Source organism: Pristiophorus japonicus, chromosome 1 (assembly GCF_044704955.1).
Source record: "Pristiophorus japonicus isolate sPriJap1 chromosome 1, sPriJap1.hap1, whole genome shotgun sequence".
Classification (NCBI taxonomy): Eukaryota; Metazoa; Chordata; class Chondrichthyes; family Pristiophoridae; genus Pristiophorus; species Pristiophorus japonicus.
The window spans coordinates 198057726-198201904 of NC_091977.1; the positions used below are offsets into that span (position 1 = coordinate 198057726).

At 43.7% G+C, this 144179-nt stretch overlaps 2 protein-coding genes across 3 annotated transcripts in view; one reads left to right on the forward strand and one right to left on the reverse strand.

The window, feature by feature from the left end:
* Positions 1–6059: 6059 nt before the first annotated feature.
* On the forward strand, positions 6060–93123 carry hexb (hexosaminidase B (beta polypeptide)). Of its 2 annotated transcripts, none has more exons than XM_070885945.1 (13): positions 6060–6626; positions 10006–10071; positions 10861–10907; positions 12239–12349; positions 13133–13234; positions 35485–35614; positions 40364–40544; positions 42498–42584; positions 46329–46401; positions 60511–60685; positions 85757–85847; positions 92157–92261; positions 92538–93123. In XM_070885945.1, the coding sequence occupies exons 1-13, from the start codon at positions 6227–6229 to the stop codon at positions 92599–92601; spliced, it is 1632 nt and encodes a 543-aa protein (XP_070742046.1). In that variant the 5' UTR covers positions 6060–6226; the 3' UTR covers positions 92602–93123. The 2 variants fall into 2 exon arrangements, with proteins under 2 accessions (XP_070742046.1, XP_070742047.1); XM_070885946.1 differs by lacking the exon at positions 60511–60685 and adding an exon at positions 61415–61586 and having other exon boundaries at positions 6061–6626.
* Positions 93124–125690: 32567 nt separating this feature from the next.
* Positions 125691–144179, reverse strand: part of gfm2 (GTP dependent ribosome recycling factor mitochondrial 2) — a 38544-nt gene continuing 20055 nt past the window's right edge. The window contains exons 9-10 of the mRNA XM_070868442.1: positions 135541–135723; positions 125691–128191 (exon numbers count right to left, since the gene is read on the reverse strand). Coding sequence (XP_070724543.1) covers positions 128063–128191; positions 135541–135723 — 312 coding nt within the window. The 3' untranslated portion in view covers positions 125691–128062. The remainder of the gene's footprint in view (positions 128192–135540; positions 135724–144179) is intronic.

A 144179-nucleotide genomic window follows, 5' to 3' on the forward strand; every position in this document is an offset into this window, starting at 1 on the left:
TGCCCCTTGACATCATTCGAAAACACAGCATCAGTTTCCACATGTACGCTGCTGACACCCAGCTCTACTTCACTGCCACTTCTCTCGACCCCTCCACGGTCTCCCAATTATCACACTGCTTGTCCAACATCCAGTTCTGAATGAGCAAAAACTTTCTCCAATTGAATATTGGGAAGACCGAAGTCATTGTTTTCGGCTCCCGCCACAAACTCCGTTCCCTAGCCACTGACTCCATCCCTCTGCCCAACTTCTGTCTGACATTGAACCAGACTGTTTGCAACCTTGATGTCATATTTGACCCTGAAATGAACTTTCAAACTCATATCTGCAGCATAACTAAGACTGCCTATTTCCAACTCTGCTCTTCCCTCAGCTCATCCACCGCTGAAGCGGTCATTCATGCCTTTGCTACCTCTAGACTTGACTATCCCAACACACTCCTGGCCACATTCTACCCTACGTAAACTAGAGATGATCCAAAACTCGGCTGTCTGTGTCCCAACTTACACCAAGTTCTGCTCACGCATCACCCTTGTGCTCGCTGACCATCATTGCCTTCTGGTTAAGCAACACCTTGATTTCAAAATTCTCATCCTTATTTTCAAATCTCTCCATGGCCTCACCCCTCCCTATCTCTGTAATCTCCTGTAGCCCCATAATCCCCCCCGAGATGCTTGCGCTCCTCTAATTCTGCCCTCTTGAGCATCCCTGATTATAATCGCTCAACCATTGATGGCCTTAGAACATAAGAATTAGGAACAGGAGTAGGCCATCTAGCCCCTCGAGCTTGCTCCGCCATTCAACAAGATCATGGCTGATCTGGCCGTGGACTCAGCTCCACTTACCCGCCCGCTCCCCGTAACCCTTAATTCCCTTATTGCTTAAAAATCTATCTATCTGTGATTTGAATACATTCAATGAGCTAGCCTCAACTGCTTCCTTGGGCCTTATGTTGCCTAGGCCCCAAGCTCTGGAACTCCCTGCCTAAACCGCTCCACCTCTCCTCCTTCAAGAAGCTCCTTAAAACATATATCTTTGACCAAGCTTTTGGTCACCTGCGCTAATTTCTACTTATGCGGCTTGGTGTCAAATTTTTTATCTCATAATAAATACTCTTGGGACTTTTCACTATGTTAAAGGCGTTATATAACTTGTTGTTGTTTGAGCATTTTAACAACTTGTTCTCATACCATGCTTGGACATTAGAAACTTTCTTTCATATTTTGTGGTAAAGAAATGTATAATAAACTAACAGTTATTCGGCTGGAATTTCATCAGCCTTCCGCCGCGTTTTTGGCAGCATTTCTTCGTTTTGGGTGGAAAACCACCTGGTGGGAAATTCATGGAAGTGTTCCGCTGGCTTTTTTGAAATAACGCTGGGGAGCGGACCACCGGCGTGTAACACTCGACAAACCGCTTCCGCCCGAGTTTGATTACAGCAGTGATTCGTAGATGGAAAAAAAGATGCCGGGGAAAAACCAGTCGGAACAGCCCTTGGAATGCCGGTAGGTATAAAACCCTGCAAAAAAGGTAAGTTAAAGATTTTTAAAAAATTATTTTGCAATGATTCAGTAGAAAATGGTCTTGTGAACGTTTTGCAATTTTTAAACTTAAAAAAATATATATATTTTGTGTTTTCCCCCTTCCCTAGGCCCAACTCGCAGCGGTAATCGGCCTCGGACTAAAGTTGACAAGGATTACATTTTCTGCTGCAAACCGCGTACAAGGCCATTTTTTTCCCCACCTGGCAGATTTGTTTTCCATTTTTTCATGAATTTTCCGCCGTTCTTAATAGTGGAGTCATAGCGGTTTTTTGGACGGCAAACCAGTGGTGGCGGTTTTTGATCAATTTCCAGCCTTGGTATGGTGTTTATCATTGGAGAAAAGTGAAAAAGAAGTTGGTGTTAACTTTTTAAAATAGTTTTTATATAAATAAATTGTTGTAGTGTTGCCGATGGGAATTTGGAGGATGTTTTTGATTAAAAAGAGGTGGGTTATATGTTGTAATGGAAAAAACATTATTGCGTGGTACATCTTGGGTGATTTTGAGAATAAACAGAACTTGTCATGGTTCTGAAGAACAAAAATTGCATACTGGGAATCTAGGCCCAATGTGGGCCAAGGAGATTTTGTTTCATCCTCTCGCATTGCTTGGCCCACAATTGCCCGTGCTTCCCCTCTCCGACACCTCCCTCTCCCCCACTCATTTCCAAATTTTCAGCCTGTTTTACCGCATTAAGTTCAAAGAAACAGAATTTTAATTTTAAAAAGCACTTGCATAATATTTATACTTTACCCTCCTTTTCCTTTTTTGTTCTCTCCCCCTCCCACTTTATACTGAGCTGCTACACAAACAACAAGTTTTATTCTTTTTAAAGCATTTGCTGCTAAGACTGTGGGGCAGATTTTAACCCTCATCCCTTCCCCCAAGCCCGCTCGGCAAGAATGGTGCAGGGGAGGGGTGAAGATTGTGTGTGGGGAGGGTCCAGGGGGGGGGAGGAGGTGGGTGGTCGTACCGCATTCACACTCCCCACCATCTTCACTTACCTGATTTCAAGCACGAGATCGCCTCGTGTCCCTTGGAAGGCAAGAGTATACTTTACACCGAAAAATCGCGGCCTGTTGACGTAATTGGCACCACAACAGTATTTTAACTTAAGGGTTCAGGGTTCAGGAGGCTAACCCTGACAACACAACAACAGCAAAAAGTTGCAGAATGGCCAGAAGAGACCAAGGTAAGTTTTCTGTGGAATCCTTCTGGAGTAGGAGCACTGCTCCATATCCCGCTAGGAATTCTTGAGGCCACCCATCATCCCTGCCTTGCCTCCCCCTTTTAGCACTGAATTCAGCTTCCAAAGCCAGTGCTAATTTTATGCCAGGGAAAATTTTCTTGGGTCCCTGGTGTCCTCAGGCTCCCGACCCTATTTTTGCCAAATTTCTAGGTCTTGTAGTCCATATTCCATGATGAAATTAGTGCGTATTTATGCACATGTTTGAAATTTAATTTAATTTAAATGACTAATTTAAATGCATTTTTAAGAAAACTATCATGCAGAGATAAGGGAAATGCAACGGATGTTGGAATTTTTAGAAGATGTTTAATAAGGTGCTACTAAGAGATTACGAACATTAAGTCACATAATATTAAAGAGAATGTTAGTGCATGGATAGAGGGATGATTAGGGAGAAAAACGGGAGAGTAGGAGTAATTGAATGATTTTTGGATTGGCAGAATGTGGGTAGTGGTGTGCCCAGGGATCTGTATTTGAACTTCTTGGTATTCTATTTTATATAAATAATTTGAACATAGGCACAAATGGAATGATACATAGTTTGCTGATAATGTCAAATTAGGGGCCTACAAACTGAAGAAAAATGTAGGAGTGCAAGGCAATGTAACAGAGTAAGCAGATATGTGGCAGATACAGAGAAAAGTAAAGTAGCACATTTGGTGGTGGGAGGAACAGTGAAAGTAAATCGACTATAAATGGTATGGCTCGTAATGGAGTGAAGGAACAGAGATATAGAGATGCAGATACACAAATTTTCTAAAGGTGAGAGTGCAAGTAGAAAAGGCCAAAAGACAAATGGGATTTTGGGTGTTAAACATACCGAAAATAAATATAAAAGCAAGGATGTGACGTTGAATTTGTACACGATATTGGCGAGGCTATGGTTGGATGCAATTCTGGGCACTCTATGAAGGTTATTAAACTTGTAGAAGGAACACTGAGTAAATTTGTGAGAATGAGAGGTTGTAATTATTAAAACCAAAGAAAGGTTCAAAAATTGTGTCTTTTTCACAGGAACAGAGAAGGTGCTAAAAGAGGTATTCAAAAGTATGAAAGGTTTTAAGAAGGAAATTAATGACAATTTTTTAGAATACTGTGTCCAGTTTTGTTCTCCTCACCTGGTGGGTGATATTGAGGCTTTTGAATGGGAGCAGAGGAGGGTAAAATATGAATTCCTAATTTAAATCATCTTAGCCACCAAGATAGGCTCAAAGATGTGGGTCTCTACACTTTAGAGAATGTAGACTTAGTGGTGATTTGAGCGAGATTTATAAGATGATGAAGAGACTTGATTGTGTTTGTGTAGGCAGTTTGTTTCAACTAAATAAGTTAGGGAGAACCAGAAGTCACAATCTCAAGTAATGTAAAGGCAGAACTAGGTTAGATATCAGAAGATGGTTCTTTTCCCAGAGAAGGTGCTTCTTTTGCCTATGGAATAGGCTGCTGGCTTATGATGTGAACGCTGATATGTTGCGTTTCTTCAAGCGAAAGGTGGAATTGTTTCTGGCTGGGGTGTAGATCATCTCGTACAAGAGGTAGATACCATAATAACATTAATCAGGACCACAGTGGTCTCCTGGACTAGTTTTGATGCCTAAGGGGGTTGGAGTGAATTTTCCAGATTTTTTCTCTAATTGGCCTGGGGTTTTATTTGGTTTCCGCCTCTCCCAGGATATTATATTGCATATCGATGTGGTGGGATTATATCTATTGTGATACACAAGACATCATATTTGTGTGGGACAGGCTGGTTGGTCAAGGGGTCTTTTCCTGTCAGTCATTTTTCATTTGTTCTCAGAAGTTGGTGTAAAATTGACAACTTGGGTATAAACTCAAAGAAACAAGGTGGAAATTAGAATTGTTTTACAGGCCTATTAGAACATGGAATGCTTTATGACTTCTATATTGAGGAAATTGGTTAAGTATTTTAAAAGGAATATAAATATATACTGGAACAGGACACAGAATGGGATTAGTGTATATGACTCCAATTGAAGAACAAGCACTAGCACAATGAACTGAATAGTGCCATAGTTTGTGGAGGATGAATAGAATGTAGAATTCTCTGCCATAAACCGCTGTTGAAGCGGAGGCCATAAACTCTCTTTTAAAAGAGAATTAGATAGTTGCTTGAAAAAAGATACATGTATGAAAACAGATAAAAGGTATAGGGACTAAGCAAGAAAGTAACTCCCGGAGAAAAATACCAGCAGACCTAGCGGACTGAAGGCCTTATTTGTGTACTGTAACATATTTGTTGATTTTGGAGATCAGTTCAGGGTGAGATTTATTTTTAAAAAGAGATAGATCTCACTCCCTCTAAATCTATCGAGCAGTGTTAATCCATCATTAACCCCCATCCCATCCAGGCCTATATGGGCACTAGATAAAATCGCAATGTATGGGTTCAGGATGGATGGGACCCAAGTGGGGGGGGGGGGGTCAATCGGATGCCTGCCTCTCTTCCATGGCATTGTCCGTGCCTGGGTGTCCCTGGAGAGGGAGCATGCAGTGTCCGCCGGTAAATTTGAGGCCTTCTGCACAGGGTGCAGGTTGCATCCTGGATGCTCACTAACAATTATTGAATGGAATTTGTAGTTGTAATGATGGTGAAACTGTCAGTGTTGGCCGTCATTACAACTGTGAATCTGACAGCAACTTCTGAAATATGCACATGTACAGTTAAATGCAGAAATCCAGAAGTTGCTGTCAGTCACTCCTTGCTCCTCCACAGGCTTCCGGTTGAACTCCAAACAACCGGCAATCAATTGAAATCACGGAACTGATGAGAACTTCAGCTTTTAGGCTGGAATATCGCTGTTAAAAAAATGTTCAGCCTTGTTGAATGAGGTGTAACTCGGTTTTTGATGGCGTACTGAGTTGTAAATTACTGATGACCCAAAAACTAATTTTATATTTGTGAAATGTGAAATGTTTCCATTATGATAATTCCTTGCTTTTCTTGTAATATTTCTTTTAAAAACAAGTTTGTTTGATATTTCAGCTTCTACCTTAATCCCATGTGTATTTCCCAATTTTTATTTCGTTCTCTGTAAAATGATGCACAGTCAGTGCTTTTTACTTCCTGGTTTGCGGTGTGTGAGAATTCCTCAATGTAATTAGCTTCTTAGCCACTTTGATGACATCACTGTTGCTGGAGGCTGGAGATCGGCTTTTGCGATGCCTTCGCGGTCCTGTACATACTCCGTATGGCCCTGCGGAGGTCGGCATTTCAAGGCTAATGGCAGCTCAGTGTCAACCCAATAGGTGCAATGAAACCTGCAGGCGCTAGGACCTAGCGGCAGGGCCGCCGCACCTTCCGACCGTTGAAGCTGTTTTGAAACGCGCGTCCGTCACATGAGCGGCGCTCACATGACCCCCGCGCGACTTGTTTAAAGTTGGCCCGTGAGCAGTGCCACTCACTGCCGCCCAAGATGGTGCCAAGCGCGTTTGTAGTGGTGACGGCCCTGCTGCTACGTCTCGGCTCCGCTAACCTCGCGGACGAGTCGGAACTCCCGTCGGAATACGGTTCCCTCTGGCCCTTGCCCCAGAGCGTGAACACCTCCCCCGAGCTTTACCGGCTGAGTGAGGTCACCTTCCAGATCGTTCACTCGCCGCACTCCACCGCCTCGGTCGGCTGCTCCATCCTGGACAACGCCTTCCGCAGGTACTTCGCCTACATCTTCAGCGTCTCGGCCAGGTCCGAAGGGTGGGCGCCGGCGACGAGCGAGACGAGTGGCAGCAGCGCCGAGGAGCTGCGTGAGCTGCAGGTCACGCTTACTGCCAGTGACCCCGAGTGTACCCAGCACCCGCGCAGCACTTCCAGCGAGGCCTGTGAGTAGTGTTCGGTCCCGTGCAGAGCGCCGGGCTCCTCGCAAACTCTCTTTATGTCTACCGATTCCATGTATAAATGCAGCCTCCAAGCTCAATAAAGAAATAAAATAAAAAACAAAAGCGAAATACTGCAGGTTCTGGGAATCTGAAATAACACTTTTTTTTTTATACAGCTCATTTTAACGTAAAACATCCCAAGGCGCTTCACAGCGGTGTTCCAAGATAAAACATACAATTGACACTGAGGCACAAGAAGAAATTAAGGCTGATGATCACCTAGCTTGGTTAAAGAGCTAGGTTTTAAGGAATGTCTTAAAGGAGGAAAGAAAAGTTTAGGGAGGGAGTTTGAGCTTGGGGCCAAACAGCTCAGGGCAGGGTGGTTTTAGGGCCCAAGTTTCGGGTGGAGTTGCTCCTAGTTTTTTGGAGCAACTATTTTAGTTTGGAGTATGTTAGAAATTGCAATTCTCGGATATTAATTTGCTCCAGTTCTAGTGAGTTAGTTTAGGTTGGCTTTAGGTAAGGTACTTTTTTTTCAAAAGGGGATGTGTCCAGCCACTCGGGCCTGTTTTGCAAGTTTTGGCAGTGAAAACTTACTACAAACTAACTTAGGATAGAGTAAGTGTCCACTTTTGTAAGTTCTGAAAAACCTTACCCAGAGTTAAGTTTAGTGTAGGCACAGCCAGAGACGGCTGGTGGGAAGCATTAAACACAAAGGACACATCAACATCACAACAGAGGTGGTTGGTTGGGGGGGGGGGGCGTTAAGGGAAATTAGAGGATTTTCCATAAACACCTTCACAACATTAAAGAAGCAAAGTACATTTTAAGCACTAAACAAAGCAGTACATTTAAAGCAGCAAGCACTAAACTAAGCACAAAAAGTAATAAGCAACTAATTAATAAAAAAATAGAAGGAACCCTGCACCTAAAGCACCAAGACCTAAGTAATCAATCATGTGGGGTGTGTGTGTGTGTGTGTGTGGGGTGGGGGTGTGTGGGGTGGGGGTGGGTGGGTGTGTGTGGGGTGGGGGTGTGTGTGTGTGTGGTGGGGGTGTGTGTGGGGGGTGTGTGTGTGTGGCTGCGGGATGGGATGGGAGGGTGGGGGTGGGGGAGAGGCTAGAAGGAGGCCGTACCCTTTGTGATGAGCAGTGATTACAGTATATTAAATTGAAAGTACATCACCTTTTCATCTGGAAGGAGCATTTGGAACCTTGGATGGTGGGAAGGGAGGAAGTAAAAGGGCAGGTGTGCATCTTCTGTGCTTGCACAGGAAGGTGCCATGGGAGGGGACGTTGGGGGTGATTGAGTGGGCCTGATTGATGTGGAGGGAACTGGCCCTTTGAAATGCTGAAAGGGGAGGGGACGAGGTGTTGTGGTGGGATTGCACTGGAGGTGCTGGAAATGGTGGAGTCTTGAATGTGGAGATAGGTGAGGAAAAGGGACACCCTATTGTGGTTCTGGGAGGAAGGGGTGAGGGCAGAAGTGCAGGAAATGGAACAGACACTGTTGTGGGCCCTGTCACCCACGGTGGAGGGGAATCGTCAGTTGAGGAAAAAAGACCTATCGGAAGCACTGGTGTGGAAGGTGGCATCGTCCAAACACGAGACGGAGAAACTGGGACAACAGAATAGTCCTTGCAGGAAGCAGGGTGAAAGAAAGTGTAGTCAAGGTAGCTGTTGGAGTCACTGGGCTTATAGAAAATAGAGTTGCATTTATATAACACCTTTCAACAACTGACGTCCCAAATTACTTTACAGCCAATACAATACTCTCTGAAGCCCTGTTGTAATGTCAGAAATGCAGGAGCTAATCTGCGCACAGCAATGTGATAATATGCCAGATTTTGCTGAAGCAGGATATCTGCTGTTAAATTTGTCCCCTGCACCGTCAGAATTTTGCACATTAAGTTCTTGAAAGTGCGAACTGATAACTTTGCAGTGAGAGGAAACCGGTCATCTGGAACCTGTGAACAGGGCAAATGTGTATCTCAAGCAATCAAATTGAAGGATTGTGAAATTAACAGCACAAGGACTGAGAAGGAAGTATAAATTAGAGTGGGTGAATTCAGTGTTAAATCATGTACAGAGAGTGAGCATAAAAGTTAAACATTTCTTTGACTCGTAAAAATCTCTAACAATTAATATCTGAAGGTGTGAGACTCCACATGTAATAGTTCATTTTCAGTGCCAGAAGTTGATCGGGAGTAATTAACAATTTTGTTAAAAGGGTATTTGCGATGGAAATAACGAAACTTGGCTTTCTGTGGTAAGTTTAGTTTATGTACTGTACCAATACAGCAACATTGAATGCTTTTCAACGGTGAGGTGGACAGCAAAATTGTTTTTGCAAAGCTAACAGCGGAGTGGTGCAACTCTTAACACCTTTTGAATATTGACATTTAACCGTGTCTTGAGCAGTGAATGACTGAGCAACTAAAGGATTTCCACAGTTAGATGCGCATGTGCTACATTTTGAAGTTACGGTCAGTTTCAAAGGGGTAATAATGGTGAATGATGTTAGTGGAGGGATGTGATCAGGGCCCAGGGGAGGCATGAGCTCGGGGCCCAAGGGCAGCACGGGCCAGCCCACACTGCGATATGTATGTGCACTAGGTCTGTGCAGCAGAGCAGGTTTCCAGTTGTCTTGGGTAATCCTTGCCTCTGGACCAAGACCTAGCTCTGTCAAGCTCGTGTGGTGGCTGGTGTGCAACGGCCACCACACGTTTTTTTAAAAAAAAATCCACGCACAGGCATCTTCCACCCTTGAGGATGTAGTTCGGGTTCTTCATTTGAAACATCTGTGAACTCATCCATTTTTTTTGGTGTGGAAGCAAGTCATCCTCGTTTCGAGGGACTGCCTATGATGACTACACGTCGCAAATTCTGACCCAATGATTTGGCTGGGAATCTAATTGAAGGTCCTTGATGTTCAGCTTGTTACTACCTTGGCATGGGCAAATTGAGCTCAAGACCTAGACTGGCTACCTGGCTTCGCTGGTACTAAAGGTATGTTGCGTTGGAAGTGCCAACTTTTGAATGCGATGTTTAGCTCAGGCCCATTCTGGAATAATCTATGGCATTATTCAGAAGAGTTCTCCCTGTATTCTGACTGACCTTTACTTTCTTGAAGAAAAATATAATCTAGTCATTTCTTTGTCCTGTGGGACAAAAGGCTGCTCAATTTGCTGATCAAAAGTAATGAATTGGCTTTAAGCATTTTAGTCACCCGAGTACATTAATTTGCCATATAATGCAAGTTATTTCTTTTGCATTGCAATTAATGCACCATGTAATCAAGTGGTGACCTCTGCTATCTTTGTTCTGAATCTGTGAATGAAGATTGACACTTTTTTTGGTCTACTTTTATTTTTATTTCTCAGATGAAATCAGTGTTGCTCAGCCTGTAGCTATTCTGAAATCGGAAAATGTGTGGGGTGCACTGCGAGGTAAGCGTTAAGATTGCTGCAAAACTTTTATCTTGCTGCACTAGCTACTTTGTCTATATTGCACAAGTTTGTTTGAAATGTACTCTATTTTACATTGCTCTGGGTGTGAATTGTATTTGGTTCTTGAAAACTGGGTAGGAGAAATAAGATAACGTGCTTCTAAATTTAAGTAAAATTTCCTTATTGGATATTTGCTGTCACCAGGGAATACTAGCAGCATATCTTTTGAAGACTGACATTTGTATCAAACAGGAAAGACCAGTGGTATTGAGATGCTGAACAGAAAGCACACTGGGTTATTGAGACTTATTGGGGAGAATCATAGTATAATTATGTAATGTATACTAATTGTACTGTGGTATTGCACATATTAAGTCACTGATTCCTGAGCTCAATTCAAAGCTATTTACCGCTGGGGAAACCTGTCCTTTTGGAAATGATTGACTTGCTTTTTTTAATATTTAAAAAGTGCATGTATAGCACCTGAATTGTGACAGAAGTTTCAAAATGTTTATTTTAAATGGTATGTTTATTCATGATGTAGAGCAATGTTACAAATGTTTGGGGGTGGTTAAGTAGGCGAGATTTGAAAAATTGTCTGGGTAACAACTTAGTAATTCTATCAACTCCGAACTAGTCCAGTATATTAAACTGTTCAATGTGGGGGGAAATTACAAAACACCTGTTGGGGTTAGACTTTTTATGGGCCAGCTAAACTGTTAGTTAATTAACTTTTTTTGCATAAATATTTACCACTTTTAAAAAAAAAACAATTCAACTTTGTTTCAGGACTGGAGACCTTCAGCCAATTGGTCTATGAAGATGAATATAATACTGTAAGCTATTTTCAGTAACTGTTTTATGAAATTTTTAGAAACATAGTTTTTCCATTGCTCTCTTTTCTGACTGTTTTTCACTTGTGGTCTGGCACACATTGTGCTGTGACTTTTAGAATTCTTCACGCATAAGCCTTATTTAAAAAGTTTATCTAACTAAGTGAATGGAAGTTTAGAGTAATCTAGCACCCCCTTGTGCTATGAATGCATTGCTGAATGTAATGCATTTGTGTACCAACTGGGGAATTGGATGTATGTCTTTGTTTCTTTGACAAAAGGGTACATCCTATGCTTAATTCTCTACTTTTTTTTTCTAAAAAGAACTTGCTGATGGAAGTTGCTGACGTGTGGGTTATCATTATCGGGGATGACTTATCCATCTTTGTCTTTTTGCATGTTTGAATTAGGTGTCTGGGTTTATAGATCACTACATTTAAATGGGGAAATAATAGCTTTAAAAAAAACTGCCACATGTTATGCATGGGGTTTTCTGATGGTAGAAAATAGTGTAGTGAGAGAGAAATGAGGAAATGAGGACAAGTAAGGGTGAATAGCCATGAACACTAACATTGCATCCTTTCCCAAAATTATATCCATGTCCTGGAGATGATGTATTATTGGACATGTTAGACCAGGAAAAAAGTCTTAGCACTCATTTGCTGAAGTGCATTCTGCAACTAGGTGCCTTGCTTTAAAGCTGTTGCGGCAGGCCTTCTATTCCCACTTTTTTCTTAAAGCTACTCTTATGCTACACATCTGGCATAAGATCATACAAGTCCTGCACAATGAACTATTCGGAGCATAACCAAAATACAAAGGACACTTGAGTAGCTTGCAAAGCAGTCATTAGATGGGAAGATGAAGTACAAGCTTATGAAATAGTTTCTTGCTCTTGGTATAATGTGGCTGAGTCTGCCTCACTTTGGGGTCTTTGCACTATTAATTTTCACATGCTTTACTATTTAAATTTCTTTGCACCATCCTCCTCACTTGGCTATATTCCTGATTTGCTCACATCCTTTTCATCCCCATTTATAACAGTATATAGAATACATGCCCTGAGATTTGTCTGCTACTTTTGCATATAGTGACAGGTGAACTCCTTTAGTTTCTTTCTCTTCTCCACCCCCACCCCGGAGACCTTCAAATTATGAACAGTACCCATAAATTGATGAGTGTGAACAGGGTTGCAGGTCTTGTGTGAAGGAACCAGTATTTAGTGACTGGGCAAATATTATGAAGGTTTTAAATCTTGGAGTTCAGGGCTTCTTCACAGGTGAAAAATGTGTACCAATTGATAGACTTATTCAAAATATATTCTGCACTTTCAGCATCTTGTTAATAAAACTGAAATCGTGGATTCTCCAAGATTTGCTCACAGAGGAGTTTTGCTTGATACATCTCGGCATTATTTACCTGTTAAAGTAATCCTTGAAACCTTGGTAAGTGGCAAATGTGTTGCTAAACTCCTTCCAGTTGTTTATAATTCATTGTTTAGGAACTGGGAAATGTGGATTGAAGCTGAAGGGAAAAGAACCAGAATGTGAAAAATATGCATCACGTCTGCCAACCTCTTTAAAAAGATGGGTTAATGGAAGGGGCTTACTTAGCTCCAATTTCTGATCTGTTGAAAGTCTGAAGGTTTTTTAACAAACCTTGGAATTGCAATGTACTTCATGGTACCTTAGTTATAAGAACTGTCTAAAGGGCTAGTGTTAAATTCTTCCAGGAAGCATTTTGCATATATAGAAAGAAAGATTTGCATTTATATAGTGCCTTTCACAACCACCAGATGTCTCAAAGCGCTTTTGTCAATTAAATACTTTTGGAGTGTAGTCACTGCTGTAATGCGGGAAATGCGACAGCAAACTCCCACAAACAGCAATGTGATGATGACAAGATAATCTCTATGTTTGAGGGATAAATATTGGTCAGGACACTTGGGATAACTCCCCTGCTCTTCTCCGAAATAGAGCGATGAGATCTTTTATGCCCACCTGAGAGGGGTTAAATGATAGCTATTGTGTCAACGTGCTCAAAAGTGAGGAAAGAATTGCACTCTTATTCATCACTATTACAGCTTATGGCTTATTTATAGCCTTCTGCTCTAATGCTGTCAGTATCTTTTTTAGTTATAATAATCCATAAGGTGGATAAAAGTTAACTTTGTAGGTCATTCTGGAAGCTATGTCTCCTAGTTTTAACATATTTTTGTTCTGTTTCAGGATGCCATGTCATTCAATAAGTTTAATGTTTTTCATTGGCATATTGTGGATGACCCATCATTCCCTTATCAAAGTATCACCTTTCCTGAGCTGAGTGCACAGGTTAGTAAAGACAGTACCATATGACTACATAAACATGACTTTCTGGATACAACAGCAACTTTTATTTATTGGTGTCTTTGTATTTAAAGCATAGAAACATAGAAAATAGATGCAGGAGTAAGCCATTCGGCCCTTCGAACCTGCACCACCATTCAATAAGATCATGGCTGATCATTCACCTCAGTACCCCTTTCCTGCTTTTTCTCCATACCCCTTGATCCCTTTAGCCGTAAGGGCCATATCTAACACCCTCCTGAATATATCCAATGAACTGTCATCAACTCCCTGCGGTATATAGGAGCACTACAAAACAAAAGATGAAACTGAGCCACACAAGGAATATTGGGGCATATGACCAAAAGCTTGGTCAGAGGTGGGCTTGAAGGAGAGGAAATTCCAGAGCTTAGGACCTTGGCAGCTGAAGACACGGCCACCAATGGTGGAGCATTTAAAATCAGTGGTACTGAAGAGGCCAGAATTAGAGGAGTGCAGTGGGTTGTGGGGGGGGGGGCGGCATGGTCATGGAAGGATTTGAAAATGAGGATGAGCACTTTAAAGCACAGGCATTGCTTAATGTAGGTCAGTGAGCATGGGTAATGGGTGAACAGGACTTGGCGCAATTTAGGACACGGGCAGCACGGTTTTGGATCACCAAGTTTACGGCCGGCCAGGAATGCGTTGGAATAGTCAAGTCTAGAGGTAACGCGACATGGATGAGGGTTTTAGCAGCTGATGAGCTAAGGGAGGGGCAGAGTTGAGCGATGGAAATAGGCGGTCTTAGTGATGCGGATATGTGGGGTCTAGCTTATCTCTGGGTCAAATATGACACCAAGGTTGTGAACAGTGGTTCAGCCTCGGACAGATGCCAAGGAGAGGGATGGAGTCTGTGATTGGGGAGCGGAGTTTATGGCAGAGACCAAAGACAATGGCTTCGGTCTTCCCAATATTTAGTGGGAGGAAATTTCTGCTCGACATTGGACAAACAGTCTGACAATTTAGAGACAGTGGAGGGGTCGAGAGAGGTGGTGGTGTGGTAGAGCTGACTTGAGCACCAGTTCAGTAATGTGTATAAATATGTACCATAAAATTTGATTTCCAACTTTACTACATTTTGTGCTACATGCTCATGGAAATCTGCACTTAAATGGATTAGTAAACATTTGAGGGAAGTGTTTCTGTACTGACCAGTTTGGTGCTCAAGACTGGTATCTATCTAACCTAGACTTGGGTTTCAGTAAGGGTTGTGTGGGTTTTCAGTAGGGTTGTGTATGTACACTTGTGATTCAACAAATGGTGCAATAGTACAGAGCTTCTGCTCCTACAGATGTCCCTTTTGGTAAGTTATTGAATTTTAGATATCAAGAGCTGGGAAGGTATGCTTGGGCATTTGCTATTGGGGAAAGAATTTATGATTGAGCTATGATGTAGATGGAAATAGTTTGGTGTTCAGTGGTTAAGTTGAAACCTGCATTTTCTTTAATCAAAAGTGTTCACTTTTTAATGAACAATAGTTTCTCTTGAAATGTATTAATTGTAAAATCAGTTTTTAAAAATGTAAGTCCATGTAGCTGTCTTAACATGCATAGAAAACCATTGCCATAAAAGTATCCAAATCCACATGGATAAAGGGTCAATTTACCTGATGTGGAGTGCATACATTTTGTGTAAGTACTAAGCCCAGAGAATTTAGGAATGGGTTGGCAAGAGTTAAGGCTTGGAGACCCTCGGATGTACATAGCAGTTCTCCTGAATTTTAACCAGTTAAAATATAGTACAGTACTAGCAAGCTTTCTGCTGTTTGTTCAGTTAAGGCTACCACAAGAGCAGTAGTTTGCAAGATTATAAAATGATTGATAGATTCCATGCTGGATCTCTGTCTGGTTGTGGTAAGAATGACAACTTGCACTTTTCTGTAGGAAGTTAGTTTTGCATGCTTTATCATCAAGCTCATTGCAAGATAGCTGTCCTGAAGTATAACCTAAATTGTACAGACAGAACCGTTTCAAAATCTGTTCATCTGGTACAGATGCTCTGGGTATAGCATTTTACTTTTTATGAAAGGGAGGGGAAAAAAGTAGTGTGCCATGGTTTAATTACAAAGCAAGTCAAGAAGGTTTTCTTGGAAAACCATAAACTTTACAGTTGGTAAACTATTAATGTTTGCAGTCTTTCATTGTTACTGGTGACATGATTAAATCAAATTATACCTGGATACATTGTTTTAAATATATATTTACTAAGCCAGAATACTGCTCCTCCAAAATGACATTCCATTCATAAGAAATGGAGGGAAAGAGCCTGTTTCTGGAGGACTGAATGCTGCTAATCCTATCTATAGAGCAAATCTGCTGTCTTATAACTACCAAGGAGTGTCAGCAGAATAATTTGGCCTTGGTGTTAACATTACCATTTAAGCAAGTAGGAAATTAGTTGACAATTGGAATTGTGTACTGCAGCAGTATACTTTTTCTCTTCCCCCAAAAAAACCTGACTGATCCTCCTTCCCCTTTTTTGTCAATAGCGAGGCATTTTCAGGAGTAATATGGTATTTTCTAGCATGGTATGTCCCAGTTCAAATGTGGACCTGACAATTTCTAAATTTGTTATTATCTTCTCTGTAGAATGAGTGTTTGAAACTAAATTAACAGTTTTTTAATCTTGGGGGAAACCATGAATTTAATAGAACAAATCAACTGGGCAAAGCTTATGTACATAAAATCGCAGCAGACTACTTTCTGCCTTTCATGAAGGAACATTCTGCTGAGGTCAGGGGCTAGTATAATGTGGTGGTCATATTTCATACAGGATGTTATGTGTGACTTTAATTAGAACCGTTTCAGTACTGTGGTAGGGATGGATGGTGGCAAGTGATTAGTGGGAATGGGGCTGAGAGCAGGAGATGGGTTTTGTGGACAAGGTGTGCTTGAGGAGCATGCGGGGCGGTATGAGAAAACGAGAAGAACATGGGTTCAGGGCTAGGGTAGGGGTTTGGCTTGGTGGACAAAAGTGAGTGACAGACAGCTGAGCAAATCGTCTCCAACTTAGTGAGAAAGTTCATGAACTCCTTTCACTTTTTCTTTTGAAAGGGTGTAGGATTGGGGAAAGAGGGATTGACACAAATTGGTGGTGGTGGAGAAAAGCCAGAAATTATCTGTCAAAGCTGCATGTTACTGCAGTATCAGCCTGGAGAACAAGGCCTAATGGTACTTGATGTGGTCTATCCAAATCTGGTAATAATGGTTAAACAAGTTGTGTGCATGAAGTGTTCAAGACGTGTCCCTTGAATTTGTGTGAACATGGGAGCCATCGCTGTGTGTTCATTGGATGACTTGCATTATATCCTGGGTCCCCAACATCTTAAATGTATAATGCTCATCCTAGTTTTTAAATTCCTTCATGGCCTTGCCTCTTCCTAAACTCTCTAGCCTTACACACACCCAACATAAGAACATGCCATATGACCCCTCGAGCCTGCTCTGCCATTTGATCTGATCATGGACTCTGGTCCACATCCCTGCCTGCTCCCCAAAACCCCTTATTCCCTTATCAGTTAAGAAACTGTCTATTTCTGTCTTAAGTTTATTCAATGACCCAGCTTCCACAGCTCTGAGGCAACGAATTCCACAGATTTACAACCCTCTGAAGAAATTCTTCCTCATCTCAGTTTTAAATGGGTGGCCGCTTATTCTAAGATTATGCCCCCTATCAGTGGAAACATCCTCTCTGCATCCACCTTGCCAAGCCCCCTCCATCTTATATGTTTTGATAAGATCACACCTCATTCTTAATTCCAATGAGTAGAGACCCAACCTACTCAACCTTTCCTCATAAGTCAACCCCCTCATCTCTGAACTGCCTCCTAAGCATGTATAACCTTTCTTAAATATGGAAACCAAAACTGTATGCAGTATTCCAGGTGTGGCCTCACCAATACCCTGTATAACTGTAGCAAGACTTCCTTGCTTTTATACTCCATCCCGTTTGCAATAAAGGCCAAGATTCCATTGGCCTTGCTGATCACTTCGTGTACCTGCGTACTAACCTTTTGTGTTTCATGCACCAGGTCTGCTGTACTGCAACACTATGCAATTTTTCTCCATTTAAATAATAACTTCCTCTTCGTTTTTTTTTCTCTGCCAAAGTGCACAACCTCACACTTTCCAACATTATACTCTATCTGCCAAATTTTTGCCCACTCACTTAGCCTATATGTCCTTTTGCAGTTTTTTTTGTGTCCTCCTCACACATTGCTTTTCCTCCCACCTGTGAGGAGGACACACACAATCTGCAAAAGGACATTGGCTAAGTGAGTGGGCCAAAATTTGGCAGATAGAATATGATGTTGGAAAGTGAGGTTATGCACTTTGGCAGAAAAAAATCAAAGAGTAAGTTGTTTAAATGGCGAAAGAGTGCAAAGTGCTGCAGTACAGCAGGACCTGGGGATACTTGTGCATGAAACACACAAGGTTAGTATGCAGGTATAGCAAGTGATCAGGAAGACCAATGGAATCTTGGCCTTCCCTGCTTTTATACTCCATCCCCGCTTTTATACTCCATCCCCTTTGCAATAAAGTCTTGCTACAGTTATACAGGGTATTGGTGAGACCACACCTGGAATACTGCATCCAGTTTTAGTTTCCATATTTATGAAAGGATATACTTGCTTTGGAGGCAGTTCAGAGAAGGTTCACTACGTTGATTCCGGAGATGAGGGGGTTAACTTATGAGGAAAGGTTGAGTAGGTTGGGCCTCTAGTCATTGGCATTCAGAAGAATGAGAGGTGATCTTAACGAAATGTATAAGATTGAGGGGGCTTGACAAGGTGGATGCAGAGAGAATGTTTCCACTGATGGGGAAACTAGAACGAGGGGGCATAATCTCAGTTTTAAATGGGTAACCCCTTATTCTGAGATGAGAAATTTATTTTCTGAGGGCTGTAAATCTGTAATTCCCTGCCTGAGAGCTGGGACATTGAATAAATTTATGACCGAGATAGACAGTTTCTTAACCGATAAGGGGTTATGGGGAGCGGACCGGAAAGTGGACCAGTATCCATGATTGCATCAGCCAAGATCGATGCTTAGAAACATAAATAGGTGCAGGAGTAGGACATTCGGCCCTTCGAGCCTGCATCGCCATTCAATAAGATCATGGTTGATCATTCACCTCAGTACCCCTTTTCCTGCTTTCTCTCCATACCCCTTGATCCCTTCAGCCGTAAGGGTCATATATAACTCCCTCTTGAATATATCCATTGAACTGGCATCAACAACTCTCTGCGGTAGGGAATTCCACAGGTTAACAACTGAGTGAAGAAGTTTCTCCTCATCTCAGTCCTAAATGGCTTACTCCTTAGACTGTGACCACTGGTTCTGGACTTCCCCAACATCGGGAACATTCTTCCTGCATCTAACCTGTCCAGTCCCGTCAGAATTTTATATTTCTGAGATCCCCTCGTCCTTCTAAACTCCAGTGAATACAGGCCCACTCGATCCAGTCTCCCATATGTCAGTCCTGCCATCCCGGGAATCAGTCTGGTGAACCGCTGCACTCCCTCAATAGCAAGAACATCCTTCCTCAGATTAGGAGCCCAAAACTGAACGCAGTATTCCAGGTGAGGCCTCACCAAGGCCCTGTACACCTGCAGTAAGACCTCCCTGCTCCTGTACTCAAATCTCCTAGCTATGAAGGCCAACATACTATTTGCCGCCTTCACTGCCTGCTGTACCTGCATGCCAACTTTCAATGACTGATGTACTATGACCCAGGTCTTGTTGTACCTCCCCTTTTCCTAATCTGCCATTCAGATGATAATCTGCCTTCGTGTTTTTGCCACCAAAGTGGATAACCTCACATTTATCCACATTATACTACATCTGCCACGTGTTTGCCCACTCACCTAATCTGTCCAAGTCGCCCTGCAGCCTTTTAGCAGCATCCTCACCGATCACACCGCCACCCAGCTTAGTGCCATCTGCAAACTTGGAGATATTACACTCTATTCCCTCATCGAAATCATTAATGTATATGTAAATTGCTGGGGTCCCAGCACTGAGCCCTGCGTCACCCCACTAGTCACTGCCTGCCATTCTGAAAAGGACCTGTTTATCCCGACTCTCTGCTTCCTGTCTGCCAACCAGTTCTCTATCCACGTCAGTACATTACCCCCAATACCATGTGCTTTGATTTTGCACACCAATCTCTTGTGGGACCTTGTCAAAAGCCTTTTGAAAGTCCGAATACACCACATCCATCGGTTCTCCCTTGTCCACTCTATCAGTTACATCCTCAAAAAATTCTAGATGATTTGTCGAGCATGATTTCCCTTTAATAAATCCATGCTGACTTGGACCAATCCCGTCACTGCTTTCCAAATGTGCTGCTACTTCATCTTTAATAATTGATTCCAACATTTTCCCCAACTACTGATATCAGGCTAACCAGTCTATAATTACCTGCCTTCTCTCTCCCTCCCTTCTTAAAAAGTGGTGTTACATTAGCTACCCTCCAGTCCATAGGAACCGATCCAGAGTCGATAGACTGTTGAAGAATGATCACCAATGCATCCACTATTTCTAGGGCTACTTCCTTAAGTACTCTGGGATGCCTACAATCAGGCCCCGGGGATTTATCGGCCTTCAATCCCATCAATTTCCTGCCTAATAAGGATTTCCTTCACTTCCTCCTTTTTCACTAGACCCTCGATCCCTTAGTATTTCCGGAAGGTTATTTGTGTCTTTTCGTGAAGACCGAACCAAAATATTTGTTTAACTGGTCTGCCATTTCTTTGTTCCCCATTTATAAATTCACCTGAATCTGACTGCAAGGGACCTACGTTTGTCTTCACTAATCTTTTTCTCTTCACATATCTATAGAAGGTTTTGCAGTCACTTTTTGTTCCCAATAAGCTTCCCCCTCATACACTCTTTTCCCCCTCCTAATTAAACCCTTTGTCCTCCTCTTTTGTATTATAAAATTCTCCCAGTCCTCAGGTTTGCTGCTTTTTCTGGCCAATTTATATGCCTCTTCCTTGGATTTAACACTATCCTTAATTTCCCTTGTTAGCCACGGTTGAGCCACCTTCCCCGTTTTTTTACTCCAGACAGGGATGTACAATTGCTGAAGTTCATCCATGTGATCTTTAAATGTTTGCCATTGCCTATCCACCGTCAACTGTTTAAGTATCATTTGCCAGTCTATTCTAGCCAATTCACATCTCATACCATCAAAGTTACCTTTCCTTAAGTTCAGGACCCTAGTCTCTGAATTAACTGTCACTCTCCATCTTAATAAAGAATTCTACCATATTATGGTCACTCTTCCCCAAGGGACCTCTCTAAACAAGATTGCTAATTAGTCCTTTCTCATTACACACCTCCCAGTCTAGGATGGCCAGCCCTCTAGTTGGCTCCTCGACATATTGCTCTAGAAAACCATCCTTAATACACTCTAGGAAATCCTCCTCCACTGCATTGCTACCAGTTTGGTTAGCCCAATCAATATGTAGATTAAAGTCGCCCATGATAACTACTGTACTTTTTATTGCACGCATCCCTAATTTCTTGTTTGATGTTGTCCCCAACCTCACTACTACTGTTTGGTGGTCTGTACACAACTCCCACTAGTGTTTTCTACCCTTTGGTATTCCGTAGTTCCACCCGTACCGATTCCACATCATCCAAACTAATGTCTTTCCTTACTATTGCATTAATTTCCTTTTTAACCAGCAACACCACCCCACCTCCTTTTCCTTTCTGTCTATCCTTCCTAAATGTTGAGTTCCCAGCCTTGGTCACCCTGGAGCCATGTCTCTGTGATGCCAATTACATCAAATCTGTTAACTGCTATCTGCGCCGTTAATTCGTCAACCTTATTGCAAATACTCCTCGCATTGAGGCACAGAGCCTTCAGGCTTGTCTTTTTAATACCCTTTGCCCCTTTAGAATATCGCTGTAATGTAGCCCTTTTTGCTTTTTGCCTTGGGTTTCTCCGCCCTCCACTTTTACTTTTCTTCTTTCTATCTTTTGCTTCTGCCCCCAATCTACTTTCCTCTGTCTCCCTGCATAGGTTCCCATCCTCCTTCCATATTAGTTTAACACCGCCCCAACGGCACTAGCAAACACCCCCCCAAGGACATTGGTTCCGGTCCTGCCCAGGTGCAGACGTTTGGGTTTGTACTGGTTCCACCTCCCCAGAACCGATTCCAACGTCTCAGGAATTTAAATCCCTCCCTTCTGCGCCACTTATTCATCTGAGCTATCCTGCGATTCCTACTCTTCTAGAATCTAGACAAATCTTCGAGAATTTTGAGGATGTAACTAGTAGAGTGGATAAAGGAGAACCAATGGATGTGGTGTATTTGGACTTTCAAAAGGCTTTTGACAAGGTCCCACAAGAGGTTAGTGTGCAAAATTAAGGCACATGGGATTGGGGGTAATATATTGACGTGGATAGAGAACTGGTTGGCAGACAGGAAGCAGAGTGGGAATAAACTGGTCCTTTTCAGGAATGGCAGGCTGTGACAAGTGGGGTACTGCAAGATTGTGCTGGGACCCCAGCTAGTTACAATATATATTAATGATTTTAGACGAAGGAATTGAATGTACTATCTCCAAGTTTGCAGATGACACTAAACTGGGTGGCAGTGTGAGCTGTGAGAAGGATGCTAAGAGGCTGCAGGGTGACTTGGACAGGTTAGGTCAGTCAGCAAATGCACGACAAATGCAATATAATGTGAATAGTGAGGTTATCCACTTTGGTGGCAAAAACAGAAGGCAGATTATTATCTGAATGGTGACATGTTAGTAAAAGGGGAGGTGCAACAAGACCTGGGTGTCATGGTACATCAGTCATTGAAAGTAGGCATGCAGGTACAGCAGGTAGTAAAGAAAGCAAATGGCATGTTGGCCTTCATAGCAAGGATTTGAGTATAGGAGCAGGGAGGTCATGCTGCAGTTGTACAGGGCCTTGGTGAGACCACACCTTGAGTATTGTGTGCAATTTTGGTGGTCTAATCTGAGGAAGGACATTCTTGTTGAGGGAGTGCACTGAAGGTTCACCAGACTAATTCCGAGCATGGCAGGACTGACATGAAGAAAGACTGGATCGACTAGGCTTTTTTCACTGGAATTTATAAGAATGAAAGACGATCTCATCGAAGCATATAAAATTGACGGGATTGGACAGGTTAGATGCAGGAAGAATGTTCCTGGGGAAGTCCAGAACCGGGGTCACAGCCTAAGGATAAGGGGTAAGCCATATAAGGCCTATAAAAGGCACAGCAGGGAGTCCGGGGCCCAGCGTCGGCGGCAGTCGGGAGCAGTGTCGAGGAGGTGCGTTGGTGAGGCCTATAAAAGGCGTACTTGTGCAGCTACAGGGAGAAGGCAAAAAAGTAGTAGAAAGAAACAGAAAGGTGACCTCACAGCCAAGGGGGTAAGTGATTGGCTGGTGATTGGTGAGTAGTTTTTCTTTTTTCTCTTTAACAGTGAGTAAACTTTAGCATTGTTCTTGCCTATCTAAGGGTTAAGTCATGGCAGGAGAGCTCGGTCACGTGTTATGCTCCTCCTGTACCATGTGGGAACTCGGGGACGACTCCAGTGTCCCTGACGACTACGTGTGCGGGAAGTGTATCCGCCTCCAGCTCCTGACAGACCGCGTTGTGGAGTTGGAGCTGAGGGTGGATTCACTCTGGAGCATCCACGATGCAGAGAATGACGTGAATAGCACGTTTAGTGAGTTGGTCATACCGCAGATGAAGGGTCCACAGCCAGCTAGGGAATGGAAGACCAGCAGGAAGAGCAGTGCAAGGAAAGGTAGTGCAGGGGTCCCCTGTGGTCATCCCCCTGCAAAACAGATACACCGTTTTGAGTACTGTTGAGGGGGATGACTCATCAGGGGAGGGCAGCAGTAGTCAAGTTCATGGCACCGTGGCTGGCTCTGCTGCACAGGAGGGCAGGAAAAAGAGTGGGAGAGCAATAGTGATAGGGGATTCGATTGTAAGGGGAATAGATGGGCATTTCTGCGGTCGCAACCGAGACTCCAGGATGGTATGTTGCCTCCCTGGTGCAAGGGTCAAGGATGTCTCAGAGTGGGTGCAGAACATTCTGAAAAGGGAGGGTGAACAGCCAGTTGTCGTGGTGCACATTGCTACCAACGATATAGGTTTAAAAAAAGGGATGAGGTCCTACGAGACGAATTTAAGGAGCTAGGAGCTAAATTAAAACGTAGGACCTCAAAAGTAGTAATCTCAGGATTGCTACCAGTGCCACGTGCTAGTCAGAGGAGGAATGGCAGGATAGCTCAGATGAATACGTGGCTTGAGCAGTGGTGCAGCAGGGAGGGATTCAAATTCCTGGGGCATTGGAACCGGTTCTGGGGGAGGTGGGACCAGTATAAACCGGACGGTCTGCACCTTGGCAGGACCGGAACCAATGTCCTAGGGGGAGTGTTTGCTAGTGCTGTTGGGGAGGAGTTAAACTAATGTGGCAGGGGGATGGGAACCAATGCAGGGAGACAGAGGGAAACAAAAAGGAGACAAAAGCAAAAGACAGAAAGGAGATGAGTAAAAGTGGAGGACAGAGAAACCCAAGGCAAAAAACAAAAAGGGCCACTGAATGTAAAAGGGCTGAAGGAAGGGTCAAAACTAAAAATCATGGATTAAAAACTAGTATTAAAACACTACCTAAACGCATGCAGCATTCGAAATAAAGTAAATGAGTTGACGGCACAAATCATTACAAATGGGTATGATTTGGTGGCCATTACAGAAACGTGGTTGCAGTGTGGCCAAGACTGGGAATAAAACATACAGGAGTATCTGACAATTCGGAAAGATAGACAAGAAGGGAAAGGAGGTGGGGTAGCTCTGTTAATAAAGGATGATATCAGGGCAGTTGTGAGAGACGATATTGGCTCTAATGAACAAAATGTTGAATCATTGTGGGTGGAGAGTAGAGATAGTAAGGGGAAAAAGCCACTGGTGGGCGTAGTTTATAGGCCCCCAAATAATAACTTCACGGTGGGGCGGGCAATAATCAAGGAAATAATGGAGGCATGTGAAAAAGGAACGTCAGTAACCATGGGGGATTTTAACCTACATATCGATTGGTCAACTCAAATCGCACAGGGTAGCTGGAGGAGGAATTCATAGAATGCATACGGGATTGTTTCTCAGAACAGTATGTTACAGAACCTACAAGGGAGCAAGCTATCTTAGATCTGGTCCTGTGTAATGAGACAGGAATAATAAACTATCTCCTAGTAAAAGATCCTCTCGGAATGAGTGATCATAGTATGGCTGAATTTGTAATACAGATTGAGGGTGAGGATGTAGTGTCTCAAACGAGCATACTATGCTTAAACAAAGGGGACTACAGTGGGATGAGGGCAGAGTTGGCTAAAGTAGACTGGAAACACAGACTAAACTGTGGCACAATTGAGGAACAGTGGAGGACTTTTAAAGAGCTCTTCCATAGTGCTCAACAAAAATATATTCCAATGAAAAAGAAGGGCGGTAAGAGAAGGGATAACCAGCTGTGGATAACCAGGGAAATTAAGGAGAGTATCAAATTAAAAACCAATGTGTATAAGGTGGCCAAGGTTAGTGGGAAAATAGAAGATTGGGAACATTTTAAACGACAGCAAAGAATGACTAAGAAAGCAATAAAGAAAGGAAAGATAGATTACGAAGGTAAACTTGCGCAAAACATAAAAACAGATAGTAAAAGCTTTTACAGATCTATAAAACGGAAAAGAGTGACTAAAGTAAATGTTGGTCCCTTAGAAGATGAGAAGGGGGATTTAATAATGGGAAATGTGGAAATGGTTGAGACCTTAAACAATTATTTTGCTTCGGTCTTCACAGTGGAAGACACAGAAACCATGCCAGAAATTGCTGGTCACAGGAATGTGGGAAGGGAGGACCTTGAGACAATCACTATCACTAGTGGGGTAGTGCTGAACAGGCTAATGGGACTCAAGGTAGACAAGTCCCCAGGTCCTGATGAAATGCATCCCAGGGTATTAAAAGAAATGGCGGAAGCTATAGCAGATACATTTGTTATAATCTACCAAAATTCTCTGGACTTTGGGGAGGTACCAGCGGATTGGAAAGCAGCTAATGTAACGCCTCTGTTTTTTTAAAAAAAAAGGGGGCAGACAAAAGGCAGGTAACTATAGGCCGGTTAGTTTAACATCTGTAGTGGGGAAAATGCTTGAAACTATCATTAAGGAAGAAATAGCGGGACATCTAGATAGGAATAATGCAATCAAGCAGACGCAGCATGGATTCATGAAGGGGAAATCATGTTTAACTAATTTACTGGAATTCTTTGAGGATATAACGAGCATGATGGATAGAGGTGTACCGATGGATGTGGTGTATTTAGATTTTCAAAAGGCATTCGATAAGGTGCCACACAAAAGGTTACTGCAGAAGATAGAGGTACGCAGAGTCCGAGGAAATGTATTAGTATGGATAGAGAATTGGTTGGCGAACAGAAAGCAGAGAGTCGGGATAAATGAGTCCTTTTCGGGTTGGAAATTGGTGGTTAGTGGTGTGCCACAGGGATCGGTGCTGGGACCACAGCTGTTTACAATATACATAGATGAGCTGGAAGAGGGGACAGAGTGTAGTGTAACAAAATTTGCAGATGACACAAATTAGTGGGAAAGCGGGTTGTGTAGAGGACACAGAGGCTGCAAAGAGATTTAGATAGGTTAAGCGAATGGCAGATGGAATACAATGTCGGAAAGTGTGAGGTCGGGGGGAAACAAAAAAAGGGAATACTATTTGAATGGGGAGAAATTACAACATGCTGCGGTGCAGAGGGACCTGGGGGTCCTTGTGCTTCAATCCCAAAAAGTTAGTTTGCAGGTGCAGCAGGTAATCAGGAAGGCGAATGGAATGTTGGCCTTCATTGCGAGAGGGATGGAGTACAAAAGCAGGGAGGTCCTTCTGCAACTGTATAGGGTATTGGTGAGGCCGCACTTGGCGTACTGCGTGCAGTTATGGTCGCCTTACTTAAGGAAGGATATACTGGTTTTGGAGGGGGTACAGAGACGATTCACTAGGTTGATTCCGGAGATGAGGGGGTTACCTTATGATGATAGATTGAGTAGACTGGGTCTTTACTCGTTGGAGTTCAGAAGGATGAGGGGTGATCTTATAGAAACATTTAAAATAATGAAAGGGATAGACAAGATAGAGGCAGAGAGGTTGTTTCCACTGGTCGGGGAGACTAGAACTAGGGGGCACAGCCTCAAAATACGGGGGAGCCAATTTAAAACCGAGTTGAGAAGGAATTTCTTCTCCCAGAGGGTTGTGAATCTGTGGAATTCTCTGCCCAAGGAAGCAGTTGAGGCTAGCTCATTGAATGTATTCAAATCACAGATAGATAGATTTTTAACTAATAAGGGAATTAAGGGTTATGGGGAGCGGGCGGGTAAGTGGAGCTGAGTCCACGGCCAGATCAGCCATGATCTTATTGAATGGCGGAGCAGTATCGAGGGGCGAGATGGCCTGCTCCTGTTCCTAATTCTTGTGTTCTTATGTATATAAGACCGAGATGAGGAGAAACTTTTTCACCCAGAGAATTGTGAACCTATGGAATTCTCTACCACAAAGTTGTTGAGTCCAGTTTATTGGATATATTCAAATGGGAGTTAGATGTGGCCCTTAGGCTAAAGGGATCAGGGGGTAGGTATGGAGAGAAGGCAGGAGTGGGGTGCTGAAGTTGCATGATCATATTGAATGGTGGTGCAGGCTCGAAGGGCCGAATGGCCTGCTCCTATTATGTTTGTTTGCTGACAATACAAAGATAACATAAGAGCAAGAGGAGGCCATTCGGCCCTTTGAGCCTGCACCACCATTCAATATGATCATGGCTGATCATGCAACTTCAGTACCCCATTCCTGCTTTCTCTCCATACCCCTTGATCCCTTTAGCCATAAGGGTCACGTCTAACTCCCTCTTGAATATATCCAATGAACTGGCATCAACAACTCTCTGCAGTGGGGAATTCCACAGGTTAACAACTGAGTGAAGTTTCTCCTCATCTCAGTCCTAAATGGTCTACCCTTATCCTAACATTATGTCCCCTGGTTCTGGACTTCCCCAACATTGGGAACATTCTTCCTGCATCTAACCTGTCCAGTCCTGTCAGAATCTTATACATTTCTATGAGATCCCCTCTCATCCTTCTAAACTCCAGTGAATAAAGGCCCAGTTGATCCAGTCTCTCCTCATGACAGTCCAGCCATCCCTGGAATCAGTCTGGTGAACCTTTGCTGCACTTCCTCAATAGCAAGAACGTCCTTCCTCAGATTAGGAGACCAAAACTGACACACTATTCCAGGTGAGGCCTCACCAAGGCCCTGTACAACTGCAGTAAGACCTCCCTGCTCCTATACTCAAATCCTCTAGCTATGAAGGCCAACATACCATTTGTCGCCTTCACCGCCTGCTGCGACTGATGAACCATGACACCCAGGTCTTGTTGCACCTCCCCTTTTCCTAATCTGCTGCCATTCAGATAATCTGCCTTTGTGTTTTTGTCACCAAAATGGATAATGTCACATTTATCCACATTATACTGCATCTGCCATGCATTTGCCCACTCGCTTAACCTGTCCAAGTCACCTTGCAGTCTCTTGACGTCCTCCTCACAGCTCTCACCGCCACCCAGTTTAGTGTCATCCGCAAACTTTGAGATATTACATTCAATTCTTTCATCGAAATCGTTAATGTATATTATGAAGAGCTGGGGTCCTAGCACAGCCCTGCGGCACTCCATTAGTCACTGCCTGCCATTCTGAAAAGGACCCGTTTATCCCGACTCTGCTTCCTATCTGCCAACCAGTTCTCTATCCATGTCAGTACATTACCCCCAATACCATGCGCTTTGATTTTGCACACCAATCTCTTGTGTGGGACCTTGTCAAAAGCCTTTTGAAAGTCCAAATGTGCCACATCCACTGGTTCTCCCTTGTCTACTCTGCTAGTTACATTCTCACAAAAATTCCAGAAGATTTGTCAAGCATGATTTCCCTTTCATGAATCCATGCTGACACGGTCCGATCCTGTCACTGCTTTCCAAATGCGCTGCTATTTCATCCTTAATTGATTCCAACATTTTCCCCACTACTGATGTCAGGCTAACCGGTCTATAATTACCTCTTTTCTCGCTCTTTCCTTTTTTAAAAAATGGTGTTACATTAGCTACCCTCCAGTCCATAGGAACTGATCAGCAATGCATCCACTATTTCTAGGGATACTTCCTTAGGCTGCATCCCAGAGTACTTATCAGGCCCTGGGGATTTATCGGCCTTCAATCCCATCAATTTCCCTAACACAATTTCCTGCCTAATGAGGATATCCTTCAGTTCCTCCTTCTCACTAGACCCACTGTCCCCTAGTACATTCAGAAGGTTATTTGTCTTCCTTCGTGAAGACAGAACCAAAGTATTTGTTCAATTGGTCTGCCATTTCTTTGTTCCCCATTATAAATTCACTTGAATCTGACTGCAAGGGACCTACGTTTGTCTTCACTAATCTTTTTCTCTTCACCTATTTATAGAAGCTTTTGCAGTCAGTTTTTATGTTCCCTAGAAGCTTCCTCGGCGAACTCTTTTTTTTTTTTTCCCCGCTCTTAATTAAACCCTTAGTCTTCCTCTGAATTCTAAATTTCTCCCAGTCCTCAGGTTTGTTGCTTTTTCTAGCCAAATTATATGCCTCTTCCTTGGCTTTAGGACTATCCTTAATTTCCCTTGTTAGCCATGGTTGAGCCACCTTCCCTGTTTTATTTTTACTCCAGATAGAGATGTACAATTGCTGAAGTTCATCCATATGATCTTTAAATGTTTGCCATTGCTTATCTACCGTCAACCCTTTAAGTATCCTTTGCCAGTCTATTCTAACCAATTCACACCTCATACCATCGAAGTTACCTTTCCTTAAGTTCAGGACCCTAGTTTCCGAATTAACTGTCACACTCAATCTTAAAGAATTCTACCATATTATGGTCAATCTTCCCCAAGCGGCCTCGCATAACAAGATTGCTAATTAGTCCCTTCTCATTACATATCACCCAGTCTAGGATGGCCAGCTCTCTAGTTGGTTCCTTGATGTATTGGTCTAGGAAACCATCTCTTATACACTCCAGGAAATCCTCCTCCATAGTGTTGCTACCAGTTTGGTTAGCCCAATCAATATACAGATTAAAGTCACCCATGATAACTGCTGTACCCTTATTGCATGTGTTCCTAATTTCCTGTTTCATGCTATCCCCAACATCCCTACTACTGTTTGGTGGTCTGTACACAACTCCCACTGATGTTTTCTGCCCTTTGATGTTTCGCAGCTCTACCCATAGATTCCACATCATCCATGCTAATGTCTTTCCTTACTATTGCGTTAATCTCCTCTTTAACCAGTAATGCTACCCCACCTCCTTTTCCTTCCTGTCTGTCATAAGAACATAAGAATTAGGAACAGGAGTAGGCCATCTAGCCCCTCGAGCCTGCTCCGCCATTCAATAAGATCATGGCTGATCTGGCCATGGACTCGGCTCCATTTACCCGCCCTCTCCCCGTAATCCTTAATTCCCTTATTGGTTAAAAATCTATCTATCTAACTTGAATACATTCAATGAGCTAGCCTCAACTGTTTCCTTAGGCAGAGAATTCCACGGATTCACAACCCTCTGGGAGAAGAAATTCCTTCTCAACTCGGTTTTAAATTGGCTCCCCTGTATTTTGAGGCTGTGCCCCCTAGTTCTAGCCTCCCCTACCAGTGGAAACAACCTCTCTGCCTCTATCTTGTCTATCCCTTTCATTATTTTAAATGTTTCTATAAAATCACCCCTCATCCTTCTGAACTCCAACGAGTAAAGACCCAGTCTACTCAATCTATCATCATAAGGTAACCCCCTCATCTCTGGAATCAGCCTAGTGAATCGTCTCTGTACCCCCTCCAAAGCTAGTATATCCTTCCTTAAGTGAGGTGACCAAAATTGCATGCAGTATTGCAGGTGCGGCCTTACCAATACCCTATACAGTTGCAGCAGGACCTCCCTGCTTTTGTACTCCATCCCTCTCGCAATGAAGGCCAACATTCCATTCGCCTTCCTGATTACCTGCTGCACCTGCAAACTAACTTTTTGGGATTCATGCACAAGGACCCCCAGGTCCCTCTGCATCTCAGCATGTTGTAATTTCTCCCCATTCAAATAATATTCCCTTTTACTGTTTAATTTTCCCAAGGTGGATGACCTCACACTGTCCCTCCTGAATATTGAATACCCCTGGATGTTGAGTTCCCAGCCTTGGTTACCTTGGAGCCATGTCTCCATAATCCCAATTACATCATATCTGTTAACCACTATCTGCGCAGTCAATTCATCCACCTTATTACGAATGCTCCTCTCATTGAGACTCAGTGCCTTCAGGATTGTTTTTTAACTTTTTTTTTTGTCCTTTTTTAGAATTATGTTGTAATGTGGCCCTTTTTGATTTTTGCCCTTGATTTCTCTGCCCTCCACTCTTGCTTTTCTCCTTCCTACCTTTTTGCTTCTGCCCCCTTTTTACTTCCCTCTGCCTCCCTGCATAGATTTCCATCCCCCCGCCTTTTTAGTTTAAGCCCTCCCCAACAGCATTAGCAAACACTGCCTAGGACATCTGTTCCAGTCCTGCCCAAGTGCACTGTCTGGTTTGTACTGTCCCACCTCTCCCAGAACTGGTTCCAATGCCCCAGGAATTTGAATCCCTCCCCCTTGCACCATTCCTCAAGCCACGTATTTAGCTGAGCTATCCTGCAATTCCAACTTGGCTACATTATACTCGGTTCCTTCATCGAAGCCGTTAATATAGATTGTAAATAGTTGGGGTCCCAGCGCTGATCCCTGCGGCACCCCACTAGTCACTGATTGCCAACCCGAGAATGAACCATTTATCCTGACTGTTTTCTGTTAGTTGGCCAATCCTCTATGCTAATATATTACCCCAACCCCATGAACTTTTTTATCTTGTGCCTTTTATGTGGCACCTTGTCAAATGCCTTCTGGAAGTCCAAATACACCACATCCACTGGTTTCCCCTTTATCCACCCTGTTCGTTACATCCTCAAAGAATTCCAGCAAATTTGTCAAACATGACTTCCCCTTCATGAATCCATGCCGACTCTGCCTGACTGAATTATGCTTTTCCAAGTGTCCTGCAACTGCTTCTTTAATAATGGACTGCAACATTTTCCGCACCACAGATGTGAGGCTAACTGGTCGATAGTTTCCTGCTTTTTGCCTGCCTCCTTTTTTTAAATAGGGGTGTTACATTTGCAGTTTTCCAATCCAATCTGATGGGACCTCTTCAGAGTCTTGAGTCCAGGAAATTTTGGTAAATTAAACCAATACATCCACTATCCCTGTCACTCCTCTTAACGACCCTAGGACGCAAGCTATCAGGTCCAGGGGATTTTATCTACCTTTAGTCCCACAAAAGCAAAAGACAGAAAGGAGATGAGGAAAAGTGGAGGGCAGAGAAACACAAGGCAAAGAACAAAAAGGGCCACTGTACAGCAAAATTCTAAAAGGACAAAGGGTGTTAAAAAAACAAGCCTGAAGGCTTTGTGTCTTAATGCAAGGAGTATCCGTAATAAGGTGGATGAATTATCTGCAAATAGATGTTAACAAATATGTGATTGGGATTACAGCGACGTGGCTCCAGGATGATCAGGGCTGGGAACTCAACATCCAGGGGTATTCAACATTCAGGAAGGATAGAATAAAAGGAAAAGGAGGTGGGGTAGCATTGCTGGTTAAAGAGGAGATTAATGCAATAGTTAGGAAGGACATTAGCTTGGATGATGTGGAATCTATATGGGTAGAGCTGCAGAACACCAAAGGGCAAAAAACGTTAGTGAGAGTTGTGTACAGACCTCCAAACAGTAGTAGTGATGATGGGGAGGGCATCAAACAGGAAATTAAGGGTGCATGCAATAAAGGTGCAGCAGTTATAATGGGTGACTTTAATATGCACATAGATTGGGCTAACCAAACTGGAAGCAATACGGTGGAGGAGGATTCCTGGAGTGCATACGGGATGGTTTTCTAGACCAATATGTCGAGGAACCAACTAGGGGGTAGGCCATCTTAGACTGGGTGTTGTGTAATGAGAGAGGATTAATTAGCAATCTCATTGTGCAAGGCCCCTTGGGGAAGAGTGACCATAATATGGTGGAATTCTGCATTAGGATGGAGAATGAAACAGTTAATTCAGAGACCATGGTCCAGAACTTAAAGAAGGCTAACTTTGAAGGTATGAGGCGTGAATTGGCTAGGATAGATTGGCGAATGATACTTGAGGGGTTGACTGTGGATGGGCAATGGCAGACATTTAGAGACCGCATGGATGAACTACAACAACTGTACATTCCTGTCTGGCGTAAAAATAAAAAAGGGAAGGTGGCTCAACCGTGGCTATCAAGGGAAATCAGGGATAGTATTAAAGCCAAGGAAGTGGCATACAAATTGGCCAGAAATAGCAGCGAACCCGGGGACTGGGAGAAATTTAGAACTCAGCAGAGGAGGACAAAGGATTTGATTAGGGCAGGGAAAATGGAGTACGAGAAGAAGCTTGCAGGGAACATTAAGACGGATTGCAAAAGTTTCTATAGATATGTAAAGAGAAAAAGGTTAGTAAAGACAAACGAAGGTCCCCTGCAGTCAGAATCAGGGGAAGTCATAACAGGGAACAAAGAAATGGCAGACCAATTGAACACGTACTTTGGTTTGGTATTCACTAAGGAGGACACAAACAACCTTCTGGATATAAAAGGGGTCAGAGGGTCTAGTAAGGAGGAGGAACTGAGGGAAATCCTTATTAGTCGGGAAATTGTGTTGGGGAAATTGATGGGATTGAAGGCCGATAAATCCCTAGGGCCTGATGGACTGCATCCCAGAGTACTTAAGGAGGTGGCCTTGGAAATAGCTGATGCATTGACAGTCATTTTCCAACATTCCATTGATTCTGGATCAGTTCCTATTGAGTGGAAGATAGCCAATGTAACCCCACTTTTTAAAAAAGGAGGGAGAGAGAAAACACGGAATTATAGACCGGTCAGACTGACCTCAGTAGTGGGTAAAATGATGGAATCAATTATTAAGGATGTCATAGCAGCGCATTTGGAAAGAGGTGACATGATAGGTCCAAGTCAGCATGGATTTGTGAAAGGGAAATCATGCTTGACAAATCTTTTGGAATTTTTGGAGGATGTTTCCAGTAGAGTGGACAAGGGAGAACCAGTTGATGTGGTATATTTGGACTTTCAGAAGGCTTTCGATAAGGTCCCAAACAAGAGATTAATGTGCAAAGTTAAAGCACATGGTATTGGGGGTAGTGTGCTGACATGGATTGAGAACTGGTTGTCAGACAGGAAGCAAAGAGTAGGAGTAAATGGGTACTTTTCAGAATGGCAGGCAGTGACTAGTGGGGTACCGCAAGGTTCTGTGCTGGGGCCCCAGCTGTTTACACTGTACATTAATGATTTAGACGAGGGGATTAAATGTAGTATCTCCAAATTTGCGGATGACACTAAGTTGGGTGGCAGTGTGAGCTGCGGGGAGGATGCTATGAGGCTGCAGAGTGACTTGGATAGGTTAGGTGAGTGGGCAAATGCATGGCAGATGAAGTATAATGTGGATAAATGTGAGGTTATCCACTTTGGTGGTAAAAACAGAGAGACAGACTATTATCTGAATGGTGACAGATTAGGAAAAGGGGAGGTGCAACGAGACCTGGGTGTCATGGTACATCAGTCATTGAAGGTTGGCATGCAGGTACAGCAGGCGGTTAAGAAAGCAAATGGCATGTTGGCCTTCATAGTAAGGGGATTTGAGTACAGGGGCAGGGAGGTGTTGCTACAGTTGTACAGGGCATTGGTGAGGCCACACCTGGAGTATTGTGTACAGTTTTGGTCTCCTAACTTGAGGAAGGACATTCTTGCTATTGAGGGAGTGCAGCGAAGGTTCACCAGACTGATTCCCGGGATGGCGGGACTGACCTATCAAGAAAGACTGGATCAACTGGGCTTGTATTCACTGGAGTTCAGAAGAATGAGAGGGGACCTCATAGAAACGTTTAAAATTCTGATGGGTTCAGACAGGTTAGATCCAGGAAGAATGTTCCCAATGTTGGGGAAGTCCAGAACCAGGGGTCACAGTCTAAGGATAAGGGGTAAGCCATTTAGGACCGAGATGAGGAGAAACTTCTTCACCTAGAGAGTGGTGAATCTGTGGAATTCTCTACCACAGAAAGTTGTTGAGGCCAATTCACTAAATATATTAAAAAAGGAGTTAGATGAAGTCCTTACTACTCGGGGGATCAAGGGGTATGGCGAGAAAGCAGGAATGGGGTACTGAAGTTGCATGTTCAGCCATGAACTCATTGAATGGCGGTGCAGGCTAGAAGGGCCGAATGGCCTACTCCTGCACCTATTTTCTATGTTTCTATTTTACTGAGTATCACTCCTTAGTGATTGTGATTGTGTTAAGTTCCTCCCTCCCATATAGCCCCTTGACTATCCACTGTTGGGATATTTTTAGTGTCCTCTACTGTAAAGACTGATACAAAATATTTGCTCAGAGTTTTTGCCACCTCCATGTTTCCCATCCCTAATTCCCTGGTTTCATCCTCCATGGAAATCTCTGGCCTCTTATGTGATCTCCTTGGCCCACCATTGCCCATGTTTTGAGGTCTGGCCTTGTATTCCTCCACTCCTGTTCTGATGGCAGTTCCTCTGTTGAAATATCCCATTTGTTGCTTTCAATGGTAGCAATCATTAGCATCAAACCTGTAATTTATTTTTCCTTGCTCAGTAGTCCAATGTCTCACCACCAATGTTACTATTAAATATATTTTTTCCTACCTGGCTGTGCCATATCTCTTCCAGTGACTTCAGCTGGTGAGCGGCCTGTGTGGGACCTCTCGATCAGTGCACCGTGCACCTTGGGGGAGCATTGCTCATCACCTCCAAGTAGCATTATATAACTCAGCACACACCAGGAATGTTTTTCTTCCATATGATTCTGTGGTACACTTACTCAGAATTACATTTGCTTTACAGATGATATTTTGAAAAGGATTGTTTTTGTTTTTATTAAAGAACTATCTGCACTAAAAATGTCAACTTTGGCATCCTTCTCATTAATGCTGGACTTTTCTATTTATTTTAATGCTGAGCTCTCTCCCTTTTTTGTAGGGTGCGTACCATCCATTCACTCACATTTATACATTGACAGATGTCCAAATAATTATTGAATATGCTCGTGAGAGAGGAATTCGGGTCATTCCAGAGTTTGACACTCCAGGGCACACACAGTCGTGGAAAGGTAAGTGAATTATCGCCTAAATAACCAATTATTGCCTTTTGGTGACATTAGTCAATTAAAAAACAGTAAGGAAAAACAAGCTAGTTTTAACCCTTTTGAGCAATGCAGGTAAGGCTGCTGATCAGCATACTTGTCAACAGCAGTACTTCTGGACTTGGGCAGTTTTCAGTATTGTATCTGAGATGCATTTGTAATTAATCTTCAGAATCTGGACTTTTGTTTGACTGAACTTTTTTTGTTTAAAAGCAAAAACTTGCAAATTAAACAGATAAAAGTGAGAAGCTTTTAAACTAAGTCATGCCTAGCACAGGGGAAGATGGTTGTAGCTGGTCAATCATCTCAGCCCGACAACATCACTGCAGGAGTTCCTCAGAGCAGTGTCTTAGGCCCAACCATCTTCAGCTGCTTCATCAATGACCTTCCCTCCATCATAAGGTCAGAAGTGGGGATGTTTGCTGATTGTAGAGTGTTCAGTTCCATTCGCAACTCAAAGTGAAGCAGTCCATGCCTGCATGCAGCAAGACCTGGATGACATTCAGGCTTGGGCTGATAAGTGGCAAGTAACATTCATGCCAGGTAATGACTGTCTCCAATAATCGAGAGTTGAGCCACCTCCCCATGACATTCAACGGCATTAGCATTGCTGAATTCCTCACCAACATCCTGGAGATAACCATTGAACAGAAACTTAACTGGACCAGCCACACATACTGTGGCAACAAGAGCGGGTCAGAGGCTGGGTATTCTACGACGAGTATGTCGTGTCCTGACTCCCTAAAGCCTTTCCATCATGTCAGAGGTGTGATGGAATACTCTCCACTTGCATGGATGAGTGCAGCTCCAATAACACTCGCTCAACACCATCCAGGACAAAGCAGCCTGCTTGATTTGCATCTCATTCACCACCTTCAACATTCACTCCCTTCACCACCAGTGCGCTTTAGCTGCAGTGTGTATTATCAACAAAATGCACTGCAGCAACTTGCCAAGGCTTCTTCAAAAGCACCTCCCAAACCTGCGACCTCTACCACCTGGAAGGACAAGGGCAGCAGGCAAATGGGAACACTATCACCTGCAAGTTCCCCTGAGTTACACACCGTCCTGACTGAGAAATATATTGCTGTTCCTTCATCACTGGGTCAAAATCCTTGAACTCCCTCTCTAACAGTACTGTGGGATTACTTTCACCACATGGAGGGCAAGTGGTTCAAGGTGCTCTCCACCACCTTCTCCAGGGCAATTAGGAATGGACAATAAATGCTGGCCTTGCCAGCGACACCCACATCCTGGAACGAATAAACAAAAAATTTGAATAAAAATGAGAATTGTTTGATATTCCAGCAATTTACTATAGTAAAAATTGAAGGAAGATCATTTGGATAAGCATAGATGTGTTTAATAAAATGTATTCATCCATTGTAGGATTTGCGCCACAAGTCAGGCAATGACCTCCAACAAGTGAGAGTCTAACCACCGCCCCATGACATTCAACGGCATTACTATTGCCGAATCCCCATCATCCTGGGGGTCGCCATTGACCAGAAACTTAACTGGACCAGACACACACATACTGTGGCAACAAGAGCAGGTCAGAGGCTGAGTATTCTGTGGCGTGTGTCTCACCTTATGACTCCCCAAAGCGCAAGTTAGGAGTGGGGTGGGATACTCTCCACTTGCCTGGATGAGTGCAGCTCCAACAACACTCCTACACCATCCAGGACAAAGCAGCCCACTTGATTGGCACCCCATCCACCACTTTCAACATTCATTCCCTACACCACTGGTGCACTGTGGCTGCAGTGTGCACCATCTACAAGATACACTGCATCAACTCGCCAAGGCTTCTTTGATAGCATCTCCCAAACCAGTGACCTCATCTACCTAGAAGGATGAGGGCAGTAGGTGTATGGGAACACCATCACCTCCAAGTACCCCTCCAAGTTATACACCATCCTGACTTGGAAATATATTGCTGTTCCTTTATCATTGGGTCAAAATCCTGGAACGCCCTAACAGCACTGTTGGAGTACCTTCACCCATGGACTGCAGCAGTTCAAGGTGGTGACTCACTGCCACCTTGAGGGCAATTGGGGCTGGGCAATAAATGCTGGCCTTGCCAGCGACGCCCACATCACAGAACAAATTTTTTTTTTTTTAAACTGAATAAAAATAAGAATTGGTTGATTAGTATTCCTGGAATTTACTAAAATTGAAGGAAGATAATTTGGATAAGCATAGATGTGTTTGGTTAATTACATTTTATTAATCATCCATGGTAATTTGAGACCCCCATAAAACTGTTGCTCAGTGGTACTGATTGGAGCCATGGCTCCAGATCCAGTGATGCCATCCTTCTGGCCAAGAATAGAAGTGGTACCCCAAAACACACCTGTCCTCACACTTTTCTAAAGAATAATTGTAGTACTATTGGGCCCAAGTTTCGAGCCAAGCCTAGAACGGCGCAGTCCCGACCTGGGCGCCCGTTTTTCACGCCACAAAGTGCGCCTAAAAAAACCCTCCGTATTCTCCACCTCCCTGCAGGTCCTCTGGCCCTCGGCGCAGTGCAGCAGGAGCTGTAGGGGGGGCGGAGCCAGGTCCCTGTGCTGAAAACAGTGCCGGGACCTCTGCACATGCGCGCTACAGTGGGCACGCAAGTGCAGTAGCTCCAGGCGCCCGAAACTGTGTGGGCGGGGCCTGAAGCACGCAGCCCCTAGCCCTGGCCGAATGGCCTCACTGGGGCTGCGTGAATAAGGCTCCTCCCACGCCCAGCTCCTGCTTCCTCCTGACCCGACTCGACTCCCGCTTCCCCCCGCCCCGGACCGGACCGACACCCGCCTCGACTGGACCCGACCCCGCTCCCGCTTTCCCCCCACCCCCCCCCCGACTGGATCCGACCCGACTCCCGCTCCCGCTCCCTCCCCCTCCCCCGACTGGACCCGACCCGCTCCCCCCCGACCCGACCTGACTCCTGCTCTCTCTCCCCCCCCCCCGACTGGACCCGACCGGACTCCCGACTCCCGCTCCCGCTCCTGCTCCCTCCCCCCCAACTGCCGCTTACCCCACCCCCCCCCCCCCCCCCCCCCGACTGGATCCGACCTGACCTCCCTCTCCCCGACCTGACCCTCCCCCTCCCCTCCCTCCGACCCGACCCGACCCAACGCCACCTACCTGTAAATCTGGTGCTGGGGACGGGCCCGGCCCGAAGTTTCGGGCCGGCCCGTTCAGCCTTCGGTCCCGAAAGGCCTGCCTGAAGCACTTTCACACAGGTAGGAACATGGTTTATTTAATCTTTTCTTTGCTTATAAATTTTTATTCAGGTTGGATTTATTTGTATAATATTTGTATAAGTATAACTAAGGATTTATTGTAGAATTTAATGACTTCCCTTCCTCCCCCTCCCCCCCCCCCCCACCTCGTTCCCGACGCCTAATTTGTAACCTACGCCTGATTTTTTTTAATGTGTAGACAAGGTTTTTTTCAAGCGTACAAAAATCTTCACTTATTCCATTCTAAGTTGGTTTGGAGTACGTTTTCACTGGGACGTTTGAAATCAGGCGTCAGTGGCTGGACACGCGCCCTTTTGAAAATAAAATTCTGTTCCAAAGTGAAACTGTTCTACCTGACTAGAACTGCAGAAAACTAAATGTGGAGAATTCCGATTTCTACGATACTCCGTTCTACACCAGTTGCTCCTAAAAAATCAGGAGCAAATCGTGTGGAAACTTGGGGCCATTGAGTTTACATTTTTGTAATATTCTTTAAAAGCATGTCAATCTACAATGAAAATGAAATTGAAGACCAGTGCTGTGCAAAAGGCTGGGTTGGTTAACTTTGCTATTAGATTGTGGAATTATACTTTTTGGAACTAGGTGACCCAATAGAATGCTGCCCTTTCACCTTTCTCTGGGCATTATTCAAGTCGAGTAAGTCTCCACGCTCCTATAGGGAGGAGAGTCCTCGGCTACAAGGACAGAAGAGAAACTGGTGCTCTCCATTAGAATAAAGTACTTGTAAGTGCAGATCTGAAAATTGTTCAAAATTATGAATGGCTTTGATGAGGTAAATTGTGGGATGGATGGGGAACTATTTTCACTAATTGAGTAGGAATTAAAAGGCACATTTAAGATCAGCCATTTCTCATTATGTGGAGGATTACCAGAAATAACGGTAGTGGCAAACAGTATGTGGTGGGATGGGGGGGGGGGTGGGGAGGGTGCACCATGAAGGCAGGGGAATGAGCCAAGTGGATAGCAGTCTTTCAGTAGCTGAGCCAAATGGTTGCCTCCTGCTGTGAATTTCAGCCTCATTTCCAAAGGTGTAGGCCAACTGCATGAGACTAACAATATTTTAGCAACAATTGGCTGCCTTGTGCAAAAACAAAAGATAGTTGGTATGAGAAGTGCAAAGGTTTAATAAGAAGTGGTAATGTGTCAAGGAGGAAGAGAAGGCTTTTTTTGAGGTTGCAGCTGTAAATTGAGACTAAGTGGAAGGACCATTACTCTGCATCTAGCTATGCTGACCTAACTGGAAAATGTTTAATAACACTGTTCTGTTTCCCAGCACAGTTCCTTTTACTTTGAGCACAACAAAATCACACTTTAAAATCCAGTATTCACTTAAATAATGATATTCCTGTGTAGCCATTATTGGGTAGAATTTTTTTAAATTGGGTTTTTTATAACGAACAGTGTAGTGCTGACCTTGCGTGTAACACAAACTTCCCCTTCCCTCTTTCTTATCTTTGTCTAGGTCAAAGCAACCTTCTTACTCCATGTTATAATGGTGAGAAACTTACTGGATCGTTTGGACCTATAAATCCCACTTTAAATACAACCTATGATTTTATAAATCAACTCTTTAAAGAGATCAGCTGGGTGTTTCCAGATGAGTACATCCATTTGGGAGGAGATGAAGTGAATTTTGATTGCTGGTATGTAAATTCCCTGAAATTTATACCTTGCTTTGTTCAGCTTCTCAATTGAAATATCTCATCATTACTACTACTTAGTTGAATGAATAATCTTCCTAATCATAGAGGAAGTAGGCTTTTTTTAATGCAGTCAAGCACCAAAACTGCGAAGCACAACAAGTGCCCTTTTCAACAAACATGTATATAGTCAAACAAGGTCAAGAAACCTGCTGATCAATTACAACCTCTCCTGGAACTGATGAATCAATATTTCTCAATGTTAAATGCCATGTGTAGGAAGTTCTGAGGGAAGCAAGGGCATAATGTATTGAGTAAAGAATTGCTGTGTCCCCTTCCAAGAATAGCTTGGTAGTACTGCTGGCCGAGTCCTGAAGGGGATTGCTGCCAGACTGGGCCTCCCCCAGGTGGCAAAGCAACCAACCAGTATCCTACTTGACCGTATCCTCACTAACCAATTTGTTGCAGACACATCTGTCCATGATTGCATTGGTCCAAGTGACCACTACATAGTCCTTGTGAAGTCTCTTCGCAGTGAGGACATCCGTGCAATGTCCCACTATTGCCATGCTAAGTAGGACAGATTAAGGATAGATCTGGCTGTCCAAAATTGGGCAATCATTAGGTGCTGTGAGCCATCATCAGCAACAGAATTGTATACCATCAAAAGCTTAACTAAATGGGCTGTCACATCCCTCGCTCTGCCATCACCATCAACCCAAGTTCATTTGAGGTTTGGGGGTGGGGAGAAAAAAGTGTAGAAGGGAATGCCAGAAGCATCACTAGTGCTACCTTTGAATGACAACCCTAGTGAAGCTACTACTTATAGCCACATCAGGCTGTAGACAAAGCTAAGCATGTCCACAAGCATTGGAACAGACCAAAGTTCTGTAACCAGACCACATCCAGCTGAGAAAGGTGGGGGCTACCAAGGAACTGACGAGGGGAGGCTCCATGAATACCTCTATTCTCAACCAAGGTGGAGCCTGAAGATGAAGTGTTTGCAGAGGTCTTCAGTCAAGTGCTGTGAATAATCCTCCTATGGGCACCATCACTGCTGGCGTCCATGCACTTCCATTCACTCCCATGTGACAGTAAGCAACTGAGTATACTAGGCAAAGCAAAGGATATGAATCCTGACAACATCCCAGCTTTAGTGTTGAAGATCTGTGCACCAGAATTAACCACTTCATATCCCTGCCCTTTAACAGCACTATTGTCTCCAAGTTCCTCCATCAACATCTTTGGGAGGGGGGGGGTCACCATTAGCTACCTTAACTGGACCAGTCACATCCATGCAAGGATACAAGAGCAGGGCAAAGACTGGGTGCAATGATTGGATCACCACCTGGAGCATCAAAGCCTCAACAAAGCTCCAATCAGGAGCCTTTCCCCTGTAGCCGCTACTGCTGAGCAGGACAAGAGAAGCAATATAATTCTTGACCACTATTTGGGAGCACCATCACCACAAGAACTGCAGTGGTTTAAAGAGAAGAACAACCACCACTTCAGAGAAACTAGAAATGGGCAGTAAATGCAGCCTTGATGATCTTGCCCACACCAAGCTTTTTTTAAAAAAAAAAAAGTTTGCAACCATATATTTCTTGAAGGAAAAAACAGATCTGTGCCTTGCTAAGGAGTGTAAGGAAACACTAATTCTATTTGGGTGAGTTTGAGACTTTACTGTACACATGCCTGTGGAAATAGGAAGCTGTATATACAGTATACAGCTGTAGGTTGTGTAAGTTAGGTTAACCATAACTGGGTGCATTGTTCAAATCTGCATACTTGTTTCATGTTCGGGTATACCTAAACAAGTTGCATAAATATTGCAGTATTGGTGTATTTGATTTATATTCAGCATGTATACTTGTTAAATGTCTTGTTGGTTATATGAAAATTATTGGCTAGTGCAAGGCTGTACTCATATTGACCCATTTTATATTATTCCTATAGGAAATCCAATCCTAGAATTACACAGTTCATGCAAAAGCAAGGCTTTGGTACTGATTACAGAAAACTTGAATCTTTCTATATCCAGAAGTAAGCATTTTCACTTTTGATGCATTAAATATAGTAACTGTCATTACAGGCTACATGTACACTCTGGATGTTTTGTGCATTATTTTAAAAGAATACTTGATTGAACAGGCTATTATTGCTGTAATCAGTGCAAAATATTTTCACTGTTTGGAGTTAATCTTGTTTAATTGAACTATAGATATCAACTTGCACCCTACAATAACACTCCTGGTTATTTGGCACATATTTCAATTTGTATGAGGCTTACCATGCCTTTTGTTAGCTATGGTGGCTTTTAAACTCAATTCCCTGCTTTTTTCTGTGTCCCTTTTGATACTTTATACTTCCTAAGTACTTATCTATCTACTAAATGCCTCAATTAATTCTGCACATTGCATTCTCTGAAACTTTGATTTTCTTTTAACTTGGAATTCAAGCTAAGCGCTAGTGAAAACCAAAGATAGTTCTTGATTCCTCAACTAGAGGAAAGAGTCCACCCTCTCTGCTCTTTCAACTCCCTTCATTATCTTAAACACTTTAATCGGATCACCCCGAACACCAGTTTACCCACCGTTTTTAAAATGAGCAGTTTTGGGTGCCTTACTTTGGGAAAGATGTCAAGACCATGGAGGTGGAATGGATAGGGCAGAGGAGATTCACTTAAGATAGTAGGGTGGCCAGCATTAGTTGAAGTTATAAATGTAAATCGTAATGGAGAAGTTGAGGTTTTTTTTCAGATGGTTGTTTGGGACAAGCAATGCCATGCAGAAAATGATGCAAGCAGAGATTTTAAAAGGAAGTGGATAAATGGGAGGGAACAAAATTTAATGGGCAAACGAATGGGATTTATTGGAGAGTCTGCTCACGTGATGTGTGGCAGCTTGCTGTGCTGTGACTGGCTCAGAGCTAAGTGCCTTCATCCCAGGTCTAGTCATTACTGGGCTATCTCGAAGGCCAGTAGATCCTTCCTGAGGTATGGTGCCCAAAACTGAACACACTGTTCCAAACATGGTTGCAGTAGTGCCTAATTCCTTTGTTGTATACCTGTTGTGATGAAGCCCAGAAACTCCATTTGGCTTACTGAAAGTGCAAACTATTTAAAAAGATTTCACTAGGTGGACCCTTAAATTCTTTGGTGCATGATCCTTCCCTACTTGCTTAAAACAGAACAACACAAGAAATAGGATTGGGAGTAGGCTATATGGCCCCTCAAGCTGCTCTGCCATTTAATAAGATCATGGCTGATCTGATCTTGGCCTCAACTCCACTTTCCTGCCTGTTCCCCAAAACCTTTGGCTCTCCTATAGTTCAAGAATTTGTCTATCTCAACCTTTAATATATTCAATGACTCAGCCTCCACAGCTCTTTGGGGTAGAGAATTCCAAAGATTCACAACCCGCTGAGAAGAAATTCCTCCATCTTCCATCTTAAATAGTGACCCCTTATTCTGAAGCTATGCCCCTTAGTTCTAGATTTCCCCTATGAAGGGAAACATCCTCTTGGCATCTAACCTGTCCAGCCCCCTCAGAATCTTGTATTTTTCAATAAGATCACCTCTCATTCTTCTTAACACCATTTGAGTACAGGCTCAACCTTTCCTCATAAGACAACCCTTTCATCTCAGGAATCAACTAGTGAACCTTTTCTGAACTGCCTCCAATGCAAGCATATCCCTCCTTAAATAACAAGACCAAAACTGTACGCAGTACTCTAGGTGTGGTCTCACTGATGCTCTGTACAGTTGTAGCAAGACTTCCCTACTTTTATACTCCATTCCCCCTTGCAATAAAGGCCAACATTCAATTTGCCTTCCTAATTACCTGCTATACCTGCATGCTAACATTTTGTTTCATGTATGAGGACACCCAGATCCCTCTGTACTGCAACATTTTGTAGTCTCTCCATTTAAATTATATTTTGCTTTGCTATTCTTCCTACCAAAGTGGATAACTTCACATTTTCCCACATTATAATCCATCTACCAAATTTTTGCCCACTCACTTAACCTATCTATATCCCTTTGCAGACTCTGTCCTCCTCAGAACTTGCTATCTTCTGCAAATTTGGCTACAATACACTCCGTCCCTTCATCCAAGTCATTAATATAGATTGTAAATAGTTGCGACCCCAACAATGATCCCTGTGGCACCCCACTAGTTAGTTTGCCAACCTGAAAAAGACCCATTTAGTCCGACTTTCTGTTTTCTGTTAGCATGGATAGGGAATTAGCTAAGTAATATATTGCCCCCAATACCATGAGCTCTTATCTTGTGTAGTAACCTTTTATGTGGCACCTTTCCAAAGCCTTTTACATAAGAGCATAAGAAATAGAAGCAGGATTAGGACATTGCAAGTACAAAGTGTATTAAACTGCATCTGGCATCATTCTGCCCATTTGCTTCATCAGTTTGTTCGTAATCAGTGTTTCTGAAATGTAAAAGAACGTACATTTCAGAAGACTTAAAACTTGAGTTAATTGAAGTGCCATATCTTTTTAAAAGTAAACTGTTTCCAATTTGTTGCTGTATCTCACTTTCATCTTGTTGCCACAAGTGTTTTTTATCTTATTGACACAGGGCAGGAATTTCGTTTTGCTCCCTCTGAAGTTCTCCTCTGCTGACTATATGAATAGCAACAGCTGTGCTTAGCACTTTCACGTTTGGCTCAATGCTGCCTCCTGTGCCGTAAACTTCTAAAATTCTATTACTTCAATGAAGTGGAATTTCATTTTTATCATAAAAGTGGGAATGATGCAGCATAAAATAGTAAATGACAATAAGCAAGCATCAATATATTAGCAAGTGGAATGTGGTTATGGTGCAGTTCTTTAATAGTGAGGTTTTATTTTGGCAGAGCTGTCATATTTTGAAAATACTTTGATCCAATTTGCTGTAGCAGGGCATTTAACGGCATCTGCTATTAGTTACGCTTGCTCTTGCATGTTTAGATTTTTTTTTTAAATTGTGGCAAGTTGCTGAAAGTGCAAGCTGATAACTGCAATGAGGGAAACCAAGCATCTGGGACCTGTGAACAGGGCAAGCCTTAACCAATCAGATTGAAGGATTGTGAAATTAACAGTGCAAGAACTGAGAATGAATTCACCCACTCTAATTTACACTTCAATCAGGTACAGGAAGAGAAAGGGGGGGGGATAGAAAGACAAAAGGAAAGTTTATTTAAAATTATTTTTAAAATCTACAATTAACCTGAAGGAATGAGACTCCACACTTGTAATAGTTAATTTTCAGTGTCTGAGGGTGATTAGCAACAATTAACACTTATCACATGGTTAAAACTGAACAAGACTTTTCTATGGCCAGTTTAATTTGTATCTATTGCACAAAAACAGCAACTTTGCACTATTTAATGCATTTCAATGTTGAGGCAGACTGCCATTTTCGCAAAGCTAACGCAGTGGCACAACTTTTGCATATTTGAGTTTAATCGCGCATCTGTCCCCCGCCTGAAGTTGCTGTAGCATTTACACAAATAACAGCGAGCATCATTAGCCTCACCATTATTTTGACAGCAAATTATGGCCTATTATAATTTTGCCCAAACAGACCAAAAGCCACATGAAATGTGCCATTTCCCAGCAGTGGCCTCAGGAACATGACTGGTTAAGTGTATGACAATTTGAGTGTATTTAATGGGTAAAGTTGTGCAAATATTTCCTGCAATTGATGCAGCTAAACACAAGTGCCCATGGTAATTTTGTTTACCTTTTGCAGATGGATATACTGACCATGTGTACATTACTTGCAGAGTTCTGGATATTGTGGCATCCAATCTGAAGGGTTACATGGTCTGGCAGGAGGTCTTTGATAATGGAGTGAAGGTAATTGTACAGCCAACTCCGTCTGCATATATATATATTTTTTTCAAATCGCATACTAAATGCAATATAGTCTAGGACTTTCCAGTAGCATTGTACTAGTCATATAATTGAATATTAATTGATAATATAGTGTACTTGCACTTAAGGGAGCAGCTGTAGCTATAATGTCAAATATACAAACAGGTTTCATGTTCCCTGGTATAGAATAGTTTGAACATTGCATGTTTTTCGTATCTTAAATTAGGTGCCTATTGATTTTTTTTTCAGCTTCTGATTCTGCTAATCTTTTTTGCTTGGTATAGCATGGCTGAGGTTTTTTGCTATATTTATGCGGTTTCATGGTATTTTAATTAAAAAAAAAAAGAAAAAACAGAATTAACCACATTTATTTAAACTCTACTTTTAATTTTAAAACCAACCATAAAACTAACGATTTCTTCAATACCATATGTAATATTGTTTTGCAATAGTTTCCTCACCTATGTTGCTTTAGAGGTAACATGGTATTTGTATAACAGGTTTACCGTGCTTGAAGACTGTCATTACAATTCAAATGTGCAGATTGAATAAAGCAGTGTAGTACATTGTGAAATACCCTTTTTAAAATATGTACCTGTCAAATTTCATACAGATGCAGTTTTACTTTTTCCACATCTAATCTATATTCTATTTATACCGCAATCAAAATATAAACATTTTAAGTGTTTTGTGACTTCAATTTTTGGTGCATGTCAGTGTAGTTAACGTGTGACTTGCTTTTCACTGAGCACAATTTGTGAAACAGTAGTGAGCAAGCATCTGCATTTATGGCCCCAAGTTTCCACATGATTTGCGCCTGATTTTTAGGAGCAATTGGTGGAGAACGGACTATCTTAGAAATCGCAATTCTCCACATTTTTTTTTTTCTGCAGTTCTAGTCAGTTAGAACAGTTTCACTTTGGAACAGAATTTTTTCTTCAAAAGGGGGCGTGTCCGGCCACTGACGCCTGATTTCAAAGTTTCCACAGTGAAAACGTACTCCAAACTAACTTAGAATGGAGCAAGTGAAGATTTTTGTAGAACTGAAAAAACCTTGTCTACACATTAAAAAATCAGGCGCAGGTTACAAATTAGGCGTCCAGACCGAGGTGGGGGGGGAGGGGGAGGGAAGTCATTAAATTCTACAATAAATCCTTATTTATACTTATACAAATATTATACAAATAAATCCAACCTGAATAAACATTTATAAGCAAAGAAAAGATTAAATAAACCATCTTCCTACCTGTGTGAAAGTGCTTCAGACACGGATAATGCTGCAGGAAGCCTCGGGTTGAGGCAGCCGTTCGTTCCCGACGGCAGGCGGGGGGGGAGGAGGGAGTGCGGGCCCGACCGACCGACCGCAGCGGTGGGGGAGGAAGCCGTTCCAGACAGCGGGCGGGAGGGAGGGAGGGAGTGAGTGCGGGCCCGACCGACCAACCGAACGCAGCGGGGGGGAGGCAGCCATTCCCGACGGCGAGCGGGGGGGGGTGAAGGAGACAGTGAGAAGGCTGTGGGAAACCTCAAAAGTTGAGCAGCCATTCCCGACGGCGGGGGGGGGGGGGGGGGAGGCCTGCTGCAAGAAGCCTCTGTGCTGATCATGGAAGGGCAATGTGCTTTTATTAAAAAATGTTCAAAAATTAAACAGCTACAAAGAACTACAAAAATGGCCGAGTGCCAATGTTTCCTTCACGCTGTGCGTGCGCGAACGCTCCAACGCGCACGCGCAGGGTTGCCGGCACAAAAAAAACTAATTTAAATGGTACCCGCCCCCTCCCACTTACAAAATCGGCGCGAGTGGTAGGCTCCGCCCTCTGGGCGCCCGTCAAGCTACCCTGGAGCTGCAGGGCGCTCCAGAATCGCGCGTTTTTTTTCCGGCGCGAAAAACGGCGACCAGCTCGGAGGGGCGCCCGTTTCGTAGCGTGTGGAAACTTGGGGCCATTATATTAATAAGCACAATATAATGCTGTTGGACTGGCTTGGACAGAGCTACTTCAAGTGGCCTGACTATACCAGCAATTACAAAAAACTGGGATTTGTATATACTGTATTGGAAAATCTAAATTTCAAAATTCAATGGACGATCCTGATTTTCCTATTTCAGTTACTGTTTGAAAACTCAATTATGCTATTAGATCGCATAGTCCTTGTTTAGGTATTTTTCTCTTGCATTTTTTGCTATATTCTTAATGGCCAGAGCCTCATGGATTTGACTAACATTATTTTGATACTTCTAGAAAATATACATAATTAGGTATTGAGACCAGAAAATTTTTGTAAAATATAGGATAAGGAATAATTGTTGGCGATAACTAACTATGGAAATAAATTGGTTATATTGAGCTCAATTTTCCCCAAAGCATTTTTTTTGCATACTTGAGTTACGCCAGATTTTTTTTTTTTTGGGGGGGCCTAAGTACACCAAAGAAAGTGTTGCAAGTTTCCCTGTTGCATCTCCATTTTTGCGTGGCCTAACCCAACCTTTAGTTTTGGGGATGGAGCCTTGATCTGCGCCAAAAAGATGTGGCTGCTATGGTAACCAGGGACACCATGCGAGCTGAGGCTGCAAAGTGAAGCATACAGCCACTTCCCAACACATTAAAAGAATTAAACACATAGCACCAACTTAGCTCCAACCCTGCCTGAAGGCTGTCTGGTCTTCTCAGTCGCTGGTTCAGTGCTCGCGCTCACTCGCACTGTGTGTGGACTGAGAATGGGACTGGACCTTCTTCGGGTGGGGATGGAGGTAAGTTGCTGCTATGTTTTTCAATTCTTTGTCAATTTAATAGTTTTAGGAAAAAGTAACTGGATAGATGAAGGGATTGCTGTGGTGTTTGTGTCTCAAGAACTGGTTTTACTGTTTTTTTTCAGCTCTGCTGGCTTCTAGCTAACAGCTGCTGCTTCACTCGTTCTATTGTTGTTTTCAACTTTGCTGCTCGCTGGCTGTGGTTTTACTTTTTCTCCGTTGCTATGATCTACGATGACCTACAAACCTGCGCCAACTTCTTCATTCTGTACTGCTACTGACTCTCCTTCCTACAGCACAACCTCGAACTCTCTACACTTTAAATAGCTTCTGGACTTCACTCGCCTACTTTGGACAGCAGTTTGTTGATGCTCCGTGCCGGCCCCATCCTGCTTATATTGGCTTTGTTCTTCCATGGGACCTCTGACCTTGACCCTGGTCTTCCTACTATTGTATCCCATTTACTACATTTAAACTGGCCTGTATAACTTGAGCTTTTCGCCTGTGTCCAATCGTGTGCACACTTCGGCTGGCTCTGGTCCGGAGTGCCATTCAATACTGTTCCACCTTCCCCCTCTTTCCTTTTCTCTATCTCTCCCTGACCACTGTCTCCATCATCATCATCATCATCATGCCTCCTTTCATCTCTCCTCTTTTGGATACTCTGCCCTCAATCTCTACCCCAATCCTCCATTATTCTTCAACCTTCCAACTCTCCTGCTGCTGCCTCAGGCTTGACTCCCTCTTGGATAAGCCTACAGCTTCTCTCTCTACCCCTCTTGGCATCCTGCAAAGGGCCCATCGAGGCATTCATCACTGCCTCCTTACGAGCAGCAACCCCAACTGTCCCATCCTACTCTTTCGCTGACTTTGCTGCCGAGCGCGCCACTGGGGGCTAATCTTGCCAATCTCCTCCCCGTCCAACTCATTCCCCCCAGTGGATGCTGGCAGTGGGGCAGCCATCACTGACCCCCCTCCGCATTTCCCTCCAGAATGTCCATTCGCTTGCAAACAAGGCCCTTGCCATCCATGAGCTAATTGTGGATGATTGCATCGACATCATGGTCCTGACAAAAACTTGGTTGAGGGGCGATGACACCTTACACTTAAATGAAGCCTCCCCGCCTGGCTATACCTTCCACCACTTGCCCCCCCCTCAAGCTGCCATGGTGGCGATGAGGCTCTCATCAGCAACTCACACCTTGCTCTGTCCCCCTACTTCGGCACGTTTTCCTCCATTGAACATCTCTCCTTATTTCACCGCTCTTGCCTCATTTAAAATGCTCGTTCTCTACTGCTCACCCAAGTACCATAAAAAAATTTATCACTGGTATTTCTTCACTGCTTTCCTCCCTCTGCCTGAACGACTTATCCTTGGTGATTGAGTTCACTATCCTCTATCTTCCCTTAATCACCCTCCATGTAAACTCCACAACCCATATTCACGGCCACCCCCTCGACCTTGCCATCTCCCGTGGCCTGGCTACTCCCATCATGTCAATCGCTGCTAAGGCCATCTCTGACCACTTCCTTTATATTGCTCCCCACCCCTGGAAAAAACTTACAACTGCCCATATGAACTTATGAATGTCCGCCCTTTGGCCTTTCGTTCACCATGACATTTCTGCAGCTACCGATCTGTTCAATCACTCCCTCCCCACCACCTTTGATGCCCTAGTGCTTACTAAAACAATTACAATCTCACCCTGGCTGTTCCTCCTAGTACAGCTCTCATCTTCACTCTCAAGTCCAAGAGAGACAGACTTGAATGGATATGGCAGACAACTGATTTAGCCATTCACCGCCATATCTGGCTGGACCACATAAAGCATTATTGGATCCTGCTCTCATCTGCCAAAAGTGCTCACTATTCCAGAATCATGACCTGAGCTCATCTTGTCCATGAGACCCACTTTCTGCGCTCTCAACCCTATTCCCACCAAACTGCTCACTACCCAACTTCCTTTTCCGGCTCCCATGTTGGCTACCATTGTTGGTGGTTCTCCTCTGGTACTGTTCCCCTCTCCCTCAAATCTGCTGTCACCATCCCTCTCAAAGAAAAAACAACCCTCAAACCCTCTGTCCTTGCAAACTACTGCCCATCTCCAACCTCCCTTTACTCACAAGCCTTCAACGTGTTGCCTCCCAAATCTGTGCCTAACTTTCCTGCAACTCCATGTTTGTTTGAATCCCTCCAATCTAGTTTTCCACCCTGCCACAATACCAAAACAGCTCTCTTCAAAGTCACAAATTACACCATTGGTGACTGATAAAGGCAAACTATTCCTCCTTGTCCCTCTTGACCTATCTGCAGCCTTTGACATGGTTGACCACTCTATCCTTCCCCAACACCACCTCCACTGTCATCCAGCTGGGTGGGACTGCACTTGCCTGGTTCCATTCCTAACCATCTAATTATAGTGAGAATCACCTGCAACACCTTCTTTCGCTCCTGCAGTGTTGCCTCTGGTGTCCCCCTAAGGATCTATCCTTGGCCCCGTCCTATTTCTCAACTACATGTTGCCCCTTGGTGACATCATCCGAAAACACACCGTCAGTTTCCACACGTGGAGCTGGGTGTCATCAGCGTACCTCACTAACTGTTCTCAAGCCCTCACGGTCTCTAAATTATCAGTCTGCTTGTCTAACATCTAGTTCTGGATGAGCAGAAATTTTCTCTAATTTAAATATTGGGAAGACCAAAGCCATTGTTTTCGGTCCCTGCTACAGATTCTATTCCTTAGCCACTGATTCCATCCCTCTCCCCAACCTCTGTCTGAGACTGGAACACACTGTTCGCAACCTTGCTGTCCTATTTGACCCTGAAATGAGCTTTGGACCATATATCCGCAATATAACTAAAACTGTCTGTTTCCACCTCCGTAATATTGCCTGTCTCCACCCTTGCCTCAGCTCATCTGCTGAAACTCTCATCCATGCCTTTGTTACCTCTTGACTATTCCAATACACTCCTGGCTGGCCTCCCACATTCTACCCTACATAAACTTGGTGATCCAAAACTCTGCTACCCATGTCCTAACTCTCTCCAAGTCCCGTTCACCTATCACCCCTGTGCTCGCTGACCTACATTGGCCCCTGGTTAAGTGACACCTTGATTTCAAAATTTTCATATTTTCAAATCCCTCCATGGCCTCACCCCTCCCTATCTCTAATGTCTTTCAGCCCTCCAACCCTGCAAGATATAAACACTCCTCTAATTCTGCCCTCTTGAGCATCTCTGATTATAATTGCTCAACCATTGGCAACCTTCTGTTGCCTAGGCCTCAAGCTCTGGAACTCTTTACCTCTCTGCCTCTCTTTCCTCCTTTTAAGACACTCCTTAAAATCTACCTCTTTGACCAAGCTTTTGGTCACCTTCCCTAATTCTCCTTGTGTGGCTTGGTGTCCATTTTTTGTCTCGTAATACGCCTGTGAAGTGCCTTGGGATGTTTCACTACGTTAATGATGCTATATAAATACAAGTTAATGTTGTAATAGAATATATTGATTTTCAAAAGGCATTTAAGATAAGCTGGTTAGAAAAATTCAGGTGTAGGTACAAGAGGAAATACAGCAGCATAGATAGAATGTTGGTTCGCAGTTAGAATGGCCCCTGGCCTTCGAGCACCATCGGAGTAGCGTGGTGGCCTTCCAGTGAGCAGCACAAGCTGGAGCAGGAGAGCAATGGCAGTGAAGAGGGATGCCACCAAGATCCAGGTCGGTGATTGGAGCGTGGGCAGGTACTGCAGGAGCGGCCGGGCCAAAGGAGCAGCGAGAGATTGCAGAGACACGTGATCAGGGCCCAGGGGCAGCATGTGCGGGCCCACACAGTGATTATGTGTGTGCACTAGGCCCATGCAGACGAGCTGGTCTCCAGTCGTCTTGGTTGTTCCTTGCCACTGGACCAAGACCTAGCTCTGTCAAGCCTATGTGGTGACTGGTGTGCAACAGTCACCGCACGTTTATAAAAAAAAAAAATCCACGTACAGGCATCTTCCACCCTTCCAAGATTTAGTTCGGGACCTGGAATATTAGGTCCTTCATTGAAACACTTGTGAACTTTTTGACGTGGAAGCAAGTCATCCTCGATTCGAGAGACTGCGGATGATGAAATGGGTATTACTTGTTTTGAGAACAGCTGGTAGTGGTGTGCGTGAGGGATCAATGCCGGTTCCACTTATTTGCAACCATATGAATGATATATCAATCGGTTATATGGAATTTGTTAACCACAAGTAGATTTAGCAAACAAGAAGAGTTGATTGTAAAAGATTTAATGAAAGATAATTTGGTGGAACGGGTAGACAAGTGGCAAATGCAATTTAATGTGGAGAAACACGCAATGGGAGTATACAGCCGATGGAAAGATACTACAGTATGATGACTGGACATCCAAGGGTTCAAATACAACATTTCCTGAAAGTGAGTGCCGGTAGATCAAGCCAAAAAAAACACCAATAGCATTTGGGTTTTATAAATAACGGCATAAGTCTGGGTCCTTGCCAATTAACCCTGTCACTCCTAAGTTCCAAAAGATTTAACTTGACCTGTATTGGTGACTAATATTTTATTCAGTGTAAGTGACACTTGATGCATTACAGCATCTGAGCGGTAGTTAAACAAGGCGCAATCAAGATTTGTTCAGCATTATGTCCTGAGTAGATGCTGCAATCTCCACAGGTCAGCCCTGGCCTCTAGGCTCGATCGTCCGCCCAGTGTGACGCGTGTGGGTGCTCCGCTAACCTGAATGCCTCCTGGGCCCGTCTGGTGTATGTTCCCAAGCTCCTTGCCAAATATCTTTACAACTCAAGTGTCTGAGGGCCATCTTGTACCCTTCTACTCATTCAAAACCTATGGAGTCCTCATGAATCTGGCCTGCACCCAAAATCCAGTCATAAAGATGTCACATACTCAACACCTTGGCATATGCAGGTTCTAGTCTTGTGACACCCTTGCATTTGTTATTGACCAAGACTCATGAGTAGTTACGACAATACAAAATGAACATGTCTCCATTGTAGAGATATGGGCCCAATTTTCCCCAACCCCTTTTTTCGGCGCACTTGCCTTAAATGCTGGAAACATCGCTGGAAAAAAAAAGGGGGGGGGGGGCCCATCCTGCCTGCTCTGCCGAGTCTCCGGTGTCCTGTCGTGGCTAGTGAAGTGGGGGGACGGAGCAACAGGCCAGTGCAGAAAGCACTGCTGGCAGCTGCGCGCATGCACAGTGAAGTTGCGCGCATGCTCCTGCCCTCCCAGCGTGTCCTGCGGGCTGTGAGGACCCGATGCTTGCAGCCCCTATCCCCGGCCGAAGGGACGCCCCAATGTTCACTGCACCCTATCCCCGGCCGAGTGGCCTCCCGCGCCGGCCAGCCTGCTGACTTCCTGTGCTGAGGTAGGACTTGTTTTTTTATTGATGGTTGCGGGGAAAGGGAGGAGGGGAGTTTTTGGGGGGAGGGGGCGGGAGGGAGAGAGACGGGACAGGACTTTATGCCAGAATTAAGTTTTGTTTTTTAAAGGTAGGACTTCTATTTTTTATTTATTGCTTTTTGTGCTTTGTGTTTTATAAGTCTTGGTGCAGGTCCTCAGCTTTTTTTTATTGAATGCTTATTTTTGTGTTTTGTTTAGTGCTTTGTAAGTGTTGGTGCTTTAAATGTATTAACCTGACCTAAGTTGATTTTGGAGTAAGTTTTAGCTGGCCTAAGTGGCTGGGAACGCCCCCTGACTGACCTACTCTGGAGCAAATCTTTTGGTGGCAATTGCATTTTTTAACTTGCGCCAGAAAAAACAACTTACTCCAAAAAAAATTGATGCAAGTCATGGCCAAAATTGGGCCTTTGGATCCTTGCTATTCACTGCACAAAGTATGTTTTTAATTCACTGCAGATATCAAAACATTCCAACACTGTGGCAGCCACTTATGACCTTTCTTCCCAGGCTAGCTGTCTGCTGTCTTGTTCTGCCACGAATGCATCTTTAATTTGTCCAAGCAAGGCCCAGCTTACTCTGTTTCTTCCATTTCAAAATTTAGCCAGGTCTACCCGTGGCGCATTGCACTAGTATTAAAAGCATGATTATTCAAGAATCATTATGCATTGGATATCTGTTATACAGACAAACCTATTGACATTTATATAGCATCTTTAACGTAAAATAATGACCCAAGGCACTTCACAGCAGTGTTACAAGACAAAACTGAATTTCTTCTTTTGTGGCTGTGTCAAATTTAAGGCAGATGACCAAAAGCTTGGTTAAAGATGTAGGTTTTACCCAAACAGCTGAGGGCGTGGCCAGTGATGGTTGAGCAGTTATAATGAGGGATGTTCAAGAGGGCAAAATTTGAGGAGCGTAGACATCTTGTGGGGTTTTGAGACTGAGAAAGATTAGAGATAGGAAGGGGCAAGGCCATGGAGTGATTTGTAAACCAGGATGAGAATTTTGAAATCGAGGCATTGTTTAACTGGGAGCCAATGTAGGTCAGAAAGCACAGGGGTGATGGGTGATTGTGACTTGGTGCGAGTTAGGACATGGACTGTTGAGTTTTGGATGACCAAGTTTACGTAGTGTAGAATGTGAGGCCAGTCAGGAGTGAGTTGGAGTAGTCAAGTCTAGAGGTAACAGGGTTTCAGCGACAGAAGAGCAGAGGTCGGGGCGGAGGAGGGCAATGTTATGGAGGTGGAAAAAGGCAGTTTTAGTTATGCTGGGGGTATGTGGCTGGAAACTCATTAGAGGGTCAAATATGACACTTAGGTTGCCAACAGTTTGGTTCACCCTCAGATTGATGCTAGGGAGAGGAATAGAGTCAGTGGTTAGGGAATGCAGTTTGTGGTGGGGACCAAAGATAATGGCTTCTGTCTTCCCAATATTTAATTGGAGAAAATTTCTTATCCAGTACTGGATGTTGGACAAGCAATCTGACAACTTAGATATCAAGCAGGGATTGAGAGAAGTGGTGGAGGTAGAGGGTGTTAGCATACATGAGGAAACGGACAGTGTTTTCGGATGATATCACCAAGGTGCAGCATATAGATGAGAAATAAGAGGGGTCGAAGGACAGATCCTTTGGGGACACCAGAGGTAACAATGAGGGAGTGGGAAGAGAAGCCATTGCAGCAGATTTTCTGGCTATGATTAGATAGATAAGAATGGAACCAGGTGCGTGTAGTCACCTAGCTGGATGATGGTGGCAAGGCATAGAAACATAGAAAATAGGTGCAGGAGTAGGCCATTTGGCCCTTCGAGCCTGCACCGCCATTCAATGAATTCATGGCTGAACATGCAACCTCAGTACCCCATTCCTGCTTTCTCGCCATACCCCTTGATCCCCCTAGTAGTAAGGACTACATCAAACTCCTTTTTAAATATATTTGGTGAATTGGCCTCAACAACTTTCTGTGGTAGAGAATTCCACAGGTTCACCACTCTCTGGGTGAAGAAGTTTCTCCTCATCTCGGTCCTAAATGGCTTACCCCTTATCCTTAGACTGTGACCCCTGGTTCTGGACTTCCCCAACATTGGGAACATTCTTCCGGCATCTAACCTGTCTAAACCCGTCAGAATTTTAAACGTTTCAATGAGATCACCTCTCATTCTTCTGAACTTCAGTGAATACAAGCCCAGTTGATCCAGTCTTTCTTGATATATCAATCCTGCCATCCCGGGAATCAGTCTGGTGAACCTTCGCTGCACTCCCTCAATAGCAAGAATGTCCTTTCTCAAGTTAGGAGACCAAAACTGTAGACAATACTCCAGGTGTGGCCTCACCAAGGCCCTGTACAACTGTAGTAACACCTCCCTGCCCCTGTACTCAAATCCCCTCGCTATGAAGGCCAACATGCCATTTGCTTTCTTAACCGCCTGCTGTACCTGCATGCCAACCTTTAATGACTGATGTACCATGACACCCAGGTCTCGTTGCACCTCCCCTTTTCCTAACCTGTCACCATTCAGATAATAGTCTGTGTCTCTGTTTTTACCACCAAAGTGGATAACCTCACATTTATCCACATTATACTTCATCTGCCATGCATTTGCCCACTCACCTAACCTATCCAAGTCACTCTGCAGCCTCATAGCATCCTCCTCGCAGCTCACACTGCCACCCAACTTAGTGTCATCCGCAAATTTAGAGATACTACATTTAATCCCCTCGTCCAAATCATTAATGTACAATGTAAACAGCTGGGGCCCCAGCACAGAACCTTGCGGTACCCCACTAGTCACTGCCTGCCATTCTGAAAAGTACCCATTTACTCCTACTCTTTGCTTCCTGTCTGACAACCAGTTCTCAATCCATGTCAGCACACTAACCCCAATCCCATGTGCTTTAACTTTGCACATTAATCTCTTGTGTGGGACCTTATCGAAAGCCTTCTGAAAGTCCAAATATACCACATCAACTGGTTCTCCCTTGTCCACTCTACTGGAAACATCCTCAAAAAATTCCAGAAGATTTGTCAAGCATGATTTCCCTTTCACAAATCCATGCTGACTTGGACCTATCATGTCACCTCTTTCCAAATGCGCTGCTATGATGTCCTTAATAATTGATTCCATCATTTTACCCACTACCGATGTCAGGCTGACCGGTCTATAATTCCCTGTTTTCTCTCTCCCTCCTTTTTTTAAAAAGTGGGGTTACATTGGCTACCCTCCACTCGATAGGAACTGATCCAGAGTCTATGGAATGTTGGAAAATGACTGTCAATGCATCTGCTATTTCCAAGGCCACCTCCTTAAGTACTCTGGGATGCAGTCTATCAGGCCCTGGGGATTTATCGGCCTTCAATCCCATCAATTTCCCCAACACAATTTCCCGACTAATAAGGATTTCCCTCAGTTCTTCCTCCTTACTAGATCCTCTGACCCCTTTTATATCCGGAAGGTTGTTTGTGTCCTCCTTAGTGAATACCGAACCAAAGGCGTTGGAGGAGGATGGAGTGGTCAACTGTCAACTATTATTGATACTTATTTTTAGTCCAGGTTAGCTGGGGAGACTCCAATGAATTCCCACTTTTCTCAGAATTATAAGAATAAAGAAATAAATGACTGAAAACAGTGGTTATGCCACAGGTACAATACTGTGTAGTTTTGGACATGCCATTATAGACACAATATTGCTATATAGACAATAGTCTACACTAACCACGATGCTGGGGATGGGGAACATGCTTGACAAATTTTCTGGAGTTCTTTGAGGATGTAACGAACAGGGTGGATAAAGGGGAACCAGTGGATGTGTATTTGGACTTCCAGAAGGTATTTGACAAGGTGCCACATAAAAGGTTACTGCACAAGATAAAAGTTCATGGGGTTGGGGGTAATATATTAGCATGGATAGAGCATTGGCTAACTGAAAAGATCGGGATAAATGGTTCATTCTCTGGTTGGCAACCAGTAACTAGTGGGGTGCCGCAGGGATCAGTGCTGGGACCCCAACTATTTACAATCTATATTAACGACGTGGAAGAAGGGACTGAGTGTCACGTAGCCAAGTTTACTGACAATACAAAGATGGGAGGAGCACACACAAAATCTGCAAAAGGACATAGACAGGCTGAGTGAGTGGGCAAAAATTTGGCAGATGAAATATAATATTGGAAAGTGTGAGGTCATGCACTTTGGCAGAAAAAAATCACAGAGCAATTATTTAAACAGAGAAAATTGCAAAGTGCTACAGTACAACAGGACCTGGGGGTACTTGTGCACGAAACACAAAAGGATAGTATGCAGGTACAGCAAGTGATCACGAAGGCCAATGGTAGCTTGGCCTTTATTGCAAAGAGGATGGAGTATAAAAGCAGGGAAGTCTTGCTACAGCTATACAAGGTATTGGTGAGGACACACCTGGAATACTGCGTGCAGTTTTGGTTTCCATATTTACGAAAGGATATACTTGCTTTGGAGGCAGTTCAGAGAAGGTTCACTCGGTTGATTCTGGGGATGAGGGGGTTGACTTATGAGGAAAGGTTGGGCCTCTACTCATTGGAGTTCAGAAAAGTGAGAGGTGATCTTATCGAAACGTATAAGATTCTGAGGGGGCTTGACAGGGTAGCTGCAGAGAGGATGTTTCTGCTGATTTTTTTTTTGTGGAGGTGGGGGGAGAGACTAGAACTAGAGGGCATGATCTTGGAATAAGAGGCTGCCCATTTAAAACCGAGATGAGGAGGAATTTCTTCTGAGGGCTGTAAATCTATGGAATTTGCTGCCTCGGAGAGCTGTGGAAGCTGGGACATTGAATAAATTTAAGACCGAAATACAGTTTCTTGAGCGATAAGGGGTTATGGGGAGTGGGCGGAGAAGTGGAGCTGAGTCCATGATCAGATCAGCCATGATCTTATTGAATGGCGGAGCAGGCTCGAGGGGCCGTATGGCCTCCTACTGTTCCTAGTTCTTATGTTCTTGTATAATAATTGAGAACCGACTTGAAATACTAGGACTGTATATCCATTGGAGCAGATTTGAGGTTTTTAAAATTGACAAGTTTTGATGAACAGATAAAGACTTTGATCTGAGGGGGTCATCAACTTAAAATTGGAGAGATAAGGGAACATTTCTTTTATAGATTGTTGGATCGTGAAGTACTTTGCCACAGGAATAACTGAGGCTGACACTATTGCATTCTTGAAAGGAAAATTGGATAAATATCTGAAGCACGGGAAGGTATGGGGCAAGCAGGATTAGTTTAGAATTGCACTAGCAAAGAGCCAGCAGTAAACCGATGGATCAAATGGTCTCCTGCACTGTAAATTTGCAGTTTCAATACAGCTTTTAAAATTATGTATTGCTGATTTTAATTTGGTTACTTTTTATTGCAGGAGCTTCTGCAATAATCTGCAGTTATGATTTCTGCCATGTTAAAAGTAGGATCTATTCTTACTATATCAAATTTAAAGCTACCTAAACATGATCAGTGGTCTATTTAGCTGCCCTTTGTATGGTTTATATCTATACTGACGTGAAGTAAAATGTTTTATAATGCAAATTATAAATTAAGAAATCATAATTGGCTCATTTAGATATTCTACCTTTTAAATTTTAGGATCTGGTCTCTTGTGTGTAACTGTACAGCAACACATCAAAAACAAGGACTGGTCTCCTAAAAGTGAATGAACACAATGGGTTTCTGTAACGCAGCTTATACTGTGGCTGCTTTGCTATTCAACCTCTTGGATTTTACACCAAATCAATATTTTCTGAGAATGCAATTTTCAGTTGATAACCTTAAGTAAACAAAAATGGTGTCCTGTAAAAAAGAATTCTGTCTTTGGTACACGTTATTTAGATGGAAATATCTTACATGTTGATTATGATTGGCCTTAAAAATCTTAAATATAACTTTTTTGCAGATTAAGCCAGACACTATAGTTGAAGTGTGGATGGAGAGCAATATGAAGGCAGAACTATCTAAAGTAACATTAGCTGGGTTCACAACCATCCTGGCAGCACCTTGGTACTTAGATTACATTTCCTATGGACAGGACTGGCAAAAGTATTATCGAACTGAGCCTCTCCATTTCAATGGTTGGTTAATTTAATAATTAAAGTGAGGAATGATAATACTTTGGAGTGTTTTGCCCCTCTTCCTAATTGCATTGATACTTGTGAATATATCTAAATTTCTTAGAATATTGGATGCTCGTGCTTGAGAGTTGCATCCTTACAATTTAAAAAAAAAAATGCACTATGAAAAATAAATTGATCAGATATATTTAACCTACTTGAGCATCATTCAATTAATACCATGTTTCTTGCAATTTTCTTTTATAATGCCTTTTCTGCAATCATCTGTAGATTGATTTTTACTATAGGCTAAAGCAGTTGTCTCCTTCAGATTTTTGAATGATAAACATGAATCCATGATGCTTTCTGTGTTGGTGCTTGTCAGGAAACCTGAATCCTCTGCTGGTAATCTCAATTACCTCTTCTGCATAGGTGGTGAAAACTTGCTATTCTCCAGTTGAGCAGACTGAGCTAATTCAATGCTTAATATATTTTAGATGGATGCTTTTTATTCTTGCCCATCTGATTTGAACTTTTTATTGAGAATGTGTATTGCCTGCTGTTTGCATGTCTGACTTTTTCTTACTAAAATGAAGGAATGTGAAGGGGGGAGAATTTTATAAATGTTCTTGAAGTTTTAGTGCACATATCCTGAATCTGTAGAGATCTCGTATTTCAATTTTGCAAGTTTACGTCAGACTGTAATTGTGATGCTGGGTTTCTTGTCTCTGCACTGTTTTTGGTTTGTAGTTGAAGCCGGATACCATTATTCATGTGTGGAAAGGTGCCTACCAGAAGCAATTGGCAGCTGTAACTGCTGCTAAGTTTCACGCTCTCCTGTCCTCTCCATGGTACATGAATGTCATTTCATATGGTCAAGACTGGCAGAAGATATATACAGTGGAACCATGCAACTTCAATGGTGTGTTCATTTGAGCTACAATTAATTATCCACATACATAAACATCCATATATCCTGTTTCTATGCTAAGTACTGAGTGTTTTGACTGACTGTTGAGCATCAGTTGTATTTTTAGCTACATGCCTTCATTGCAAGAGAGTTTTTTGATGGTTAGGACATAATGGGGTAGAAATTCCAACGTCCCAGGCCCGTAGGAAGTTTCTACGGATCCGGGAAGGCATCGGAAAAGCCGATTTTCAGCACGCAATGCGCATGTGCTGAAAACTGGCTTTTCCGATCTATCAAGCTGGAGCTTGACAAATCAGGAGTCAGGACACTTTTACGTGCAGAATTGTGATATTTATGCATATCTTCAAAAATTTTGCGCCTGAAAAAGCAGGCGCATAGCCTACTTTTACAAGCGCAAGTGTTTTAAAACACACATTTTTTAAAAAAGTTATGAAAACATTTTATTGTTTTTAAAAAATAAAACCTCCCCGCTACGGTAAGTTTATTTTAAGGCATAATTAAAAAAAAAACTTTTTTTTTTTGAAATCAGGAATTTTTTTATGGCTAACTAATTAAAATGAATCTTAAATTTGTAGTGTATATTTTCTATTTTAGTGTTTGGGGGGGTTTCTCATTCATAATGGGAACTCCAACTTACGGAGTTCCCATTATTATGAATGAGAAAACACTTACCTGTGATTGGGTGTCCAGGCATACATGACTCCTGCGCACATCCCTACGAGCACACACTGAGACACGCAGGGAGAGGAGGCCTGTGGATCAGGAACTCGAGCGGACGCAGCAACTTCGGGTAAGTGCACATTTTATTTCTCTCAAATCTAGTCGAACACCTGCGGGAAGGAGAAAGTGGAATTTCTACTCCAATAATGTCAGAAATAATGTTTGGGATAACCAACAATCCCTGTAAAAGGAAGTGAATAAATGGGGCATACAATGAATGGTGGAGGATAGAAACAGTGCACTTTGAGATCTCGTGTCCAGTTCAGCCCAAATTCATTGTAGTAAGAAATTTAATAGATATTCAATCCATTTTGCCCGTGTTAGAAACATAGAAAATAGGTGCAGGAGTAGGCCATTCGGCCCTTCTAGCCTGCACCGCCATTCAATGAGTTCATGGCTGAACATGCAACTTCAGTACCCCATTCCTGCTTTCTCACCATACCCCTTGATGCCCCTAGTAGTAAGGACTTCATCTAACTCCTTTTTGAATATATTTAGTGAATTGGCCTCAACAACTTTCTGTGGTAGAGAATTCCACAGGTTCACCACTCTCTGGGTGAAGAAATTCCTCCTCATCTCGGTCCTAAATGGCTTACCCCTTATCCTTGGACTGTGTCCCCTGGTTCAGGACTTCCCTAACATTGGGAACATTCTTCCTGCATCTAACCTGTCTAACCCCGTCAGAATTTTAAACGTTTCTATGAGGTCCCCTTTCATTCTTCTGAACTCCAGTGAATACAAGCCCAGTTGATCCAGTCATTCTTGACAGGTCAGTCCCGCCATCCCGGGAATCAGTCTGGTGAACCTTCGCTGCACTCTCTCAATAGCAAGAATGTCCTTCCTCATGTTAGGAGACCAAAACTGTACACAATACTCCAGGTGTGGCCTCAGCACAGAACCTTGCGGTACCCCACTAGTCACTGCCTGCCATTCTGAAAAGTCCCCATTTACTCCTACTCTTTGCTTCCTGTCTGACAACCAGTTCTCAATCCACGTCAGCACACTACCCCCAATCCCATGTGCTTTAACTTTGCACATTAATCTCTTGTGTGGGACCTTGTCGAAAGCCTTCTGAAAGTCCAAATATACCACATCAACTGGTTCTCCCTTGTCCACTCTACTGGAAACATCCTCAAAAAATTCCAGAAGATTTGTTAAGCATGATTTCCCAAGCATGATTTCCCTTTCACAAATCCATGCTGACTTGGACCTATCATGTCACCTCTTTCCAAATGCACTCTATGACATCTTTAATAATTTATTCCATCATTTTACCCACTACCGATGTCAGGCTGACCGGTCTATAATTCCCTGTTATCTCTCTCCCTCCTTTTTTTAAAAAGTGGGGTTACATTGGTTCTTTGAAAAACTGTACAGGGTATTGGTGAGGCCGCACCTGGAGTACTGCGTGCAGTTTTGGTCACTTTACTTAAGGAAGGATATACTAACCTTGGAGGGGGTACAGAGACGATTCACGAGGCTGATTCCGGAGATGAGGGGGTTACCTTATGATAGTTTGAGTAGACTGGGTCTTTACTTGTTGCCGTTCAGAAGGATGAGGAGTGATCTTATAGAAACATTTAAAATAATGGGCCCAAGTTTCCACATGATTTGCGCCTGATTTTTAGGAGCAACTGGTGGAGAACGGACTATCTTGGAAATTGCAATTCTCCACATTTTTTTTTCTGCAGTTCTAGTCAGTTAGAACAGTTTCACTTTGGAACAGAATTTTTTCTTCAAAAGGGGGCGTGTCCGGCCACTGACGCCTGATTTCAAAGTTTCCACAGTGAAAACGTACTCCAAACTAACTTAGAATGGAGCAAGTGAAGATTTTTGTACAACAGAAAAAACCATGTATACACATCAAAAAATCAGGCGCAGATTACAAATTAGGCGTCCAGAAGGAGGGGGGAAGGGAAGTCATTAAATTCTATAATAAATCCTTATTTATACTTATACAAATATTATACAAATAAATTCAACCTGAATAAAAATTTATAAGCAAAGAAAAGATTAAATAAACCATCTTCCTACCTGTGTGAAAGTGCTTCAGCCAGGGAGAATGCTGCAGGAAGCCTCAAGTTGAGGCAGCCATTCGTTCCCGACGGCAGGGGTGAGGAGGAAGCCGTTCCGGGTGGCGGGCGGGGTTGGGGGAGGAGGGAGAGGGGGAGGAGGGGGGGGGGAGGAGGGACCGACCGACCGTGGGGTGTGGGGGTGTGGGGGAGGGGGGGGAGGAGGAGGAAGCCGTTCCAGACGGTGGGAGGGAGGGAGTGCGGGTACCGACCGACGGAACGCAGCGGGGGGGGGAGGAAGCCGTTCCAGACGGCCGGCGGGCAGGGGGAGGGAGGGAGTGCGGGCCTGACCGACCGCAGCGGGGGGGGGGGGGGGGGGGAAGGAAGCCGTTCCCGACGGCGGGCGGGGGAGGAAGGAGACAGTGAGAAGGCTGCAGGACGCCTCAGAAGTTGAGCAGCCATTCCCGACGGCAGGGGGGGGGAGGCCATCGGGAAACGGCTGCCTCAACTTCTGAGGCTTCCTGCAGCCTTCTCACTGCTGCAAGAAGCCTCTGTGCTGATCATGGAAGGGCAATGTGCTTTTATTAAAAAATGTTCAAAAATTAAACAGTTACAAAGAACTACAAAAATGGCCGAGTGCCAATGTTTCCTTCACACTGCGCGTGTGCGAACGCTCCAACGCGCATGCGCAGGGTTGCCAGCAGGAAAAAAACTAATTTAAATGGTACCCGCCCCCTCCCACTTACAAAATCGGTGCGAGTGGTAGGCTCCGCCCCCCCCTGGGCGCCGCGCCAAGCAGACATGGAGCTGCAGGGCGCTCCAGAATCGCGCGTTTTTTTTTCCGGCGCGAAAAACAGACGCCCAGCTCGGAGGAGTGCCCATTTTTTATCATGTGGAAACTTGGGCCCAATGAAAGGGATAGACAAGATAGAGGCAGAGAAGTTGTTTCCACTGGTCGGGGAGACTAGAACTAGGGGGCACAGCCTCAAAATATGGGGGAGCCAATTTAAAACCTGAGTTGAGAAGGAATTTCTTCTCCCAGAGGGTTGCGAATCTGTGGAATTCTCTGCCCAAGGAAGCAGTTGAGGCTAGCTTATTGAATGTATTCAAATCAGATTTTTAACCAATAAGGGAATTAAGGGTTGTGGAGAGCGGGCGGGTAAGTGGAGCTGAGTCCACGGCCAGATCAGCCATGATCTTGTTGAATGGCAGAGCAGGCTTGAGGGGCTGGATGGCCTACTCCTGTTCCTAATTCTTATGTTCTTATGTTCTATTCAATTAGTCCAACACCCTGCTTTCTTTCCATAGCCCTGCAAAGTTTTCCGTTTCAAGTATATATCCATTCCCACCCTTTCAGGCAGTGCATTCCAGATCACCACTTGCTGAGAAACACACACAAAATCTTCTCCACTCCTTTTGGTACTTTTGGCAATTATCTTCAATCTGTTTCCTCTGGTTACTGATCCACCTGCCAGTTTCTCCTTGAATCCCTCTTATAATTTTGAACATCTCTTAAATCTCCCCTTTACCTTATCTGCTCTCGGGAGAACAATCCTAGCTTCTCCAGTCTCCACATAACTGAAGTCCCTCATCCCTGGTACCATTCTGGTAAATCTCCTGCACCACCTCAAAGGCATTAGTCCTAAATTTATTAGATACATTTATTTCACCACATCAGTGTCATTATTCTCATAGAATTAACTCCCAGTCCTAATTTTCACTTGCATGAGAACTGCAATGAAGTAAGCAAACTAAAATTAACTATCCAGAAGAGGGGCAAATAAAGGAAATGTTGAGCTTCAAACAACAAATCTTACAAGTAATTTATACTTTCCATCTCCTGCACTAGGCTGCCTTTCTTACAGAAGGAAAGCTATCTTAATGCTGTTTTCTACCTCCCTCTCCAAATACACCAATTCTACAATTCAACATTCTTAACATGTTAGTCAAACAGTCAGCATTCTCCTCTGCAATCTCCCCTTTAAGTGAATGCACATGTCCTTTCATTATAAAACAGCTCCGGCAACACTGTGGGAGATTCATTCTTGCAAAAACAGTAAGACTGCATGTATTTGCTGTTTCAACACTGTCACGTCACTTGTGGAAATTTATCACACTTTACATTATTTGCTCAAGTTTTATGAAAATGGCTATCTTTTAATGTTATAATACAGCATATTCTTAAATTCAAGCCTGTCACATTTGCATAAATATAAAAGCCTTGGATTTATATAGTGCCTTTCATGACCACTGGATGTTTCAAAGCACTTTACAGCCAATGAAGTACTTTTGGAGTATAGTCACTGTTGTAATGTAGGATATGCGGCAGCCATTTTGCGCACAAGCAAGCTCCCACAAACAGCAGTGATAATAAATATATATTTTTTTTTAATGTTGACTTGAGGGATAAATATTGTCCAGGACACTGGGATACCACCCCTGCCCCTCTTTGAACATGGTGCCATGGGATCTTTTACATCCTCTTGAGAGCAGACGGGGCCTTGGTGTAATGTCTCATCTGAAAGACAGGACCTCCAGCAGTGCACTGGAGTGTCAGCCTGGATTTTTTTTTTTATGCTCGAGACCCAGAGTGGGACTTGAACCAACAACCTCCTGACTCGGGTGAGAGTGCTATCTGCTGACACAGCACAGAAATGGGCCATTTTCCCCAACTAGTCTGTGGTAGTGTTTATAATCCACACACATCATCTCCCATTACATCTACCTCATCTCAGTTTTTCAGTATTTCTCTTCACTTTTCTCTTAGAAACATAAAAATAGGTGCAGGAGTAGGCCATTCGGCCCTTCTAGCCTGCACCGCCATTCAATGAGTTCATGGCTGAACATGCAACTTCAGTACCCCATTCCTGCTTTCTCACCATACCCCTTGATCCCCTTAGTAGTAAGGACTATATCTAACTCCTTTTTGAATATGTTTAGTGAATTGGCCTCAACAACTTTCTGTGGTAGAGAATTCCACAGGTTCACCACTCTCTGGGTGAAGAAGTTCCTCCTCATCTTGGTCTGAAATGGCTTACCCCTTATTCTTCGACTGAGACCCCTGGTTCTGGACTTCCCCAACATTGTGAACATTCTTCCTACATCTAACCTGTCTAAACCATCAGAATTTTAAACGTTTCTATGAGGTCCCCTCTCATTCTTCTGAACTCCAGTGAATACAAGCCCAGTTGATCCAGTCTTTCTTGACCGGTCAGTCCCGCCATCCCGGGAATCAGTCTGGTGAACCTTCGTCGCACTCCCTCAATAGCAAGAATGTCCTTCCTCAGGTTACCAAAACTATACACAATACTCCAGGTGTGGCCTCACCAATGCCCTGTACAACTGTAGCAACACCTCCCTGCCCCTGTACTCAAATCCCCTCGCTATGAAGGCCAACATGCCATTTGCTTTCTTAACCGCCTGCTGTACCTGCATGCCAACCTTCAATGACTGATGTACCATGACACCAGGTCTCTTTGCACCTCCCCTTTTCCTAATCTGTCACCATTCAGATAATAGTCTGTGTCTCTGTTTTTACCACCAAAGTGGATAACCTCACATTTATCCACATTATACTTCATCTGCCATGCATTTGCCCACTCACCTAACCTATCCAAGTCGCTCTGCAGCCTCGTAGCATCCTCCTCGCAGCTCACACTGCCACCCAACTTAGTGTCATCTGCAAATTTGGAGATACTACATTTAATCCCCTCGTCTAAATCCTTAATGTACAGTGTAAACAGCTGGGGCCCCAGCACAGAACCTTGTGGTACCCCACTAGTCACTGGCTGCCATTCTGAAAAGTACCCATTTACTCCTCCTCTTTGCTTCCTGTCTGACAACCAGTTCTCAATCCACGTCAGCACACTACCCCCAATCCCATGTGCTTTAACTTTGCACATTAATCTCTTGTGTGGGACCTTGTCGAAAGCCTTCTGAAAGTCCAAATATACCACATCAACTGGTTCTCCCTTGTCCACTCTACTGGAAACATCCTCAAAAAATTCCAGAAGATTTTTCAAGCATGATTTCCCTTTCACAAATCCATGCTGACTTGGACCTATCATGTCATCTCTTTCCAAATGCACTGCTATGACATCTTTAATAATTGATTCCATCATTTTACCCACTACCGATGTCCGGCTGACCGGTCTATAATTCCCTGTTATATCTCTCCCTCCTTTTTTAAAAAGTGGGGTTACATTGGCTACCCTCCACTCGATGGGAACTGATCCAGAGTCAATGGAATGTTGGAAAATGACTGTCAATGCATCCACTATTTCCAAGGCCACCTCCTTAAGTACTCTGGGATGCAGTCCATCAGGCCCTGGGGATTTATCAGCCTTCAATCCCATTAATTTCCCCAACACAATTTCCCGACTAATAAGGATTTCCTTCAGTTCCTCATCCTTAGTAGACCCTCTGACCCCTTTTATATCCAGAAGGTTGTTGGTGTCCTCCTTGGTGAATACCGAACCAAAGTACTTGTTCAATTGGTCCGCCACTTCTTTGTTCCCCATTATGACTTCCCCTTATTCTGACTGCAGGGGACCTACGTTTGTCTTTACTAACCTTTTTCTCTTTACATATCTATAGAAACTTTTGCAATCCGTCTTAATGTTCCTTGCAAGCTTCTTCTCGTACTCCATTTTCCCTGCCCGAATCAAATCCTTTGTCGTCCTCTGCTGAGTTCTAAATTTCTCCCAGTCTCTGGGTTCGCTGCTATTTCTGGCCAATTTGTATGCCACTTCCTTGGCTTTAATACTATCCCTGATTTCCCTTGATAGCCACGGTTGAGCCACCTTCCCTTTTTTATTTTTACGACAGACAGGAATGTACAATTGTTGTAGTTCATCCATGCGGTCTCTAAATGTCTGCCATTGCCCATCCACAGTCAACCCCTCAAGTATCATTCGCCAATCAATCCTAGCCAATTCGTGCCTCATTCCTTCAAAGTTACCCTTCTTTCAGTTCTGGACCACGGTCTCTGAATTAACTGTTTCATTCTCCATCCTAATGCAGAATTCCACCATATTATAGTCACTCTTCCCAAAGGGGCCTCGCACAACGGGATTGCTAATTAATCCTCTCTCATTACACAACACCCAGTCTAAGATGGCCTCCCCCCTAGTTGGTTCCTCGATATATTGGTCGAGAAAACCATCCCTTATGCACTCCAGAAAATCCTCCTCCACCGTATTGCTTCCAATCTATGTGCATATTAAAGTCACCCATTATAACTGCTGCACCCTTATTGCATGCACCCCTAATTTCCTGTTTGATGCCCTCCCTAACATCACTACTACTGTTTGGAGGTCTGTACACAACTCCCACTAATGTTTTTTGCCCTTTGGTGTTCTGCAGCTCTACCATATAGATTCCACATCATCCAAGCTGATGTCCATTCTAACTATTGCATTAATCTCCTCTTTAACCAGCAATGCTACCCCATCTCCTTTTTCTTTTAATCTATCCTTCCTGAATGTTGAATACCCCTGGATGTTGAGTTCCCAGCCCTGATCATCCTGGAGCCACGCCTCCGCAATCCCAATCACATCATATTTGTTAACATCTATTTGCATAGTTAATTCATCCACCTTATTACGGATACTCCTTGCATTAAGACACAAAGCCTTCAGGCTTGTTTTTTTAACACCCTTTGTCCTTTTAGAATTTTGCTGTACAGTTTTTGTTTTTGTCTTGGGTTTCTCTGCCCTCCACTTTTCCTCATCTCCTTTCTGTCTTTTGCTTTTGTCTCCTTTTTGTTTCCCTCTGTCTCCCTGCATTGGTTCCCATCCCCCTGCCATATTAGTTTAACTCCACCCCAACAGCACTAGCAAACACTCCCCCAAGAACATTGGTTCCGGTCCTGCCCAGGTGCAGACCGTCTGCTTTGTACTGGTCCCACCTCCCCCAGAATCGGTTCCAATGGCCCAGGAATTTGAATCCCTCCCTGCTGCACCACTGCTCAAGCCACATATTCATCTGCGCTATCCTGCGATTCCTACTCTGACTAGCACGTGGCACTGGTAGAAATCCTGAGATTACTACTTTTGAGGTCCTACTTTTTAATTTAACTCCTAGCTCCTTAAATTCGTATCGTAGGACCTCATCCCTTTTTTTTAACCTTTGTCGTTGGTACCAATGTGCACCACGACAACTGGCTGCTCTCCCTCCCTTTTTAGAATGTCCTGCACCCACTCAGACATCCTTGACCCTTGCACCAGGGAGGCAACATACCATCCTGGAGTCTCGGTTGCGGCCGCAGAAACACCTATCTATTCCCCTTACAATTGAATCCCCTATCACTATCGTGCTCCCACTCTTTTTCCTGCCCTCCTGTGCAGCAGAGCCAGCCACGGTGCCATGAACTTGGCTGCTGCTGCCCTCCCCTGATGAGTCATCCCCCCCCCCCCCCCCCCCCCCCCAACAGTACTCAAAACGGTTGTATCTGTTTTGCAGGGGGATGACCACAGGGGACCCCTGCACTACCCTCCTTGCACTGCTATTCCTGCTGGTCTTCCATTCCCTATCTGGCTGTGGACCCTTCACCTGTGGTTAGACCAATTCGCTACACGTGCTACTCACGTCATTCTCAGCATCATGGATGCTCCAGAGTGAATCCACCCTCTGCTCCAACTCCGCAAGTTTTCCGAGGAAAGCTTTAGCATTTTTGTGTAAAACATAGCTTTTACATTAACCCTTTATTTGCCTTGAGCAGAAACATATCATTTAAACACACATTTTCAGGTAACCCTAATTTCTAACATATTTTCCACCTTGAGAGGGAGAAAACTCTCTTTGGACCTCATTTACAAACCTTTACCAACCGTGCCAACTCCAGTTCAATCGACGTGTCAAGCATTTCAAATAACATGACATTATAATTAGAACTATTAAGACCGGGCATTGAGCAATTACTAGGGCTGCAGATATCATTCATGCCCAAGAATGCTGGCTGGTATTATAGGCTACTTCCCACCACTTATGGTCTCTTAATCTGCTTATTGCTTTCTCAACTTGGGTGTTAGTAGGAGACTCCAAAATGAAGATTTCCCCCCTTACAATCCATTCCTTTTTTGAGGGGGAGGAGTAACCTCTGACCCCTTACTCAAAATTAATTCACTGTTCCGGTGTTCCATTTCTGCCCCGTCTGGGGTATCCCCATGTTTGTTCTATCTTTCCTGATCTTACCTGTTGATTAAGTACATACATTTCGAGTGACAATGATGCAGACAAAGAAAACAGATAAATTTAAAGAAAGCTGAAGTTTAACATCTAATCAACATTAACTTAAAAGTTTCTGCAGATCTCTCTTGTATCCATCCGTTGTGGATAATTCTTACTAAATTTAATTCTCCCTCTCCTTCAGTTTTTTTACTTAAATTTTGATCGTTTTTTTTTTACTTTTTTTTACTTAAACACACTTTCAATCCCTCTAATTATCCTGATTTTTTTTTTCCCATACTCCATCAAGAAGCTATCTAATGTATATGTCAATGCTTTAAAAATTCTAATTCCTGAGCCACATTAACCATTTCACGTCAAGTAACTGAGCATGTCTGAGACCTGTTCAGTGCAAATTCACCAGGCATTTCCACATGCTTAATTACTTCATATACTACCACTCTGCACACTCCCACTGTTATCGCAATGCCATCCAATACAAGTCATCTTGGGCTTTCAGAAGATCTTTGCTTCTCTTCCACTGCATGTCTCTGGCTATCCATGCAGTTTTCTGTAAAAGGTTCTTAGGCAAGGGACACATGTCTCCTGAGAAAGCTATTGATTTACTATTCTTAAACTACACTTTCCTGACTGTCACTAGAATGTTTGGAAAATTCCCATTTAGTGGTGTAATTTTCCTGTTTCTATCTTGCAACTTAGGTGGGGCATCCCATTAATTACTCTTCATTCTCATGAGCTCTGGACTAATCTTACCTTCCAATACAATATTAAAGATAGAAAACATAGATCAAACGTTCCCACTTGATCCAAGTTATTAACACTTTTTAAAAAAAAAAAAAAAAAAATCTTTATAACTAGCTATAGTGTGCCCGAATCCATTTCATCATTTCAAACTTATCTCAAATCCAAACAGCAATATTGTTGCACTGGCCGGTTTTGTCAATGTTCAATTCTATTTCCCCACAAACTTTTCTCGATACACAACAATTATCCCCATAGATTTTCCTTTCTCAAGTGTTTGAATTGTAGCTCAGCTTAAGAACCCCAAATATTCACTTAAAATTAAGAAGCTTAAATTAATAATGTCCAATATCTTTAAAATTTCATTCAGTACTACTAAAGTTGCTTATTGAACAATCAGCGGAAAGGGTTAACTCCTCTCCCAATAGAATTTTTTTTCAAGTCTTTGTATCTTCAAAACTTCCCCTCTTACACCAATGTTGTCTTAATATTAGATACAAGTGCTCGCAATTCATTTACAAGGCCACTTCCCCACCTCGAGCACTTCTGTTTCATTGGAGAAAACAACATTTTATATTGTTTCCAAACATTTTAGTATTTAAAATAACCAAAATTCCACTGGTCAGGATTTTCACAATTTAATAGGTTAGTTAACTTCAATCGTATTAACTAAACACACTAGAGCAGATAAAATAAAACAATAGCACAGTTGCATCACTTTTCATATTCTTCAGCTCCTTTTCCAAATGACTAAAAATACTGTAACTGGAGAAAAATTAGTTTTTGCATTTAACAAATGTCATACACATTCTACACAAGGAAAGAGGGCAGAGCTTTAAAAACACTGTCTCAGCACAAGTCTTTGAAGGAAAGCTTTCAGCATTCTTCAGTTTAAAAACTGCTTGTACTTTAACCCTTTACTTGCCTTGAGCAGAAACATACAATCATTTAAACACAGTATCATTTTCAGGTAACTAATTTCTAACCATGCGTTCCAAATTCTCTCCATTCTTCCTACCAAAATGCATCATCCCTCACTACATTTCTGCATTGAATTTCATCTGCCATGTGTCTGCCCATTCCACTAGCCTGTCTGTCCTCTATTACTATTTACCTTGGTGTTTACTACACATCCTCTGCAAATTTTGACAGCAGTGCCTTCAGCTGCCATGGGCCCACACTCTGGAATTCCTTTCCTTGCTATCTACTCCTTTTAAGATGCTCCTTAAATCCCACCTGCTCAAGCTATTGGTCCCTCCTCCAAATATCTTGGTTCAGCATTGTTTTTCCTGAATATGCCACTATAAAGCATCTTGGGATAGCTTTGCTACATTAAAAAGGTGCAATATAAATGAAAACGCTAGAATAATTTAGGGGAAGAGGGGGCTATACTCTAATTCTTTGGGCAGACAGTAACTTAGAACTGGCACACAGTATTCATCACGAGAAGTGGTCAAATACTGGGAAGCAGTGCAAAGTGTCAAGAAGCTGATTTCTGATGCCAGAGGTCTCGATTATGAGGAAGACTGGAGACATTTTGGTGCTTAAGCCCAGAAAGGAAGCATCCGAGAGGTGATTTTGGGGATGTATATAAAAAATTGGCACTGTAGGGGGGGAAAAAATGGACCAGTGGAAATTGGTAAAGGGCAAGACTGATGTCAGGAAATTCTTCAAAGTAATTAACATTGAGAATGGACCTCCAGATAGACTAGTGGAAGCCAAAATACTGGAGCCATTTAGAGCAGCATTAGATTCTTCTGGATGTGTGAATCAAGATCAGCTGAATGAAGTTCCTCACCTGTAATTATCTTGTGATCCCTAGATAATTCTATTTCTTGTCAAATTATTCCATTGGATGTGATCACAGCAGTACTGCCACTAAACGAGGGCTATTTGGAATTATTTGAAAATACAGGGCTTAATGGAAACTGCACTTCAAATTAAAAATAATTTGCTAGTGTGTCTTGGGATAACCTGGAGGGCATGAATAGTGTTATGCAAGTGCAAATTCTTTTTAGTTATTGCACCAAACAGGAATGATGGTGAGAATGGTACTGCTAATGGGGGAGAAATATCAACTTTCCACATACTGGTGGATATATGTATTCCAACATACAGTGGAAACCACATATAATTGTTTGTAAATAGACAATGTGTTCTGCTCAAGGCCCAGTTAACAAGAATCAGCTGCACTGAGTGCCATGCTGCAGCTGATCAAGACAATTTAAATTTCAGTTAATTCTCTAATTACTGTGGGAATGCTGTAGCTAAGCCAATCAGCAGAGTGGAATCTGTATTGGTTGTCTGAGACTAAAGTTCTATTCCAAAGGGTTCAGTACTAGGACCACTGCTGTTGATATATTAATGACATGGACTTGGGGGTACAGGGCACAGATATGAATTATTTCCTCATATTTACCATTGCTTATCTACCATCCTATCTTTCAATCTAATTTCCCAACACCTCTTGGCCAACTCACCTCTCATACATACGTAGTTTGTTTTGTTTCAGATTTAAGACCCTAGTTGTGGACTTAATGAAATCACACTCAAACTTAATATAACATTTTATCATATGATCAGTGCTTCCAAGAGGCTCCTTTTCTACAAGGTTATTAATTAACTGTCTTATTGTGCTGTACTAGATCTAAAGTAGCCTGTACCCTAGCTGGTTCCTCTACATACTGATCTAGAAAACTATCTTGAATTCATTCCATGAACTTGTTCTCTGCATTATTGCTGCAAATTTGGTTTGCCCAGTCTATATAAAAATTAGTCTCCCATGGTTACTGCATTATCCTTGTTACATGCACCTCTAATTCCTGATTTATACTGTGCCTGACACTACAACTACTGTTTGGTGGGAGTAGCTTATAGGCCACCTGTGTTTTCTGGCCCCTGCTTTTTAGCTAGACCCAAAGTGATTCTATGTCTTTTTTTTATCACATCCTTTATTATGTGGGCTACCCCCTTTCCATTCGGCCTATCTCTTCTAAAAGTGAAATCCTGGAAGTTTCCAACCTGTAACCACGTCTTCGTATTGGCTATTTAATCAACACCATTTATTTCTATCTGTGCTACTAATTCATCTCTTTTTTTTTTGTTGCGAGTGCTTCACTCATTCAGATATAGTGCCTTTAACTTTTTTTTTCTATTTTTTTCCCCTGATGTCACCTTGGTCATGCCCTATTACCTTTGTCCCTTCCTGACCCACTCTGCTTATTTTTACCCAATACCCAACTCACTGCTCTAGAGCCTTGTCATTTTTGTTTCTTACTACTTTTGAATCTACACTTTCCTGAATCTCTTTCCCCCCCCCCTCCATTAGTTTAAAGCTCGATCCACCGCCCTAGATATTTGATTCGCTGGAGCACTGGTCTCGGCCTGGTTTAAGTGGAGCCCATCCCAACGGAGCTGCTCCCTCTTTCTCCAGTACTGGTGCCAGTGCCCCATGAATTGAAACCCCTGCCTCCCACACCACTCTTTTAGCCACACATTGAACCTTCTAATCTGCTTGTCCCTGTGTCAATTTGTGCATGGCTCAGGTAGCAAATCAGAGATTCTTAGATTCTGCATTTTAATTTGGACCATAGCTCTTCAAACTCTTAGGTAGAACTAGGAATGAGGTTTTACTATGTTGGTTCCTATGTGGACCACGACAATTGGATCCTTCCTCCTCCCCAATTCTTCTCCAGCTGTGACAAGATATCCTTAAACCTGACAGGCAACATGGCCTTCAGAATTCCAGTTGTGGCTGCAGAGAACAGTATCTATCCCCCTGATTACTGTCCCCTACGATTACAACATTTCTTTACACTCACTCCCTCCCTCCCTCCCCACTTGAATGGCCTCCTGTTCCACAGTGCCATGGTCAGTTTGCTCATCTACCCTGCAGACTTTGCCCTCATCCACACAAACAGCAAGAACCAAGTATCAGTTGGATCAGCACTCCACCTGGGGTCCCCTTACCTGTCTAAGCTGCAGTCGCACTCTCCTGTCAGACCATAAACCAGGCCTGTACCCCCGCAATGTCTGCACCTCAGACTTCAGCTCTGTCTGAGTTGAAATCCTTCGAGATGCAGACGCTTCTGCAGATGTGGTCGTCTGGATCGCAATGCTCCCCACAACTCCCACATGCTGCAGTTGCAGCACACCACCTGCTCTGCCATCTCTATGTAATCTTGTTATATTAATTGAACTTTATGTATTTAATTAACTTGTAGTTATTTTTTAACTAATTACTTGATCTAGTTTGTTATAGGTAGATTCAATTAAATATTTACCTGTAGCACAAACCACTACAAGTATTGGAGGGAAAAAAGCGGTACCTCCTTTCTCTTTTCCTTCCCCCTCCCCCCCCCCCCCCCCATCCTCTATTCCAAATTCCGAACTTTAACACTGCTTAAGTGCACTCTGTTTAGGAGTAGTCAAGTTTGGAAGTAACTACGGCATGGATGAGCATTTCAGCGCTAAATGCAGTTTAATATTCTCTTGTCTTTGATCTTTTGCTCAATATATCCAACCATTGCAGTGCAGAGAGTCTAAGGGGCCGAAATAGCCCCTTTTTTGCTAGGATAGAAGGCGCTACTGGGAGGGCAGGTGGCAGTTGCGCCTGGGGCAAAATTGTCCCCGAAATTTATGGAGTGATTTGAAGTTAGCACCGTGATTTGCGTCCCAGACTGGTGCGCACCCGGAGATGAGGTCATCGCCGTGCGCGCTGACCCCTCTCTGCCGAGCACCGACCCCTTTGTGCTCTGTGGAGGAAATTGCCCCTCAGGACACGAGGTTAGCATGAGCCAATGTCCATGCCCGCTTTGCGGGCTGCAGACATCCGCCTGAGGCGCCCTTTAAAGGGAAGGCAGTGTGCGCCGTGCCTTTTTTTTTTGCCTCTTCCGTCGGCCTGAAAATGGCTGCCATCATTCAGTCCGGCACTCCTCTTCGGGTGCTGTGCCGCTGACCCAGTCAACATTGTTCCTGGTGGCCCAGTGGTGGCCACCAAAGGGCCTACAGCGTCCACAGGAGCCCGCCCTTTTAACTGAAGGGGCGCGGGCGTTGTGGCGCATTCGCGCCATGCGGATCATCGTGTAGCCTAGCGCTGACCTCTTCAGCGTGGTGCTGACTCATCGGGAGCGCCCCTGAAATGACATGGAGCGCCTGAGACAGCGCTCCGCCTCATTTCAGGGCGCAGAGGGCAATTCCATGCCGGGGAGGGGGTGGGACTTCATGCCCTGGCGATAACTGTCCTGGGCCCAGAAGGTTACTGGATAGGGCATGGGGCAATTTCAGCCATGTTTCATGCAACATAGCTGAATGGGACAGACTTGATGAAGCAGCTGGTTTTTTAACCATGTTTAATTCCCAAGATTTATCATGAATCTCTAAGTCTTTGAATTTAATTGTCTTTTGTGCTGGAGTCAGGGTACAGCACATCGGGCTTCCCAGTCAACTGGTTGCCTCTGCCTAGTTTTCTTGGTCTCATATAAGTTCTTCTCTAAGTGTGTCAACCCACCTATTTTCTGCCTTCTATCCTAGATTCATCCTAAAGAAAAAGATTAATCTTATCTGGGATACTGTTTCCTTTCTTTATCTCCCACCCTCCCAAACTTATCTAGTTTACGTGATTTACTATTAATGTTCCACAAGTTTTTTCTCTTTCTCCCCCCCCCCCACCCAAGTCTCCCCAGATATTAATGCAGGCATTATTATTCTATGTTACCTCAATATTCCTGGTTAATTTCACACTGAAGTCAGACAAAAAATGGATGCTGATACCAAAGGAGATATGATGGGCAGCTTGGTGAAAAGCTGTGTCAAATGGAGAGGGGGGTGGCATTTAAGGAGGGCCTTAAAGGAGAGGGAGGCAGTTGGGTTTAGGGAGGAATTTCATAGCATGGAGCCTAGACATCCTAAGATGTCTAGATATGAGAGGACTGCAGACACTGCTTGACTATTACAGGCGGATCTAGATGTGCTAGGGGATTGAGCATGTGATTGGCAAATGATTAACTTAGAAAAGTGAAGTGTTATGCATGTGGGCAGAGAAAATGCTGAACATACATTAAACCTTCAGGGAAAAGTAAAATAAATAAGTCAGTGGAGAAAGAAAGATTGGGGCATTCTAGTGCACAGATCTCAAGTTTCATGAACAATGCTGTGAAGCAATAGCTAGAGCAAATGGTGTATTTCTAGGACAATTGACTAAGATAAAAACCTATTATTTTGTCCTTTTTACATGGCCTTGGTTTGAATCTTATGTCCTGTTTTGGCATTTTCACATGGGTGATTTAATGAGGCTTTGGAAATGATGCAGAAGAGGTTACAGATGGGGAAGGGCAAGGCCATGAAGACACAATGAGAATTTAAAATTTGAGGCATTGGCTGCTTGTCCCTCTATTAGTCAACAAGGACAGGTGTGGGTGAGTGATTAGGCTATGGGTTGCAGTTTTGGATGAGCTGAAGTCCATGATGGCCAGAAGAGCATTGGGATAGTTGAGTCTAGAGGTGACTTATGGATGAGGGTTTCAGCAGCAGATGGGCTGAGGTGAAAGTGGGCAATGTTGGAGGAGGCAGTAGGCAGTCTTTGGAGAGTATGTGGGGTCTGAAGCAATGCAATGTATACATGAGAACATCACTTTGCATCCTTTATCTAAATTTTGAACCAATAAACATGTAGAACCAGCATTTTAAATGGTTGACTTTGGACTTTAATAAGGGACTTCTGTATATTTTTGAGGATTTGCGATAGAACGTGCTTTTATCATTTAAAAGAAAATATTTTTTTTCCCACTCTCCTAACCATGTACTTTACCAGCATCTAACTTGGCTATGTATGGTGCCTATAGTATTTTGAGTTGTTGCCTGTATAAACTTTCTCAAACTATAAACTAGCCATAACTGACAAACATTTTAGAAAACTTGGCTTAATATACTATTGTGTCCTTTTACCATTATAATAAATCTGAGGGAAATTTAATCTGATAAAATTGCCTAAATATTAATTAAATAGTAATGTCAACCCCACTGACTCAAATCACGAGACAAACTCAAAATAATGAGTTGGTAATTTTTGGTTTTAAATCTCATTAGCGGCTTTGTTTAATCTCTAACTGGTCACAGCTCGTACAAATACTATATTGCTGCATCTTAAAATGCTTTACAAAAATCTTACCCGTTATCACCACCCTTCGTGAGTTGGGGTAAATTTTCATTAAAAATTGCGTGCCTTGCGATTAATTTGTTAGAGTTGGCATTATTGAATGTGTGCTTGCCTTACATTTTACTTGCAACTTACTATAACTGTTGCAGCTACCTAACTGTACATGTCAGCTCTGCCTCAGTGTCTCACCTGGCTGTGGTCCCAGTCCAAAGACTTGAGCACAAAATTTACATAGAAACATAGAAATTAGGTGTAGGAGCAGGCCATTCGGCCCTTTGTGTTTGCACTGCCATTCAATAAGATCATGGCTGATCATTCAACCTCAGTACCTCTTTCCTGCTTTCTCTCCATACCCCTTGATCCCTTTGGCCGTAAAGGCCATATCTAACTCCCTTTTGAATATATCTAACGAACTGGCCTCAACTTTCTGTGGTAGAGAATTCCACAGGTTAACCACTCTGAGTGAAGAAGTTTCTCCTCATCTCAGTCCTAAATGGCTTACCCCTTATCCTTAGACTGTGACCCCTGGTTCTGGAACTCCCAGCAACAGGAACATTCTTCCTGCCTCTAACCTGTCCAATCCCGTCAGAATTTTATATGGTTCTGAGATCCCCACTCATTCCTCTAAACTCCAGTGGATACAAACCCAGTTGATCCAGTCTCTCATGTCAGTCCTGCCATCCCAGGAATCAATCTGGTGAACCTTCGCTGTACTCCCTCAATAGCAAGAATGCCCTTCCTCAGATTAGGAGACCAAAACTGAACACAATATTCCAGGTGTGGCCTCACTGCAGTTGTACAGAGCCTTGGTAGTGACTAGTGGGGTACCACAGGGATCAGTGCTTGGGCCCCAGCTATTTTATTTCCAAGTTTTCTGACGATACAAAACTAGGTGGAATTGTGAAGAGAATGCAAAGACACTGCAAGGTGATTTAGATAGGTTGAGTGAGTGGGCAAACACATGGCAGATGCAGTAAAACGTGGATAAATGTGAAGTTATTCACTTTGGTAGGAAAAACATAAGAACAAAATATTTAAATGGTGATGGCTTGGGAAGTGTTGATGTACAGAGGGACCTGGATGTTCTTGTATACCAGTCATTGAAAGCAAACATGCAGGTGCAACAAGCAGTTAGGAAGGCCAATGATATGTTGGCCTTCATGCAAGAGGATTTGCATACAGGAGCAAGGACATCTTACTACAGTTATACAGGGCCTTAGTGAGACCGCACCTGGACTATTGTGTGCCGTTTTGGTGGTCTTACCTAAGAGGATATACTTGCCATAGAGGGAGTGCAATGAAGGTTCACCAGACTGATTCCTGGGATGGCAGGATTGTCGTATGAGGAGAGATTGGGTTGACTAGGCCTGTATTCACTCGAGTTTAGAAGAATGAGGGGATCTCATTGAAACGTATAAAATTCTGACTGGGTTAGATAGAATGGATGTGGGGAGGATGCTTCCCCTGGCTGGGAAGTCTGGAACAAGAGGTCACAGTCTCGGGATATGTGGTCGGAAATTTAGGACCGAGATGAGGAGAAATGTTTTTACTCAATGGGTGGTGAACCTGTTGAATTCTCTACTACAGAAGGCTGTGGGGGCCAAGTCACTGAATATATTTAAGAGGGAGATAGATTTCTAGAAACAAAAGGCATCAAAAGGCATCAAGAGGTATGGGAATATGGGGTTCAAGTTTTGGCTCAAGTTGCTCCTTTTTTTAGGAGCAACTAGTTTAGTTTAGAGTATCTTAGAAATTGCAATTCTCAGCATTTAGTTTGCTCCAATTCTAGTGAGTTGGAATAGTTTTGTTTTAGAAGTGTTTTTTTTTCCAAAAGAGGGTTACACTTACGCCTGTTTTTCAAGTTTAGGCAGTGAAAACTTATTCCATTCTAAGTTAGTTTGGAGTAAGTAGATTTTTGTATGCTCAGGAAAAACATTTCCTACACTTTATAGATGGGTGGGGTCGAGCGAGAGCGAGAGAGCATCAGTACTGTTACCTCTTCACCCACTGCACTGATGCTGCCCACAAGTGATCGGGTAAGGTCATTGCTCTCCACACCCAATGCCACGACCTGAGCCACATCTGTTGCACATTACATCTCCGGAGAGCGTGTTTCGAATCTCCTCCTCTGTCTGGGTCTGCTTCGTGGCACCACTGCAGTGGGAGGCACAGGCTGGGACGGTGGGACCCTGGGTCTTGCATGCGGCACCACTCCAGTGGGGGCTGGGGCAGTGGGTGTAAATTGCTGCATTACACCAACAGCACCACTGGGACCCGCAACGTCGGAATCTGTGAAACCATAGAATGTGGAACCAGAACCTATGTAAGGGTTTGAAACACTGACGTCCGTTGATGTGGGCTCATAAATATTAACTTCTAAGGTCTCCCCTGAAGACATTTCAGTCAACGCCTGCAGCCACTCTTGGTCTGGATCATCCGCATCTGGTGGTTGTTCTGTATGTTCAGGATTGGCATCATCTGCAAAATATATCCAAACAGTCAATTGTTTAGCAGCTCAGGAGGGGGCAGGATGGGTGGCATAGCAGGCCAGGCAGCAGGTTTGAAGGGCCACGATGCATTTTCAGGACTTGCCCTCTCCCTCGTGTGTGGGCCCAGCTTGTGCTGTACTGATTGCTTTTCTCCGTGTACGATTCTCCATGTACGACTCATCAAAGCAGCGGCCCTCTGTTCCAAGGGTGTCAGTGAATGTAGATTGGGCGTGCCTCCTCCTGTTCGAGTTCTTTCCCTTTTGTTGTGGGCCAATTTCTTCAAAGATTAAAATATAACTTTTTAGAGAGTGCGTCTTTCTGCAGGATGGGACATATACATACATATGGTCACATTTACAATTTAGATTTCATTGAAAAATGAAAATATTATTTACACTAGCTACTTGACCACAGTCGTGCCATTTCTTTTTGCACTGGCTTCCAGATCTCCTGGTATGCACCACTGCACAGTAATCTTCAACGGTTCCAGCGTTTCTTCATTTCTTTGGGTGGCACTTTTGTGTGACCTCTGTTGCTGGTATCCAGCTCCTGCCATCTCTGCTGAATGACATTCACTAGTGTCTCCACTTCCTTATGCAAGAAATTCTTTGTTCTTGGTGGACGTTGTTCCATTGCTGTATTGAATTGACACTCTGATTTTTCAAAACACACAGACCTTATTTTGCATGCACCGATGCAACACTTGTTCTGGAAATTTAACAGCAACAAACAGCACTCACTGATTCCAGCAGGTGATTTCTTCCACAGTACTGCTAAAAGCACTCCTTCAGGCATAAAAAAATCACTTGGCAGTCTTTGCACAGCTCCACAAAAGCAAAAATCGCTCTTCCTCTTGTACCTTTTAAAAATGGCCGATTGCCAATGTTTGTGCCACTGCGCATGTTCCAGCGCGCATGCGCAAGACTGCCGGCATTAAAAATTACGCTGGGCCCTAGACCCGCCTCCCTGCCGGCAGTTCTTCGTCGCAACACCTCGGCCCCGCCCCCAGCAGCTCCTGCTGCGCTGCGCCGACCTGGAAAGGGCCCGAAAAACATCGGAGAATACCGAGGTTAGTAATAGGTACACTTTATGTTCCAGAAAATAGGCGTGCCTCTCGGAGGTGCGCCATTCTGTGGGAAATCCAAAACTTGGGCCCATGGTGTTGAGATAGAAGATCAGCTATGATATTGAATGGCGTTGCAGACTCAAAGGGCCGAATGGCCTACTACTGTTCCTATTTTCTATGTTTCCCTACCTTGCGGCAGTGAGCACATTTCAAAACGTGCTTCATTGGCTGTAAAGCACTTTGGGACGTCGTGAACAGCGCGATGTAAATGCAAATCTTTCTTTCAGTGATCCCCAGGTGCTCATATGTCTGCTATTTATACCAATATAACATCATGGGACGATGGGTGGTTCCTCACTCCACTGAAACGGTTGCCTTGTATTGGGGATGATGAAATGATGCAGAGCCATCCCTTCTCTGGGATGCAGGAATGTTGCCTAACTAATAAGTCACTAGGAGACTGGGTGGGGACGGGAGAATCGGAAAGAGCGAGCGATGTCGCGGCGAAAACAGTCCTCCCTGTACCGAGTACAGTGTCAATGGCCCTGATATTCCGATGTCCTGGGTCCGTATGAAGTGTGTACGGACCCGGGAAGGCATCGGAAAAGTCGGTGTTCAGCGCACAATGCGCGTGCACTGAAAACCGGCTTTTCTGACCTGGCCAGCTGGACCTTGACAGGTCTTGTCCGTGCGATGATTTCTCGTGTAGACTTCCGAGTTTTAGAAATCTTCTGCCGAGGATTAAGGCACGAATGTTCTGCGCGAGATAAAGCAGGCATACAGCCTGCTTTCTGTGCGCATCTACCTGAAACTTTGCTTCAAACAGCTCAATAGCCTTCAGCATTAGCAGCAGTCAGTCGATGCTGAGAGGTTCTGTAGAGTAAGAGATTCAAATCTTCCAACTTTTAAAATATTTGAGGTACCGTGTTGTCTATTGCAGCTTGGAAAGCTCAGTAATTGTGTTGAGATAGAATGCTTTCCAAGGGTAATGCAGAATGTAGAGGATGGCTTCTTGAGAATAATAATGCAAAGGCTTTCCAACAATTGTAGTGAGTCCCAAAATATGGCCAAAAGTTTCCACAAACAGTACGCTGTTCAACTGAGATTTTCAACCATGTACTTTCAACCTTAGTGAATGGGTCCTAAAAAACTGCACCTTTTACATAGAGGCTCAGCTTCTCGAACGGATGGGAGGGCAGAAGTTTTGGTATTTAGGCCAAGTACTGTCATCCCATCCTAATTCCATCATTTGTATGCTGCTGCACTAGGAGGGCAGTTGCTTCTTCAGTGTGTTCTGTCATACATTGGTCCAGCCATTCTTGTTCCCACCAACTTACACCCTCCCCCAAACCAGAAATTTTGTGCCATCAATCTTATAAACATTTTCTCCTCCTTTCATTTGTACATACAGTTTAGAAGTCACTACTTTTTATTTGTTGGCTATGCTATTATTACACACTACACAGCCACAACCCGTTCAGAAATGCAAGATATTTTTAAAGTCTTTATATTGCTTTAATTAACTTTTAAAGCTGTTAAAATGTTTAAAATAAATTAGACAATCTTTAAACTATTCTAAAAGATTTTAAAAAATCATAGAAAAATCTCACCTTTCAAAGCCTTGTAGTAATCTCCAACCAAACCCAGAACTGAAGGTTTAAAAAAAAAAATCGGGGGCGTGGCCTATGTAAATGAGCTCCTTTTGACAGCACCTGTGGGCGGGGACAGACTTTGAAAGAATCCACAGGCATCGCGTGTGCTGCATTCCCAGGCGGCGTGATGTCATACGCTGCCCGGGAATCTTCTTCATAAAATCAGAAGTTCAAGATGGTGCAGGAGAGAAAGGTAAGTGCGCATTTTTTTCTTTATTTTAGCAGATTGCCCGTTGGAATGGTCTTACAGGAATTTCAGGGCCATTATCTCGGAGGAGAGAGAGAGAGAGAGAGAGAGAGGGATGGGTGGGTACCGGCATACCAGTACCACGGAGATGGGGAGACAGGTGGCTGGTGGGGTGACTGGAACGGGGACATGCTGTAACACATCAGTAAAGATATGCCCGAGCCGTCAGGAGAGGGGTCTGTAGAAAGGAAGTTCCGCCGCGGTAAATGCTTCTGCCCTTTACTGAAAATGGCCGGGGAATGGGGTCTGGTCCTCACCAGCACGCCCAGAAGTTTATTTTTGATTTGCTATCTTTGTTGCTCCTTCCTCCTATTGGCCTGTGGTAACTAATGGTTTTAGTGCTCATACGGGGTCGGTTGGATTAAAATCTGAAGCTGTTTCCAGTGCAGCAGCACCGCAGCTCGAAATCCTCCCTTTGCTCCAAAAGGAAAATTCTGACTTTTTAACAGTTGACTTGCAAGATTGCGAGTTGAGGCAATTAAAAAATTAAAAATTGCATATATCACGATTAATTCATGAGTTGTCATCACCGATTTAAGATTAGTTTTCTTGGCTTATATCTCAAATTCCTATTTGCTAAGGGTTCTGTAAAATGTAGTAATCTAGTTGTTACGGTATCTATCTCGATATTGCCATATACTATCCTTGCACCATTTGAATCAGCTTAATATGTTGAATACTGATCTTTGCAATGTCAAACAATATGTTGAAATAGAATGTAATAGTTTCAAGATTTGGTTTAAAGTAATTTGTTCTACAATACAGCTTATGATAATCGTTCTGGCAGCAGTTTCTAAAGACCCAGTTGACTTGGATAATTGAACTAGAAATCAGGATTAGTGATAGTTATGTCCAGTAGTAACCTTCCCTCTTCCTTTTTTCAACTATAGGAACTGCAGCACAGAAGAAGCTGGTGATTGGGGGAGAGGCTTGTCTCTGGGGAGAATATGTGGATGCAACCAATCTTGCTTCACGGTTATGGTAGCAAACGTTTCCACTTGTGTAATGTATTAGATAGCAGTACATCTTTCTCAATCCAGAGACATAGTCAACATATTTGTCATTTTCAAAACAAACCTGTATTAATGCAGGCCAATATAATTCAATGGGGCTTATCTTATTCTGCTTAAAAAAACAATTGGGTTTGGATTTTTTTATCATCGTTTTTAAGAGATTTTGAATGTGCAATTGCTTTTCCTTTTGTTCACCAAAACTGTTGTCAGTGATGTATCTTGTGGTCCAATCAGTCTACATCGAACACTAGTTATCACATTTTGAATTGTACTTGCACCATGCCAAAATTGGCCATGCTTTAAACTACTGCAAATTGCGGAACATGTAAACCTAGTTGCTTGTGTTCATATGCAAGGGTTTGGAACTTTGAAGTTTGATTTCTTGGTATGTGTTTAATGGGGTTCCCAACATTCCACACTTCCTTCTAAATAATGGGGGGCCTGGATTTAAATCATCCTTTTCCTCTCTTGCCATCAGTACTTGTGTTGGGTGAGAAGGACCTTGAGACTCTTTCTAGTGCTATTGGCCTACCTATGAGCATTCATCAATTAACTCAATCCTTAATTAAATTACATATTCTACATTTAATTCAAGAAACCACATGTTTCAAACAAATGGACTACAAGTTGAAATAGGAAAGCTGAAAAATATTAGCAATTAACAGTCTAGGTGTAAACAATTTCAAACTTAAATACATTTATATTTTCAAGTTTAACACTGCATTTTATTTAGCACTCCTGAACCATGGCAGACACCAGGTGGGAACAGCCCAGCTGGACAGGCAATTCCACCCCTTCCAGTGGTGGGTTTGGTCACTTTTTTCCTAATTAGAGTTGAGATGTATTCTGTGGTATTAACTATCCCTCCTGTATGGGTGTCTCCTGTTGAGGCTTGCTAGAGGACCTATTATATAGGTAAAAATGATTCAGGCTACTTGACACTTTTCCAGTTCTGGGCAGAATCTATATACCATAGGTGTCCAATCTACATTTGTGGGGAGAGTAGGGTTTCAACATAGTTGGGTGGTTGGGAAGAGGTGGGGGTTGCATATGGCTGTTAGTGAGTTGTGCTAGTTTTAGCATCTCAAATGCATCTTGCACCTCTGGGAACAGGCCTAGTAAATGGCAGCATGGCTTTGAAGGGGCATCTGTGATAGTCATGGCCATTGTTGCATCCTGTATCACGTGTTAGTGGTTGTTTTAGGGGACATGACCAGAAAGTGTGGCATTTGTCTAACAGGGCATAATCTTAAGCTTGAGATGTGGTACATTCAGTATGCGTGTTTTGAGTTGATCACTTATTTTGAGTGTTTCTCCGCAGATTCCCTTACATTTTTCTGTTTAGTGACTTAGATGTCACTCCCGTGCTCCTTTTCCAGCTTTCTATCTGTTCTAACAATATGAAGATGAGCACAAGTGTACAGGGAAGAGATATTTATGGGTATCTTGAAGGTTGAGTAGCTGTAAAGAGGTTGGCTCTTGGAAGATGTACATAACATAAGAAATGGGAGCAGGAGTAGGCCATTTGGCTTTTCGAGCCTGCTCCTCCATTCAATAAGATCATGGCTGATCTTCTACCTCAGCTCGACCTTCCTGCACTATTCCCATTTCCCTTGATTCCCTTAATATCCCCCAAATTCCCTTGATAACGAAAAGTGTTCAATTTGGAGTAAGTGAACACATCCTGATGAGTCAAGTGGAGTTTTTCTATTAGTTGCTGAAAGCATAAGATCTTACCTGTGCAGAGTGCTCAGCCTCTCCAAAAATAAAACTGCTTCTGTCTCTAATTTGCCATTGTCTGATGTGCATTTTTAAGCCATCCTTGCACCAACCGAAGGTGGGAACAGAATGAACATAAGAAATAGGAGCAGGAGTAGGCCATTTGGCCCCTCGAGCCTGCTCCGCCATTCAATAAGATTATGGCTGATCTGATCTTGGCCTCAACTCCACTTCCCCGCGGGCTCCCCATAACTCTTGACTCCCTTATCGTTCAAAAACCTGTATCTCCACTTTGAATATATTCAATGACCCAGCGTCCACAGCTCTCTGAGGTAGAGAATTCCAAAGATTCCGGACCCTCAGAAGAAATTCCTCCTCATCTCCGTTTTAAATGGGCGACCTCTTATCTTGAAACTATGACCCCAGTTCTAGATTCCCCCCTGAGGGGAAACATCCTCTCTGCATCTCCCCTGTCAAGCCCCCTCAGAATCTTATACATTTCAAATAAGATCACTTCTCATTATTCTAAACTCCATGAGTATAGGCTCAACCTGCTCAATCTTTCTTCATAAGGCAACCCTTTCATCTCCGGAATCAAACTAGTGAACCTTCTCTGAACTGCCTCCAAAGCAAGTATATCCTTTCATAATTATGGAAACCAAATCTCTGCGCAGTATTCCAGATATGGCCTCACCAATACCCTGTACAGTTGTAGCAAGACTTCCCTACTTTTATACTCCATCACCCTTGCAATAAAGGCCAACATTCCATTTGCCTTCCTAATTACTTGCTGTACCTACATGCTAACTTTTTGTATTTCATGCACAAGGACCCCCAGATCCCTCTGTACTGCAGCATTTTGTAATCTCTCCCTATTTAAATAATTTTGTTTTATTATTTTTCCTACCAAAGTGGATAACCTCACATTTTCCCATTATTATATTCTATCTGCCAAGTTTTTGCCTACTCATTTAGCCTATCCATATCACTTTGCAGGTTCTTTGTGTCCTCTTCACAACTTGCTTTCCCACCTACCTTTATCATCAGCAAATTTGGCTACATTACACTCGGTCCCTTCATCCAAGTCATTAATATAGATTGTAAATTGTTGAGGCTTCAGCACTGATCCCTGTGGCAGCCCACTAGTTACAGTTTGCCAACCTGAAAATGACCCATTGATCCCGACTCTTTGTTTTCTGTTAGGTAGCCAGTCCACTATCCATGCTCTTACCGTGTGCAGTAACCTTTTATGCAGCACCTTATCGAATGCCTTCTATAAATCCAAATACACTATTTCTATGGTTCCCCTTTATCCACCCTGCTAGTTACATCCTTAGCTAACACTAACAAATTTGTCAAACATGACTTCCCTTTCATAAAACCATGCTGGCTCTGCTTGATTTATGATTATCGAAATGTCCTGCTAATACTTCCTTAATAATGGACGCCAACATTTTCCTAATGACAGATGTTTGGCTAACTGGTCTATAGTTTCCTGCTTTCTGTCTCTCCCTTTCTCAAAAAGGGGCGTTACATTTGTGGTTTTCCAATCTGCTGGGATCTCCAGAATCCAGGGAATTTTGGTAGATTACAACCAATACAGCCACTTCTTTTAAGACCCTAGGATGCAGGCCATCCGGTCCAGGGGACTTGTCCACCTTTAGTCCCATTAGTTTGCCTAGTACTCTTTTTCTCGTGATTGTTTTAAGTTTCCCCCCTTTTTAAAGCCCCTTGATTATCAATTATTGGGATGTTTTTAATGTCTTCTACAGTGAAGACTGATACAAAATATTTGTTCAAAGTCTCTGCCATTTCTGTTTCCCATTATTAGTTCTCCAGTCCCATCCTCTAAGGGACCAACATTTACTTTAGCTACTCTCTTCCATTTTATATACCTGTAGAAGTTCTTGCTGTCTTTATATTTCTTGTTTAGTGTCATAATCTATCTTTTTTTTTTAGTTGTCCTTTGCTTGTTTCTAAAAATGTCCTAATCCTCTGGCCTACCACTAATCTTTGCAACATTGTATGCCTTTTTCGATTTGATACCATCCTTAACTTAGCTAGCCACGGCTGGTTCATCCTTCTCTTAGTCTTTCTTTCTCACTGGATAATATCTTTTGAGGGTTTGAAATATCTCCATAAATGTCTGCCGCTGCTTATCTACTGTCTTTCCCTTTAATCTATTTTCCAAGTCTACTTTAGCCAACTCTGTCTTCATACCTTTGTAATTGCCTTTATTTAAGTTCAGGACACTAGTTTGTGACCCAAGTTTCTCTCCCTCAATCTGAAATTGAAATTCTAACGTGCTATGATCACTCTTCTCTAGAGGATCCTTTACTATGAGATAATTAATTAATCCTATCTCATTACATATTATGTAAAATAGCCTGCTTCCTGGTTGGTTCCACAACGTATTCTAAGAAACCATCCCGAATACTCTCTGAACTCTTCCTCAAGTCTACCTTTGCCAATTTGATTTGTCCAATCTATATGCAGATTAAAATCACCCATGATTATTGCAGTACCTTTCTTACAAGCCTCCATTATTTCTGTAGCTACTATTGGGGGACCGATAGACTACTCCCACAAATAACTTCTTTCCCTTATTTCTTATCTCCACCCCAACTGATTTTACATCTTGATCTTCTGAGCCAATATCATTTCTCACTACTGCACTGATCTCATCCTTTTATTAACAGAGCAACTCCACCTACTTTTCCCTTCTGCTTATCTTTCCAAAATGTCAAATACCCCTGAATATTCAGTTCCCAGCCTTGGTCACCTTTCAACCATGTTTCTGTAATGGCTATCAGATCATACCCATTTATTTCTATTTGTACCATCAATTCATCTGTCTTGTTACGATAGCTGTATGCATTCAGATAAAGAGCTTTCAATGTCTTTTTACCATGTTTCTCTATTCTGATCCCACTTTCTGATGTACTTGTTTATATGCTCCGTCCCTTCCTGTCACTCTGGTTATCATTACCCCTATTGCTACCCCTCTTTCTCTGACTTTTTAATTTTCCACTCACCTGATCGCCTCCCCCGCCAAACCACCACTATCTAGTTTAAAGCCCTATCTGCAGTCCTAGTTACTTGATTTGCCAGGACACTGGTCCCAGTATTGTTCAAGTGAAGCTTGTCCCAACTGAACAGCTTCTTCTTACCCCAGTACTGGTGCCAGTGTCCCATGAAGCAAAATCCATTTCTCCCACACCAGTCTTTGAGCCCACGCGTTCATCTCTCTGATCTTATTTACCCTATGCAAATTTTCTCGTGGCTCAGGCAGTAATCCAGAGATTATTACCTTTCCTGGTTCTGCTTTTTAATTTAGCCCTAGCTGCTCATACTCCCTCAGCAAAACCTCTTTTTTTTTTTTTGTCCTACCTATATTATTGGTACCTATGTAGATCACAACAACTGAATCTTCCCCTCCCACTCCAAGTTCCTCTCCAGCCCAGAGATGTCCTTAACCCTGGCACTGGGCAGGCAACACAGTCTTTGGGACTCATGCTCTCAGCTGCAGAGAACAGTATCTACCCACCCCTAACTATACTGCCCCTACCACTACAACATTTATTTTCACTCCCCCCAACTTGAATGGCCCCCTGTACCTCAGTGCTGTGGTCAGTTTGCTCATCTTCCCTACAGTCCCTGCTCTTGTCCACACGGAATAAGAACCTCGTACCTGTTGGACAATTGCAAGGGCTGAGACTCCTCCAGCCCATCAATTCTGAGCTGAAGTTCCTCGAGCACCCAACACTTACTGCAGATGTCGTCGCTGTGGATCACACTGGTGTCCACCAGCTCCCACATGCTACAGCTGCAACACATTGCCTGCCCTGCCATCTCTATTGTATTTTATTCAACTACTTAGGTTTTCAGGTTTTGAAATATCAAATTATCTACGTATAGTTTTTAATCTGTACCATGGCTCTTAATTTAAACCAATGCCCAAGTTTAGAATGCCCAGAGTGAAATCCATCCTCATCATAGGCGGTCCCTCATATTGAGGATGACTTGCTTCGACGCCAAAAAGGGATGAGTTCACAGGTCTTCCAATGAAGGACCTAATATTCCAGGTTCTTAACTCATGTTGAAGGGTGGAAGATGCCTGTGCGTGGATTTTTTTTAAACAAGTGGTGGCCGTTGCACACCAGTCGCCACATGGACTTGACAGAGTCTTGGTCCAGTGGCAAAGATTAACCAAGATGACTGGAGACCAGCTCTGCTGCACGGACCTAGTGCGCACACATGTTGCAGTGTGAGCTGGCCTGTGCTGCTCCTGGGCCCTCGCCTCTCCTGGACGCCAATCACGTCGCTCCATGATCACTTGCCGCTCCTGTGCCCCGACCTCGCATCTCCTGAAATAGACCAATCACTAACTTGATTTCCTGTGATGTCACACTTTGTGGCATAAGTGTTGTGAATCCTTAATTTGGGGCTATTAATTGATGTCATGCCATATAATTTAGCTAACTTCTGTATACTGTCAAACTTGAAAAGGTCGCTCATAACTATCAAACATGCATCTTATTTTTTCTCTTCCCTGAAGGCCTCGGGCAAGTGCTGTAAGTGAGCGTCTTTGGAGCAGTGCAGAAACCACTAATTTAAGTGATGCGTACAAGAGATTATCCAAACATCGCTGCCGCATGGTCCGGTAAGGAACAATTTAATACTATACTGTTCATTGTTAAAAGTATTTCATATTGCACTATTGCAAAATTTAAAAAAAAATAACCCCCTCACCATTTCCCATTGTATCCATAGTAAAGAAGTAAAGAGATTCGAATAATGTGTATTTCAAGGTGGTCAGTAGCAATCTTGAGTAGTAGCTGCTTTGGAGCGCAATGAAAAACTCCGCCATTGATAAGCGCTACTGTTCATTAAATCGCAGAGTTTGCAATAAGGAGTGACTTGGTTTCTTTTCTTGCAGGCGTGGCATTCCAGCTGAACCACTCTTTGTTGGCTACTGTGATTATGAGTACAAAGGGTTATAAAGAGTTCACCTGATCAAATGAATAACTTCTGCAAAAAGAAACTAAAGTGCCTACTTTAACTCCATACAAACCAACATAACTTTAAATGAAAATTGGTATTAGACGGAAATTAGAGAATTGTTGAAATGTTTCTGATCAAAAATGAATTTGATTTTTTTATAAAGGTTTGAAGGTATTGTACAATAAAGTTCAATATTATAATTTAGAAATTTATTGTTGCCCTCTTCTGGATTTTAATTTTTGTACTGCTTCCAGCTGGTTGTGAAGATGCTATAATGTCTGCTTGCTTTTAATTTTGTCAAATTGATAAGGTTATGTTTTAAAGTACTTTAAAATAATTTGATACGTGATCTAAAATTTGAGCTTTTGTCAAACTTTGTCTGGGCTATATTTCCTCTGAAAAGGTGGTTAAATATTCCCTTTATCGATTCATGTATAATCCAACAATATTAGAATGTGCTGCTTTAAAATGTATGATTTATTGAATGTGAATAATAAAAATTGACCATGACACACCAGTAATTGTCTTCCTTTTAATGCTTAACAAGCAGTTATAGAGCCATTTAACTGGTGCACGGACAATGGTTTGGTAATCTGGCAGTGGAGTACACAATTGTTTGAAATTGCTGAGCTATTTTGCAATAAAAACAGAAAATACTGGCAACGCTCAATAGGTCAGGCAGCATCTGTGGAGAGAAAGTGTTAACGTTCATCGGAACCCAGGCTTTCAACATTTTCCTCCGCCTCCATTGCTGTCAGCTTACATGCAAGTAATGTGACGTGGCCCTTAGGATTCCAGCTATGTACAGTAAGTCCATTTATTTAAAAAAAAAAACAATTCTGCTTCAACAATAGTTTGTAGGAGTCGATTCAAAATTCTAACCACCTTCCGTGTAAAGACATTCGCTGGAATTTCCTCAGGGCTTCTGATCAACCATTGTAACTTCGGCAGAAAATCAGTGAAGCTCCTATCTGGAGAATCCTGACAATTTTTTTCTATCCTCCCTTCTAGTTCTTGATCTTAAATTTGTGCACCTTGTGACTATCTCGCCAACAAGTGGAAACAGTTGATCACTAGTTATTTAGTGTAATTTAATTTTAAATTATATGCTATCAAGCAGCACTTCGGACCACTCATTACAGCCCTGGTCCAAACATGGACAAAATAGCTTAATTCCAGAGGTGAGGTGAGAGTGACTGCTCTTGACATGAAGGCTGCATTTGAGTGTGGCATCAAGGAGCCCTAGTAAAATAGAAGTCAATGGGAAAACTCTCCATGGGCTAGTGTTATATCTAGCCCAAAGGAGGTGGTTAAGAACATAAGAGCAGGAGTAGGCCACCTGGCCCCTCAAGCTTGCTCCGTCATTCAATATTATGGCTGACCTGATCATGGACTGAGCTCTGCTTCCCTGCCCACTCCCATAACACTTTACTCTCATCGCTCAAAAATCTGTATCTCCGCCTTAAATATATTCAATGACCCAGCCTCCACAGCTCTCTGGAGCAGAGAATTCCTTCGAGAAGAAATTCCTCTTCATCTCAGTTTTAAATGGGCAACCCCTTATTCTGAGACTGTCCCCTAGTTTTAGTTTCCCCTATGAGTGGAAATATCCTCTCTGCATCCACCTAGTTGAGCCCCCTCATTATCATATATGTTTCAATAAGATCACCTCTCATTCTTCTGAACTCCAATGAGTATAGGCCCAACCTATTCAACCTATCTTCATAGTCAACCCCTTCCTCTCCGGACTCAACCTAGTGAACCTTTTCTGAACAACCTCCAATGCAAGTATATCCTTCCTTAAATAGGGAGACCAAAACTGCATGCAGTACTCCAGGTGTGACCTCACCAATACCTTATATAGCTGTAGCAGGACTACGATGCTTTTCTACTCTTCCCCTTTGATAGGATGGGATACTTTCTACTTGCTGGGATGAGTGCAGCTCCCACAACACAATACCATCCAGGACAAAGCAACCTGCTTGATTGGCATCCCACCCACCCCCTTAAACATTCACTCCTTCCACCACTAGCACACTGTAGCTGCAGTGTGTATTATCTACAAGATGCACGACAGTAACTTGCCAAGGCTTCTTCAACAGCATGTCCCAAACCTGTGACTTCTACCACCTAGAAGGACAAAGACAGCAGGTGCATGCGAACACCATAACTTCCAAGTCACACATCCTGACTGACTTGGAAATATATTGCCATTACTTCATCATTGCTGGGTCAAAATCCTGGAACTCTGTCCCTAACAGCATGGTGGGTGAACCTTCAACACGTGGACTTCAGTTCACCACCACCTTATCAAGAGCAGTTGGGGATGGTCAATAAATGCTGGTCTTGCCAGCAATGCCCACATCCTAGGAACGAATAAAAAAAACATTCATGATTTGCCATATCTATCAGGCTGTAAGGAGACATGGGTGAAATAAGGGTTAAGATGTTGACTAGTAATATAGAAGCAGCACAGCAGAGGTTCCATTCTCTGCTATGTAAGCATTTTAAGACACAGCCCACCAGGGGTCTTATTCTGAGCCTTGAGCATTCTTCTATTTGGCTCCACATTCATTAGAACTTAAATGGCCTGGTGACCTTGAAGGAAAGATGAGAATTTTCTTATTTTGGGCAAGTTTGAGAGTTGAAAACAAGATAATTGAAGGTTGAATTATCTTCACCCATGTCAATAGAATTATTGTAAATTATAAATTGATTGTCCTTAACTGTAGCTTAAAGATGTAGGGGTAGAAATTGGACCTTGTTGCAAAACAGTCCAATTTTGCATAGCTAAATTCCCATAAATTTCTTGGTACCAAGCAGATTAGGTGCTGGACATGGTCCTTTCAATTTTTTGGTTCTTAATGTGGCCTAACCAGTGGTCCTTAAAGGGACCGCTGGAGGCTGCCATCTAAAAGATATGTATAATTTTTTTAAGTTCCCTTTATGTGCAGCTGGGGGGGGGAGGGGTCGAAATCTCAACCTCTGATAAACGACTCAGACACCTTCAGCTCTGGCAGAAGTTTCTTTAATTTACTTGCTAGCAATGGAAAGGTCACACTCAGTCAATGGCTAAGTGAACACCTTCCAAATAGTACAATTTCATGAGATATTTATACAGTAAAACCCAAGTTATGGCCTCTCCCTGTGTATTGGCTCTGTCTCGCAGTCAGTGAATACAGATAAAGAGTTAATTACTACATCCTTGTCCTGACATGGTTTCCAGATATTTCCTTTTGTCAGGGTTATTAGTTGGCTAGCCGGCCATTACTCGAGAGTGTGGTAATGAGCTATTACCTGCCTTGCATTGTCAGGATTGTCCAGTTTCCTGGTCAGTTATCATTTTGCATCAAATGGATGAGGTCTCTACAAGAGATAATAGCTGGTGGTTTCAGTACTTTGAAAAGGGTGGGGTGGAGTGGAACTGGTGTTGTATTGACAATAGGAGAGCACTATGGGCGTACTTGTCTCAGCAGGACTTGCCTCCCAGCTGTCTGGTGGCAATCAGCCATTTCAAGCCAGGTTTAGCTGTTTATGCAAACCGACTGCTGGAAGGACCAGGACTCCATTTTGTTTTATATTAAAAAGGCCACAAAACTAGAGTGTGGTACAGCTTAGATAAAAATACATTTCCACATTCCCTCATTTTGTCCTTTACAAGGACAACTTAATCCATTCTGATCTTGTGTGGAAATGGAAATAGAGAGACTGTACAAGAGCCTTCAGTAGTTGTTGCTACCATAACTCTAGCTGTGGTCTCAGTAGGTAACATGGTTTTTCCCACCCTGGCATAGCAACATTTAACCAAGACAAGTAATAGATATAGGGCGAAGACTATCAGCAGGAATATGATCAAACCCTGTACCACAGATCTCCCTAGGGATCCCAACCATCCCGATGCCCAACCCCACAAGGGTGATACTGTCCTGGCCAATTGTCTGTTTATACTCTATTACCTTTTTCCTAATGTATTCAGCTAGACTGCCGATTTCTTCTGATTTATCCGGGATATACGTACAGCATTCTCCACCTATTAATGTGCATGTCCCTCCTTCCTTGGCTAGGAGATAATCTAAAGCCATACGATTTTGGAGAGCCACTGTTCGAATGGCTACCATTTCATCATTCACCCCTTCGAAGGCTTGGGAAGTTGCGTTGGCTACTGATTCGACTAAGTTAGCCAGTTCCCGTAACTGCCATTCGGTTGATGCTATTCCATAGGGTGGCACCATTACCTTGAATATTCCATTTAGCCATGTTAAACCTATGACTTCCATAGGCATCCCTTAGAGTATTGATCTGATAAAGGGTACCACATATCCTAAGTAACAGGACCCTGTCCAGTTGGCTGGTAACCATGGGTAGGCTTTATGGCCACAAATAAAGTAGGTGCTATTATAGGACGTCAGCTCCGGGTCCTTTCGCGCAATCCATACTCGAGTGGTCTCACCTTCCCACCTTTCACCTGGGGCTTTGTTATGGACCATTGTCCAGCCAACAGTTGCTATTTTTCTCCCATCAGTGGGATTAGTTGTGGCTTGCCATTTAATCATTTGGGAACACTTGCTGCGTCCCCCATTTCTGGTCCTTTAGTCTCATTACTCACTAGGCATATTATACCTTCAGGATTTCCTATTCTGGGAGTAATGCTTAGGAAGGGAGGCTGACAGTTATTATAATTGGGCTGGTACCATTCCTGGAAGGCTTAGTTTATACCCTGCTGACCTCCATTCTGTTTGCTCCTTCGTTTCTGACACCTTGGTTAGGTTTGTCCTATTTTGCACTATCAACCATTCTACCATTTCTGATTCGTTAAAGGGGACAGATCTCAGGGCAATACCCCCTTCGGAGTAGACAAGTACATGGGAACATATCCAACAACTCGACAAGTTTCTTTCTTGAGCATACTTATGACTCAGTGCCATGAATACGTTTACTTGCAGTTCCCTTCGGTGGAGTGTCTGTACCCCTGGTATAATCAATAATGCAAAGTAAAACCCTGTCAAGCCCAGCACCATCAGTCCCCATAGTCCATACAGTTCCTTATTCAGTCTTTCTTTTGCTGTTCCTCTGGTTCCTTCTTCCCTTCCTCCTGGTTGGGTGCCCTTTTGCAATGGGACACATGGATCCATGTTGATCTTTCCTTTACCTTGATTGCAGTATTAGTCGCCAGCAAGACCCGGTATGGTCCTTCAAATCTTGGTTGTAGACTGCTTTTTCTTTTAAAGATTTTGATGTAAACTAATTCCCCGGGCTCCAGGTTATGACACTTCCCTTCCGCTGGCTTGACTTGGGCTTCCTTTACCTGTGAATGAAAGCTGGAAATACATTTGATTAGTGCAATACAATAATTCAACATATTTTCCTCCATTTTGTGGATGTCCATTTGTTTTGCAGTAAATGATGCTGTAAAAAGTAGTTGTTGGGGACGTCCCATAACTATCTCATGCGGTGACAGGTCTGTTGTTCTGTTGGTTGCAGATCGCATTACCATCAAAGCTAAGGGCAGCAGTTCTGTCCATTTCAGTCCAGTGTCATTGCATAATTTTGCCAGCTTATTTTTAAGCATTCCATTATATCTTTCAACAAGTCCAGCTGATTGTGGATGATAACTGCAATGAAAACGTTGATTAATCTGCAAAGCTTTACACATTTCTCTTATAACCGTTACCGTGAAATGTGACCCGTTATCACTAGAAAGCTTAGCAGGGATTCCGAAGTGCGGTACTATTTCTTTTAACAAACATTTAGCAACAGTAGTGGTGTCGGCCTTTTTACATGGAAAGGCTTCAATCCATCTAGAGAACACAACTACAATAACTAATACATACTTGAATCCCATACACATAGGTAATTCAATAAAATCCATTTGTAAATGTACAAAAGGCCCGACTGGATTTGGGTGGGAGGCAGATTCTACTTTTTCCGTCTTACCCGGATTCATTGTCTGACAGGTAACACAATTTTCAGATTTGTTTTGCAATTGCCAAAATACCTGGTGCATAAGTTGCCAAAATATAATCTGCCAATCCCCCTTTGCCTGCATGTGTGAATGTATGAACACATCGGGCAATCCATGGAAGTAAGGATCTGGGCGCCACCACGCGGCCGTCATGGTGAACCCGTATTCCTTCTGGATTGTTATAACATTGATCCTTCGTCCAGGTCAACAACTCCTCCATACTGGCCTGTGAAAGGCCAGCAACATCATTAATAGTGGGTGGCAGGTCTGAGCAATTATTTTCCTCAGTGGGAACAATGACACCTGCATCCCCCCCTTTTGACAGAGCTGCTGACTTAGCTGCATTATCAGCTCTGGCATTCTCAAGTGCCATCTCATTCGACTGGCCTGTATGTACTTGGCATTTGATAATGGCAAGTTTCAAGGGGCATTAATGGCTCGCAGGAGATTTTCCACTTGTTCTGCATTTTTGACAGTGATTCCTGAAGAAGTCAGGTACCCGCAAATCTTCCAAATTTGTCCATAGTCATGTGATGCCCCAAAAGCATACCTGAAGTTGGTGTAGATATTAACTGTTTGTCCTTTAGCCAGAATACAGGCTCGAGTTAACACAAACAATTCGGCTTGTTGGGCTGAAAAGGAATCTGGAAGAGAGACTGTTTTGACAACATTAAACTGGGTTACAATTGCATAAACCGCTCTAGGTTGGCCCCTATCATTTCGTAAGGCTGATCCCTCAACATAGTAGACTAGATCCGGGTTACACATTGGTACATCTGTTAAATTGATACGTGGTTTAGTCACTAATTCGGTTACCATTTCACATAAATGGGGTTCGCCGTCTTCTTCCGTGGGGAGTAGAGTGGCTGGATTTAAGGTAGTACATCTTTTAATGATAAGGTTTGGATTTGATAACAGTTCAACTTCATACTTAGTGGTTCTTGCAGAAGTTAGGTGTGGGGTGGCACATTTAGTAAGTAAAATCTCGACAGAGTGTGGGATATATAATATGGTCTGATGATTTAGAGTTATTGTCTGAGCCTGTTGTACAGCGTAATAAGCTGCTGCCAACAAAGGAAGACATCCTGGTAGTCCGCATGCCACTGGGTCTAGTTGGGCACTGAAATACGCTACCGGTCGCTGCCTGTCCCCATGTAACTGAGTCAAAACAGATTGTGCAAAACCCGACTTGTGATGAACAAATAAGTTGAATGTCTTAGTGTAATCTGGTAATCCCAAGGCTGGTGCTGAAGTGAGGAACTGCTCAAGACTCTGGAAAGCATTCCGGGATACTTCATTCCAAATCCTTCTTTAAGCATTGTGAGAATATACTAGATTCATTCACAGCTCGTAGATCTTGGACAAACCTCCATTTGGCACTATTGGGCTTCTGAACCGAAAGAATCAGTGTGTTACACGGACTTCTCATTTATGCTTATAGTGATTCACAGATCATAGAATGTAAAGTATTTGTTTTATAATTTTATTAAAAGGCTTCCAAACCCAAGATTTTTCCAAACACCCAAAATGTTGATCAAGGAGATCATCTGAAATATCTCAAAATCCCAATTCAAATATTGTACTGCCACTCTTTATCTAAAAAAACAAATCCTCTTACTGAGCTAGAAGTTTTCACGTCAAGATTTTACACCAAGGACAATGGGAGCGTACTCCCCCAGCCTGCAGCCTCGAGAGACCCACAAAGGCTTTTTTTTTTTAAAAAGGCATTACAACTTCCCAAGGCATTACAACTTCCCTTCCCCGTTCTTTATCTCCTAGACTAAATTTATGTCTTTCAACCCAATGTAATCAATGATTGCGTGTCTTCTTTCGACAAGTAACTGAGCGTGTCAAATAAATTATCTTTTTTTTTTTAACCACCAGGACCATGTCTCAACAAACCTATCCCTTATGCATTTCCTAGCTCCGTAACTTCTCATTCGAATAAATCCACACTTGCGTTTCTAACTTAAAATGTCTTAAACTTCCCACATACAGGACAAAACGATGAAGGATTAAAAAAAAAACTTCACTCTGTTTGAAAAAGTGGGTGGAGCTAAAATGAACAGGCAGTTGCACAATCTTTCCAAACAGGTTTCCAGACACATGAGAAACAAAACACAGAAGCACTCTCATTCAAAGACAGACATTCACAAAAGTCTCGCTTCATAGAAACATAGAAAATAGGTGCAGGAGCAGGTCATTCAGCCCTTCTAGCCTGCACTGCCATTCAATGAGTTCATGGCTGAACATGAAACTTCAGTACCCCCTTCCTGCTTTCTCGCCATACCCCTTGATCCCCCGAGTAGTAAGGACTTCATCTAACTCCCTTTTGAATATATTTAGTGAAGTGGCCTCAACTACTTTCTGTGGTAGAGAATTCCACAGGTTCACCACTCTCTGGGTGAAGAAGTTTCTCCTCATCTCGGTCCTAAATGGCTTACTCCTTATCCTTAGACTGTGACCCCTGGTTCTGGACATCCCCAACATTGGGAACATTCTTCCTGCATCTAACCTGTCTAAACCCGTCAGAATTTTAAACGTTTCTATGAGGTCCCCTCTCATTCATCTGAACTCCAGTGAATACAAGCCCAGTTGATCCAGTCTTTCTTGATAGGTCAGTCCCACCATCCTGGGAATCAGTCTGGTGAACCTTCGCTGCACTCCCTCAATAGCAAGAATGTCCTTCCTCAAGTTAGGAGACCAAAATTGTACACAATACTCCAGGTGTGGCCTCACCAAGGCCCTGTACAACTGTAGCAACATCTCCCCCTGCCCCTGTACTCAAATCCCCTCGCTATGAAGGCCAACATGCCATTTGCTTTCTTAACCGCCTGCTGTACCTGCATGCCAACCTTCAATGACTGATGTACCATGACACCCAGGTCTCGTTGCACCTTCCCTTTTCCTAATCTGTCACCATTCAGATAATAGTCTGTCTCTCTGTTTTTACCACCAAAGTGGATAACCTCACATTTATCCACATTATACTTCATCTGCCATTCATTTGCCCACTCACCTAACCTATCCAAGTCACTCTGCAGCCTCATAGCATCCTCCTCGCAGCTCACACTGCCACCCAACTTAGTGTCATCCGCAAATTTGGAGATACTACATTTAATCCCCTCGTCTAAATCATTAATGTACAATGTAAACAGCTGGGGCCCAGCACAGAACCTTGCGGTACCCAATTAGTCACTGCCTGCCATTCTGAAAAGTACCCATTTACTCCTACTCTTTGCTTCCTGTCTGACAACCAGTTCTCAATCCACGTCAGCACACTACCCCCAATCCCATGTGCTTTAACTTTGCACATTAATCTCTTGTGTGGGACCTTGTCGAAAGCCTTCTGAAAGTCCAAATATACCACATCAACTTGTCCACTCTACTGGAAACATCCTCCAAAAATTCCAGAAGATTTGTCAAGCATGATTTCCTTTTCACAAATCCATGTTGACTTGGACCTATCATGTCACCTCTTTCCAAATGCGCTGCTATGACATCCTTAATAATTGATTCCATCATCTTACCCACTACCGATGTCAGACTTACCGGTCTATAATTCCCTGTTTTCTCTCTCCCTCTTTTTTAAAAAATAAAGTGGGGTTACATTGGCTACCCTCCACTCAATAGGAACTGATCCAGAGTCAATGGAATGTTGGAAAATGACTGTCAATGCATCCGCTATTTCCAAGGCCACCTCCTTAAGTACTCTGGGATGCAATCCATCAGGCCCTGGGGATTTATCGGCCTTCAATCCCATTAATTTCCCCAACACAATTTCCCGACTAATAAGGATTTCCCTCAGTTCCTCCTCCTTAATAGACCCTCTGACCCCTCTTATATCCGGAAGGTTGTTAGTGTCCTCCTTAGTGAATACCGAACCAAAGTACTTGTTCAATTGGTCCGCCATTTCTTTGTTCCCCGTTATGACTTCCCCTGATTCTGACTGCAGGGGACCTACGTTTGTCTTTACTAACCTTTTTCTCTTTACATATCTATCGAAACTTTTGCAATCCGTCTTAATGTTCCCTGCAAGCTTCTTCTTGTACTCCATTTTCCTTGCCCTAATCAAACCCTTTGTCCTCCTCTGCTGAGTTCTAAATTTCTCCCAGTCTCCGGGTTCACTGCTATTTCTGGCCAATTTGTATGCCACTTCTTTGGCTTTAATACTATCCCTGATTTCCCTTGATAGCCACGGTTGATCCACCTTCCCTTTTTTATTTTTACGACAGACAGGAATGTACAATTGTTGTAGTTCATCCATGCGGTCTCTAAATGTCTGCCATTGCCCATCCACAGTCAACCCCTTAAGTATCATTCGCCAATCAATCCTAGCTAATTCACGCCTCATACCTTCAAAGTTACCCTTCTTTAAGTTCTGGACCATGGTCTCTGAATTAACTCTTTCATTCTCCATCCTAATGCAGAATTCCACCATATTATGGTCACTCTTCCCCAAGGGGCCTCGCACAACGGTATTGCTAATTAATCCTCTCTCATTACACAACACCCAGTCTAAGATGGCCTCCCCTCTAGTTGGTTCCTCGACATATTGGTCTAGAAAACCATCCCTTATGCACTCCAGGAAATCCTCCTCCACCGTATTCCTTCCAGTTTGGTTAGACCAATCTATGTGAATATTAAAGTCACCCATTATAACTGCTGCAGCCTTATTGCATGCACCCCTAATTTCCTGTTTGATGCCCTCCCCAACATTACTACTACTGTTTGGAGGTCTGTACACAACTCCCACTAACGTTTTTTGCCCTTTGGTATTCTGCAGTTCTACCCATATAGATTCCACATCATCCAAGCTAATGTCCATTCTAACTATTGCATTAATCTCTTCTTTAACCATCAGTGCTACCCCACCTCCTTTTCCTTTTATTATATCCTTCCTGAATGTTGAACACCCCTGGATATTGAGTTCCCAGCCCTGATCATCCTGGAGCCACGTCTCCGTAATCCCAATCACATCATATTTGTTAACATCTATGCACAGTTAATTCATCCACCTTATTACGGATACTCCTTGCATTAAGACACAAAGTCTTCAGGCTTGTTTTTTTAACACCCTTATTCCTTTTAGAATTTTGCTGTACAGTGGCCCTTTTTGTTTTTTGTCTTGGGTTTCTCTGCCCTCCACTTTTCCTCATCTCCTTTCTGTCTTTTTCTTTTGTCTCCTTTTTGTTTCCCTCTGCCTCCCTGCATTGATTCCCATCCCCCTGCCATATTAGTTTAACTCCTCCCCAACAGCACTAGCAAACTTTTATTTTCCTTTTTTTTTTTCTTTACCTCTTCTACCTGGGTCTCTGTTTATAAGACACTCCTCTAGACATGTTGTTTTCTCTAAATTAAATGAACCATCGGGTGGAAATGGCCTGTTTTCACCCTTAGTCCACTTTACCCATTTTTTTTTGGTGGTCAATTGAAGACTGACCACAATTCTGGAGCATAAAATAGGCTGGTGAGATCTTTTGTGGTGTTTTAACTTGCTCCGGCACCCATTCTGGATGATTAAGATTTTCCAGTTTCTGATCTCACAATCCTTTCGGCCAACCGAGTTCTCTAGGCCCACTTCTGGCCGTTATGTGGCCTGAAAAGGCTCTTAATTTGGGCTCAGTCTGGGTGAGTGAGAGATGTTGGCACGAACCAACCGTAGTTGATCAATCAGTTACTGTTTCTTTTCTCAATCAATCCTTGTTTTTCCGAATCACAATTTTCCCTCGTGACTCTTCCCGTTTCTCTAATTGCAATGTCGCTCGAAGGTATTGAACACAACAGTATAACAAGGACAACTAGGACAAACAACATTCACGCGAGTATACAAATCATAACCTTAAACTCTATCTAAACAAATAATCAATTCTCAGTCTGCGTTGTACGCCACTACAGACCGAGTCCTTAACTTATCCTAATAAAACTTATGGTCCCATTACCTTAACTCTTATCACATAAGAACCTCTGATTGATTAGCACTTTTTTTTCCCATAATCTTATCACATAAGAACCTTTTCCCCTAATCTTATCACATAAGAACCTTCAATCGACTAGCGCTCTTTTTTTACCTTTTCCTACTGAAACCTTCCCCAGGCTGTTTCAAGATATTTTAAGAACCAGATCTCTTCTGCCTGTGAGCTGAGAAAGAAATGATCACAAAAAATAACTTTAGCTTTTAAATGTCGAGTCTCGTAGATTGCAGTACCTCCCCTGTGGACAACAGATTACATATGCGATTCAACAGTGAAGAAACCTCTTGTGAGCAAAAGGCTCACCTTGTTTTGGCCACTGAAGCCTTTCACTGGAGAGGCACTATGCCTGTATCCGTTTTACTCACAGGGCAGAGTATGCATCTCGGTGGAACCTCCAAGAAGTAACTGTCGAAATCTCGACCTCCGATAAACGACTCAGACACCTTCAGCTCCGGCAGAAGTTTCTTTAATTTACTTGCTAGCAAGGGAAAGGTCACACTCAGTCAATGGCTAAGTGAACACCTTCCAAATAGTACAATTTCACGAGATATTTATACAGTAAAACCCAAGTTATGGCCTCTCCCTGTGTATTGGCTCTGTCTCGCAGTCAGTGAATACAGATAAAGAGTTAATTACTACATCCTTGTCCTGACATGGTTTCCAGATATTTCCTTTTGTCAGAGTTATTAGTTGGCCAGCCAGCCATTACTCGATGAGAGTGTGGTAATGAGCTATTACCTGCCTTGCATTGTATCAGGATTGTCCAGTTTCCTGGTCAGTTATCTTTTTGCATCTCTAGATGAGGTCTCTACAAGAGATAATGGCTGGTGGTTTGAGTACTTCGAAAAGGGTGGGGTGGAGTGAAACTGGTGTCGTATAGACAATAGGAGAGCACCATGGGGGGTACTTGTCTCAGCAGGACTTACCTCCCAGCTGTCTGGTGGCTATCAGCCATTTCAAGCCAGGTTTAGCTGTTTATGCAAACCGACTGCTTGTTGCAGAAATTCCTGGAAGGACCAGGACTCCATTTTGTTTTATATTAAAAAGGGCACAAAATTACAGTGTGGTACAGCTTAGATAAAAATACATTTCCACAGGTGGGGCAAACTCAAGTGCTCGTTCCAGATCCACAGCACTAATACTAATCCATTCTAATAATCTCCTTACGTGGCTTGGTGTCAATTTTTGCCTGATTATGCTCCTTGGGATGTTTTCGTACGTGAAAGGAGCTATATAAATGCAAGTTGTTGTTGAATCTACAGTGCACCATTTCAATTTTTAAAAATATCCTTTATATATAATTGATTGCCCAAAACTGTACACAGTTCAAAAGAACATAATAAGAGCAGGAGTTGGCCATTTGGAACCTCGAGCCTGCTCTGCCATTCAATAAGATCATGACTGATCTGATCTTGGCCTCATTATGTATGCAACACCATGTAACCAGCATTCTACCGCCATCAGAGGGCACAACTGTTGGGAGTCCCAAGGGATCCCAGCATCCCTTGGGGGCACTGAATATATGCAGGCCTCCCATGTTGTGCCAGCACTCTGGGATCAGAATAAAGAGACTTAAGGTCACACTTAACTCAAGTCTACAGTCCTCAGTCACATTGCTTTTTTTGAGACATAACAACCGGCGATGAGTAATAGATAACGAACCATCACACAAAAATGCAGAGAACGGTCGGTATCCTGGAGAAATTTTCAGAAGGTGACGAATGGGAAGCCTTTGTGGAGCGACTCTACCAATACTTTGTGACCAATGAGCTGGAAGGGAATGAGAACATTGCCAAACGAAGGGCGATCCTCCTCACTGTCTACGGGGCAACAACCTATGGCCTCATGAAGAATCTTCTTGCTCCGATGTAACCAACAACCAAATCGTATGAAGAACTGTATACGCTGGTCCGGGAGCACCTAAATCCGAAGGAGAATGTTCTGATGGCAAGGTATCGATTTTATACCTGTCAACGATCTGAAGACCAGGAAGTGGCGAGCTATGTCGGCGCACTAAGACACCTTGCAGGACATTGAGAATTCGATAGATTCCTGGAGCAAATGCTAAGATACTTTTTTGGGCTTGGCATTGGCCATGTGGTTATCCTTCGCAAACTATTGACAGTTGAAACAACGAACCTGAACAAAGCCATAATGATAGCCTTTATGTCCACCAGCGATAACACCAAACAAATTTTGCAGCATAAAGATGCATCGGCAAGTACTGTACACAAAGTAACATCGTTTTCAGGCAGGAATGCATATGGCAGAACGTACACGCCTGCAGCTGCACGACCTCAGATGACTCAGAATCCGCCATCAAGTGTGAATGCGAGGCAATTAACACCTTGTTGGTGTTGCGGAGGTGATCATCGAGCCCATCAATGCCGCTTCAAAAACTGCCTGCAAAGGCTGTGGAACAATGGGACACCTCCAGCGAATGTGCAGACGAGCTGCAAACCCTGCAAACAAACCACCATGTTGCAGAGGAAGACTGATCCATGGCGGATCAAACTGAACTAGAGACTCGAACCAAGGAGGCAAAAGTGTACGGGGTACACACTTTCACCACGAAATGTCCACCGATCATGTTAAAAGTTGAACTGAACGGAATTCCAGTATCCATGGAATTGGACATGGGTGCGAGTCAGTCTATCATGAGCAAAAAGGCCTTCGACAGGCTGTAGTGGAACAAGGCACAAAGGCCCAAGCTGAGCCCTATTCATACCAAGCTGAGAACTTACGCTAAAGGGCTGATCCCTGTAATTGGCAGTGCAGCAGTAAAAGTCTGCTATGATGGAGCGGTGTACGAACTACCACTATGGACAGTACTAGGAGATGGCCCCACACTGTTCAGCAGAAGCTGGCTGGGAAAAATCCGCTGGAACTGGGACGACATCCGAGCGCTTTCGTCCGTCGACGACGCCTCATGTGCCCAGGTTCTGAGCAAGTTTCCGTTGTTATTTGAGCCAGGCATCGGAAATTTCTCTGGGGCGAAAGTGCAGATCCACTTGGTTCCCGGTACATGATCCATCCACCACACAGTACGTGTGGTGCCATACATGATGTGAGAAAGTGGAGATCGAGCTGGACAGGCTGCAACGGGAGAGCATCATCGCACCGGTTCAGGTCAACAAGTGGGCCAGTCCGATTGTTCCGGTTCTCAAGGGCGATGGCACGGTCAGAATTTGTGGGGACTATAAAGTAATGATTAACCGTTTTTCGCTGCAGGACCAGTACCCGCTACCCAAGGCAGAAGCTGGCAGGAGGGAAGACGTTCACCAAGTTGGACCTGACCTTGGCCTACATGACGCAGGAGCTGGTGGAATCTTCGAAAGGCCTCATCTGCATCAACACACACAAAGGTCTATTCATCTACAATAGATGCTTGTTTGGGATTCAATCGGCCGTGGCTATTATTCAAAGGAACATGGAGAGTCTGCTAAAGTTGGTTCTGCGCAGGGTGGTTTGCCAGGACGACATAGTGATCACAGGTCGGAACACCATCGAACACTTGCAGAACCTGGAAGAGGTTCTAAGTCGGCTAGATCGTGTGGGACTCAGATTGAAACGCTCGAAGTGTGTTTTCCTGGTGCCAGAGATCAAGTTCTTAGGGAGAAGAATCACAGCAGACGGCATCAGACCCACCAACGCCAAGACAGAGGCCATCAAGAACGCGCCAAGACCACAGAACATGTCGGAGCTGCGGTCGTTCTGGGACGACTCAGTTATTTTGGTAATTTCCGACCCGGGTTAAGCACCTTGCTAGAACCTCTACACATTACTACGCAAGGGAGGTGACTGGGTATGGGGGAAATCCACAAGAGACTGCTTTTGAGAAAGCCAGAAATCTGTTATGTTCCAACAAACTGCTTGTTCTGTATGACCCATGTAAACGTTTAGTACTAGCTTGCGACGAGTCTTCGTACGGGGTCGGGTGTGTGTTGCAACAAGCAAATGAATTGGGAACATTGCAACCGGTCGCTTATGCGTCCAGGAGTTTGTCCAAGGCCGAAAGGGCCTACAGCATGATTGAAAAAGAAGCTCTGGCATGCGTTTTACGGGGTGAAAAAAATGCACCAGTATCTGTTTGGGCTTAAGTTCGAGTTAGAAACTGATCATAAGCCGCTCATATCGCTATTCTCAGAGAGCACAGGGATTAACACTAATGCCTCTGCCCGCATCCAAATATGGGCGCTCACGCTGTCTGCATACAACTATGTAAACCGCCACAGAGCAGGCACAGAGAACTGCCCTGATGCTCTCAGTCGGCTACCATTGCCCAGCACCAGGGTAGAAATGGCACAGCCTGCAGACATGCTCTTGGTGATGGATGCATTTGAAAACTAAAAGTCAACCGTTACAGCCTGCCAGATCAGGATCTGGACCAGCCAGGATCCCTTACTGTCCCTTGTAAAAAAAAACTGTGTCCTCCATGGAGCTGGTCCAGCGTAGATGCATGAAGACATCTAGCCGTTCCAGCGGCGCAAAGACAAAATGTCCATACAGGCAGACTGTCTTTTATGGGGTAATCGCGTGGTTTTGCTTAAGAAAGGCAGGGAAACGTTCATACGCGACCTACACAGTACCCACCCAGTCATGGTAATGATGAAAGCACTCGCCAGATTCCATGTGTGGGTGGCCCGGCATCGACTCAGATTTGGAGTCTTGTGTGCTCAACTGAGCAACGCACCCAGGGAGGCACCACTAAGTTTGTGGTCATGGCCCTCCAAACCGTGGTCTAGGATCCACGTTGACTTCGCTGGCCCGTTTCTAGGCAAAATGTTCTTGGTTGTTGTGGATGCTTATTCAAAATGGATTGAGCGTGCAATAATGTCTGTAAGCACGTCCACTGCCACCATCGAAAACCTACGAGCCATGTTTGCCACCCACGGCCCGTCTGATGTCCTTGTCAGCGACAATGGGCTGTGCTTCACCAGTGCTGAATTCAAGGAATTCATGACCCGCAATGGGATCAAGCACGTCACATCTGCCCCGTTCAAGCCAGCATCTAACGACTAGGCAGAAAGGACAGTCCAAACCATCAAGCAAAGGTTGAAACGGATGTCGGAAGGCTCCCTGCAGACCCGCCTGTCCCGAGTCCTGCTCAGCTACCGCACTAGACCCCACTCACTCACCGGGGTTCCTCCTGCCGAACTGCTCATGAAAAGGGCACTCAAAACAAGGTTCTCTCTAGTCCACCCTGATCTCTATGATCATGTCGAGGCCAGGCGGCATTAACAAAGCATGTACCATGATCGCGCAAATTTATCATGCGATATTGAAGTCAATGACCCTGTATTTGTACTCAACTATGGACATGGTCCCAAATGGCTTGCTGGCACTGTCGTAGCTAAAGAAAGGAATAGGGTGTTTGAAGTCAAACTTGTAAATGGACTAACTTGCAGAAAACATTTGGACCAAACCAAACTGCGATTCATAGACAGCCACGAGCAACCTGAAAAGGACAGCACCAACTTCGACCCTCCGATACACACACAAGTGGCAACCGACATCACGGTTGACCACGAAGCTGAACTCATCATCCCCAGCAGCCCAGCAAGGCCAGCTGCGCAGTAGTCCAGCGAAGGCCCAACCAACTCACCTGCACCTCTGTTTGTACCGAGACGATCGACTAGGGAGCGGAAAATCCCAGATCGTCTTACCCTGTAAATAAGTGTACTATTGACTTTGGGGCAGGGGGGAGTGATGTTATGTATGCAACACCTTGTAACCAGCATTCTACCGCCACCAGAGGGTGCATCTGTTGGAGTCCCAAGGGATCGCAGCATCCTTTGGGAGTACTGTATATAAGCAGATCTCCCATGCTGTGCCAGCACTCTGGAGTCAGAATAAAGAGACTAAGGTCACCCTTACTCAAGTCTACAGTACTCAGTCACATTGCTTTATTTGAGACATAGCAGGGCTCAACTCCACTTTCCTGACCGCTCCCCATACCCTTGACTCCCTTATCATTCAAAAATCTGTCTATCTCTGCCTTAAATATATTCAATGACCCAGCCTCCGCAGCTCTCTGGGGTAGAGAATTCCAAAGACTCATGACCCTCTGAGAAATTAAATTCCTCATTTCTGTTTTAAATTGGCGACCCCTTATTCTGAAACAATGCCCCCTAGTTCTAGATTCCCCCACGGGAGGGGAAACATCCTCTCTGCATCTACCCTGTCGAATCCCCTCAGAACCTTATACATTTCAATAAGATCACCTCTCATTCTTCTAAACTCCAATGAGTGTAGGCACAACCTGCTGAATCTTTCTTCAAAAGACAATTCCCTCATCTCAGAATCAACCTTGTGAACCTTCTCTGAACTGCCTGCAATGCAAGTATATCCCTCCTTAAATAAAGAGACCAAAAGTATATGCAGTACTCCAGGTGTGGTCTCACCAACAGTTGTAGCAGGACTTCCCTACTTTTGTACTCCACCTCCCTTGCAATAAAGACCAACATTCCATTTACCTTCCGAGTTACTTGCTGTACCTGTATACTAATTTTTTGCATTTCATGTACAAGGACCCCCAGATCCCTCTACCTCAGCATTTTGTAATCTCTTCCCCATTTAAATAATTTGCTTTTTTATTTTTCCTACCAAAGTGGATACCCTCAGTTTCCCACATTGTACTCCATCTGCCAAATTTTTGCTCACTCACTTAGCCTATCTTTGCAGATTCTTTGGGGCCAAAATTCAAGGTCTGGATAAGGCTCGTTACCACCATTTTGCGGCGGAATCAAGTGGCCGCCGCGTTGCAGTCGATTGGCCGCCATGATCCAAATTCACCTTGGGGATTTTTCCGACCTGTCCCCACTTCTGCCCCGCTGCTGCCGACCGCCTCAGGCGTGTCATTAAAGCACGCGCCACCAATCTCCCGCACCTCCATCCAACTCCGCATGAAATTTACCTGAAAAGTTCCGCGATCCGCCACGTGGTGCCTGACAGCTTTTTCTGTCGGTGCACCTTGTTTTGTGAGAGCGCCACGGCAGCGCGATGGCCCTTCTAGGGAAGGGCGCATTGTGGCAACTGCCATGTTTTTTTTTGCCAGCTGGCTTCCTGATTGGCTGGACAATTATGGCCCCGGCCGCACCAGCAACAGGCAGCCTGGTACCCCCTTCTTGGGTGCCAGGCTGCTGGCCCGGCTGAAATCCTCCCTGGTGGCCCAGTGGTCAAACCTAAAAAAAATCGCTGCTTCTCTCCTTTAAATGAGGGGAGAGATGTGGTGATCCACATGCGCTGACATCCCTCCCCCACTTCCGCCCCTTATCTGCACTTGCCCCCCATTATGACTGACTTCCGGTCCTCTCCAAAAATTTGCCAAAGAGGTGAAAATGGATCAAGCGTCTGCCTCGTCAGTAAAAACAGCTAGAAAAAGGTAGGTGCGCCAGCTTTCTGGTGGGCCTGAATCTCGGCCCCTTTGTGTCCTCCTCACAACTTGCTTTCCCACCTATCTTTGTATCATCAGCAAATCTGGCTACATTGCACTCGGTCTCTTCATTGATTGTAAATAGTTGAGGCCCCAGCACTGATCCCTGTGGCACCCCACTAGTTACAGTTTGCCAACCTGAAAATGACCCATTTATCCCAACTCTATTTTCTGTTAGTTAGCCAATCCTCTATCCATGCTCATAAGAACATAAGAAATAGGAGCAGGAGGAGATCATTTATCCCTTCGAGCCTGCTGCACCATTCAATATCATGGCTGATCTACCTCAAACTTCATCTTCCTGCACTATCCGAATATCCTTTGATACCCTTAATCATAGAATCATAGAAATTTACAGCACAAGAGGCCGCCATTTCGGCCCATTGTGTCCGTGCCTGCCAACAAGAGGTTATCTATCCAGCCTAATCCCACTTTCCAGCTCGAGGTCCGTAACCTGCAGGTTATGGCACTTCATGTGCACATAAGTATTTTTAAATGTGGTGAGGGTTTCTGCCTCTACCACCCTTTCAGGCAGTGAGTTCCAGACCACCACAACCCTTTGAAGAAATTTCCCATCAAATCCCCTCTAAACCTTCTACCAATTACTTTAAATTTATGTCCCCTGGTTTTTGACTCATCAGCCAAGGGAAATAGGTCCTTCCTATCCACTCTATCTAGGCCCCTCATAATTTTATACACCTCAGTGAAGTCCCTCCTCAGCCTCCTCTGTTCCAGCCTATCCAATCTGTCCTCATAGCTAAGATTCACCACTCCCGGCAACATCCTTGTAAATCTCCTCTATACCCTCTCCAGTGCAATCACATCCTTCCTGTAATGCGGTGACCAGAACTGCACACAGTATTCCAGCTATGGTTTGACCAGTGTTTTCTACAATTCAAGCATAACCCCCCCCTCTTGTATTCTATGCCTCGGCTAATAAAGGCAAGCATTCCGTATGCCTTCTTAACCACCTTATCTACCTGGCCTGCTACCTTCAGGGATCTGTGGACATGCACTCCCAGGTCCCTTTGTTCTTCTACACTTCTCAGTATCCTACCATTTAATGCGCATTCCCTTTCCTTATTAGCCGTCCCCAAATGTATTAACTCACACTTCTCTGGATTAAATTCCATTTGCCACTGTTCTGCCCATCTGATCGATATCTTCCTACAGTCAGCAGCTTTCTTCTTCATTATCAACTACACAGCCGATTTTAGTATCATCTGCAAACTTCTTAATCATAACCCCTATATTCAAATCTAGATCATTGATGTATATCACAAAAAGCAAGGGACCTAGTACTGAGCCTTGCGGAACCCCACTGGAAACATCCTTCTAGTGACAAAAACACCCATCAACCATTACCCTTTGCTTCCTACCTCTAAGCCAATTTTGGATCCAACTCACCACTTTGCCCCTGGATCCCATGGGCTTTTACTTTCGTGACCAGTCTGCCATGTGGGACCTTATCAAAAGCTTTGCTAAAATCCATATACACTACATCATACGCTTTGCCTTTATCGACCCTCCTGGTTACCCCCTCGAAAAATTTAATCAAGTTAGTCAGACACAACCTTCCCTTAACAAATCCGTGCTGACTGTTAATATCCCAAAATCTGTCAATCTCGGTTTTGTATTTAAGCAATGACTGAGCATCCACAGAAGGAAGGGAAGGAATTCCAAAGATTCACAATCCTTTGAGTGAAGAAATTTCTCTTTATCTCAGTCCTAAATGGGCGACCCCTTATTCTAAGATTATTACCCTTAGTTCTAGACTGCCCAGCCAGGGAAACATTTATATATTTCAATGAGATCACTCTCATTCTTCTAAATTCTAAGGAATATAGACCCAGTCTCCTCAATCTCTCCTCAGGACAATCGCACCCCCCATTCCAAGAATCAGTTATGATATTAAATGGCTGAGCAAGCTCAAGGGGCCAAATGGCCTACTTCTGCTCCTATTTCTTACGTTTTTATGAACCTTTATTGCACTCCCTCTGAGGCAAGTATATCTTTCCTGAGGTAAGGAGACCAAACCTGTACACCGTACCCCAGGTGTGGTCTCACCAAGGCCCAGTATTTTATCTGTGGCCTAACTAAGGTTATTTAGTGCCTTTTGATAAAAACCCAAGGATTCTACATAGGATTATATTGCATCAGATATCTGACACAGAAACAAATCATTCGGCCCAATCAGTCCATGCTGGTGTTTATGCTCCACTTGAGGCTCCTCCCATCTAAAGGGACTAAAGGTGGACAAGTCCCCTGGACCTGATGGCAGCATCCTAGGTGTTGTGTATGGAAAAAGAGTCAGACTGAACACTGAGTTCAAAGCAAAGTGTGACCGTAGTCTTTTATTGCAGGTCTCCAGAGTGCCTCTTCAACCTGAGAAGCCTTCTTAAATACCTGTGCTCCTGAGGGATTATGGAATCCCTTGGGACTCCGGGGAATGAGCCCTCTGGTGGCTGTACAGAGTAAATACAAGTCCACATATATAACATTAGGGTCTTAAAAGAAGTGGCTGCAGAGATAGTGGATGCATTGGTTGTAATCTACCGAATTCCCTGAATTCTGGAGGGGTCCCAGCAGACTGGAAAACCGCAAATGTAACACCCCTATTTAAGAAAGGAGGCAGACAGAAAGCAGGAAACTATAACCCTGTTAGCCTTACATCTGTCATTGGGAAAATGCTGGAGTCCATCATTAAGGAAGTAGTAGCAGGACATTTAGAAAATCATAATGCAATCAAGCAGAGTCAGCATGGTTTTATGAAAGGGAAATCATGTTTGACAAAATTGCTGGAGTTCTTTGAGGATGTAATGAGCAGAGTGGATATTTGGATTTCCAGAAAGCATTCAATAAGGTGCCACACAAAAGGTTACTGCACAAGATAAGAGCTTACGGGGTTGGGGGTATTGGCGTGGATAGAGGATTGGCTAACTAACAAAAAACAGAGTGTCAGGATAAATGGGTCATTTTCAGGTTGGCAAGTTGTAACTAGTGGGGTGCCACAGGGATCAGTGCTGGAGCCTCAACTATTTACAATTTATATTAATGACTTGGATGAAGGGACCGAGCGTAACGTAGCCAAATTTGCTGATGATACAAAGATAGATGGGAAAGCAAGTTGTCAGGAAGACGCAAAGAATCTGCAAAGGGATATAGATAGGCTCAGTGAATGGGCCAAAAGTTGGCAGATGGATTATAATGTGGGAAAACTTTGGTAGGAGAAATAAAATAGCAAATTATTTAAATGGGGAGCGATTACAAAATGCTGTAGTACAGAGAGATCTGGGGGTTCTTGTACATGAAACGCAACAAGTTAGCTTGCAGGTACAGCAAGTAATTAGGAAGGCAAATGGAATGCTGGCCTTTATTGCAAGGGGATAGAGTATAAATGTCGGGAAGTCCTGGTCCAACTGCACAGAGCGTTGGTAAGACCACACCTGGAGTACTGGGTACAGTTTTGTTCTCCTTATTTAAGGAAGGATATACTTACATTGGAGGGAGTTCAGAGAAGGGTCACAAGGTTGATTCCTAAGATGAAGGGGTTGTCATATGAAGAAAGGTTGGGTAGTTTGGGCCTATACTCCTTGGAGTTTAGAAGAATGAGGTGTGATCTTATTGAAACATAAAATTCTGAGGGTGCATGACAGGGTTGGTGCAGAGAGGATGTTTCCCCTCATGGGGGAATCTAGAACGAGGGGGCATAGTTTCAGAATAAAGGGTCGTCCATTTAAAACAGAAATGAGGAGGAATTTCTTCTCTCAGAGGGTGGTGTATCTTTGGAATTCTCTACCCCAGAGAGCTGTGGAGGCTGGGTCTTTGAATATACTTAAGATGGGGATAGACAGATTTTTGAATGATAAGGGAGTCAAGGGTTATGGGAAAAGGGCAGGGAAGTGGAGTTGAGGCCAGGATCTGATCAGCCATGATCTTATTGAATGGTGGAGCAGGCTCGAGGGGCGAGATGGCCAACTCCTGCTCCTATTTCTTATGTTCTTTCCTGATCTAAATCGATCAGCATAACCCTCTATTCCCTTCTCCCTCATATGCTTGTCTGGCCTCCCCTTAAATGCATCTATACTATTCGCTTCAACCATTCCCTGTGGTAGCGAGTTCCACATTTTGTTTGCGTTTATGTCCTTGTTTACCTAATGACTTCTGTGCCCGCACCCCAAGGTCCCTCTGCCTCTACCTTGTAAACCATTTCCTATTCTTACTTCTGCATTACTTCATATTTTCCTACATCGAACTGCATTATACAAAACAAAACTATTCTTCACCAAGCAGATACAAGGCTGGTTTTTAAAAAGGGAAGCTCATTGGTGTAGTGCACTGCACTTTCCCATCAGTGGTTTGGCTTTGAGATGGATGGAATGAACCTCCTGTATCAGCTTTAAGGGTCCTTTGAGGTTTTGTAGTGTTTTTCCAGTTGCTAGTGAATATGGATATGTGTTACAAAACTGCCTATAATCAATGCAAATTGGCTGACAAGTCATAAGAATGGCTTTGTGAGAAATGGAAATGTTCACATTGGTGCAAGGGAGAGAACATTTTTCTGTGCCTGAAAATTAATTGTTGAGACAGAGCGAGCTTTACTCTGCATGTGGCTGTGCTGCAAGTGACTTGGAAGTGATTGATGCTGCCTTGGATGACACTCATGGCTGTCTGTTTTGCGCCTCAAACTAGGGTGGCCAGAAGTTGAAAATTAAAAGTGGAAAATAGCATTGCAAATCCCACAAACTCATCCAACAAAACCAGGAATAATGTAACAACAGCAGGATTGAGAAATGTGGTAAATGAGCAACAGAATATAAAAGTAGTTGAACTGGAAAATGGAAGCCTGCAGCTAAAGAAACAACACTTTAACTGTGAAACAGACTCAAATATACCAGCACAATGGCAGATGAATTCAGCTACTTGGTAATCACGGGATTATCTAGAGTTTAGAAGAATGAGAGGTGATCTCATTGAAGTGTATACAATTCTAAAGGGGATTGGCAGGGTAGATGCTGAGAGGTTGTTTCCCCTGGCTGCAGAGTCTAAAAAAGCCACCATAGTCTCAGAATAAGGGGTCGGCCATTTAGGACTGAGATGAGGAGAAATTTCTTCACTCAAAGGGTTGTGAATCTTTGGAATTCTCTACCCCAGAGGACTGTGAACTCTCAGTTGTGGAGTATATTCAAGACTTTGATCAATAGATTTTTGGATACTAAGGGAACCGAGGAATATGGGGATAGTGCGGGACAGTGGTGTTGAGGTAGAAGATCAGCCATGATCTTAATGAATGACAGAGCAGATACAAAGGGCCAAATGGCCTACTCATGCTTCTATTTCTTATATTCTTATTAACTCATCCCTGCTCCTCCTGGGCTCACGAAGAAAAATGTAGTTTCCTGTGCAGTGTTTTGAATGACCACCAACGGCCCTTTAACAACTGCTGGTTAGGCTGACCATCGCCTGATTAAAATTGGGCGGAGTGTGCACTGCACATGCTCAGTCCATTTGTACCTGAAAATTACAACCAAGGTAGGATCCTGATTTGCATATTTAAGCAGCTTCCCACTTGCTTCAGGTAAGCAGATAGCTCTTCCATTTACAGACAGATTGAATTAGAGGGAGATTGTCATCCCTATAAAATTATCAGGAAACATGCAACATTATTCAAAAAATATTGCACCATTTTCACTCGGTCATAATGACAGGGAAGAGTTCCTGTAATTAGATACCATTGCGTGGATTGCAAAATATCATTATGAAAATTATTGCTCAACTTCTGCTTCATTACAGGCTTGTGTTTGGTGGAGAGGCTTTCGTCTGGGGAGAATATGTAGATGCAACACATGTCACTTTGTGACTGTGGTACTGTCACATGAGGCAGCACATGGTTTATTACAGTGTTGCAAAGCACTGGAGAAGAACTGGATCTTGCGGAGGTACCACCAGCGCTGCCTCCGCAAGATCCTGTAAATCCATTGGCAGGATAGGCGCGCCAACGTTAGTGTTCTCGTTCAGGCCATTGAAGCATTGACCACGCTCGATCAGCTCCGATGGACGGGCCACATCGTCCACATGCCCGATACTAGACTCCCAAAACAAGCGCTCTACTCAGAGCTCCGACACGGCAAACGATTCCCAGGTGGGCAGAGGAAATGCTTCAAGGACACTCTCAAATCCTCCTTGAAAAAATGCAACATCCCCACCGACACCTGGGAATCCCTGGCCCAAGATCGCTCAAAGTGGAGGAAAAGCATCTGGGAAGTCGCCAAATGCCTCAAGTCTCTTCGCCGGGAGCACACAGAAACCAAGCGCAAACAGCGGAAGGAGTGCACGACAACCCAAGCACCCCACCCACCTGTCCCTCCAATCACCGTCTGCCTCACCTGTGATATAGAAATTGTAGGTCCCGCATTGGACTCCTCAGTTACCCGAGAACTCATGTTTAGTGTAGAAGCAAGTCATCCTCGACGCTGAGGGACTGCCCAAGAAGCAGCTCTTCCATTTACAGATTGAATTAGAGGGAGATTGTCATCCCTATAAAATTATCAGGAAACATGAAACACTATTCAAAAAATATTGTGCCATTTTCACTCGGTCATTATGACAGAAATAGTTGACAGGGAGGAGTTCCTGTAATTAGATACCATTGTGTGGATTGTAAAATACCATTATGAAAATGTATTGCTCCACTTCTGCTTTATTATAGGAACTAAACAACAGGCTTGTGTTTGGTAGAGGCTTGTATTGGGGGATAATACGTAGACGCAACACACGTCACGTTTTGACTATGGCACTGTCACATGAGGCAGCACAAGATTTATTACAGTGCTGCAAAATACACAGGCCCTGAAATTCGGGTCGGAGGCTTCCTTCGGACGAATGCCTCTGACCAGAGAATTTTTTACGAAAGTACCTGGTGGTCCCGGAGGTACCCAAGATTCCGGTAGGAGGCCTTCTCTTCCTGCACTTCGGAGCACATCCCCGTCCTCCAGGTTCACATATAGAAGGTGGAGTCACGTGTGATTGGACAACGAATCACAATACAGTATTCTCATTGATAGCAATGAGAACTCCGTATCTCCGAGTTCTTATTGCTATCAATGACAAAGAAAAACAAAACACATTAAACACAACATAAATAAAAAAACACCTCATATATTTAAAATTAATTAAAATTAAAGTTAATTAAATGTTTTAGAAAAAAAAATCCAAAAAATATATTTTTAAGTGTTTTAATAGGGTTTAAAATAAACTTACCTTAGTGGATAGGGTTTTTAACATAAAAATGTGTATTTAAATTGTATTTTTATATGTTTTAAAACTCTTATGCTGGTAAAAGTAGGCTATGCGCCTGCTTTTACCAGGTGCAAGAATTTTAAGGACATTCACTGGGCAAGAGCCCAATCTCGCCCGCGTGAATGTCCTGGCTGCGGGGATGCATTCAATCTGTCAAGCCAAAACTTGACAGATCGAAAAAGCCGTTTTTTGGCGTATGCACATTGCGCGCCGAAAACTGGCTTTTGCAGGGCTGTATGTATTCCATATGGACCCGGCGAAGCCAGAACTTTAGCCCAACAATCTCTGAGAGGAGCTTGTAACTTAGCAAGACAAATAGAGTAGATGGAACTAGTGAAAACAACACTGTTTCAAACTCAGCAAAAAAGAGAAGGACCTTAAAACTGGGGCTTGATTTTAACTTCTGTTCCACCATTTTCTGCCAAGCAAAGGGAGTTAAAAGTCCTCCCTGCCTCTGTTCCCAGTTTCTTTGAACTATTAAAACAAAATATCTAAATTTTACAAACCCTGTGCTGGCTCTCGGTAAGAGCTATCCACTTAGTCCCATTCCCCTAATGTTGCCCCCAACCCCCCACCGATATCTTTCAAAGGTTTTTCTTTTTCAAATATTTATCCACTTCCCCTTTAAATGCCATCATAGATACTACTACCGTTTCTGGTAGGGTATTCCATGTCCTAAAACAGTGGTTCTCAAACTGGGATGCACGGACTTTCTAGGGCACCCGCGAAATAAAAAGTTAGTGAGAAGATACATAAATTGCATATAGTATCTTTTGTTCTGTTGTTTGACATATTTCCTTTAGTTTGGTATCACTGAGAACTGGTTATTCCAGATTGTGCAGGAGTAATGCTTCAACTAACACCGAGATAAGACAGGGAAACATCCCCTTATTTATAGCAGAACAATCCTCCAGTGAGACGATTCGGCTCAGTTGAGACTGACATTAATCACAGTCAGTGAACAAACAGGTTTAGTTAAACACTTTCAGCCCAATGAAAACTTTTTTAACATTTAATCATTCCAGGATGTGGGCATCGCTGGCAAGATCAGCATTTATTGCCCATCCTTAATTGCCCATGAGAAGGTGGTGGTGAGCCGCCTTCTTGAAATGTTGCAGTCCTTGTGGTTAAGGTACTCACATAGTACTGTTAGGGAGGGAGTTCCAGGATTTTGACCCAGCGACGATGAAGGAACAGCAATATATTTTCAAAACAGGACGGTGTGTAATTTGGAGGGGAACTTGCAGTGGTGGTGTTCCCATGCGCCTGCTGCCCTTGTCCTTCTAGGTGGTAGAGGTCGTGGGTTTGGGAGGTGCTGCCAAAGAAGCTGTGGCGTGTTGCTGCAGTGCATCTTATAGATGGTACACACTGCAGCCACGGCATGCCAGTGGTAGAGGGAATGAATGTTGAAGGTGGTGGATAGGCTGCCAATCAAACGGGCTGCTTTGTCCTGGATGGTGTCGAGCTTGTTGAGTGTTGTTGGAGCTGCGCTCATCCAGGCAAGTGGACAGTATTCCATCACATTCCTGACTTGTGCCTTGTAGATGGTGGAAAGGCTTTGGGGAGTCAGGAGGTCAGACACTCATCGCAGAATACCCAGCCTCTGAGCTGCTCTTGTTGCCACAGTATTTATGTGGCTGGTCCAGTTAAGTTTCTGATGAATGGTGACCTGTTGATGGTGGGGAATTCGGCAATGGTAATGCCGTTGAATATCATGAGGAGCTGGTTAGACTCCCGGTTGTTGGAAATGGTCACTGCCTGGCACTAGTGTGACATGAATGTTACTTGCCACTTATCAGCCCTAGCCTGAATATCGTCCAGCTCTTGCTGAATGTGGGAATGGAATGCTTCATTTTATGAGGAGTTGCGAATAAAATTGAACACTGTGCAATCATCAGCAAACATCCCCACTTCTGACCTAATGATGGAGGGAAGGTGATTGATGAAGCAATTGAAGATGGTTGGGTCTAGGACACTGCCCTGAGCAACTCCTGCAGCGATGTCCTGGGGCTGGGATGATTGACATCCAACAACCACAAACATTTTCCTTTGTGCTAGGTATGACAAAGCCAGTGGAGAGTTTTCCCCCTGATTCCCATTGATTTCATTTTACTAGGGCTCCTTGATGCCACACTGGGTTAAATGCTGCCTTGATGTCAATAGCACTCACTCTCACCTCACCCCTGGAATTCAGCTCTTTTGTCCATGTTTGGAACAAGGCACTAATGAGATCTGGAGCCGAGTGGTCCCAGCGGAACCCAAACTTAGCATCGATGAGCAGGTTATTGGTGAGTAAGTGCCACTTGATAGCACTGTCAACATCACCTTCCATCTCTTTGCTGATGATTGAGACTGATAGAGTGGTAATTGGTCGGATTGGATTTGTCCTGCTTTTTGTGGACAGGACATACCTGGGCAGTTTTCGACATTGTCAGATAGATGCCACTGTTGTAGCTGTACTGGAATAGCTTGGATAGAGGCATGGCTAGTTCTAGAGCATAAGTCTTAAGCATGACAGCCGGGCTGTTTTCGGGGCCCAAAATCTTTGCTGTATCCAGTGCGCTCAGCCGTTTCTTGACATAACATGGGCTAAATCGAATTGGCTGGAGACTGGCTTCTGTGATGGTGGGGATCTCAGGAGGAGGCGATATGGATCATCCACTCGGCACTTCTGGCTGAAGATGGTTGCAAACGCTCCAGCTTTGTCTTTTGCACTCATGTGCTGGGCTCTGCCATCATTGAGGATGGGCATATTCAAGAAGCCTCCTCCTCCCATTAGTTGTTTAATTGTCCACCACCATTCACGACTGGATGTGTCAGGACTGTAGAGCTTTGATCTGATCTGTTGATTGTGCGATCGCCTAGTTCTGTTTATAGCATGCTGCTTCTGCTGTTTAGCATGCATTTACTCCTGTGTTACAGTTTCCCCAGGTTGGTACCTCATTTTTAGGTATGCCTGGTGCTGCTCCTGGCATGCTCTTCTGCACTCCTCATTGAACCAGGGTTGATTCCCTGGCTGCTGGTAAGGGATATGCCAGGTCATGAGGTTACAGATTGCGGTGGAATACAATTCTACTGCTGCTGAGACCCACAGTGCCTTATGGATGCCCAGTTTTGAACTGCCAGATCTATTCTGAATCTATCCCATTTAGCACGGCGGCCATGCCACACATTTATCCAACCAATACACAGATTATTTCTGTGCTCCCTTGAAATGCTGTAATGTCACAGAATTTACATCCACTCCTTCATTTCACGAATTAAATCATTAACGTACAAATTGTAGCTAAATCACATTTAACTTTAAACTATAAAACCAACATTTAATCCCATAACACGGAAGGTCCCAAACTGTGGGGATGAGACGAGGTAATAGTGAAAAGCAGAAACACCCATCTCACTCAGATAGAATCCTAGAAATTTACAGCATGGAAGGAGGCCACTTCAGCCCATCGTCGGCCGACCAGAGCTATCCAGTCTAATCCCACTTTACAGCTCTTGGTCGATAGCCCTGTAGGTTACAGCACTTTAAGTGCACATCCAAGTATTTTTTAAATGTGGTGAGGGTTTTTGCCTCTACCACCCTCTCAGGCTGTGAGTTCCAGACTCCCACCATCCTCTGGGTTTATCTCCTCTAAACCTCCCTCCAATTACTTTAAATCTATGCCCCCTATTTGTTGACCCTTCTGCCAAGGAAACAGGTTTTTCCTATCCACTCTATCCAGGCCCCTCATAATTTTATGCACCTCAATCAGGTCTCCCCTCAGCCTCCTCTGTTCCAAAGAAAACAGACTCAACAGCTCCAATCTTTCCTCATAGCCAAAATTCTCCTGTCCAGGCAAAATTCTTGTAAATCTCCTCTGCAGCCTTTCCAGTGCAATCACATCTTTCCTTTAATGTGGTGACCAGAACTGCACACAGTACTCCAGCTGCGGCCTAACAGTTCAAGCATAACGTCCTTGCACTTGTATTCCATGTCTCGACTAATAAAGGCAAGTATTCCATATGCCTTCTTAATCACCTTATCTACCTGGCCTGCTACCTTCAGGGATCTGTGAACCTGCTCTCCAAGGTCCCTTTACTCCTCTGCACTTCTTAGTGTCGTACCATTTAATGTGTATTCCCTTGTCTTGTTAGACCTCCCCAAATGCATTACCTCACACTTATCTGGATTGAATTCCATTTGCCACTGTTCTGCCCACCTGACCAGTACATTGAAATCTTCCTGCAGTCCACAGATTTCTTCTTTATTATCAACCACGCAGCCTATTTTAGTGTCATCTGCAAGCTTCTTAATCATACCCCAACATTTAAAACCAAGTCAATGATATATACCACAAAAAGCAAGGGATCCAGCACTGAGCCCTGGCGGAACCCCACTGGATACAGCCTTCCAGTCACAAAACCACCCACCACCATTACTCTTTGCTTCCTGCCTCCGAGCCATTTTTGGATCTAACTTGCCACTTTGCCCTGGATCCAATCGGCTTTTACTTTCGTGACCAGTCTGCCATGTGGGACCTTATCAAAAGCTTTGCTAAAATCCATATAATCTACATCATACACACTGCCCTCATTGGTTATCAAATTAGTCAGACATGACCTTCTTTTAGCAAATCCATGCTGACTATCCTTGATTAATCCATGTCTTTCCAAATGAAGATTTATCCTGTCCTTCAGGATTTTTTCCAATAATTTTCCCACCACTAAAGTTAGGCTGACTCGGTCTATCCCTGTAATTACTCGGTCTATCCCTTTCTCCCTTTTTAAACAAAGGTACAACATTAGCAGTCCTCCAGTCCTCTGGCACCACATCTGTAGCCAGAGAGGACTGGAAAATGATGGTCAGAGCCTCTGCTATTTCCTCTTTTTCTTCGCTTAACAGCCTGGGATACATTTCATCTGGGCCTGGGGATTTATCCACTTTTAAAGCTGCTTAGCCCCTTAATACTTCCTCTCTCACTATGTTTATCTCACCTAATATTTCTAATACCCCTCCCTCATTGCAAAGTCTGCTTTGCCCCTCTCTTTTGTGAAAACAGATGCAAAGTATTCATTAAGAATCATACCCACGTCTTCTGCCTCCACACACAGATTTCCTTTATGATCTCTAATAGGCCCCACTCGTTCTCCTCTTGCTCTTAATGTATTTATAAAACAGCCTTGGGTTTTCCCTAATTTTACTTGCCAACATTCTTTCATGCTCTCTTTGCTTTCCTGATATCTTTTTTAATTGCACTTCTGCACTTTTTATACTCCTCTAGAGTTTCTGCATAAGCTTCCCTTTTTTTCTTTATCTTAACCTGTATGTCCCTTGACATCCAGGGGACTCTAGGCTTGTTAGTTCCACCCTTTTGCCCTCAGATTCTCCTCCTTGAATGCCTCCCACTGCTCTGACAATGATTTACCATCAAGTAGCCGTTTCCATTCCACTTTGGCCAAATCCCATCTCAGCTTCGCAAAATTGGCTTTACCCCAATTGAGAAAATTTTTTCCTGGTCCATCTTTGTCCTTTTCCATAACTATCTGTAAGTAAATAACATGTTTTCTTAAAACACACTTTGCATGCAGCAGTTTTATATTGAGTATTATATAGTAATATAATTCAGATGGGAGGGGGATCCGTGATTGCTAATCCATTTGAATAGGGGTCCTTCATTCAAAAAAGTTTGAAAACCACAGTCCTAATAAATCTCCTTCTAGAAACAAAAATCTTGTAACTTTAAATCATTTTACTGAGTTATGCGAGGTCAGCTTCAGCCAGCATAGAAAAAAGGGCACTTACAATTGACTACAATATCCCTGGGCTAGGGGGGGGGATATAATGGCCCCAAGTTTCCACATGATTTGCTCCTGATTTTTAGGAGCAACTGGTGTAGAACGGAGTATCTTAGAAATCGAAATTCTCCACATTTAGTTTGCTCCAGTTCTAGTCAGGTAGAACAGTTTCACTTTGGAACAGAATGACGCCTGATTTGAAAGTTTCCACATTGAAAACGTACTCCAAACTAACTTAGAATGGAGCAAGTGAAGATTTTTGTCGGCTTGAAAAAACCTTGTCTACACATTAAAAAATCAGGCGCAGGTTACAAATTAGGCGTCGGGAACGAGGTGGGGGGGGGAGGAGGGGGGGGAAGGGAAGTCATTAAATTGTACAATAAATCCTTAGTTATACTTATACAAATGTTATACAAATAAATCCAATCTGAATAAAAATTTATAAGCAAAGAAAAGATTAAATAAACCATGTTCCTACCTGTGTGAAAGTGCTTCAGGCAGGCGTTTCACGCAGCGGTGTGGCGTCGGGACCGACCGACGGCAGGGGGGGGGGGGGGGGGGGGAGAAAGCTTCAGCCAGCCAGCGGTTTGCCGTCGGGCCTGACGGACGGCAGGGGGAGAAAACTACAAGAAGCCTCAGTGCTGATCATGGAAGGGCAATGTGGTTTTATTAAAAAATGTTAAAAATTGAACAGCTACAAAAAATTTGAATAGTCTCAAACAAGTGCATGTGTCCCGTTTATCACAGTCTATCTTTAATTACAGAATGCACTCCCTCACACACAGAAATATCAAGAAAATTAAAATACAAGCCTTTGCAAGGGTTCAATAAACAAATCTTTACTTTTTCTGCAGCACTTTTTAAAATGGCCGAGTGCCAATGTTTCCTTCAGACTGCGCGTGCGCGAACGCTCCAACGCGCACGCGCAGGGTTGCCGGCACCAAAAAAACTCATTTAAATTGTACCCGCCCCCTCCTACTTACAAAATCGGCGCAAGTGGTAGGCTCCGCCCCCTGGGCGCCGCGCCAAGCCAACATCGAGCTGCAAGGCGCTCAAGAATACCGCGTTTTTTTTCAGGCGCGAAAAACGGGCGCCCAGCTCGGAGGGACGCCTGTTTTGCCACGTGTGGAAATTTGGGGCCAATGAGTCAGGGGTTTCACTTCTTTCTGCTGTCCAGTGACCGTTGCTGGAAAGTGTACTTGCGTCTGGGCGTTACATACGAAATTGACAGGCAGGAAAAAACCCAGCTGGTCCATCAAGTTTTGCCCCACACCATGATGGCCGGAGCATGACTAAACACTTCTTCCTCCAACCATCACCACTCCAACCCCTCCCACAGCCATGTAAACTCCTGGGAATGGCAAAAAGACAAAGGTAAATCCCAGGGCTAATAAGGAAAGAAATACTCTATAAAATTCGTCTCCAACCTCATCAGGTGATCAAAACCAGTTCAGGAGATCACATGGACCTTCTTTATAAAGCAATCCACTGGTCCAGCTCCCTCTTGAAGGCATACAGAGAGTTAGTACCCACCACAACAGCCGGCAATGTATTCCAGAGACTCCCTACTCTGAAAAGAACTACCGAACATCCAGTCTATTCCTACTGTTATATAGTTTGGATGCAAGGAGTATCAGTCTCAGCTGTAACATCCTCCATGGAACTGTACCCAGCACAAGTCAGCACCTACAGAAGGGGAATGGAGGAAAGGTTTGCTTCTTGGAATAAATATCAGATAACTTAATCATTTAGCACATGCTTAGCTGGCTGATCAATGATTAACTTCAGTGTCTCCATGGGTAGGAAAGTTAAAAAAAAACAGCCTTCTCCTGTTTTTATCTTTACATCTGGTTATCGATTAAGGTTATTTATAATTGAACAGGTAATGTGACTATTTTAAAAAGAAAAATGAATGAGCTGCCTGATGGCTATAACCAGGAAGACCTCTACAATTGACCACTGTGCCAGGATAAGAGGATGGAGGAAGTTGGAGTTAAGGAAAATCAACCAAGTTTCCTATTCCTGATCATTCTCCAGTGACCCTCGCTGGAAGATAGGCGAGCGTAGACACAGGGCGAGAATAGAATCGGTCATATCTGTTCTGCCTCTCGCCAGGTTGTTTAGCCTGCGAATTCACGAGGATCACACTATGGGAGTGAATTTCCATGAGGTTCTCTCATTCATCCATTGTAACTTCAGCGGAAGAGCTGTGGAAACCCCGGGAAATTGGACGGAAACAGCATTTCACTCACCTCACCAACCCATGCTTTAATCTTCTCAAAATTAAAGCTTAGATGGAATAGGTATTTAAACAACTAATTCTTCACTTTGTATCATTTCCTGTAATTCACAGCTACAAGGTTTCAAACTGATGCGCTATTTTCTGTGGGTAAAATGAGGCTTTTGATTATCTCTTTGTAATTGTTACATGTCTGGCAAGGATTCAGGTTTACAGTAGTTTGGAGTAGACAGCCCCACCAAAATAAATACAAGATAAACTAGGGCAAATACTACAAACTGTGCTTGTGTTTCATCATAATACGAGACATTTATCATGACGTCTGGCATTTATTTCAATGGAACTTCTTGTCATGTTAACTTAATGGCAGTAAAATAACTTAATTTTTAAAGTTAGTGGATCCTTATATTCAGATAAAGATGCACCAGAGAGATCTGCCTCATGATTTCAAACAGTACACACCAAACCAAGGTAATTTTATAGACAGTTTTCTTTGTCAATCATCTTACTGAGCATAGATTACAGACTTCGTAGATTTTGGACTAAGGGCTGATTGCTAGAGTCAGAAACGATTACACAAGAAGCAGTCTTTTCTGTTGCCAACAGGATTTATGGACCATCTCACGAATACCTCGATCCACACCCGGAGTTAGAACATTCTTGTTGTAATGCAGATGAATTATTTTCTGCTTCAAGATGAAATCTCACCCTTACAGTTCAGTCTCAAACTTTCATTAGTCACTTGATCAGCTTTCAGAAGTTGTGCAGGGCCTTACACGATACCCGTCACCTTGTTGAAAAGCATGTTTTGGTCCTGTGGAGTCATCGCCTCATAGCGTGACAGCTCCAAAGTGAAAGTAGCAATCCCCGACGTCAAAGTGCGGAGGGCAGTTGAGTAACCCTGCACCAATTCACAAAAAAATTTAGATCCATCAGCAGAAGTACACCATTACAAGGGCTAGGACAGTGAGTTATAGGACACAATCATTTAATGTTAACATATTTCTTTGATCAAAAAAAATCTAAAATAATGTAAATATACTTAGACAGGTATACTTAGACAGCATCTGTGGAGAGAGAAACAGAGTTAACGTTGCAAGTTGATGACCTTTTGTCAGAACTGAAAAAAGTTAAGAGATTTTAAGCAAGGTAAGTGTTATGCTCAGAATAACTCCACAAGACTATGCTGTAAACTCAAACTGATGTGACCTTAGTCTCTTCAATCAAACTCCAGAGTGCTGAAGCAGCATGGCAGTCAACCTTTTATACTTGTTTGCATGAGGTGTGCAGGTGACCCGTGGGTCTCCAACAGGTGCGCCCCCTGGTGGCAAGTCTTACACTATTATAAAGTTTACATACATAACATCACTCTCCTTTCCCCCCCCCCCCCCCCACAAAAGTCTCAGATACAAGTTATTTACGAGTTGAGGCGATCTGGTGCTCTTCGTTCCCGGGTCGCTCGCCTGAGTTGAAGTCCTGGTATGGGTGAGTTGGTCGGATCATTGCTGCACGGCAGCTCGGCTGGTCTGATCGGACTGTCGGACCTGGTGGGTTCATCCTCGTGATGGACAGCGACGTCGATTGCTGGTTGTGTGTTTGTTGGTGGATCAATGAATGATGATAATGTCCTCTTCAAACTGTTCTTGGTCGTCAGTGAATCGCAGTTTGGTCTGATCCAAGTGCTTTCTGCACGTTTGTCCATTCAGAAATTTGACAACAAACACTCTGTTCCCCTCCTTGGCTAAAACAGTGCCAGCAACCCATTTGGGACCATGACCGTAATTAAGAACAAACACAGGGTCATTAACCTCAATGTCATGCGATACAGCCGTACGATCGTGGTACACGTTATGCCGATGATGCCGGGTTTCTACATGATCATTGAGATCCGGGTGGACTAAGGAGAGCCTGGTTTTGAGTGCTCTCTTCATTAACAATTCTGCCGGGAGAACCCCGGTAAGCGAGTGGGGTCACGTCCGGTAGCGGAGCAGAACACAAGATAACCGGGTCTGCAGGGAACCGTCCGTCACGCATTTCAAGCTCTGCTTGATAGTTTGGACATCCCGTTCCGCTTGACCATTGGATGCAGGCTTAAACGGGGCAGACCTGATGCCATTGCTGGTCATGAATTTGTTGAATTCCGAGCTGGTGAAACATGGTCCATTGTCACTAACAAGGACGTCGGGCAAACCATGGGTGGCGAACATGGCCCAGAGGTTTTCAATGGTGGCAGTGGACGTACATGATGACATTATTACACATTCAATCCATTTAGAGTAAGCGTCCACTGCTACTAGGAACATCTTTCCTAGAAAGGGGCCAGCGAAATCTACGTGGACCCTGGACCACGGTTTGGAGGGCCACGGCCACAGACTCAGTGGGGCCTCCTTTGGCGCATTGCGCAACTGTGAGCAAGTGTTACATTGATGTACGCATGACTCCAATTGAGTCAATGCCGGGCCACCAAATGTGCGACCTGGCGATAGCCTTCATCATGACTATGCCTGGGTGGGTACTGTGTAGGTCGCGTATAAATGGTTCCCTGCCTTTTTTTGGCAAAACCACACGATTCCCCCATAGGAGACATTCCAATTGGATGGACATTTCATCCTTGCGTCGGGAGAACGGCTTAATTTCACCTTGCATTTCCCCGGGAACAGACGATCAGCTCCCATTCAGGATGCAGTTTTTTACTAGTGATAGCACAGGGTCCTGTCTAGTCCAGGTCCTGATCTAGCGAGCCATGACGGGTGACCCCTCGCTCTCAAAAGCATCCATTACAAGAAGCAAGTCTGCGGGTTGTGCCATTTCCACCCCGGTGGTGGGCAATGGTAGCCGACTGAGGGCATCAGCATAGTTCTCGGTGCCTGGTCTGTGGCGGATTACATAATCAGTCGCAGATAATGTTAGTGCCCATCTTTGGATGCGGGACGAAGCATTAGTGTTAATATCTTTACTTTCTGAAAATAGCAAAATGAGTGATTTGTGGTCGGTTTCGAGCTCGAACCGGAGTCCAAATAGGTATTGGTGCATTTTCTTAACCCCGTATACACTGCTAAATGCTTCTTTCTCAACCATACTGCAGGCTCTTTCAGCCTTAGATAAACTTCTGGATGCATATGCAACCGGTTGCAGTTTGCCTGACACATTGGCTTGCTGTAACACACAACCGACCCCGTACGAAGATGCATCACAAGCTAGTACTAAACATTTACAAGGGTCATACAAGTAACTTATTAGAACATAGCAGGTTTCTGGCTGTATTGAAGGCTGTCTCTTGAGATTTACCCCAAACCCAGTCATCACCCTTACGTAGCAATAAATGCAAAGGTTCCAGCAAAGTGCTCAACCCGGGTAGAAAGTTACCGAAATAGTTGAGGAGTCCCAGGAACGAATGCAACTCAGTCACATTCTGTGGTCTGGGTGCATTCTTGATGGCCTCTGTCTCAGAGTCCGTGGGTCTGATGCCGTCTGCCGCAATCTTTCTCCCCAAAAATTCGACCTCTGGCACCAGGAAAACACACTTGGAGCATTTCAGCCTGAGTCCCACTCTGTCCAGTCGCTTTAGAACCTCTTCCAGGTTGTGCAAATGTTCGATGGTGTCACGTCCAGTGATCAGGATGTCGTCTTGAAACACAATGGTGCGCGGAACCGATTTCAGCAGACTCTCCATGTTTCTCTGGAAGATGGCAGCAGCCGAGCGAATCCCAAAAGGGCATCTGTGGTATATGAACAGTCCTTTGTGCGTGTTGATGCATGTCAATCTTTTCGAAGATTCAGCCAGCTCCTGTATCATGTAAACAGAGGTTAGATCCAGCTTGGTGAACGACTTCCTCCCTGCTAACGTTGCGAACAGGTCCTCCGCTTTGGGTAGTGGGTACTGGTCCTGTAACGAGGCTCGGTTGATCGTTACCTTGTAGTCTCCGCAGATTCTGACCGTGCCATCGCTTTTCAACAGCGGAACAATTGGACTGGCCCACTCGTTGAACTCGACTGGCGATATAATTCCCTCTCGTTGAAGTCTGTCCAGTTCGATCTCGACTTTCTCCTGCATCATATATGGAACCGCTCGGGCCTTGTGATGAACAGGCCATGCATCAGGGATTAGATGGATCTGCACTTTGGCACCTGTGAAGTTGCCGATGCCTGGCTCAAATAGCGATGGAATTTTTTTTAGCACTTGAGCGCACGAGGCGTCATCCACCGAAGACAGTGTTTTGATGTCGTCCCAGTTCCATCGGATCTTTCCTAGCCAGCTTCTGCCGAACAGCGTTGGGCCATCGCCTGGTACAATCCATACTGATAAATCATGCACAGCTCCATCGTACGATACCTTCATTGCCGCACTGCCAACGACTGATATGAGTTCTTTGGTGTAAGTGGGCAGCTTTGTATGAATCGGGTTTAGTTTTGGCCTTTGTGTCTTGTTGCCATAAAGTTTCTCAAAAGCTTTCTGGCTCATAATTGACTGACTCGCCCCCCTGTCCAATTCCATGGAAACTGGAATGCCATTTAATTTGACTTTCAACATTATCGGAGGGCTTTTGGTGGTGAAGGTGTGTACCCCATACACTTCCTCTTCAACCTTTGGTTGAGTTGCCTCTCTTACTCATCCAGCATGATCCACACCGGATCGGTCATCTTCTGTCGACTCTGCCACATGGTGAGTCGCAGCACGTTTGCACATTCGCTGGAGGTGCCTCATTGTTCTGCAGCCTTTGCACACGTAGTGCTTGAATCGACATTGATGGGCTCTATGATTACCCCCACAACGCCAACATGGTGTTAATGGATTCGCATTCACGCCCCATGGCGGACTCTCGAGTCATCCTAGGTCTGGCCTCTGCAGGCATATAGGCCCTGCCATGTAACAGTTCTGCCTGCTGAAGGCGTTATTTTATGTACAGTACTTGACGGTGAGCTTCAATGCTGAGAAGATATCTGCTTAGTGTTATCGTTCGTGGACACGAAAGCCTGTGCTATCTTGCTGGCCTTGCTCAGATCTAGGGATTCGGCAGACAGCAGTTTGCGAAGAATGACCTCGTGGCCAATTCCAAGCACGAAAAAGTCCTGCAACATTTCCCCCAAAAATCCAGCAAATTCGCACAGTCCCGCAAGACGTCTTAGGTCGGCGACATAGCTTGCCACGTCCTGGCCCTCGGAGCTATGTGCGTATAAAAGCGATACCTGGCCATTAAGATGCTCTCCTTTGGCTTGAGGTGTTCCCGAACCAGCATACACAATTCTGCATATGTCTTGTCCGTTTGTTTCATCGGTGCTAGCAGATTTTTGATGAGGCCATATATCGTGGACCCACAAACAGTGAGGAGAATCGCCCTGCGCTTGACTGCGTTACTGTCTGTATCCAGCTCATTGGCCACGAAGTACTGGTCAAGACACTCAATGAAGGTTTCCCAATCATCACCCTCAACAAATCTCTCAAGAACACCAACGGCAGCCATAACCGCAAGAAATTCGTGATCTGTTACTTGTCGCCAATTGTTATGTTCAGAATAACTCCACAAGACTGTATGCTGTAAGCTCAAAGTGATGTGACCTTAGACTCTTTAATCAAACTCCAGAGTGCTGAAGCAGCATGGCAGACAACCTTTTATACTTGCTTGCACGAGGTGTGCAGGTGACCCTTAAGTTTCCAACTGGTGCGCTCCCTGGTGGCAAGTCTTACACTATTATAAAGTTTACATACATAAAATCAAGGGGGAGGGGAGGAAAAAACAAAATGGAAGGTCTATGATAGGGTGGAAGTCGGGTGAGATTAAAAGACAAAAGGGATGATGGTGCAAGGCAAAAAAGATGGTAATGGAACAAATATAGAAACAAAAGATGGGTCCAGAGGAGGTGTAAATGGGAATAGCAGAATCATCAACAGCTGTCACCCAAAATAATAGGGGCAGAGGTTATGGTCTAAAATTGTTGAACTCAATGTTGAGTCCAGAAGGTTATAAAGTGCTTAATCAAAAGATGAGGTACTATTCCTCGAGCTTACTTTGAGCTTCATTGGAACAGGCCAAAGACAAAGAGGTCAGAGTGGGTGTGGAGCGCAGAATTAAAGTGACAGGTGACTGGAAGCTCGGGGTCATGCTTACGGACTGAACGGAGGTGATCCACAAAGCTGTCACCCAATCTGCGTTTGGTCTCCCCAATGTAGAGGAGACCACATCGTGAGCAGCGAATACCCCCTCCCTTTTGCACCGTCCCGTGCAAGTGCAGGAGATGCAACACCTGCCTTTTTACTTCCTCTCTTCCCAGCGTCCAGGGCCCCAAGTACTCCTTCCAGGTGAAACAGTGATTTACTTGTATTTTTAATTTAGGACACTGTATTTGCTGCTCATGATGCAGTCCACAAGCATGATCCTGAGCTTCCGATCGCCTGTCACTTTAATTCTCCGCTCCACTCCCGCTCTGATCTCTCTGTCCTTAGCCTCCTACACTCTTCCAATGAAGTTCAACGAAAGTTTAAGGAACAGCACCTCATCTTTCTATTAGGCACGTTACAGCCTTCCGGACAAAACATTGATTTTAGATCACAATCTTTGTCCTCATTTTATCGGATGGCAGCTATTGGTGATTCTGCTGTTTCCATTTACAGCTCCTCTGGATCCATCTTTTGTTTCTTTATTTGTCCCATCACCATCTCCTTTTGCCTTGCACCATCATCCCTTTTATCTTTTAATCTCTCCTGCCTTTCACCCTACCACAGACCTTCGCTTTCGTTCTTACCTCCCCAGCCCCTTCCCTGCCTCTGTACTTGCTTAAAACCTGCTTTATCACTTAACTTTTTTCAGTTCTGATAAAAGGTCACAGACCTGAAAAGTTAACTCTATTTCTCTCTCCACAGATGCTGCCTGACCTGCTCGCATTTCCAGCATTTTCTATTTTTATTTTAGAGTTCCAGCATCCGCAGTATTTTGGTTTCATATATTTAGAATCACAAATCTATTATTTCATAATTAAATGGTCATATACAATAAATCACAAACACTTAATAGTTATGCAGAAGTGAAATTTCTTTACATTTAGTAGTAGTCTATGGGGATGAAATTTGTTTCCACTGCCTGGCTGGCACGAACTGGGTGCAGGGAGTAATCCCCTTCCAGAAACAGGTAGGCCCAAGGCCTGATCAAAACTGGGCCTCGGGCCTCATAGTAACACCTACCACAAGTCCCCAGGCAGCTTGCCATTCGTGGCCCCCAGGTGGATCTCAAGAGGGGTGTATGTTGCATGTTGAAGGCACATCTTACTGAGGCTTGGGTATGCATCAGATGCAATGAAAGAGTTAAAAGGTTGTATGGGTTTGCAGTAAACATGGAATAGGTAACAGGCAACACTTGGGGGGGATGTAGTCTTGAAGCATTTATTAAGTCTCTCTGTCAGATTCCTTGCTGCCTTTTTATGCATTTGATCCCAGGTTCTACATGCATCAGGCATGCAATAGAGTCTGGTTTTCACCTGCAGCCAGGAATGGTGTGCTACACCAGGGTGAGAGGGTGTCCTGAAATGCCAAAAAGGACAACCCTCCTTGCAGCCACCTCATGTAGCTACATGTCTTTTTAGCCATCTATAAAACAAGGGCTTGGGTACTGCTCCACTTCAATTGCCCACAGAATCGGTTTTGTGACCCCCATATTGGGTCTTCTTTCACCATTTATGTTTGCACCATTTCCCCAGCCTTGGCCAAAACTGACAAATATCTAAAATTCATTTTGAAGTTTGATAAAGGCTGAAATCATATTGTCTCCTTATGCACCCCCATTACATTTAAATGTACATATCCCTTTAAGTTGGATCTGCTGGCCAGATTTTCCTTTTCTATTTGGCCTGATTCCTGCAGAAGGTCAAAGCTGCACAGACTATGAATAAACTAGTCAAGTGAGCCAATCAGTAAGGTAACACAAGATCCTCAATTGCACTGACAGCGCAATATCTCCTTTAGTTTTGTTTACATATTATGCACGTGCTATATAAAAGTCTTTCTTCAAGCAGCAAATCAGAATGTCATAAAAAAAAACTCAAGAAAATTAGCTCACAGGTATCCATTAGAAAACAACACTTTTTAACAACAAATTTACTTTTAGTTTGCCCATGCTGTTCAGAATTATTTAGAAAAATTAAATTGTTGAGTGTATGGTGTAAACATCCTGGTCCAGCATTCTACAAATCCTTTCAAATACTCTGCCTTTTCAGTTGGATGTGCAGCTGAATTGCTATTCTTTGGTGTTTATAACTTACCATCATTTCTGCAAGTGGGACAGATGCCAATGTGACCCGGTTGTCCTGCCGGTTTTGAATTTCTTGGATGCTTCCTCTTCGCTGAGCCAGATCTGCCAGCACCACGCTGAGGTGATCCTCATCCACTGTGATTTCCAGGTTCATCACAGGTTCCAGCACCTGGCTTCTAGCCTGCTTTAATGCCTAAATGCAAAGAAACAGTGTCATTTTAATCAATAGCAAATTGAGGCTTTGGAATTGAAAAAGTATCCAGAACTTGAATACCATGCTTCATTTTCTTTTCCAGATCATGCATGTGTAGCTTAAATGAGACAATTACATCACTCAGTAAACTTGCAGTCAAGTTAAAATGTAAATAATCATAAACCATAGACAATCTACTATATCAATATAACCAAGGTAAAGACTGAATCCTTAAATATACTGACGGAGGAAACAGTTATTTCAATGTAAATTTTTTTTTGGATCGCAAATTACACAAAACTGATCCAATCCATGTTGTCATCAATAACAACTTGTATTTATATAGCACCTTTAACATAGTGAAACGTCCCAAAGCACTTCACAGTATTATGAGCCAAAAACATTTGACACTGAGCCACTTAGGAGAGATTACGGTAGGTGACCAAAAACTTGGTCAAAGAGGTAGATTTTAAGGAGCGTCTTTAAGGAGGAAAGAGAGGTGGAGAGGTTTAGGCAGGGAACTCCAGAGCTTAAGGCCTAGGCAACAGAAGGCACAGCCACCAATGCTTGAGCGATTAGAATCAGGGTTGCTCAAGAGGGCAGAATTAGAGGAGCGCAGACATATTGGGGGATGTGGGGCTGGAGGAGACTCCAGAGATAGGGAGTGGGTGAGGCCATGGAGGGATTTGAAAACAAGGATGAGAATTTTGAAAATTTGATGCATTGCTTAACCAGGAGCCAATATGGGTCAGTGAGCACCGGGGTGATGGGTGAGCGGGGCTTGGTGAGAGTTAGGGCACGGGCAGTTGAATTTTGGATCACCTCTAGTTTACATAGGGTAGAATGTGGGAGGCAAGCCAGGAGTGCGTTGGAATAGTCAAGTCTAGAGGTAACAAAGGCATGGATGAGGGCTTCAGCAGCAGATAAGCTGAGGCAAGGGCGGAGACGGGCGATGTTATGGAAGTGAAAATAAGCAATCTTAGTTATGTAGTCGAAAGCTCATTTCAGGGTCAAATATGACACTAAGGTTGCAAACAGTCTGGTTCAGCCTCAGACAAAAGTTGTGGAGAGGGATGGAGTCAGTGGCTAGGGAACAGAGTTTGTGGTGGGGACCGAAAACAGTGGCTTTGGTCTTCCCAATATTCAATTGGAGAAAATATCTGCTCATCCAGAACTGGATGTCGGACAAGCAGACTGATAATTTAGAGACCGAAGAGGGGTCAAGAGAAGTGGTAATGAGGTAGAGCTGGGTGTCATCAGCGTACATGTGGAAATGGGCGCTGTGTTTTTGGATGATGTCGCCAAGGGGGAATATGTAGATAAGAAATAGAAGGGGGCCAAGGATAGATCCTTGGAGGACACCAGAAGTAACGATGCAGGGACGGGAAAAGGAGCCACTGCAGGTGATTCTCTGGCTACGTTTAGATAGATAAGAATGGAACCAGGTGAGTGCAGTCCCATCCAGCTGGACAATGGTGGAGAGGCATCGGAGAAGGAGAGTGGTCAACCGTGTCAAAGGCTACAGACAAGTCAAGAAGGGAGAAGAGGGATAGTTTGCCGTTGTCACAGTCACATCATTTGTGACTTTGATGAGAGCCGTTTTGGTACTGTGACAGGCGCAGAAACCGGATTGGAGGGATTCAAACATGGAATTGCGGGAAAGATGGGCACGGATTTGGGAGGCGACAACACATACAAAGACGTTGGAGAGGAAATGGAGGTTGGAGATGGGGCGGTAGTTTGCAAGGACGGAGGGGGTCAAGGGTTGTTTTTTGAGGAGTGGGGTGATGACGGCAGATTTGAGGGAGGGTCAGTACCTGAGCAGAGAGAACCGTTAACAATGTCAGCTAACATGGGAGCCAGAAAAGAAAGTTGGGTGGTCAGCAGTTTGGTGGGAATAGGTGGGAACAACTTACATTTATTTAGCACCTTTAATGTAATAAAAATGAGACAAAAGAAATTGACACTGAGCCATTATACAAGGAGAAATATGGGCAGATGACCAAAAGCTTGGTCAAAGAGATATGTTTTAAGGAGCATCTTAAAGGAGGAAATAGGTGTAGAGAAGGAGAGAGCTTTAGGCAGGGAATTCCAGAGCTTAGGATCTAGGCAACAGAATGCACGACCACCAATGATTGAGCAATTATAATCAGGGATTCTGAAGAGAACATAATTAGAGGAGCGCAGATATCTCGGGGGGGGGGGGGGGCATGTGGGGTTGTGAGGCTGAAGGAGATTAGAGAGATAGGGAGGGACGAGGCCATGGAGGGATGATCAACAACAACTTGCATTCATATACTGCCATTGGCATACAAAGTATTCCAAGGTCCTTCACAGAGGTGTGAGGAAAAAGGGACACTGAATCAAAGTGAGAGAGATTAGAAGGGGTAACCAGAAGCTCTATCGAAGAGGTGTTTTTTAAGGGGTGTCTTAAAGGAGTAGAGGGAGGTGGAGAGGCAGGTAGGGAGAGAATTCCAGAGAGTGGCACCAAAGCAGCTGAAGGCATGGCTGTCAATGGCAGAAAGTAATGTCAAGGGAAGTAAAGGAGGCTGGAGTCAAAGGAACAGAGAATTTAGTGGATGGTAAGAATAAGAGATCAGGGGAGAGGAGGTCCTGAAAAAATTGCAAGGTTCAAAATTTAAAATTAAAGGTATTGGAGGAACAGAAGCCAATGTAGGCCAGTGAGGCTGGATGTGATGGGGGAGCAGTACTCTGTGCGGGATAAGTTAGGAGTTATAGGGCTAGAATTTCTGGTTTTAGTGATTTCACCTGTTTTCGGGCGATAATCGTGGTGATTTTTTTTTACTGCTGGGTTACCGTTACCGCCAGAGCACGCAAAATTCGGCAAATGGTCAAGATCGTTAGCGATAAATCCGGCATTGCACAAGTAAATTTGTGGGACGATGCCAAAATTTATGAACAAAAAAAAAAAATCGGATCTTCTGCGCAAGCGTATTTCTTTGTTGCCATTTTTTTTTTCTTCCCGCGCTTCTGGTCAGCTGTTACGGAGCGTCCCCGCATGTGCAGTACACTCAAGGGTGAATCAGCCATTTTTAGATTTCATTCACAATAGAAGGAGATGGCAGAGAGCCAGAACATTCAGCAGTAAGGCAAAGGAGATGGGCAGAATAAAACAGGTGGGGTGCAAGTAGACCCCACCCACCGGTTTTTCATAGAATTTGGATCAGCACATCTGAGGACGTCTCCTACATCAACATCCGAAGGACCCACACAATGCCGCAAGAGATTTAATGACCTTTGCAGGGTCGCTAGAGTAAGATATATTCTTATTGATACACTCCTTCATTACTTAAATTATAAATCTGACATTATTTGTTCTCATGCTGTTGGTATAGGGAGGCTTAGTGTTGCACCTTGTTTGCCATGAATGATTTTTACAAATTATTAAGATTGCTTTCTGAGATCTTAAAAAATGTTTCTGCACTTCGAGGTCTTCCTCATGAACCACGTGCAACTTTCAGGGCCATTAAACAGAGGACTGTATTAAATGCACACAGTCTGGTATAAGTGCCACAAGAGCAGAAGGGCCCTCTGGTAACCATTCCCATTGTCATCTTTGCAGGGAAAGATGTCCCACAACCGCTGGGAGCAGTGGCGGACCACCCCGAAGCATGCCTCTGACAGACATCGAGGAAAGAGTGGCTGGTCTGATCGGTGCCTCAGGGAGGACAACTGCCCATGGAGGTGCTGACCCCCCGTTCGATAGTGAGGGTAAATCCTGCACACTCCCCATGGTTGATGTAGTGTCTGTGGACTAGGGTTGGGGCAATGTCATGTAGTGTCTCTGGACTACATATAATGGAGTAGCGGTGGTCCTTCAAATGAACCTGTGCTATGTGACCTTACTCATGTCACCCTGCTCCCTCCCCTGCTGCTAACCACTCGTCTGTTGTTTTCTATTTCCAGATGAGGAGTCGCATGCGTCAAATTCTTCAATGGAAGCCTTCACCTCAGGCTGTCATGTGTGGGGGGGGGGGGGGGGGGGTGCGGGCGGGAGGAGGAGTGGACAGAGCAGCCTATTCCAGGAGGGGGGGGGGGGGAAAGGAGGGGCCGATGCACTCGACACCTCTTTTTCCTCCGGTCAGCAGCTCGTCCGAGAATGAAACATTCTCGGACTTTCATCCATCCGAGGCCATGAGTACTAGTGGCGTGTAGCAACGCACTACCGGGGTTGAATCCTGTATGCCGTCTCTCCGGAGGGTGAGAAGGCAAAGCCGGTCTGATGACAGACGGGCAGACGCACACCTGGACATGGTGGGACTGTCCAGGGAGAGCGTCCAGCTCACCTGACATCTCCTATAGGTATTGGGTAGAATTCCCGTAAGCATCGCGACACTATCTGCGAACATGAAGGAGGTCGGGGCGCTGATTGTCCGTAAGAGCCGTGAAACCTGCGAGGCTGTCAATGCCCATGTGCAATTAATGGCCTCCATCTTTGACACTGTCACACCCAGACCCACATCACCTATGAGTGGCGAGGCCGAGCAAGAGGATGCCACTCAGAAGCCGGGCCTTCCATACCCAGAGCTTCTCCAGTGGATCCTCACATGGCGTCTCCATTATCTTTCCCCCCCCCTCCCCAATACAGCAAGACTGGCCGCTATGCTGCATTAACTCTTGGTGCCAACTTGGGTAGGGTCATGATGCGAGAGAGGGGAGGTTAGGGTGAGGGGTGAGGGGTGGGGAAGAGCCAGAGGTAAAAGACGTTCAGTGCAGGGGTTGTTGTTTTGTTGTTGTTATTTTATAAAAGTTTAAAAAGTTTACAAATTCTGTTCAAGTTCAAATTTTAGTTAAGTTTCAAAATTATGTTTAACAATTTTACAATGTTTATTAAATACTTTTGTTCACCTTAACCATTCCTGTGTAGTGTCTCACTTGCAGAATAAGAGTGGGAATAGTCAACATGGTGGGATAGAGTGGCCAGGCAATGGTTCAAACAAAGTGTTGAATTATGAGCTGCAGATGCCAGGCTTTTGCAGTGGCGAAAGCTGCACGAGGCTTCCCTTGTGCTGGTGGGGATGGTATGTGTTCTTCGCCAGGCTACTCATCCTCCTCCTCCCCTCTCTCCTGAGGTGGTCCTGCAGTCCCCAATGGCAAATTCTGTCCCCTCATGATGGCTAAGTTGTGTAGCTAGAGCACTCCAATTGTCTTTTTGATTATGTTGCGTGTGGCTATATGGCTGTCATTATAGCGATGCTCGTCTTCTGTCTGAGGGTTCCGGAGGGGGGTCATGAGCCAGGTGGCGAGGCCATAACCTTTGTCCCCCAGCATCCAACTCTGGCCTTGTAGTTGACGCTCGAACAGGCATGAGACACTGCTCCCACGCAAGACGAAAGCATCACGGATGCTTCCTGGATATTGGGCATTGACTGCCATGATGCGCTGAGTATTGTCGCAGACAATCAGTACATTCATGGAGTGGAATCCCTTTCGGTTTCTGTAAACTACTGGATTGAGTAAAGATGCTCGCAGGGCGATGTGCGAATGGGCACCCTGAATCTTGGGGAAGCCAACAATTCGTCCAAAACCTACAGCCCTCTCATTCTGTGCCTCTTTGGTCATTGGGAAGTTTATGAAGTCCATCCTGTGTGCGTACAGTGCAGTAGTCACCTGGCGAATGCAGCAACGTGTAGTGTTCTGCGAGATGCAGCATATGTCCCCTGCTGATGTTTGAAAGGAGCCGGAGACATAGAAGGCAAGTGTCGCAGTCACCTTCATCTCGACGGGCAGTACAGTCCTGTTGCCACTGGTAGGCTGTAGGTCTGCCTTTATGAGCTGGCATTTCTCTGTGACCACCTCTTTTCGGAAGCGCAGCCTTCTAATGCACTGTGTCTCAGAGAGCTGCAGGTATGAGTGCTGTTGCCTGTAAACTTGTGGGGGGTAAGGCATCCTCCCCATACATCTGCGACCGATTACGCTCGAAATGATCAATAAGCCTTCTTTCTGCTCGACGTTGTATAAATACAGCAGCCAGGAATAATGGCTGACATAGTATAGCCCCCCTTTTTTTTTAATGTCCTTAAATATCCTTTAAAACAAACGATAAACTCACATAAAACTTCACTGTGTAAAATGCAGCCTTCTTCTCAAAATCCTTTTATGCACTGAACTTCTACTCCATTTTCAAGATGGCGCCGTTAGCACCGGGTGTGCCCTGGGTCCGACTGATTTTTTTCTGCTGGGTTTCCGGGCGGACGGTAAATCGGGCGATATTGCCTGATTTTCTGGCCAGGGCGATAGCACAGCGTTCCATGCCGATTGACATCATCCAAACAGTGAAAACATCGGGTGGGCGCTAAGTTTTAGCGCCACCACAAAACCACTACCGAAATTTCCACCCAGGCGCAAAATGTTGTGTGACTCGTTTAGCGCCAAAAAAAGTAATTTTTGCGCTTCGCCCAGGCGGAAAACCGATCGCGAACCTATCGAAAATCTAGCCCATAGTTCAGACATAAAGTTCTATTGTTTTTATAGCTTTTCATTGTTATTCTAACTTACGTTTAGTTTCAAATGTATTATGTGGGGCCATAATTTGCTGTAGGAGGGTACCAAACGTCATCTGCCATTAGTTATACTTGCCAGTTTAGGTTTTAAAAAAAAATTTGCGTGACAATTGCTGAAAGTGCGAGTTGCTAATGGCGCTGCAAGGGAAACCGGGCATCTGGAACCTGAGTGAACAGGACAAGCAACTGTGCATTTCCATAACCAATCAGGTTGAAGGATTGTGAAATTAACAGCGCAATGAATGAGAAGGTAGTAAATTAGAGTGGGAGAATTCAATGTCAAATCAGGTACAGAAAGAGAAATGAAGAGGGAAAGAAAGATTGGATTGAGAGAGAAAAAAAAGAGACAGAAAGGAAAAGTTAAAAAAGTTAACATTTTAAATTTTACATTTTTAAAATCTCCCAACGGAAATTAAAATCTGAAGGAATGAGACTCCACACTTGTAATGGTTCATTTTCAGTGCCAGAGAAGTTGACTGGCAATAATTAACACACATTATATTGTTAAAAGTATATTTAGACATGGACAAGACTTAACTTTCTGGGGTGAGTTTAGTTCGTATCTATTGCACAAATGCAGCAACCTCACACCGTCCAATGCATTTCAATGGTGAGGCAGACAGCGAAATGCCATTTTTGCGAAGGTAATGGGAGCGGAGCAACTCGGACAGTAACTTTTGGATATTTAAGTTTCACCACGTATCTGCCCCTCACCTAAAGTTGCTGTACCTGTTTGCACACAAATAACGGCGAGCGCCATTAGCCTCACTGTTATTTTGACAGCAAATTCTGGCCCCTAGAGTTTTGTTTTGTAAACACTACCACCGATATGAATGAGAAGTGAAATCACTAATCTGAATTCAAATTTTTAAATACTATATATATATAATATATATATATATATATATATTTATATATATATATATAAATAAACACATTGAATACATTGAGTGTATCTAGCTATATTTGACTACAAGCTTTTTATCTTTAGACTCAGCAACGAATAAATGGTTTATTTACTCAGAGCCAATCTCCTTCATTCAGGAAATCAGAGAGTGCAAGGATAACTGCCTTGTTAGAGCACTTTAGTATTGAGTAAAATTAATGGTGGTGTCAGTCTGGAAATACTTTGGTGTTGACATCTTTTGATATACTTACTATGCTATACTTCTTTTTCTCAATAACAATCTTTTCCCCTGAGGTGGCATGGAAATAGTTTTTTTGAATTTTCATGAAAAGCTCTTCAGGAGATTCCATTTTCCATTCATATTTTATTCATGTTTGGTTTTTTTGCTGTTCTTTTCCAGCTTTCCTTTACTATATCGTTTCTTTTTTGATGTTTCTGTCATATATGTGTCCTTGATAAAAGGATAAATTCACTGATCTCATACTCCCAGTGGAGAGTTGCATTCAAATAATGGGGGGGGGGGGGGGGTGAGGATAGATAATTTTATTTTAATTCATTCTCAGACTGCGGGCATCACAGGCAAGGCCTGGATTTATTACCCATCCCAACTCTGGAAAAGCTGGGGGGTGGGGTGGACAGCGTCCTTGAACCGATGCAAACGGTTTGATACAACTGAGTGGCTTCCTAGGCCACTCCCCGAGGACAGGTGTTGGTGTGGGACTGGAGTCACATATAGGTTAAACTGGGCAAGGACAGCAGGTTTCCTTCCCTAAAAGGACATTAATACGCCAGTTGGGTCTTTATGGACATTTTTATTGATACCAGCTGTTTTATCAGGGTGACAATGCCATAGCCCAGTCTGCGGTCCAAGCTCCCCTTGAACATGATTCTCCACTGGGATTGTGGAATCAGTCAGTTTACTCCATTATCTCTTCATTTGTTTTTTAGTTGTTTGCTTATATTAAATATAGAAACATAGAAAATAGGTGCAGGAGTAGGCCATTCGGCCCTTCGAGCCTGCACCA

Excerpts from the sequence above, each read along its gene's own strand:
- hexb (XM_070885945.1), top strand. The coding sequence starts at position 6,227 with ATGGTGCCAAGCGCGTTTGTAGTGGTGACGGCCCTGCTGCTACGTCTC. Across the intron at positions 10,908-12,238 it reads ATGAAGATGAATATAATACT|CATCTTGTTAATAAAACTGA; the intron begins GTAAGCTATTTT and ends CTGCACTTTCAG. Across the intron at positions 46,402-60,510 it reads TCTTTGATAATGGAGTGAAG|ATTAAGCCAGACACTATAGT; the intron begins GTAATTGTACAG and ends ACTTTTTTGCAG.